The following is a 121,896-nucleotide window of genomic DNA, read 5'->3' on the forward strand; positions in this document are numbered from 1 at the left end:
TATTAGATTATGTAAAATGTAAAATGTATTAGATTTTATACATATATATAAAATCTAATACATTTTTGACATACTAGTTAGATAATTAACGATAGATAAACGATTTCACCAAAACATCATACATAGAGCACAAAATAAAGCAATAGTTATTAATTATTATAAATAATTCCCTTATGTTGAAGGATATACTTGGTTGTAGGATACTGATGCCTATTAAAGGTCAGAGTACCTGTACAACGGGTCATCAGGCCATTTCGGATCGCCAGGTCTTAAAACCTAGTGTAAACTTATGCTTAATAAACAATTATTATTATACATTCATTAGAGATTGCAAAATTAACAAAATATTTATATATAAGGAAACCACAAGTGGTATGTGTATGTGTGTGAGGTAGCATGTATGTGTATGAGTGTCTGTGACTGTGTATGAACTATTTATTATAATAACTTACTTGTTATTATAATAAACTTTACACATATAATTGTGTAAATTATTAAAATCAAAATCATTTATTCATTCATTCTGAAGTCAAAAAAGAAATATTTATTAAATGCTTCTAATTTTACATTCTTAAATCAAAGGCGTAGAACGGAAGAGAAGAGCTGGCAATAAACTCTCTGCCTTTCTTTTTAATCACCAAGTAATTAAAAGTTAATTAATAATGAAAGTGAACAAAACAAATATTTTGCCTCTATCAGCAGGAGTCATGAAATATAATAACTAACATCACCGAATACACGAATTCAAGTCCGACCAGTCACCACAAGTAACACCCGTTCACGAGTATGACGGATGGCCAGCCATTGGCCCCCATAATATTTACAATAAAATTTAGAGTCAACTTTATACTATACTTGTTGAGGTCCAATAGCCAGTGCCATCGTCTCCTAGTATATTTTGTTAGGGGATATACGGAGAAGGAAATGTTGATCTTATTATATAAGTAATCCCCCATAAAAACAAGAATTTCTGAGCAAAACTTGGGGTATTGTAGTGCACACTGTGCCTTTTCTACGCTTAGTCTCTTTGAAGAGTTGGTCAAAGCTGATAAGCGAATGTATGCGTAGAATTGTAGCAAGAATTAATATTTGGCGAACAGAGAGTACCTCCCAATGTTTGTATACGTGTACCGCGATACAAATGCAGGGAAGAAAAGCACTAACCTTGACGTATTGACCACCCCATGAAGATGCAATAGCCCATAATGGATTGACATAGTGACACGTAGAAGGTTTTTATTATTACTATTAATGCGTGATTAGCAATGTGCAACTACCTGTCAGTATATGGGCTTGAAAATTAAGATTATCTAGCATGACTCCCAAGTACTTGTGAAGATGAGTTTTGGACAGCAGTGCGCTTTGGATAGACAATAATGTTTGGTGTTAAGGGCCAGAGAACTGTATATACCAATTGAGACCCAAAACATCAGATACCTAGATGAACATATTGCTTTGATACAAGACTAGTAATAAGATATATTAGATATTAGCGGTTTAAAGGCATTTTTTGCACCACACCTGCAACTAGTTGCCAGTATAAGTTTTCTCCGAATCGATGCTTAGGGGCTTTCACAAAAAGAACGCACTATACCCTGAAAGATCGACCATTCACCCGCTAGCGTCGCAAGTGACTATGGCCGGTTGAGTCTTTTGCCTCCTGTTCTATAAAAAAATATATAAAATTTGTATTTACTTTATTTAGATACAGCATACACGCCGAACAGTTATTTGCTAACGAGAAATTAGTTTAAAATACCCACCTCTTCTATAACTGACTTGAAATTTTAAAAATGAATAACGTAAGCAAATAAACAGAGGCTTATAGTAATACTGTAATTAGTTTTAAAAAAAATATTAGGATCTACACTCTTCTAATTTCGATACATATTAAACATACATTTAGACACTAAATACAATTAATCTCATGGTAACATTAATTAATCACCTTAATTGTATATACATTTTAACTAAAATACATATTTGTAAACCAAACACAAATATAGATACAACTCACATGAAGTATGAATTACAACAAAAAATATGCCTTTTTTCGCCGGAATATGAAACCAGTATAATAAAAACTCGATATACATATGGCGAACATATTTAATTTCCGGTTTAATTATCGCAAATCCGAAAAGTATTCAAATTATTTGAGGATTTCTTTATACCCGAGAGCGCAAACGTCATACCAAACAAAGGGTTCCCCAGATAAAACGAAAAGTTTGCTTTTGTTACAACTGGGCTGTGGGTCGCATTGTTGAGCTTGTATTATACCGGGTTTAATACTTCAAGGACTGTATGACTGGGCACTCCAGAATCATTCACAAGTATCGTCGCTTTAGCATTAAAATAAATAAATAAATCAGTGGCGCTACAACCTTTCTAGACTCTGATATCTGTGTCTGTTCCATGATCATGTCATAATGTTAATCAAATAGGCAATAACAGCCCCCTGCACCTGACACACGTCGTCGACTTTTTGGCGAGCCGGTTTCCTCACGATGTTTCCTTCTCCGTTCGAGCGAATGTTAAATGTGCACATAGTATAGTCGATTGGTGCACAGCCGGGGATCGAACCTGCACCTCAGGGAAGAGAGTCGCATGCTGAAGGCACTAGGCCAACGCTGCTGCTTCGCACTGCAAAGCTTTAGCATTAACGAAGTATAAAGTCCTCCACTCTTCGATATAGTTCTCATTATTCGTAGCGCTGATCTTACCTTGGGATCACTCGGTATAAAAACTCAATAAATCCAGATTGCTATCCACTATTAGGGATGAAAATACCGGCCATTATTAAGCGCACCATTATTCATACACACAGAGGTTACGTCAAAGCGACCGAACCGATTTTTAATTATTTAAAAGTATATGTACTGAATATCTATTTTATAATTGGTCGTTGAAGCACTTGCAAAGTTTCTGTGAAGAGCATTCACAACAAAACCGCCCAATATTAAATTTACAGTCTGTGAGCCCAACATGACCACACCAAAGACAAGTTTCGTGCGTACATATGAAATATTGAATATTGGATGGAGCCCGGAGACACAATCTTGCGAAAATTAACCATACATAAAACCGCAAACACGTATTTGAAATGAAACCCCATAGAAATTTAAACGATTTATCTTCGTCATAGACTCTAAATAAATTTTAAATATTAATTAAATTAATGAAGACGGATAACCTTAAATAAACTTAAGTGGAAATGGGCGGGGTACATGGCAAGAGGAACAAAAAATTGGACAAAGTAAGCATTCAGCTGGTGCCCAATTTGCAATAAACTCAAACGAGGAAGACAATTTAGATGGTGGATAGATCAGAGTAAGGAAACAGCAGGTACATGTCAGAGAATGGCACAGTACAGACAGGAATGGCCCCGCATGGCCTTTGCCAAGTTGTGTATGTTTAAGTATGCAAGTATCTGAAATAAAAAGCTTTTATTATTATTACTTAAATCAGTATAAGTTAGGTAACTAAAGATCCTGAGTTCGAACCTCATCTTTTCATTAACTTACGAATGAATTTATTTACTACGAATTAAGACTTGCTGCACTGAAATAAAACATGTTGAAAAAACTGCACTCAAAAATGCATACATTAGCCATAGAAGGCTAATCCTGAATTCCCTTTAATGAAATAATCAGTTAACAGATACAGAAATGTCGAGTATGTAAGCTTTAATAACGCGCATACATGTTATATGCCATTATACTATACATTATCCTTTGTGAACGCCCCTAAGCCTACATATACAGACCATTTAAAACACGCCTCCAGATTTAAAGAAAAGGTTAGCTCAGTAATTTATTATTATTATTCTTAATAAACGTAAATAAACAGCTTTGGTTTACGACAACATTTATAAATACGTAACACTTATGTAACGAAAATAATCGTAATGTTTTTGTATTTAAATTATTGTAATTTATGTATCCGTCTGCCATATCACTCAGCATAACTGTAAATAAAATTATAAAGCATATAACAGTAATCCTCATCGATGTGGTTCGGTTTTAAATATACAGCTATAATAATAGGCCCAAAAGTAATATCACTTCAATACAATCTGAAACATATTCGTGATTGTGGAGGTAAATTGGCCCACTTGTGCAACCACTCCGGCCAGAGTTACGCACACTGCGCTGAGAATGTAGACTTCTCTTTGATACAAATACGCTAGGTACTTGTTACTTTACAGGAATTCGCTGTTCCAATACTTTGATTTCAGGAATGACAAGTATGTAAAAATACGATGTAAATTTTTGAACTTCGTCATATATGTACATATATATGCGTATACATACCTACATGTGACCACCACACTGCAGACGCACTAGTATATTTGATTTCACACACATTAGTAGTTTGTTGAGAAGCTTCACAAATAAAAGAAGTAACCTATTAAAGATATTCTCTCGCCTAACACATGAGTGTGATGTTCTGGGTTCTAAGAAATAATAATTGTTTCGCAATAATATGCACTACAGACTGATCGCCGAGTTGCTTAACGTCAAAGTTAATTATTATTAAGTTTATATTATTTTCATTCTAAGACCGTGATTTGCATATTAATATTTAAGCAGTTGTTCGACCTTCATATAATACACACATATTGTTATCATAAGGTCTTGTGATAACAATATGTGTGTATTATACGCGGCATGCGGACCATGTTGTTGTTGTAACTCTTGAATCGTAAATAACAAATGGGAGAGGCGAAACTTTGTTCCAGCCCCATCCTGTTGACATCAGATTTCATAACAAGCCCAGAATATGCTAGTAACGTAGATTTTGTCATAAACTCACATGATAAAAGCAATATCTGCGTTGACGCTCGTCTTGTGGCTTGATAAATTAAAATTATCTTCTATTTTTAGCCTTCACAGGGTAACAAAGGTTCATCTCGTCAGTGTTCATCAATATATAGAATGATTAAAGACGTAGGTTTAAACATATGTATTACTACATCTTTTAAATTACGCAACAGATTTATATAACATCGTAAGACTTATAGGAGAAGATTTACATAGAATAGTATTATATGAAAAATTCAAGTAGAAAAATGTGCTACGGAGCAAAATAATAAGGAACGAGGAAGAGACGATATGCAAAATACCAAAAACAGATACGACAATTCCAAACCATTATTCATTCATTCATTTCATTATTTATTAACTACATAACACATCCATGTCTTATGACATTAATTGCCATACTAAGTTTTATAGTCATACTAAGCTTTTATTGCATCAATTTTAAACTTCAACACAAACAAAAGTTAACAGATGTAATATTACTTTACTTGAAGGTAAAAGCATATCATGTATTTTAAGTATTATGTATCGCAAAATTGCTTTACATTGTATAAAACAGACGCCTCTCGCCGTCAGATTCTTCATATTAAAATAAAGGAAATTATTTATGAACTGTATTTCTTAATATAAACGTTTCAATGTATGCAAAATTTATACAATATAATTTAAAACATAATACTTAATTATCATTAAGGCACATAGAGAATCTAGGAGACATTACACAAACAATTATTGCAAATACGATGTCTATTATTACAACTTGCAGAAATACATCTAGTATTGCAAATACTAATTGCCACTGTAATGCAATTACAGTGGCAGAGCTAAGAGCTTATTTATCTTTATTGAATGCTATCGCTTTAATCAAGATCATTACGTGCACTAGATTCGAGTCTTAATTGGCAACATGCGATAGATATCTCGAGGGATCTGATGTTCTGCCGCAATATGTCTATACGTCGTGTCACGCACTGTGATATCCTATTACCCAGAGCGAGGGGCTCGATAAACTATTTTCTATCACTAGTCAATACTCATAAAACTTTTCGTGTGTCTTTTGTTTATTTCAGCGCTGATTTAAATGATATGTAGGGGAGAAAGGGGCAATACAGGGATGGTGACAGTGACTGCATTAGTGACAGTAGAAAGTATGTGGTGCGAGAGCCAGTGGTGCCAGTGTTTTTGTAAAAGAAGCACGTAGATGTAGCTGATAACCGCAGGATTTTGGAATATCGGTCTGCAATAAATAATGAAAGAGATATCTGATATCATTTTTACACCCAAAAGCTTTCCTTTTATGATGATTTTTCAGTTACATTAGACTATAGAATAGCCAATCAAAGAATTTGACTGGTTTTTCGTCCCAGTCCCTCTTTTCGTCATCATTATCTATACGCTTGACAGAGGCTACAGGCCAGCAGAGCCACGTCACTCAATAAATCAAATATTCTGGATTTATTTCGTTGGCATAAAAAAAAATAAAGAAACGAAAAGTTCTAAGACAGTTGACAGACAGACTTTATTACATGACCAGACCTGGAAATTTCACGTACGTTAATTATCCCACGACTCAAGTATAGAATCTATTTTGTTTGCAATGGGCTTTCGGATTCTATTGGCGCCGAGAACTTAAGTGGTTGGAGGATTTTTCCTATTAAAAAGTTTTTGTTTATCACATTTTGCCCCAGTTAGCGTAACAGCCAGCCCCTGGTACGCTTGAAAAAGACATCCATTTGTTCTCGAAATTCTTTTATTTATGTCTCATCTAATCGTTCGGTACAAACAAAATATTTTTAATTTTAATACTGAATAGTTACTGAATCAAATAAATTCATAATCAGGTTTAATCTAACCAATAAAAATATAACACTTTATAATGAAAATGTCATAACCATACCCAGTCTCCCCTACTCCGTTTAAATATTACTAAAATCGTGATTAAAGATATGTAGGCATCTCAAGTATATATAAAGTATGAACACCATATATTACCACAGATATACAATTTTAAAACCGACCATAGTGTATCATTTTCTACATAGAAATAGCAGACTCGGATTGCATTACCTTCTCGCCCGCATACCCCACCTAATTTCACGGCAGTGCGCGCCTTTACGGCACACACAGGTCCAAATACAACTGCAACTTTGATTAATTTCATTTTTGAATTATTGTTCGAAAATTAGAAAGAAATTAACGAGGTGAAATTTACGTTTGCGGTTGTGTGCGTGACGTGAATTAATGTTTTGCTTGTGGGTGGAAGGAGGGAATTTCATTAAACTCACCTTGCGTTCTCATATTAAAGGAGTAGCCGCTTCAGCGTCTAATTGGTTGAACAAATCTTAGGAGTATTTTTAAACAAGTAGCTTCGCTTTGCTTCCCCCGTGAGTTTCGTGTACATTGGCAAAAAAATTCTCGCTATCTCTTTCTTCTACAATAATCTTATTTGTTTTCTAATTCACATAAAATTAAAGTATATACTTAAACATTTTTGGGAAATATTTATTACACTATGTTTAGTGAAAACGGTTAAAAAATGTGAACATGTTGAACGTGTAGTTACAAACAGACGTGAACATTTCAATTAATAATATGTAAGAATATTAGCCGGTAATAAATGCTGGATATCTTTTCATTAGTACTTCAGTTATTAATGCAATTAAATTTAGATTTTCTTTTTTTATGTTTTCTAAATTTGAAACTTTGATTACATAATGGAACTTTATTTTGTACAGATTATATAGAATTTATATTATATTACGCGTAGATAGTCTAAAGTCAACCTGTTTATCATGCATATTTCATTTCTTAAAGCGAATTTTTCGTAATTTTTTTCGCTGAACAAATAAACACGTAAAACCCAGTGAGTCGCTTGGCAGACGGACACGGGTGCAACTGAGCCAAATAGGTCATTAATTATTTTAATATTTTGCATACCACTTCCTCGTACTACTTTGCTATGGAAATATCGTTAAAATATAAGTTTTTTCATGTCGTTATTTACGCTATCTTTAATGACAGTACATAAAAGAAAATTTACGATATATATTGGACATGAAATTTTATGGTTTAATTTAAACTCGTTTCCATTATGCAAGTATTACATTGTAATTGTATGTATTCAGCGACCAACACCTACCTAGACCTCGGTGTCTTATAGAATATGTTTCACCCCGTAAAAGGTATTCCGCGTTCGTCAGCCCTTGCATCCTTTGTAACAAAGTTAATGTAATAACACAAAGTAAGAAAATATAACTTCGCTATATCTGAATATATAGGTTAGGTATATAAAGGCGAAGGTTCGGAGCCCGGCTGTGCACCAATGGACTCTCAGTCAATGCACATTTAACACTCACTCATACGGTTAAGAAAAATATCTGAGGCTCACACTAAAAGGTTGTAGCGGTTTTTATTGAAGTGAAACTTTTTTTAAAATTACCGTCACATTTTTCCGTTACGCGCCATCTTTTTCTTGTCCCTACCATTGTTAATACGAAGAGATTCGATGCCATTAATAACAAAAATATGATACGAACGATAACAATGATAGTAATAATTCTATTACAATTAATGAAATTCTGTAATAATCTTAGTAGTAATAAGGTAAAATGAAATAATTGTATTATTTGTATTCATATCTATGATAATAAAAGCCTTTTGTTAAACTTTATCTAATTTAACATTATTTAACCAATTTCTGTAATGTTGCATATAGTAGATCATTTTTCATAAAATAAGGTCATAACGCAGTTTCACTTCTTACGTGATTTTATCTACTTACCTTACAATATCTTAAAGGTACGCGATAATTTTTAGCTAACACCAAAATCTGTATCTGTTCATAACAGTGTAAACACAATTCGAGGGAAAGAGACGAATCACTATTTTGTTGAAACTTATATAAACTATCTGGTTCTCCCGACTACAGTTGGAATATCTTGGCGCGTCCAGGTTACCCATTAACTAAATCGGTACATCTACCTTTAATTCCAATTTATCTACTCTAAATACCAGAAGCGATTGAAGTATCTATTTTCATTTAGGAATCAATTTATAACCACCAAATGTGGATTTGAAAATTATCAATTTTTATTGTAGTTATGGTTCAGTATTTTGGCTATAATGGCTTAACATAAGATAGATAGATATTTACTGAGGCGGGTTTTCTAGAACTGTTTAAGATAAACATTTGCATTTTTCCTACTTACTTTATATTTTGGACAATTCACACAATAATAATACTATGTGTTATTCTGATGTACAAGCTATATTATTGTAAAGTTCCATTAAAATACATTTAGTAGGTTTTCGTGAAAGAGTTACAAACTTTCGCGTTTATAATAGTAGCAACTAGTAGAATTGAGGAATTTGTATTTTGTTTGCACGCTAATTTTGGAAATAGTTGCATTTAATTTTAGACGGTAGAACGGTTTATAAATGAAAACGATGTATTCCTCGAAATTATTTCAAATTAAACTAAATAGAAACTATTTAGTAAAGACAGTGGAAATGTATATTGAATAGTAGAAACTACTAAAGCAGAGTGGTCCAACCATAATGCAAATGTGTACAGCCGCAAGATAAGTAACAGCTGTCACAACTCTCAATGTTGCTTATAACAAATTAGAATTCTAATGTTTACCTAACTGATCGTATAAGTTTTAAATTATTCACAGTTAACCTATAATAATATTACCATTGCAGAGTAATATATTAAAAATTGTTTGAGTATATTGTTTATATACCATCCGTATTACCTCGACTTCCGTCGTTCCATAACTGAGCGTTTTTTGCCCCGCACCACAGCTATGCTGCACACTGAAGTATATCCGAACCAATTTGACTTAGGATCCTTGAAGAAAAAATCGTGCCAATACTTGAAGGGCTGGTAACGCAATTGCGAGCCTGCTGGCAGTGAGAGTGTCCATGGGTGGCGGTATCACTTAACATCAGGTGAGCATCCTGCCCGTTTGCCTCTTATTACATTAAAAAAAAATTGATCCATACTTTTGGTCGTGCGTTTGAATCCCTTGAAAACATCGTGGAGACCTAGTCACTCAGTTAGTGTTTCACCTGGGACTTTTATAGTACATATAATTTTTAGTATTTTTATTATGGACCATACACACTTTCGACGAGGCAGCACGAGATAAATAAACTTTATTTAACTTTCAATATATTAAATACCTTCTTTCTATTGTTAGTGTCGTTTATTCTACAAACGTAGAATAAGGCGAAAGATAAAATTAAAAAAAATATATGACCATGAAGTAGCTAACTTCAGAATCAGTCACCCACAATCCTGGAATGCGTGGCTGTCGCTTCCCAACGAAAAGATAACGTCGGAGCAGTGAGGTCATTCAAATCACGTCCACCTTGTCATAGATATAGTAAGCAACTAGATATAGCGATAGTGTGGATACCACTAGTTCCGCCTCGACTCGCCATTTCGGACCTTGACGGCCTTGCAAGGTGCCCTGCAAAATCCTGGAGCAGCCTTTAAACCTATGAACAATGTCACCCACGGAAGCCTGCGATTATAGCAGCACAATCACAAGATTTAGCTTGGCGACTGGTAGAAAGTACCAGTGTCCTCAGAGCTGGTGCTTTTAACCAATAAGTATCGCGATACAGCGAGGAAAGCTGCCAACGTTAAAGGTACACTGCCACAAAGACATTTTTTTATTTATTAAAATTTTGTTGTAATCGATTTTTAATTAATATTATTAAATTATATTAATATATAATAAATAGTTGTGGCTTCCTGAAAGAGAATCGCTCCAAAGCGATGGTATTATATTTCTGCAACAAAGTGTTAATAAATAAATAGTTTATATTCGCAGGTCCATGTAATCTTTCGAATCGTTAAGCAATAGAAATATAAACTTTACAATTTTATTGATTAAATATCAAAATCAAAATAACAGTTTTCAGGTATTCGCAATAAAAATGCAATAATAGCGTTCAAAAGTAGCGACAAAAAACCATGTTCCTGGTAGTATTTCATGCGGATTTTGTTTTTCGAAAAAATAGCCAAATTTATAGCCTTAGAGACCAAACAATGCAATGGAGATTGCACCTCGGTGAAATCGAATTTTGATTGGGATTTTATGTCGTTTAGCCTGGGCTATTCTACAATATTTAGGTACGCCATTTGGAGTTTGACTGTTATTTTATTCATATATTTTGTTTGTTTTACAGGACTTCATACATCTTAATTGTCGTTTTAGTTATGTCATACCGTCATAGGGTAGGAATACTGTCCATTGACATAGATTATCGTTCATTCCGGCGGTCATTTGTAAGGAAAGGTTAAATAAGCCTCCAAGATTAGTGTGCGCAGCAAGGCCAGATTGTACTTCTTTCCCGACGACCGCTTGTAACTCCAGAAAGCACTGAATTGGACCAGCTCCTTCCACCTGACCGTATGCAATGAAGAGCGATTCTCTTCGATTCGATTTGTCTACGACTAATCACGTTCCCAGTGGCATGGTCGGTATTACCTTGCCGTACGTCGTTTTGAGCCTTCTGGTAATATGAGCGGCGATATCAGGTGAGCCTTTTGGCCCCTGTTCTAAAAAAACCAACACCATACCCCTCGAACCTTTTATTGGAAGAGTGTTTCTTAATGTCCCTGCTTATTAACTAACTATTAAAATCCCAAAAGTGATTTATAATTTGATATCTATCTTCTTATTTGTAATAATTATACATTTTGCAGAATAATTTTAATATGCTAATTTATGCTAAAATTATTTAGCGACGACAATTACTTACCAAATACAACGAATGAGGCATACCTCAATGTATGGAATTTTGTATTCACTGTTAAATATTAGCGTTGATTACTTGAATTACAGCTTAAATCTGATATTTGATTTGTTCTTAATACAACAACTGATAATGCATTTTCTATTTTAAGTTACCAAATAACAATTAGTTTAATAAAATACATATTAGTTGTCACATATACACATATTGCTTCCGGTCGAGCTACGTTCGCCAAAACAGCCCGAGATTTCATTAAAAAAACATATTTTACTTATGAAGTAAAAAAGAGTGAATTGCTTAAAATAACTCTAGTATATATATAAGGATTTGAGATTAGGTTTGAAAATATGCTTGATGCTAATGTTAGATTAATATTATATTCAACATTTTTAAACCTATGTTTAAATAACTAGTATTAAATAAAACAAATATTAAAATAGCTTCCAACGTGTACACATAACGTAAACAAAAACTTCAATTTCAATTTTTCCACTAAAAAACGAACGAACTAATAAAAAATTTATATTTGCTATCGTCAATAAAAGCTGTTTGTTACCTTCCTAAAAGTTTGAAAGCAAAATAGGATCAACTGGTGAAATGGAGGAAATAATCATATACATAGGTAACACTGAATATATTTAGAACTGGCTAGGTTGAAACATTGCTAATGAAAACTTTTTATGAATTTCAATTTTAGAACTCTTTGGTAACCTAATGTAGTGCATTCATTTGTCATTAGTTTTTGTGAATTGGCGGCAAATCTAAATCTCTTGTTACACGTGAAAATGAAAATTTTCGGTGATTGATTTTTTATAACTTTCATTGTGGGCTTACCGAAACCAAAAGACATTCAGCTCAGTGGGTGTTGCTTTCGAGGATCGGCCAACAAAGATAAAAAAAGGAAAAAGTCAAGGAAAAATGATGATTTCATCATTCCTTGGTCGGAAAGGTCATTTCGCGACAGCTGTGCTAGAAGATGGATGGACAGTTATTGCAGACTGGTTTGTCAATCGCTATTTGCGTGTTGTCTTGGAAAAAATTCTACAGCAGCGCCCTCAAAGCAGGAACCTCCTTCACCACGACAATACTTCAATACACTCCGCAAAACGGACTTTTGAATATTTGACTATGGCAGGTGTCGAGATAATGAGTTATCCGCCATACAATCCTGACCTAACGTCCTGCGATATTCATTTATTCCCAAGAACTAAATATAAAATTCGAGGTATTCGCTGTATGTGCCCTGAAGATGCGATGAAGGCGTATAAGGGACGCCTAAGGAAGAATGGGCCCACTGCTTACTTCGAAAAACAATAAAAGTATTGGCAACTTTCTACATTAAGCCGTCTTTCATTTTTTTAACATTTTCAGTGTTATAGGTATTATATACATAAAACTTTGCTTGAAACAGTTCCAGCAGTTGGAACTGTTTCAAACGGCTGGACCGATTTGACTGGTTTTTGTATGCGTTTGGGTGAAGCCACATCAGCCCGGCAGATTGCTGCAGTCGGTATTTTCATGCTTTGTTTAATATCCTAATTGCTTGAAATATCATGCAGGACAGTGTCTGTCAGTTCCGCTAGTAATATATAAAAACTAAATGTATACTGTATAAATCACATACTTGATGAATGATTCATGAGAAGCGCATATGCCCCATGTCAAATTGTGGAACTGGAAGGCTATTTAGTTAAAAAGAAAGTACACAAGCCCCCACACTTGGATTCCCTGTGTCGTGGGCAGCTAATTTCTTCCTTTTGACATGTTAACGGTACATACAATAATGTCTACATAATATTTACAATTATATTAAGCTATTGTTACCAAATAGGAGTATTTTCCGTTTCAGCATTGGACAGTTTGAAAATATGTTGTTTAAGATTGTTAGTAAATGTATAAAGTTTTCAATAGTTAGTGGAAATGTTGCTTTTAATAAAGTGGAAATGTTGCTTTTAATAAAGTGGTATGTGTGTGAAGTCTGAGTTTTTCTATTAAGTATAGTAGTCAAACTGTTAATAGTTTTGTTTCATTGTAATTTTAAATAGTGAAAATAAAGTAACTACGAAATTCTCATACCCATATATATTCGTAATAAATAAAACATGCCATATATGTGCTAACATGGAAAGATTGCAGTATTTTGCGAATGTTATTACTCAATTAGGTGAGACGGCACTTGAATAGTCAATAAATATTCAAATTCATTCACTTAGAAAGCAATATCTTTAAACAAACAGTACCCAGGCACGCAAGGTCACTATAAATTACCTTACTTGTGAAGCCATTATTAAATGTCACAATAAAGATTTGGGCCTGTTGGGAGAAGAGGTTTTAAATTGTTTCTATAACAATGTATTGATACAGTATATGTATGTTATTCTAGTAGACAAGAATTTATATGACAATGTTGGTTCGATTTCTGTCTTTTTCTTATTTACTAGATCTAGTTGGGGAAAAGCAAGCAAGCGTAAACAAGAACGGCCTAAATTCCCAAAAATAAAATAATCAATAAAACAGCTACAGAACTGCCTTCTCTCTACTGCGAATTTACGGATTTCATTTAGTATGTTTTTTTAATGTCACGATATACGAGAATAGTGTGATAGAATATTATGCGAACTCTTTTTCTTCAGTCGGTAGATCATGTCTGAGCATTTAGGTCATCAAGAAAACATATGGAGCGGACCATCTGTTAACACTGGTTTCTCTTCGCGCCTCTCTTATTATTTGAGGACTTTATATTTCAAGGACAAGGTCTATCACTGGATCGGTCCATCTGGTTAGTCTTGACTTAATGTCCTATATAACCCCAATATGGGGCAGTTGCGTCCACAGTGTGTCTCCATCGCTTTCCGGCGCTCTTTGCCTTATCTGCAACTGTACGACACCAGGTTTTCCTGGGACGGCCACGCTTCCGCTTTCCTTGGGGTTCCAATCAAGGGGAATATGATTGGGATTCCTTCGGAGTGTATGGTCTATCCATTTCCATTTGCGTCGCTGGCTCTGGATCTGCTGGCTAATCGGATTTTCTCGGTAGCTCATCAACGCTCATCAGCATGAACAAACCAAAAGATTACGGCTGACCACGTCATGTTTTGCCTTCTGCATTACCAACCACGATCAGTTTGTCCAAGTTCGCTTTAATTTTTTTTTAATTTACCATCACATTTTTCTTGTCCCTACCACGGTTGTTTCGAAGAGATTTGAAGCCATTAATAACAAATATATATAATAACGATAACAATGAAAGTAATAATGCGTTACATTAATATTAGGTCCTTACATATGAAATTGGCGTTTTGTATGGGAGGAACAAAAAGTCGAATATTTTTAAATATAATATATGTAATTAACCAAAGTATGAACCATTGTTTTCTATGTACTTTTGCCATCTCATAGGTAGTTCATTGATCCCTTTACTAAAAAAAACAGTCGGACGGGATTCAATAAAATCTGTGAAGGCGATTTGGACTGCTCCATCAGAGTTAAATTTTTTCCCTTGCAAGAAGTTGTCCGAATTTCGAAAAAAATGGTAATCTGTTGGAGCAAGGTCCGGGGAATACGTAGGATGTCTTAGACATTCCAATTGAAGCTTCTCTAATTTGGTAGCCGTCTGTTGTGCAGTGTGTGGTCTAGCGTTGTCGTGAAGTAGCAATGGTGTGGAGCGATTGACCAGCCTAGGTTGTTTAGCCGCTAGCTTTTCCATCATGGTTTGCAATTGCTGACAATAGACATCAGCCGTAATAGTCTGGCCAGATTTGAGAAAACTGCAATGAACAATACCGGCACTAGTCCACCAAACGCTTACAAGTAACTTTTTTGGGGTTAATTTTCGCTTGGGGCAGGATTTGGCTGGCTGGCCAGGATCCAACCATTGCTCTGAGCGCTTCCGATTATTGAAAGAATCCATTTTTCATCACAGGTAATGATTCGGTTTAAAATGCCTTCATTATTGTGCCGGTTCAGTAATGTAACGCAGCAGTCGACGGGCATTTGCCGGTTTGCTTCAGTCAATTCGTGAGGTTGAAACCTTTCAAGCTTTTTAATTTTCCCAATTTGCTTCAAGTGAATTAAAACAGTTTTATCACTAACACCGCAGCCAACAGCTAACTCGGACGTGGTTTGCGATGGATCCGCTTCCACAATAGCCTTCAATACTTCATTATCAACTTGGGTCTCAGGACGTCCACGGGGCTTGTTCTGCAGGTCGAAATTTCCAGAACGAAAATGTTGGAACCAAAAACGAACTGTGTTTTTTTTTGCAACATGATCGCCATACACATCATTCACCCTTCGAGTCGTTTCCGCAGAACTTTAAGTTTTCCATTTTGTAAAATGAGTGACGAAAACAGAAAAAACAGAAGAAAAAAACAAATGAATGACGGTCATCGAAGCACAAATACATGAGTAAATAGCTGTACAAATTTGAATTTGAAATTCCTAACCAAAGAGGAGGTATTTTAGGTCAAAGTGGCCAGGACGACAAAACGCCAATTTCATATGTAAGGACCTAATATTACAATTAATGACATTCTGTAACAATAAGGTAAAACTAAATAATAGTATTATTTGTATTCATGTCTATGATAATAAAAGCCTTGTGTTTAACTTTATCTTATTTTACTTTATTTTACCAATTTCTGTAAAGTTGCATATAGTAGATCATTTTTCGAAAAATAAGGTCATAAAGAAGTTTCACTGCTTAAGTGTGTACACTAGTACACGCACATTTTTTTTGTTTATTAAATGTTATTAACGCCATCTCGTAGCAAACGGCAAAATGAACGTGACACTAGTTACACATTCTTAAAGTATATATGTGAGTTTTCCAAATATTAAATAATTTTAAAGATTCTATACCAGGTTAGTACAATATAGTACTCCAATATTACCTCCAAATTTAATCTCTACTAATGTACAAAGTTACTTATTTTAGGCAATACTTTATCTCACTTTGAGAAAGTTCTGTCAGCCAACAAGATTAAATGAAAAGTTTAAATTAATTCTAGCTTCCTCGAGATACTTGGATCTGTGTATCTATTTTATTACTTACATTTATTACGCATTAAAATATTCATAACTGGCTTGTGCAGCTCCACGCGATAACAACTGACCCAGATTTATCTTACAATTTTTCATCGCCTATTTTCTTTACCTGTTTCAAAGTCGGATTAGAAAAGACGGAAGCAATTTTATAATAGCAAGACCATCCCTGTTTTAATAATTTTAAGGTAATTTTAATTAAACTACGCTTTAACTGTCTCGTTATGTACGTATATAGTATCTGAACTATGCGGATGTTTTGCTGTGTCTGTTTTCTTAATAATTTACAATTTTCGAACGCAGTCGCAAATTTTGCAGCGCTTTCTGCGTAAACTTATCGGCTCTAAGATAAAAGTTTACACGTTGCTTATTGTTCATTTATCTTTTAAATATGTTATTGAAGATACTAAAGTTAGCTTTTAATTTGTACTTACTAACCAAAAGGGATGTTTATTATGTATAATTTAGTTAATGACTATCAATAATTAAGCTCAAATGTATTGTTTCGCCGGTAGAATTCTGAGCACGGCACGTCACGTATACCGATTGTCTTTTGTTTAAATATCAACAGTCAAAATAATCACTACTCAGTCCATTATTAGCGCTACAATATCACATTGCACTCACTCATATAACAAAGACCTCACTGATAACTGGATAAAAACATTATAATCATCACGATTAATCAAACTCAATTAATATGGTAATAATAGAACAGTTTTGGACAATGAAGACGTTTTAAAGTGTTTGTACGTCGAAATTGCTAATTTGACCGCGTATATTTAATTATGCATGCCACCCGGCTCAGGGCGGGGTGTCACCAGCAGGCTTGTTTATAATGTAGCAAGTAATGCGCAATCCAACCCGTTGGCAACCCTATTTGCGCCAAGTATTAACTTTTTATTACAACGAACTTTTGCGGTTTATAGCTGTGTTGGGAGCACCATGTCGAATTATTTAAAGCACCTGCGTCATAGTTCGTTCTAGTTCGCGTGTCAAGTCTACTATAGTATGTATTTAGTAATATTTAACGTGATACGTTAGACAAAGGGTTAACGCAAACTATAACGACTGGTAGGTATAGGTTCTTAGAATGTTCAGAGACCATCTAGATTTAAAAAGAATATCCAAGTATTCAAGCGTCCATTCTAAGAGCCAATATTTCAACAGAAGTGGTCAGAGCGGAGGTCGTAGCCCCCCGTGGGGCGCCTTTGGTGTAACCGCAAAACTGAGAGAGCACTATCGCACAGTCAAGATACGATTTTTAATTTAGAAAATGCTGAACGAAACATTAGTACGTGTCTTTAGGCTTTAAACCAATCACATTCAAGTCTTGCCCGTGCAGGGTTTGTGTTCAAAGACGTCTTCTTATGTTTAGTTCAAGTCTAAAATTGTCATGTTGGAAACGTTTTAGTCTTGAATTATCAAAACCGGTACAAAAATTTAAAGAATAATTCTGTTTCCGTAATATTAAGGCCGTAATGAAAAGAGAATTTAGTTTCTAAAAATACATGTACAATGTACAGTTCCCATATGTAACCTTAACCATAACGAATAAAGATTAGCAAAACACAAAACATTAAATATCTGGAGAATATAAACTCATCTCCAAATAGAAACAATATAGTATTAACTACATTCCGCCGCTCGTTGTCCCCGATTCCCTGCAGGCGTCACCTGTCCAATAAAACGTTGACAATTAACTTAATTTATTGTCCAACTGATGGAGACTGACCGTAATTCCTTGGGGCCAATATTCTATTTACTCGCCACTAAATTAAAACATAATGTACATATGTATTTCTATGTTAGCGAGAGTTTTCTTATTTGAAGTCCTAGAAGCGTCGTCTCCTTGCTCATAGTTCTTCTCATATCTTAACATTCTGGTCCCGTGTTATACTTTAAACTCGGCCCCATATGGAATGCTGTTCTCACCTCTGGGCGGGAGCTCCCCAGTACCAGCTCCTTCCACTTGACCGTATTCAACGAAGAGAGGTTCGAATTGTCGACGAACAATCCCTTTCTGAGCGGCTTGATCCTTTGGTGTTGCTCAGAGATGTGGGGTCACTCTGCATCTTCTTCCGCATTTACCATTCAGAAGAGTTATTCGGACTAATAGCAGCTGAGTTTCATCATCGGACGTCGAGGCAGAATTCGAATTCCACCCGTATCACCTCTACGTCCGCTGTTCCACAAAAAAGCGTTTTTGCCACGCAACATCGCTATGTGGAACCAGCTGCCCATTGAAGTATTTCCGAACTAATTCGTCTTAGGGTCCTTCAAGAAAAGAGCGTACCAATTCTTAAAAGGTCGGCAATGCACTTGCGAGCACTGTAGCATTAACAGTGCCCATTGGCGGCGGTATCACTTAACATCTATCTATCTACAAATATCTATTAACGGCTATCCTCCTAGCCGCTTGCCCCTGTTATATAAATTAAAATAAAATGAAAAACTTATGAATTTATTTATAAAAGATTTATTTACCAATCAGTTTATTAAGATTTATAGTAAATGTAAACGTTTTCTGGTAATAAAGTTTGTATTAATACATTTTATGTTTTAATATTATTGATGTCTTGTGAAAATTTTTTATTGTAGTTTTTGAAGTATACATGTTGATTCTATACTAATAAAAAATACTTATTATGGAAGTCTACTAAGTGTATTCGTGCTTTTTTTAAATGTCCGTTGTGCCTCCAAAAACATAGGCCTAATATTCTGAAAATTTTCGCTAAGTTACTCATTCAAATTGTATCTCATACAACATATTATGAAAACATCGTAAAGAATTGAAGTTTGTTCATTACCGCTGTACTAGAACCAATATAAAAAGAGAATTATGATTCCCGAGCAAAAAATAAATCAAAGTGTGAAATATTTACTTTAACTTCAAAGGAGATTACTTAATTATAACTTTGTGGAACTTGGGAACGAATGCAAATGTACAAGTTGAGTGAGTTTTATTAACAAACGCGTCTAAAGATGAAAAGTTGCTAGTATTCGTGCCCGTAGAGATTTGCGTGTGTAACATCTCAAAATGACAAACCAGCTCAAGAAATCCCGCGACATGAAACGAATTTTAATTTTTATGGTTCCTTTCGCACAAAGGAATACATTAGACCCTGAATTGCGAGCACATACGTGGGGATGCCTACCCACTTCCCATCTCGTGTGCTTTGTGGTTTCCTTCTATGGACGTCCGTAGGTTTATTACGAAATTAAGCGTCTGGCGCACAATATGTCTAGGTTTGCTATATACAAATATTTTACAACTATAAAATAGACTTCTGTATTTTTTAGATCTAATAAAAAATATGTGCGTGTACTAGTGTACACAAGTGAGAAATGATACTTCTTTATGACCTTATTTTTCGACAAATTATCTATTATATGCAACTTTACAGAAATTGATTAAATAAAGTTAAATTAAATAAAGTTTAACAAAAGGTTTGTACTATTGACATGAATACAAATAATACGATCATTTCATTTTACCTTATTACTACTAAGATTATTATAGAATTTCAATTTAATTGAATTATTACTATCATTGTTTTCGTTATTAATAATATTTCGAAGCCATTAATAATATTTTTATTATTAATGGCTTCTCATCTCTTCAAATAAACTGTGGTAGGGACAAGAAAAATATGTAGCGTAACCGAAAAATGTGACGCGTAACCGAAAAATGTGACGGTTTTTTTTTCCCAACGCCGATAAAGAAGTTTCACTTCAAAAACAGCCTTTTTTATTCAACAGTTAATACAATACAATATATTTAAATTTATATTCACAGTTATTGTGTTTTAATAAAGCTTATGTTTGATTAACATTTCCATTATAATTTGTGGTAGCTGAAGTAGGTGGTAAACCTTTCCATACATCCTTTCCACTAATGATTAAATGTCCCTTCATCTTTTACATGGTCTGTCTCATCTTCTTTTCTAGATTCGATCTACAACCTCCGTGAAGGCTTCGTATGTCAGGCTCAAGAAGTCGGTGAATATATAGTTTATACGGCTATTTTTTGTTGATATTAACATTAGCTCTGAGCTCTTACGTGTCCACAGACATGAGCTTTATATGTATTTATGCCAAATCAAAAATATACATGATCTCTTATTATAATTCGGTATGTTAATTAAAATTTACTTACAAAGCTTATTAGTCGCGTAAACCTAAATCGGATAAGCGATAAAGTTTAAATTAACTTGTAGGGTTGAGCTTCGGGCCTTTCATAGCGTAGTTTACAAACAAGCAGACGTACCTACGTTTGCTAACATTGCATACAAATTGAGGGATAGGAAATTAATGTCGGTACTCGTATACCTCGAAACTAGACTTGAGAGAATAATATTATTCCTGTAACAAAACTATATTCATAAAGATATCAGTTTCACAGCGAAAATAACTAACAGAAACAGACGAAATGCATTTAGACTGATTTTGTATGTGTATCTATTGCCCTAGCAATACGTATTAACTATCTTATTATATTGGATTGTTTGATTACTCTCTAGTGTAATATTATGTAGTATGCTTTATTTTATACAAATAAAAATTATGTACAAATTATTAATACGAACTAGCTAGCGCCCGTCCTGGGATCAAATATCGGTGGAACTGACTGTTACATTTTTATTTCATAAGCACGGAAGGGTCTCCTAACAACCTATAATTTTATATAAAAATAGCCTTGGTACTAAAACTGTAATATCCCTTTTCTTCGACGACAAAGTAGAACAGTTTGATGAACGTAAAAAATCATTCTTTATTCTGCATAATATATTATTAGTTTCATACCTTTTTTTCTATATTTTAGAATCAAACCCAAAGAAGACTACTAATTCAGCAGGGATCCAAAGGTTGAATATTATCATTTGAAGTATCTATTTGTATACAAAAGTCACAAATCATGACTAATATTAGCGAAATACAGAGGGAAATGCTCGTCAAAAGAATTTTTAATAGCAAAAGCCCCAAATGCGTTCACGCGTATGACGCGATTACGCCAACAAATTGACCGAATTATCCCCCTCTAATCTTTTAGTTTTGACCTTACACTGTATATTTTATCGCTTCAAAGGCCATTATGGCTTAGTTGGTAGACGGTTTGATTCCAGGCAAAACAATTGTATACAGTTGAATACATATTTACAAGTTAGACTAGTGATTCTTACATATCCTGCTCTTGAAGACAACATCGTGAAAGACAGTCAAAATAATTTTCTGAAAGAACCAAAAATAGACAACGGCTATCGGGAGAAAATAACCTACTTGTAAATCAAATACGATTTGATAAATTATAAAATTTGAAACAATTATTGGGTAAGAAACTTTTTAGAATCTTATAAGAAAACTCAACTAGTTTATTTATTTTATTTTACAGTAGTGATAGATACTATGTGCAAAAAGACTTATATAGTACATTGAAGAGTTACCAAATAATCAATGTCGAGAGAATAAAAACTTCATCTAGGTTAAGTTAGGTTAGGTTAATTATTTATTAACGAAAAATTTCCGAAGACGTTAAACATATTGAAAATTTATTCCTCAAAAAAATAATATCTAACGTGTTTAGTACATGGATCGAAATATTCGTTATGCGGTAAGTCGAGAGCCGACAATGCCGCACCAAAATAATGCTTGGTGAAATGCAAAGCATCGTGAGGGCGTAGCAACAGTAATGTCTGAAGATAGTCACGAATGGTTCCAGCCAGTTCGCCGTTCTCAGTCACGTACCGGCCGCCTTGTGATGAGCGGGTACTCTGCGAAATTAGAACCCATGGGATTAGAAGCCTCCTATATTTTACTAATAACGTATTAGAGGATGAATTCCCATTTAAGGGTAGTTTCGTATCGATTGAGCTTTCTACAAGTATAAGACATTTAGAAATAAAACTTAAATCAATGTTAAGAAAAACACTTTTTGAACGGATTGATTGATTTTCAGCGTGCGTGGTCACGGTGACCAAGCCACGGTGAAAAGAACGCGAAACGTCGAAAAAAAATTAAAATTAAAAATTATGTAAATAATTGTAAGTTTTTAAAAATAATACATATCTTCCATCCGTTCAAAAAGTGTTTTTCTTAATGTGTAAAAGCTATGTTAACAAAAGTAAATATTAAATCAATTTTGTTTAAATAAAAGGGTTCATTATACAATTCTTAAGTCCATTTTCCTGTGTTTTTTAAACTCAGCGGTGGCTCTCAAATAAACAATTATTAAGGAGGTGGGAATTAAACTACAACTTTTTTTCTATTAAAGGCCAAAAAGTAAGAACGGGTAGATAAATAATTTTAAAAAATATCAGTGGTGCTACAAGCTTTTTAGGTCTGGGCCTCAGATTTCTGTATCTGATCATAGGCAAGTAGGTGATCAGCCTCCTGTAAGGCAAGCTGGTTTCTTCACGATGTTTTCGTCGCCGTACGAGCTTTATAATTAATAAGTAAATAGTTTTTTTTTATAATTTTCAGACAAGTTAACTGAAGTTTAGTAGTCAAGTTTAAATATTATAAAAACCTTAAAGTCCAGGTAATCCGAAAATAACTGTAGGTCCTCCCTCCACTTTTCCCGCGTTGGGGCATGGGGCTCTATTTCATCCTTTTCGGGGACGACACGTAATAATGGGTTTAAGTGGATAATGTAACTATTGTCTGCCCACTCGTGGCTTACAAGGTAACCTGCGAAATGCAGTCATTTTAAACTTCAGTAACGGGTATTAATTTCATTTCTCTTTAAGAATAAGATTTCCGAGTCAATACCGCTAAGTATTTTCATATGTCAAAGGGAGCGTTCAAGTTCAATAGTAAAACGTTTCGTGACCACCGCCAGTGACTCTTTTACCTAAAACATACCATTATGTGGTGTAAAGTACTGGAAAGTGGAAAATATCAATCCCTACCCCGCATCGTAACGTTTTACAAGAGGAACCCCCCTCCCCCCCAATTTGTTTCGTAATTTTTGAACGCTCCCAAATGTGCTTTTGACATGCGTTATACTCTAATACTCGTCTATATAATACGCTAATACTCGTCTTTTAATAGTGCTGTAGTATTCTCATAAATTGAAAAATAATGTTAACTGAAACATATGTGCTTGAATTAAAGAGATTACAAGTCTAATATGGTTCAAATACTATGCGTAAATAATGGCCCTGATCATAAAATTATATGCGCGCCATCTAGGCAGAGAGCAAGGAACTTTCAACAAACTAAGATATTCCTTATTGCAGTGCGACTTTGGGCTAACATTAAATATATATATATATATATATATATATATATATATATATTATATAAATATTACCATACAGCTTTTGCATAGTTAATAATTATTGGGCCTCAGTTTAATTATATTAAAAATAAATTCAGTTTCCTAGTATAAAAAGCCTTTTATCATTTATTTTCTAATAGGCAAGTAATACCATTCTTCTGCCCAAATTTCCTCACGATGATTTCCTTCACTGTCAAATAATAATAATCATCTTTATTTCTTCTCTCACATATACATACATAGAAGGTTATCATGATTAAACTAAGATGATAACATTTGGAAGTGTATGTGAGAGACTGGTCTCTGTAACAGGAGACCTGAGTGACAGATAGCCAGCCTCTCCACCACCGGACCGGAACACGTACAATCATTGTCATAAGATACAAATCTTATGACAATGACCTTCTATTGTTAGAAGAAAATAAGCAAGCGCTAAAGGAAAACAAGGGAAACGGAGTCGTAAAAATAAATTTGGTGTGTTTGTGTCTGTGTGTGTGTGCGCGTGTGTGTGTGCGTGTGTGCGCGTGCGTGTGTGTGAATGTGTGGTCGAGTGGGTGTGTTACAGAGTAACAGTTATTAAATCTTCTGTTTCATCATAACTCAACGTCTTCAGCCAATTAGTAACCATTTTTTACATTCATATTTCGATAGTGGGTAAATGTTAATTTTTTCATTTAATTTATTATACAGGTAACAGCCTAGGAAACCAAAGAATCTTTTCGAGAAAGAAGTTGTCCATCGTGTAATACGACAGCAAACTTTATGTTTAATCCGCTTGTTTATATTTAATTCGGGATCGTAACTAGTTTTATAATGTTGTTTTAAAACTGTGTTGAGAATAAATAATTGACGAATTGCTAACACATCGGCTAGGGCATAAAGCTCTTTAGTGGGAAAAAGAAACGGTAAGGAATGACTTACTTTTAACACTGCTCGTTGGGCTCTTTCAAGTTTTAGTAGATTGGTTTTGAAAGTACCTCCCCACACAGGGATACAATAGCTTAAAATTGTCTGACATAAAGCCTGATATACTACTTTTACAATTCTATTGTCTGCTATAAGTCTTAAAGTTTTAAAGATGTAAATGAGTTTACGAGTTCTGCATGAGAGAAGATCCACGTGAGAATTTAAATTCAAGTTACTATCGATAACTACACCTAAATACTTAACACTATAGGCAATGGAAATGCTTTTGCAATGGCAGAGTTGATTTGAAGAGCAAGTATGGGCTGTGATAGAAAAATAATCATGAATGTGTGAGGGAATGTTTTTAATAGAGAAGGGCATAAATTTTGTTTTATCAACATTAAGCGTAAGGCCGTTGCCTCTCAACCATTCATTAACAAGGCCAAAACCAAACTGAGCAGAATTATACACCTCATTCCAATTATTGCCAGAGAAGACAAGGGCATTGTCATCTGCAAAAGATGAAAAACTCTATTGGTGGAGAGTGTTCGAAGTTAAAATCTCAGCGTAAGAGTTGCACGCCGATCTAGGCCAGCACTGCTCGCTTTCTGTCATATCGAATTTCTACTAAATATACCTTTAAGAGTAAGAACAATCAGTGTTTGATGAATAAATCCAGATGGTTCTATTATATGCCGTTCCACTTTGACCACAAATAACGGCTTCCCATTAACAATAGCTTGACTAGTACCTGGACATACCTGAAACACACCTCTCACTATATTCAGCAGTTTTAGTCTGATGCATAAGAGATCCAGGGGTAATATGGACATGATCTCCTAGGACCTTGACCGTGCATCGATTTATCACAATTTTAATGAAATAGACTTACTCGTAATTAAAAAAATTAACGCCCATGGCTGCCTAAATATTAAAAAAAGCCTATTAAAGGTAAAATTTAATATATCTTAGTTCTGTACTGTAGTTTGATTTCATCGGAGTGTCTGTGAAATTTAAACATGATGTTTGTTTACGTGTTTACAGGTTTGGTATGTCATAGAGATGATTTTTTAAGTCCAATACTTTGAATAGTCACTCACTTGTAGACATATATGTATAGATTCTAGTCACTGATAAATATTTTGAAGTGTTTTTTAAAAACTTAAACGTAGACGTTAAAAGTCTCTAAAAAGTCTACAAGAGCTTTACACTCTTTTGAATGCTTCTTATAAATTAAAAAAAAATTAAGCTCCTATCTTGTACCTAATCAGCATTGTTAAGTGAATAAGTATTTTAATTAAGAAATTACTAGTAATAACTAAAATAGAAAGTGTAATTTATTTTTTGTAAAATTGATGTTCAATTAGAAATAAATAGATTGTAACTTATACTATAGAAAATGATAAATGATGTAGCGTACTTTAATAAATTAAGACCACAAAAAAATGTGATTAAAGAAAATGCATCAACGATACATTAGGGACTTTTTTGAACATTAACTAAGTAGGCGGTAAATTAATCCATTCTCAATATGTCTATCAAATATAGCTTACGTATAAACTTTCGCATATAACGCCATCAATGAGAACAGTGTCAGTCTTTATAGTGCCCTTGTGTCGGCTTATCCCCAAATATCGTAGCAGAACAATGTTAGCCCCTTCTAGTAAAAAATTGCGGGCATCTTCGAACGAATGGTAAATGCGCCTTACAAAATGGCGCTCACCACAAATACGGGTCACTTTATTGTAATAGCCGTTCTCACAAATTGTCATATAACTTCGACGCTCCTTCGTTGCGTCTTTCTTTGTAATTTGTCTGAAATGGATCATCTTTATTATTTCAATATTTCAGGATCACCTGCCAAGACTATTGGCGAGGTAATTGAATTTCACGGTAGAAATGGAACAAGGAAAAAAATATTATAATAATTTACTGACAGTTCAACAGTTTGTAGCGTAAGATTTCTGAATCTGTTTAAATGATATTTTACAATAAATATATTTATTTATTCATAAAAATATCATACACTATCCTTACAGTACTAAACCAATACTATAATATCGGAAAAAATAAAACATTTACATTTAAGAAAACACTTTTTAAACGGATTGAAGCTATGTATTATAAACTTATAATTATTTAAATTTAGAACTATGTAAATAATTATAAGTTTTCTTAATGTGTAAAATCTATGTCAACAAAAGACCATATATTCACATTTTGTATTTAATATTGAATACATACGACACAAAATCGCTACTGTGAACTCACTCCTATATAATATATTTGATGTCGAAAGTGTTGGAAGACAGAATTCAATAGGCTACAACGTCTTTACTAACAGGGATATGTGCAACAGACGGTTCTAGGCCTTGTATAGCAAACAAACTTGGCCTTCACCGTCCCACATTTCCCCTTAATACAAAGAGTGCGTCTTGGAATAAATATAATTTAAAGTGAGAATTATGTATGAAGAATAAAATAAAAAAACAATTTCAATGATTGAAGGGTTGAATAATTTTATATCAAATAAATATCGCACGCCCACGATTGGAATTAACATCAATAAACACACTGCTTGCTTTAAAATATTTTTAGGTATTAATTTTATTTTATGATTTTCGATTATAAGTTGAATATGTATGCGGTGTAGCTTTCCAGGCATCAAGGTAATGGTCGAGCCTACTCCTTAGTGGTTTTATATACGAAAAAAACAAATGAAGGTAATATATTTTTGAAAACATACTATATGTAGCACGATGTAAAATTGTTACGACTCCTACTCATTCTATTTAATGACCTTCCTAGAAGTTATAGATCACTGCCGTGTAATGATTTCAAGGGGAAGTTGATTAAATGTTTAAAGGCTCCTTTATGAAAAGGAAGATGTCTTATGTGGGAGACCATTTAGATCATAAGTTGGGACAAAAATTATAAAAAACTTAACTGTTCTTATTATTAATACGTCACGATAATTAATATGACATCTGCATATCAATTGTTACACGACTGATAATGCGGGATTTTTTATTAATTAAACTGAATGTACTTTCTTTGCAAATAAATTATTTATTTATGAAAGTTTGTTAAACAAATGTTGACTTAATTGACGTTAATGATATGCCCAAAGAAATTACAAATGAGAAAGCAACATTTGTTCTAATGAAAATAAAGTAGATTTAGTGGATCATATATAAAATATATATGAAAATTGGTGACACGGAAGCATCGTAAACATATTATTTCCCAACTTACTCGCTCCTACTTTCCTCCATTGTATGTAAATTGCAATCTAAAATACTGACAAGCTTTGACCCAGTTTTAGCTCCGTCTTTTGATGAATGAGAAACAACTTGAACCAAAAATTTCGCCTCATCCTCACCCAAAGTTTCCACACTAATACTTATTCCTGAAAATCAAAACGTGGTACAATATATATGTTCTTTATAATGGACAAACTTCTCATAGAACAGGGTCCAATTGGGCAAGAAGGTTTGTCCGATGTTAAGGTTAAGTTCTTGAAGGAACCTAGGACGTATTGGTTCTGAAATACCTTCATTTGAGATGAGATACTTACCCCCAACAGCGCTGCAGCAATCCAATGATGGTTTACGTATTTTTTTTACATATGCGGGTGCTTTAATTTCATGAACAGGACAGGGTCCAGCATCATCAACTTTTTCCTCGTGAAGACCTAAAATCTTAATTTTCTCTCTTTCTTCCTCCTTGTACGATATTTTATCATGTCTCCCATACCCGTAATCAAAATATGTATGTTTGGGGTCGACGTCGTGACACCAACGGTAGCCATGTTTACCAGCCCTTGTTCTTTTTAACTTTCTTTGGACTGGCTTTTTGCGTGGACACGTACAAACAAGACCCTCCGCTATTTTCGTGTTATTATCTGGACATGTACATATCCCTTCCTCTTTCGGTGGTGCTGTATCACAAATGCAAGGGTCGGTGCATTCACAACTTTTATAACATCTACAATTTTTTGGATCTCCACAAGTGCAAATTTGTGGTTTTGGAAAGCACTTGCACATTTCAGGGGATTCCGCAAAACAAGTGCATAGTGGAACTACAGGACAGTTGCAGATAGATTTACTATCGTCATCCTTACAAGGAGGTTCTTCTTCTTCGACTTTCTCGCAGACGCAAGTAGGTTGCACTCCACATAAACATAAGTCTTGTTCACAACTGCATTCCCTGCCTTTCTTGCAAAAACATATCGGCTTCACCACTTTATCTGGCTTCTGACAGATACATGGTTCCTCTTCAGTTTCTTCTGGCATTTCAATAACAGTTTTAATTTCTAGGACAGTTTTAATTTCTTCCTCAGCTATGTCCTCGCCACACTCTTCGCCCTTTTCTTCATGATTTTCCATAGAAAGGAAGTGGGGTTTGTGTTTACATGTACATACGGGACATGGGAACATGCCTGGTTTGCAAATACAAGGCTTATCAACGTGTGCACAGGTGCAAACAGGTCTTGGTTTAGAATCAGGATGACATACACAAACGTTACTAGGTTTACAGGTGCATACCACTTGTGGTTTGCCATCGTCGCATATGCAGATATTCTGTAAATTCTGGCATTTACACTCCGCTTTAGTTTTTGCTCCACATCTACATGGCACTTTAGTATGGCAGGGGCAATTTCCTTGCTTATCTATGTCACAGGTACAAAACACTTTATTTAGCGTAGCTGGATTGACTTTAGGCAGACCATTCTCAATAATTATACTGGTTACGCTATCTTGTTCGGGGAGTGGCTTAGAGCAATCAGGAAAGAAGAAGAAATGAAAATCTTTCTCAGTATCATCTGGCTCTTTTTCAGCTGGTGACTCTGGCTCGACTTCTTTTCGTTCTCTAATGAAACTGGATGGCTTGACTACGGTTAAGTCGCTATCTGATGACTCTTCACATGTCCATTCGGAAGCAGAAGCTTCATCCCGAACGTCACCTTCGCAATGTCCGCAGCTGATTACTAACGTTTCAGTGAAACATAATTGTTTCCTTGTTGCGTCATCTGAAATAGAATTGTAGTAGAGAATAATAATTTGTTCATTTTGAATTAAAATTACCTTTCATTTTTCTGAAGTAGTTTCAGAGTTATAGAATATATTGCAAATTTGTAACAGATAAAAACTTTAAGCATAACTCACCGATTTCAAAAAATAACTGTTTTGACAAATCTAGTAAAGAAATATGAGAATTGGTCATTTTTATTATTTTACATTTTAACGAGTAAAATATTTTATAAAATATGTTTTCTTTACTTGTTTATTTCTTTAGGCAGTATAATTGTCATTTTTATATTTTTTTTAACTAACCAGCATTTTAAATTATACATAAAAATGATAACTTCATTATTATAATAATTTTATTCGAAACGCAAACGTACATTATTTAGAATGTTCTTAATCTTTACAGTTATAATTAATAGAAAATTTACAAAAAAAGTTTGCTCCCTGTGGTACCTTTAACACTAACAGCATTTCCTCGCTGTATTGAGATACTTATTCGTTGAGCGAGGAAAGGGCCTGTACACTTGAACCCACGGCTCAAGACTCTACCCCAAAGGGAAAAAAATCGAAGTTGGAGGAAAACTTGAGAAGAGAAAGAATATTTGATTATCAGACTGTTGTGTACAAGTCCGAGAGAGTTGAGACGCCCGACCCAACCTCCTAGGGATTAATTTATTTGTGTGTTAGAATTAAATGTAATGTAATTATATTGTATCATATAAATATATAAGATAACAAACAATAAACATACAACATTTCAATAAATTATTCGAAATTGAAAAAAATACCAAAGGATCAAAGTATAATAATTAATTAATGGCGGGATTTTTTGAAAAATTATACAGATAAAACATTATTATGATAATACCAGACGCTAAGTAGCAATTTAATAGATTACATGGGACACATCATCCAAATTTCATAACGTAGCCCTGTAATAATCACATTATTATTTATTTTTCGGAAGTAGAACTGCACACTTGCATAACTTTTTTTTAACTGAACGGGGCTTAGTGAAAATGCCGTAGCAGTAATGTCGTAAAGTCGAAAACTAAATTTGTATGAAAATTTGTTGACACATTGTCATTTTCATACAATTTTAGTTTCAATGTTGCGTCAGTAACAGTACTTGACAGTTGTAAAATCGTATGAAGTGAAAACTGACAGATGTTACATGTGATCTTTTTAATTAGCCCTACTTTGGTATTTGTGATTTTTCTGATGTTATGTAGTTACTCACAGCTGTACCATTATGCAGACTTGTCAACAGTCAAACGTGTCTCGTCGCATCAGTGTCTTCACTCTTCGATATTCAGTTATATGGTGCACAGTACACGACGCTACGCTGCCAGTTGAATATTGAAACTTATCTTAAGTCACTTAAAAGTAGTAAATTTGACAGCCGATACTTTTAGATTTGACAGATGATGTGGCCTAACGACTTGTTCTTATAATTTTTTGGAATTTAAATTAATATTTATTTCTTATAATATCATGTCAAGATGATTGTGATAAAGACTATTATTTTTTCTATGTTTATTATAGTTTGCTATAGTAGATTGCCCGATAGAGTGTTTTGTGCAAATGAAGAATGTAATGGTGAGTTAAGACTAATTTTAGTTTTTTCCATATTTCATGCTTTATTCATACCTATTTATTGTTTTATTGCAATTTCTTGTAGTTTTTGTGTACCTTTATTGTATCCATAACAATATGTTTATTTTTTTACTTTTTACAGCACCAATATCCAAAGCCAAAACTCTTCTTAGTTATAGCAGTCCAGATTCTGATCTCTTATCATTCAAAGGAAACTCAGAAGCAATTATATCTATGAAATCAGCTGGAAAAAATTCTGATTTATGGTATGCCACTATTAATGGGAAGTCTGGTTTTGTTAATACTAGATTTTTAAGGGAGATTAAAGTTTACACAAAAAATTTAGTAGAGATGCCCGTTGAGGTCAAACCCATAAAATCTATAGTAAAACCTGATAAAGTACAACAACCCCATGAAGTGTTTGAAGGAACAACCATATACTCTCCAGAGCCTACTCTACCAGCTGATGCATCTAAAATACAAGAAATATCTCAAATAAGTGAAAACATCCCTGAATCTATGCACAACATTAACTTAGAAAGTATGTTAAAAGAAACTGGTTCTGAATCCTCCCCATTAGAGATGGTTATTGATTTATCTAATGATATGAACAAAGAAATTACAAGTGAGCAAGAAACACCAAATGATTCTTTAGAAAAAGTAGATGAAAGTAGAGCCTCTGAAATCCATTTCAATAGTAAGCAAGAGCCACTTGAGTCAATAATAAATCTAGAATCTGAAGAAGTTTCTGAAACTACAGAAAGTGCTATTAAGTCTCATGAAACTTTGGAATCACTTACACACCCTCCTCTACTTGAACAAAAGACTAGTGTCAAAGATGAACCTCTAATTGTCACTGAAACAGAACCAAATATTAGTGAACAGAATACATATCTTGTATCTAGTACAGATAAAAGTATCAAAGATAAACCTCTGCTTGTCACTGAAACAGAACCAAATATTAGTGAACAGAATGCATACCTTGTATCTAGTACAGATAAAAGTGTCGAAAATGAACCTCTGCTTGTCACCGAAACAGAACCAAATATTAGTGAACAGAAAGCATATTTTGTATCTAGTACGGATAAAAGTGTCAAGGATGAACCTCTGCTTGCCACCAAAACAGAACCAAATATTAGTGAACAGAAAGCATATCTTGTATCTAGTACAGATAAAAGTGTCAAGGATGAACCTCTGCTTGCCACCAAAACAGAACTCAATATTAGTGAACAGAAAGCATATCTTGTATCTAGTACAGATAAAAGTGTCAAGGATGAACCTCTGCTTGCCACCAAAACAGAACCAAATATTAGTGAACAGAAAGCAGATCTTGTATCTAGTACAGATAAAAGTGAAATTTTACAAGAAGTATCTAGTGAGAGCCCGTCCATTCAAGAAAATTTGGTATCTATTCATAATAATTTAATTCAACAAAATGTCTCTAATACACCAAAAAGTGATATTGCAACAGAAAATAATGGTACAAGCAGAATAGAAGATCACACAAGTATTCAAAATGAAAAGGCACAAACCATAGAGCTTGATAATTTTTCAGAAAGCAGTACTATATCTCCAAACAGTGAGGCAACAACTATATCACCAGAATTGGGGACAACTGTAGAGCCAACAATACCAGCCATAGTAACTGAATATACTAATACTATGGTGCATGAGTCTAAACCTCAAGCAATACCTGCGGCTGATATGAACTTACTTCTACAGGAATTGCAAAATATGGATACAACTACACTTAAAGTACCATATGTAGATGCAACATCTGAAGCAGCTATTAATAAAGAAGATGCTTTAGCAGAATCTGTTGCTACAGATAGATTACTTGAAATTCATACTGTATCAACAACCACAGAGCAATCACTAATAGAAACTCATTCAAACAGTGAACAATCAAGCAAATTAAATACAGAACCTAATAGTTCAGATGAAGTTTTGACAACAACTGTGACAGAAACATACATAAGCAGCTCAACAGAAAGTTTAATTGAAGAAATATTTACCTCTACAACAGAATCACCACCAGTTGAAAGTGAAAATGAAGGGTTCTTTTCTAATATGTATTCGACTATCGCAGATATCTTACCACTGTCTACGGAGGCCCCTCCTAAGGAAATATTTAATCCTGATCTAGTTGAGGCCCCAGATGGTGAATCAAGCTTTACCTTGACATCATATCTTTTTACTATGTTAAACTCAGTTATTGGAAGTAAGGAACAAAGTAATGCATTGTATCCTTCATCTGGTAAGTTGCAGTTTAAATGATTAATGTTTTATAAAAGATTTTATTTGGCTTAATGTTAATTTTTGTTTCTATAATTGGTTGTTGCAATGTTTAATGTGTACTTCTATTTTTATTATAAATAGTTCTTAACTGTATTTATTATTTTTAGGAGACACCTGTTTCTCTGAAGAATATTGTGATGGTGAAACATATGGTCAGCGCAATAGATTTATAACATTCATTCTGACTACAGCCACATCTGTGCTTCTTTTCACTTTGGGATATTACTACATTGATAATAAACGGCAAGACAGCAAATTTATTGGTACTATAAACAAATTACAGAGAGAATTGCTTTTTGCTACCAAGGTACATAGTTTTGATTTTTAATACTTAAATAAAAATTATACCAATATTACTGTTTTGTGTATAACATATACATAACAAGGTCAAGTCAGGAGTCAAGGTAAAAGAGCTGGGACACCTATATATATAAATAATTGACAAATCAAAAGCACTTGAGAAAACATACTTGTACCATATCTATTTACATAATATTCATGATAAGGATACCTGAGAAAATAATGTGACAATTACAATTCTATACTATTTCTCTATATCTAGTAATAGGGTTTAGCTTAATGATTATTTTGTTAGTTATTATTCTACAGTTTAAAAAAATATTCATAAAACAGAATGCTAGTCTACTAGTGCAGGTTCTGTAGTATTAACAATTATGCTGTTTTAAAAAATGCTAACAATTTATTAAGATTTTACCCTCAACAAATTATAATTGTATACTAATAATTTTTATATACTAATGGAAATTAATAGTCAAAATATCTAACTGGACTAGGTGGTGATTAAATTTCTAGGGCTTTCGGTCGAAACTAAAATATTTAGCAACGAAACCTTTGGGGATGTTTTCACATGCCATTGGATAAATATGTGGTTTGAATATGTATGTGATATTCATTGGTATTATATTTATCAGGAGTGTGAGATCCTTAAAGAGGAGCTTGGCACTACAAAAAACAAATTAAACTCGATCGAAGACAGTTCTTTTGGGAAAGACGACATGGTGCAATCATTAAAAGAAGAAATTGATGAGATGAAAGCACAAAACGATAGACTTCGAAAATCTTTAGATGATAATGAGAAGTTGTTGAGGGTGTCTGAAAATACTGCTGGCGAGCTGCAGAATACTTTGAGTGAAGTAGAGAACACTCTGAGTGAGCTGTGGGGAGAGAGAGCACAATCCGAGGAGCAAATTGCTGAATTGAATGGTGAATAGTTTTTTATTAAAACTTACTTTAAGACGAGTTAAAAATATATTTAAATATAAATATACCAATACCAGTGGTATGTGTGTGATTATATTTATTATTTTCAAAAGCCGTTCATTTTGTTTGTTATATTTTGTCTATAAAACTCGGGGAGATTAGAATGTTGAAAAATAATTATTTAATATGGCGTGTGTATATCTTTTTATTCAGAAGGTATTTGTTTATTTACAAAAATCTTAAATATTTGATGCCATTAAATTTCAGATAAAAGCATCAAAGGTAATCTTTATTGTCAGACTGAATGAAGATCACCTGATCAATTTACCATTACATATTTATTATTTTTATTGCTTTCAATTTGTACTACAATCGTTATTATTATTTAATATTTAAATTAAAATGTATAATAAATAACACAAGCAGTAATGTTTCTTAATTTTCCAGAGAGAATACAGGTATTTGAAGAGGAGCTAATATCTGTGACTCGGGATAGAGACAATTACCAACTGAAGTTTGCCTCAGCCGAGAGTGCGTTAGATGACTACAAGAAGCAAAAGAAACTTCTAGAAGATATCAATCATCAACTCATTGAAGCAAATAATACAATTGAATTGCACAAACATGAAATTGTTGCTTTGAAGGTATTCCTATCGTGATAAATAATTTTTCTTCAATTATTTTTTTAGCCCGATTATGTATCTAATAAATGTAGAGCAGTGTTGGCCCAGTGGCTTCAGCGTGCGACTCTCATCCCTGAGGTCATAGTTTCGATTCCCGGCTCTGCACCAATGGACTTTCTATGTGCTAAATGTTAAATGGAAAACAATAGCTGGAATAATGAAGGAAAGCATCGTGAGGAAACCGACTTGCATTTGACCCAAAAAAACCATGGCGTGTCTCAGGATCTCTGATCACCTATTACGTATAGATTGAAATAAAACAGGTACAGACATCTGAGGCCCAGACCTAAAAAGATTGTAGCGCCACTGAATTATTATTATTGTATTTAATAAACGTACTAAATGTCATAAATATGAACCCGAACCTGAAAACTAATTGCAAAAGCATTTTTGAATAAAAGTAGTTCGTTCAAAATCCTAGAGACTTTGAAAATATTAAGAAATTTGTATTATTTGCAGATAAACAATCTCAAGCATTTTCTACTATTGAAATATGTACTAGCTTATATTTGTGCCAGCAACCCGTAAACACTTTTTAACTATTAAAATTTTCAGGATGCATTGAAACAAGTAAAGGGCGGCGCTCAGTCTAACATTGACGTGGCATCTCTGATAGATCACACCGAAATCAAAGCAAAATTGTCTAAAGCACTTGAAGAAAGGGAGAGATACAAAACTCAATTTGAGGTAAAAATCTACAATATTCAAGCTTGTTATTGAATTTTCTTTTTCAGGATTCATTCTAGATTGTGTGTGTGATTTTTTTGAAGAGAAACTTCTTTATCGGCGGTGGAAAAAAATTACCGTCACATTTTTCCGTTAAGTGCCATATTTTTCTTGTACCTACCCTCCTACCATGGTTGATTCGAAGCCATTAATAACGAAAATATATAATAACGATAACAATGATAGTAATAATTCTAATACAATTAATGCAATTCTGTAATAATCTCAGTAGTAATAAGGCAAAATGAAATAATTGTATTATTTGTATTCGTGTGGATGATAATAAAAGGAGATCAATTTTTCGAAAAATGAGGTCATAAAGAAGTTTCACTTCTTTCGTTTTATTTATTTATTCATATAGGTAACACAATGTACACTTATAAACGTCAAAACCGTTTAAGTTAATATAGTTAAAAATCGAATGGAATACTCAATTATTGTGGTTCAGATATCTAGACTTCGAATCACCTAAGAAGGACAATGCCAAAAAATAACCCTATCCGGCATTGCCCTTCAGGAACGACTTTAATTTTGCGTATTCGTTATGTATTAAGACATATTAGTTCGTTTCTCGTTACTTTCAATTGATACGGACGACTTAATAATGTTATTAGCTTCATGCTTGTTACGTATGAAGTGTATTTATGTATCGTAAAAACATAAATGGAGTGTTCTGATTTCTCAGCCAGACACACGCTGCGTGATTTTCACTCGTTTTACATTAAAACATTTAAAACATCAATGGCGCTACAACCTTTTTAGGTTTGGGCCTCAGGTTTATGTATCTGTTTTATGTTCTGTTAATCGAATAGGCAAGTAGGTGATCATCCTTCTGACGCACGCCGTTACTTTTTTGGGTCTAAGACAAACCCGTTTCCTCACGATGTTTTCCTTCACCGTTCGAGCTAATGTTAAATGCGCACATAGAAAGAAAATTCATTAGTGCACAGCCGGGGATCGAACCTACGAACTCAGGGATGAGAGTCGCATGCTAAAGCCACTAGGCCAATTACAACATATACATATGTATTAAAAATATATGACGGCCGTGGAATTTCCTATATACTAACTGATCTCGGCTGACATACATTTTCCATAAATCTTATGTTAGGGATAATGTAGGATTCTAATGGTGAAATCATTTTTGAAATTGGTTTTGTAGTTTTGGATTTTTTATGTTACAAACAAGGAAATTTTCCTGTATAATATTACGTAGTAAATAATTTAACTGTTTATTCTTAGGTATATTATAAGAGCGACTTATGGTCATTAAATAAAAAGTACGTACCAATTAAAAAGCCGGAGACGCATTCGCGAGCTCTCTGGCATTGTGTGTTCTTGGGCAGTTCTATTAAAAAAAATAAAAATATTATTTGCGATATTATTAAATATTTGTTTTGAACGTATTTCGTAAAAACTTCCGTTTAAAAGTCTTGGATATAAATCCGAATAAAATAATATATGTACATGTATGTATATCGCTTAGGAGGCAAATAAATTCTAAAAAACATGACAGTGGCCTAATTGATTATGTAAATACAAAGATTGATCTTTCAGGTGGAAGAGAAGGAAAGACGTTGTCTTGCAGATGAATTGAAGACCACACAAGATTCACTGAAGACAACAAGCCAGCAGGCCACCGAAGCTCTTACAAGACTGGATGTGCTCGGGAAGTACTTCCAAGAACGAGAGACTGAGTTGATGAAGTGAGAATTTTTCTAATTTTTATACAAATAAAATATGTGGTGTAACATGACAAGTTTCGAGTTCCTTATAGCTTTCGTGGTTATACTAATTTTGTTTTTTAATTATGTTTTTGTAAATAAAACAACAGAAGCCTTCGCGTACGGCCTTGAGCACGAGACATCACCGTCTTCTCCAAATCATCCGGCTCTCTGTGGCTCATCTGGAATTGTAAGACACCAAGTGGGACAGCCACGATTGGGATTCCCTTTCCTTTCGCTTTCCTTGCGGGGTCCAATCAAGCGCCTTGTACGAGCCAAGGCTGTACATTTTGCTCACTCGGGCTTTCTTAGTTTATAAGCGTGATGATCCCTATGTACGTGCCAAGGCTCGCACATTTTGCTCATTTACAAGCATGATGATTTCCTATGTTTGTACGTGCCATGGCTGTACATTTCGATCACTTATAAGCGTGACGATTTCCCAAATCGTCGGGAGTTACGTCCCGAGAGTATAGCCCGACGCAGGCACTCTCTTCTACATACAGTTATTCGTTCATAGCGATTAACTAAATCATGGTAGTTACACCCCGAGAGCATAGCCAGACGTAGGCACTCTCTTTGACTGTTAAATTGCATTCATTCGGTACATAGCAATTAGCACGTCATTATTTCGCTCATATTCTATTGTAAGGCGAAGACATTGAAGAATTGGAGTCGGTGCGAGATGCTTTAGTCATCTTCCACGTTTCACACCCATATAGCAACACAGATTTGACGTTGGATCCGAATGTTCGAACCTCCACGCGTCAGTATAATGTAGTAATAGTGACTGCGATACAGGCCAAAGTTGTACGGACGTTACTCGGGCCTTGTGGATAATAATTATTCGGCATGAGATTTAACAGTCTTTTTCAATTTCTCGTCTAGAGTTATATATCTCCAAAACTCGTAGACAAAAAGAAAATCTTACATCAGGCATTTTTAATTTTATATTCGATTTAGATCTTCTGTGAATAAGTCTTGAAAAATTTACAAAAAAAAACACATTTAAAACTTTTCTTATTATTTTGATATCATATATGACATAGGATGTGTGTTTATTTTTTAATCTTAATGCCAATATCTATGTTATGTATACAGTTATACATTTAATTCTGTATGATTTAAGAATTCTAAATAATATACTAATATTTTCAGGGAATTAAGCACAAAGGAATCTTTATGGTTAAGCAAACAAGGCGAGTCGGCCAGCACTGTGGAGAAAATTGAGTTGCTGCAACAAGAAGTTCATAGATTTAAGTAAGTGTACATAATACTAATTTCTATTAAAATAAATCAATTGGTTACTTATCTATAAGTTTAAAATTTAGTTATTAAGTCATATAATTATATCGTAAAGGAAAATATTGCCATTGCATACTGTTAGCGGATTTGTTCGGATGGATACTGACTTTCATCATCGAACGTCGAGGCAGAATACAATTTTCCATCCGTATCACCTCGACGTCCCTCGTTCCACAAGTGAGCGTTTTTTAAGACAGTTTTTGCTGCGCCCCACCACTATGTGGAACCACCTGCCCACTGAAGTATTTCCGAACTAAGTCGACTTGGGTCATTTAAAAAAAGAGCGTACTAATTCTTAAAAGACCGGCATCGCACTTGCGAGCCTTCTTCCAATGTAAATGTCCATAGGCGGGAATATTTCTTCAACAACAGATTAGTCTGTTGCCCAGTTTCCCCCTGTTAAAAAAATCTCCATGTAATGTGTCTGTTATATATCTTTTTTTAATAAATAAAATATGCATTAAATCCTGAACGACTTCCAGGGAGAAATGCGACACATTAACCCTGGAATTAGCCGAACAAGAGTCAGCTCGTCGCACCGCTATCAGCGAGATGGAGACTCGGGCCCACTCCGCCTGGCTCGAGGCTCGTCAGGCCAAGAGGGAGGCGGATGCTGCCAAAGATGAAGCGGCGGCCCTGAGAAGGAAGCTGGCCGCCATGCATCAGGCTGACGGTGCTGCCTCTCCCAATAGAGGTAATTTTATTATGTATACAATATTTGTGGCTAGTGGCTATTTGCGTGTTGTTCCCACGAGAATGTAAGTGCGTGCTCCTATTTCACCATGCCTCCTGCTGATGTCATGTGGAACATGGTGCTATGGTTGCAGCTCCTTACAAACGTTGTGTAATACAAAAAAAAAACTTTGCGATTGAAAACAGTGGCGGAGAGTTTTTTGCCAGTTCTTCTCTTCCGTTCTACGGCCTTGATTTGAGAACTGGCAGTAAATGTAAAATTAGAAGCATTTAATGTTCTTTTTTATTGACGTTCATAAGTGTACATTGTTTTACCTATATGAATAAATGATTTTTGACTTTGACTTTGACAAAATTTTAAAACCCTTTTATATGTTCATTAGTGACTATAGAACGTTGTATACGTTTTCTTAATAATAATAATTCTTATTTTTAATTCATATTGGCTCCACAAGTTGAAATTAAACATTCATAGTACTCGATCAAAATCAGTCCCCGACAACATTAAAATCCATGTTAAAGTATAAGGAGAAAACGGACGATGCTGTCATCTTCGATTTGATTATTTTGTCAGCGTTTTGGGGCCCGTGGTAATCACGTGACTCGCACTGGATAAAACTTAATATTTTAAATCAAAACAAAAATTAAAATTATGTAAAATAATTATAAGTTTACAACTTAGTACATAACTACAATCCGGTAAAAAAAGTGTTTTCTTTAGAAGTGCTACTTTTCAAAGACGGTTTATTCTTTGGAAAGTTAATTTTATTATTTTTCGATAAGTAAACCCTTTTAGATGCACGAACGAGACGTTAAAACGTAATGTTATATATATATATATATGTTTTGTATGGAAATCTCTTAAAAGTTTAGGAATTAGAAATGTTGTTTAATGGCGTTACCGAACGAAATGTACGATAATTGTCTTCAGGGGTAGCATCTCCTCTGGAAGCGGTGGATGGTCTACCTCCAGCTCTGCCGCTGGCCTTCCTGCCGCCCCCTTTGCTGCCGCCATTGCCACGTCCGCCGCCGCTGGGACGACTGCCTTCACCCCACGGCCCAAGGTACACCACTTTTCAGCCAGGCTACCACATGACTTCTGTTTCATAAGTATTTCGATTATAGAAGCTTGTTGTAAAAAGCATAAAAAAGGTGAATGTGGAAACAAAAAAAATAAAAAAAAATCGAATAACGACTGCAAGTTCTTGTTATAAGATCCCAAATTTGCGACTCCTGTGGTAATACGTACCATTGAAAGCACTGCATTGTAATTTGTTAAAAAGCTTAATATTGGAACGCTTGGACGCTACAAAGTATCGGGTGAAATTAAGATTGCTAATGTAATTATGAAGTAAAAAGGCCGGCTACGCACTTGCGAGCCTTCTGACTATGTGAGTGTCCATGTGCGGCAATATCACTTAACTTCAGGATAGCCTCGTACCCATTATTACATTAAAAAAATATCCTATATTCTAGTACCTACAATAATGATTACATTATGTTTATCTTATAATATTAGTACACGATCTCCGACGGTATCCTGCTCCAAATTCTTCCATTTGAGAGACAAATCTTCCCAGGTTTCTGGGACGCTTACGAATTTCACTTATTACAACGCTATTCTGATTATTGAAATGAAATATTATATAATTAAAGATACAGCGAAAGGCGGTACTCGCCCGATAGGCGGTACTCACCAGAGAGCCGGTACTCACCCGAAAGCAGATACTCACCTGAAACTGTCCGGTATTCACCATCGAGACGATATTCGCCCAGGTCTCGCCGGTCTCCATACTCACCCCGGTCGAGGCGGCGATCGGTTGAGAGGTGAGTTGTATGTATATCGAGTTGTCTTATATATCGGTTTATTTTGAGTATTGTTCGAGTTCAAGACAGTAAATTACATGTATTAATAAAAATTATTAGAAAATTAAGGATCTTTGATATTAAATAATATGTAAACATATGCTTAGCGCTACCAATGTCAAGCCTGACCTACTACTAGACTACCTACTGATCCTCATTGAAAATTCTTTTTTTTTTTTAACCGACTTTTATAACAAAGGAAGAAGCAGTGTTGGCCTAGTGGATTCAACATGCGACTCTCATCCCTGAGTTCGTAGGTTCGATCCCGGCTGTGCACCAATGGCTTTTCCTTCTATGAGCGCATTTAACATTAGCTCGAACGGTGATAGAAAACATCGTGAGGAAAGCGGTTTGCCTTAGACCCAAAAAGTCGACGGCGTGCGTCAGGCATAGATCACATTATGAAACCGATACAGAAATCTGAGGCCCAGACCTAAAACCTTCATTTATTTTTAAATAACAAAGGATGTCTTCAATACTTGTATGGATTGTATGATGCGAATAAAATTATATTACATGGTTGTAGATACGAAAGTGGGCGTGGCTCCAGAGGTCGCAATGGTCCAGCGGACACCGAGACGGAATACAACTCGGACAGTCCCACTAGAAGACCTAGGCGGCGATACACTTCGCGCTCAGGTATTTTACATTTCTAGTATTTTTATGTTTAAAGATATAACGTAAAGGTATAATAAATTATTAATAACTATCGTATGAAACGGAAAGACTAGTTTACGCTTGGTCACGTGATCATTCCCATACAAATGTATTTTCGATAAAGTGAGATCGAGATCTGGAGGGATCTTGGAGAATTTTTCGAGATTGATTCCGAATCGTAACATCGTCGAGATTTTGAAGGATTCACAAGATTAAGTGGCTGACACTGCACAAGATTAATACCAGAAAGTTATCTTCGATGAATAAGCGTATCTCTGAGCGTCGAATTAATGCCTCCGCAGCGGCAAATTACATATATCAAACAATTATAAATTACGCATAAGAAAAAATTATACTAATCAGACATCTTCATTACATTCTTTTTCGAATACCGCAGTACATTTATTTGCCTAGCAAATAAATTAAAAATTAAATCAATAGATTATATCCCTTTAGACCCTTTTAAATGCATTCTCAAAATAAATTGCCAGATTCAACTAATGAAAAAGAGTTGAATTTTCAATCTTCTGCTAAATAAAAAACGCCACCTTTAGAGAAATTAGAAGCGACACTGAGAGCAGTTAAAATCCTTTAGGTGTTTTTGCAAGATTAGGTAGCTTATCAGTCACTCGTAAAAAAAATGATCAATCTATAGTGGGGATACCAAAGGGATATTTTTTTAAATTTGTATATAATAGTTGCTAGTGACTGACATAAGTTACCGCTTAACAGAATAGTTTCTCGATACACTGCTTAAGAAGTTATTTCCATAATTAGTCCTAAATATCTAGGATCTATAAATAGAAGAAATTCTGGAAATATTCCTTTTTCACCACTGCGAAAGCTTGTATTAAAATAAGTAATAAATATAGTATTGTCTTTTATTAACATAACTTTTACACATTTAAAGAAAAATAGTTTTTAACGGCTTGAAACTATTTATTATTATAAACTTATTGAGTTTGCAGATACAGATAATATAAATTTCTCTACAGCTGTGATACTTTTAGACATTCAACACCTTTTGTCTTCAGTCACCGTAAGCGTCGGGTAAAATTCAAAATTATGTAAAATAATTATAAGTTTATAATAATACATAGCTTTTTCAATTCCTTAAAAGAAGTATTTTCTTTAAGTAATGAATATGTTTTGTGATTTTATAAATAATAGGAACAGTCATACAGATCTTTCAGAGATTTCATTTCACGCCTGTTGTAAAGTGATTATATTGAATCGTAAGAATCTAATCGTCAAGATTTTGAAGGATTCACAAGATTAAGTGGCTGACACTGCACAAGATTAATACCAGAAAGTTATCTTCGATGAATAAGCGTATCTCTGAGTGTCGAATTAATGCCTCCGCATCGGCAAATTATTACATATATCAAACAATTATAACTTACGCATAAGAAAAAATTATACTAATCAGACATCTTTGTGATTTTATATCTTTCTTCATCTTGGCATCTTTGTAAGTTATATCACCGTGACCACGCACGCTGTAAAGCATGCGAAACCTCGGAAAAATTTAAATTTAAAATTATGTAAGTAAATAATTATAAGTTTATAAAAAAAAACATAGCTTCAATCCGTTTAAAAAGTGTTTTCTTAATGTGTAAAAGCCATGTTAACATAAGACAATACTAAGTTATATCATAAATAACTGGAATGACTCGAGTCTTTAGACGTCTTGTGTTAGCTATGAATATTGAATTCCAATTGATATAATTAGTGAAAATAAATCTAAAACATAGAGTTTATTTTTGAAATGCTCTTATAACGATATTTGCAGCGCGTATTCTGTCTAATTGCTGACTACTATTTTAGCTGTATGTAAAATTTTCTAAGCTTTTGATTAATATTTTTTTCGAAATCAAAATTCATAGTTAAGACAGGACAACGTCTGCCGAGTCCGCTAGTTGAATAATAAAAATTATCTTAAAATGTCTTAATGAGAAGATTATTACTAGAGACTAAGATGATTATTAGAAACTATGAAATTGAATAAATACAATTATAAAGAATGCATTGTCCTCGCGCAATTTTTAAAGTAATTATCATAAAAACGTAATTTGTGATAATTAAACACTTACATTCGCTTAGACATGGCTTGATAAGCTAGCTCTGTGTCGCAATCTCGAAATTGCAAAATGAAACAATAAATCAAAACATGTAAACAATTGCTTTAGTAATTGTAATGCGGCAATTATAAAAACCCGAAACACGTTCAACTCGATTTGCTAAACGTCTTTAAAAAACTTTCTATTAAACACGATAAGTGTTACCAACAGTGTAATTAATTATTTTGTTTTTAATATAACTGATCAAGCGGGATTTATAATATCCTGTAGTTGAGAGGTCTAGATATTATATAAATATTATTAATTGTATTCGTTTTTACAACAAACTCCCAAACGAAATTATAGAATTATCACTGTATAAATTCAAAACTCTCGTTAAGCGTAAATTAATGAATAAAGATTTTTATAAATTTGACGAATATTTAATTGATTAGGATCATTTAAATATTGGTCCAATGTCTTTGGGATTGATTTGCTTCAGTTCAGTGAAGGAAAACAGCGTGAGGAAACCAGTTTGTCTCAGGCCCAAAAAGTCGACTGCATGGGCGTCAGGCACAGGCGGCTGATTACCTACTTGCCTATTACCTTAACGCATGAATATGACCTTATACAAAGCAAATTAGACGAACTACGTTCCCCAATTCCCCCAAACCGACTTTTGGACTAATAACAGCTTTTAGACATTTTCTATGGGCTGTCAAATGCCACAATTATTAGTATGAAACATATGGCCCATATTTCCAGCTACGTCCAGTCTTGTAAAAATAGCAAAACTTTATAGAGAAAGAATGGGTTGGCTGACGCTTCGTATTTTAAATACAATTCTTAGTTTTATCTGTGGAAAAGAACATGCCAAATGCATACTATAAAACAATCGAATCGTATTTTAATAGGGAAAGGACTTTACGCTACTACTTTTGGAAAAAATATTATTCTATTAATGATTATTTGAGTGACACATTATAATTAATTTGTTAATGTAATAACAGCAGTGTTGGCCTAGTGGCTTCAGCATGCGACTCTCATCCCTGAGGCCGTAGGTTCTATCCCCTGCTGTGCAGGAATGGTCTTCCTTTCTATGTGCGCATTTAATATTATATGTTCGAAAGGTGAAGGAAAACATCGTGAGGAAACCGTCTCTTAGACAGAAAAACTCGACGGCGTGCGTCAGGCACACAAGGCTGATCACGTTCTTGCCTATTCGATTAACAAATGATCATTTAACAGATACAATCTGAGGCCTAGACCTAAAAAGGTCGTAGCGTCATTGATTTATTTTATTTTTAATAAGAAAAAATAAGAATTGACGATAATATCATCATCATATGATGTGTAATGTAAATATGTAACTTCTATCTAAAATTCTACCTTTTAAGACAAATTTGCACGTCATTATGTGTCAGAATATATTACTTCAGATTGTATATTTTTGTACCATATACCTGCAAATAAAATATGATTACTAGACTTCTAACAAATGCCAACAACGGAACCCGAGCGTCGATCTTTCCTAACTGTATTTCACTCACAAACAAAAACTCATAAAAACCTTAATAATGTGCATAACTTGAATGCGATTACAAAAAGAACTAGTAAGGTGAAAAAAACGTTTTAAGGAGTAATATAATTTGAATAATGTATGCTATGTCAATCATAATTAACTTAACACATTTTTTCGTATATAATTCATATTTGTGTATATGCTACTAATAATATTAGATTTTATATATCTATATGCAATAGAAATTTACGATTATATAATGTAGTACTAAGAAATCGAATCAAAATATAATTTATCTATAATATTAAAAAAAAATATTCCAAATATACATAAACATTTTCGGTTAGACTAAGCGCGAAAAACAAAAGTAACCTGTGTCACCGTTAAATTAAATTCCTTGTCGCGTCATGTTTCTAAAGTTTAGTGCGTTCAATAAGGGTGACAGTGAAAAACTTTTTTGAAATGGAAGCGTCATTTGTTTTGTGTGCAAATCATACTTAGAAGAAAAAAAAACTAAAAGAATACTAGGTACACCAAACCCCATTTGGAGTCACAAGCTACTAAGTTGAAGGTTCTACACTATGTTATCTTCCCATGCTTTAATTTTAAAATTAATGTCAGAGTTGTCTGTCCACATTTTTATTATTGAGTGCTGTCTCTTCCACTTGTCAATATTAATGTCATTATCAAAATCGTGTTTTTGTCACACGTGCGCGTACTGCTATGAAAACTGCGGTGGAAGTTTCGTCTTGGTATTGTTCGGTCGGCGTACTTAAATGTCACCCAGTTGTCACGTCGTAACATCTCCATACATATCCACAGACTTGTTATGGGTGAGGAAACAGTCACCCGTGCGTAGCTCTTTGGGTGATTAATTTTGAGATAATGTTTCGGAGACAAAATGCAAATTTGTCTAATGGTCATTGATATATGGAAAATCTCTAATATTACTACGAAATTTCTATATCAACTTGAGGGTAAAGGAAAACAAACCACCCACACGTTTGGCCCAATAACATGGACTAGAATATTAATTAGAAATCGTGATTAATGTTAAGAAAAGTGTATATTATATTTTAGAATCTGGTACGTTTAACGTGTGGAAATTTTTATACATCACACGTCTTCATCACATCACGGTCTTAATAGTGAAATATTAAGTGTTTTAGTTATGGTGACAGTTATGTTATTTTAATGAATGGATTTACACTTCAAGTAATAAACTGTGTTTTATATAACATAGGAAACATATGTAAGATATTCGTGAGTACATTCAGATCAAAAAAATTAAATAGAAAACAACAAATAATCATGTTTCAAAAAAAAAACTACAAAAATGTATTGATTACAACAAAGATATCGTCCTACCCTCATCTAGCATTATTAATTTGTACAATAATATAGACTCAGGAAAATTTTATTCTCTAGACGACGCCATCAACTGGATGAATTCAAATAATCTACAAATAAACATGACCAAAACTATCATAATCCGTTTTCAGACCTACAACCCAAAAACACAAATAGACGTACAATACAAAAACACTAAACTAGAAATAATGAATGAGTGTGTATTTATACCTATAACGCTAGGTCAATTTTGTAGTTGGAAAGCACACATTGAAATGTTACAGAACAAAATAGACAGTTTCGTTTTTGAGTTAAAACGACTAAGGGCAAAAGTTTACCATGATATGGTATTGGCTGCTTATCATGCATGTTTCGTCTATTATTAGATATGGAATTATAGTTTGGGGAAATTCAGTCGAAGTAGATAGGTTATTTAAAGCACAAAAGAAATGTATTAGAGCAATTTGTGGAGCAAACTGTATTGTTAGGTGCGTAGTTACGCACCTAACAAACTATAACTTTATTTAAGAAGCTCAAAATTTTATCTCTTCCCTGTATTTATATTGATCGATTGAATTGACCGATTCATATGACTAGTAATATAAAATGTAAAACTCCTTTAAAGACAAATTTGCGCGCCATTATGTGTGGCAGCTTTTTGTACCATATTCTTGCAGTAAATTATGATTATTATTATTAAATCAATTGATTCGTGATTCGTAGAATATTATGATTGTGTAAAAAGAATAATAAACATAATGTTTAGTACGTAAGGATATTAATTACGTTGCTAATATTAATTAGAATAAAAACAATTGAACGAAGATAATGAACACGCGCTCTATTAATTTTAAACAAGTGTTTTCACGGTTTTTTGTGATTTAATTCAATTTAATCATGTGTGTCGTGGATTTGTATTTCTAAATATGAAATGCCGTATAAAGTCAGTTAATTGTTTACTATTATAAGGCGCTATTACAAAAGGAAATTATTTTTGTGTTTCTTTTGAACAAACTCGAAAACGACTGTATCTAGCCAAATAACTATTAGTATCTTATAAATTAAAAAAATAACTCAGATGATGCTTATTTTTATTATTATTTTTTTCTATTATAGTATGGTTAGATCATCTTATTAAGTTAAAAACTCTCCATATGCTTGGTTTGTATACCGGGATATTAATAGGGACAACGAGATCTCTGTGTCAGAAAAAGATCTGGCCGGCCACGTAGTGTGTGCACGAAAAAAGTGGTCAAAGCAGTAAGGGAAAGAATTCGAAGAAAACCTGTCCGAATGCAAAAGATTTTGTCTTGGGAGTTGAAGATAACACCTAGAACCATGTCGCGTATTTTTATATTAAAAGATGCTTTATAGAATATAAGAGACGTGCTAGTCATTTCTTAACTGATATTTAAAACAGGAATAGGGTGGTAAAACCGTAACAACTACTAAAGCGGTACGCAAAGGGAGGTAACAAATTACATTTTTATAATTGACATTTTAATAAAAAATGTGACCGTATTTATGCTCAAAGTTCTAAGGAAGCTTTCCAATTATTCGATAGAGTGCAACGTGGACACTATCCGACTTCAGTGATGGTTTGGTGGGTTATTAGCTATGAAGGAGTGACTGAGGCATACTTTTATGAAAAAGGTATCAAAATAGGCACAAGTGTATCAAGATACCATTCTTGAGAAGGTAGTGAAGCCCCTTAACAACACCATGTTCAATAACCAAGAATGATCATTCGAGCAAGACTCGGCTCCGGGTCATAAAGCTCGGTCTACGCAGTCTTTTGGTTGGATACGAACGTTTCGGACTTCATCAGAGCTGAAGACTGACCGTCGTCTGGTCCCGATCTTAATCTGCTGGATTATGATTTATGATCAGCTTTAGAGAGTACCGCTTGCTCTAAACGCCATGTTAATTTGGATTCCCTAACACAATCGGTACAATTGGCAGTGAATAATTTTCCTATGGAAAGAGTGCGTGCTTCTATTGATGTCTGGCTTCAACGTTTAAAGGACTGTATTGCAGCCAATGAATACCACTTTGAATAAGTTTTTTTTTATATTTTAAATTGTTTTATACTTATGTATAAAATAATACACTGTAAAAGTAATACTAGAAAAAAAAAGTTTTACTTTGTTTCAGTATTTATGGCTTGACTATCTATGTATATTAACTATGGGACTTCAAAAAATTCGTTTATAATTATTTAACCATAATTTACTAACATATTTTTAAACTAAATGTCTTACAATGGTATGATATTGCGAAATTTTAGATGTTTATTAATAATTCCCACCCGTAACGGGTCTAAAGACGGAGCCCTCGATGAGTGAGGTTCAGCGCGAAACTTTGAAAATCCAATACATTTTTGACATATAGGGGTCGTACTAAGCGCCAATCTTCTGAGTCTCACACTACCTGCGTAGACATAATTGCTGGGAATAGATCATGAACATACGCAAGTGGCAAAATCGAGAATCACGGTTATCTACAGGCGAAGGGAAACTTCTTTAGGCGCATGAGGGTAATTTTTTTACGGATGAAACTTCACGAAGATGTTCAGCGTTTTTGTCCCAAGACAGAGAACGATTGAGACCGATTAAGAAAGTGAGAAAGGGAGATCGAGAAAAAATATTCTCTATTCAAACTCAAACTCAAAATAACTCTATTCATATAGGTAAACAAGTACACTTATGAACGTCAAAAAGAAGTTAAATTAATTGTAAATTTACATTTACTACGAGTTCGCAAGTCAAGCGCGTAGAGCGGGCAAGAAACTCTGCGCCACTCTGTTTAATCGCCAAATATTGAGTTATACAAACTGTTTGAACTGGAGCAAATCAATCCCAACGATTAGGAGCATTTAAGTATTCGTCAAAATTATGAAAAGCTTTATGGATTAATTTACGTTTAACGAGGGCTTTGTATTTATTTAGTGATAATTCTCTAATTTCGTTTGGAAGTTTGTTGTAAAAACGAATACAATTAATAATATTTATATAATATCTAGACCTCTCAACAGGATATTACAAATCCCGCTTGATCAGTTATATTAAAAACAAAATAATTAATAAGTGTGTTGTAAAAACTAACAATTTCCATATAAGGAGTGGTTTATCTTCTGGAGCCGGTTTGGTGTTACACTCAAATTAGTTCTGTTTCGAGTATTATACTGGTGAAAGTCACCATTCGTTTTAAAATCGTTTATATTTTTTCGTTTTTCTACATACAATATTTGTTTAGTAGTTACATATTGGAACTATAGATGGCAATTCTGTCGCATAACCTCTTGTGTAGTTAACGTAGAATTTTTATTTATTTATATTATCATTAGCACGTATACAGTGTGAATATAGATATACAAATACATGGAGTGATCATATACTGGTACATGATCATCTACTGGGGCTTTCACCTTCAATTAATTTACAAAGAAGTTTCACTTCTGACATGTGTACTTTGCACGCACTCACTATTTTTCTCCTATACGTAAAAATAAGGTTGTCGACAGATGGGGGCCGCTGCTCCGCCTCCCCTATAGAGTCGAATTCAAATAATTAATTTGTCAAGATTTGTTTTAATTCTTAATACTATGTTTACATGATTTTTTCACGCTAACGTTTCTCTTTCCACTCCTCCGTACCTGATCCCACTATGACAACCGATGTGCAACGCCCTTGGCTCTATGTGATCCCATTTAAAATGTATTATTTATTTTGTTTCAGGTGCTAGTTCAGTTTCGGGTTGTTCCTCGGAGTCAGAAAAGTGAATATTTATCGAAGCCAAATTAATTTATTGGTAAGGGTTTTTGCAGCTCGATGGCAACAACGATTGTATGGTATCTCCACTAGTGTACACGATGTAGTTTTAAATTTATGACCAGCACTAAACTTCATGGCTTTTATTTCGTTAAAGATACGGTACAGCAGGCTTACCTCGCAACCTTAATAGTGATAAATTCAGCGTCATCAGCTGGATTCTGAATGAGATAAACAATCACTTTCGACGGTACTTTTAAAGAGTAACCACATCATTTAATATTACTTGGTTTCGGGTGAGAAATGGGGTGCATCCATATAATATCATAAGTGGGTGAGTCTATTGAAAACACATATGCAGTTAGTAGGTACGTGATGACAACTGCATATAATTTTGTCCAGTCAATAGTATGCCAGACACTATTTTATTACTTATACAAACTCATGTACCAGTGAATTCAAACATCTTCGGTAGATACAAGATATATTTAAGATCTTTATTCGTCACTAGATGGCGCTTTTAACAAATATCTTTTCACCATCTCGATAAAGGCCTTGCAGTTTACTGCCTATAATTATAACATTTTATAAACGCGAGACGAAACCATACGTGCCTCACCAATTCATAAAACCTTGAAGTTATTCTTTTGCTAATGTACATAGAATTTATTTATGATCCTAATTTGTCGACGAAGTTGGATATGTCCAAGTAACAATGTATTTTTGTTTGTTATCAGAAATTACGTTTCGGGGCATAAGTTATCAGCACACTGTATAATGGAATTTTAAATACACACATGCCAGCCAACTTTGTTTATTAAATTTGTCTGGTAAGAATTTAAATCAAATATTAGTTTTTTTTTTCGTTGACGTATATTTTATGGTCCCTTTGGTTGTAACAAGTAACATTGTCTCGTACTTGAGGCGGCGATAGAGGACGCTTTACACTTATGTACCTATTTCACTAGTCCTTGCAAGACTTACATAAAACCTTTTATTTATCTTATAATTCCACCGTTAATATTATTTGCATAATTTGCGGAACTTCTTATCTTTCCGAGTCACATTTACAGCAATTTTCCAACAAATTTGTTGAGAAGAAATGTGCCGATCACTTTACATTATATTTTATAATAATGTTATAGTCTTGTTTCTAACTACGTACGCTTATTTATGAGCGAATACGTCTCCAAACGCAAAATTCCCCTTCCAAGTGCGTAGGCATTTTAGTACTTACGAACCTTCCTCTGTCATTGACATGCCCTTTAATTTATTTTTAAATTGTTTTATTAGGAAATAATGTACATTGTATTAGTAATTAAATAAATTTTTATTATCAAAAACTTTATTTGTTTTTAAATTGTTTACGCTAAAGTAAGTATAACAAATTGCATCATTATTTTATACTAAAATATTTTATCAATTCCTACAAAATGTATAACGTTATACATAAAAGAATATTTACTTGATACAATATTAAAGCTACTTCAAAGGAGTATTTATTGGAATTTCAATTTGTGTGCTAATTTCCCTAAGACTTTCGTTTAGCGGATATCTCTAAGGTACGACATTCCATGGTACAAACGAACCCGGTTCCGGCTTTGGTATCTGAAACAAACACATGACATATTAGTATTTTTCATAATAAAAAAAACTTCAATATACTTGATGAGATTTATGAAAATTATATCTGTTTTATAATTATTATCTGTTTTTGTAACAGATAATCGTTGTATTTAGTATTGTCTTTTGTTAACATAGCTTTTACAGATTAAGAAAACACTTTTAAACGGATTGAAGCTATGTATTATTTTTATAAAATAATAATCAATCCGTTTAAAAAGTTTTTTCTTAATCGTTGTATTTTTTAAAATAAACAGAGTAATAGTTATCACAAATTTCATAATTCGTGTGATAAATGCTATCAATGGCTTATCATTTGTCAAACAGTGTTTTTAGTTCTCTATATTATATAGTATATTAGTCTATATTATATTTTTCATGAGCCTTACCTTTTTGGTGATATGATCTTCGCACGCCATACGTATCCGAGCGGAGGTGGCTGGTGCCTCCAAATAAAAATCGAGTGGCACTCCAGCATCAGCTCTAGCAGCTCTGATGGCTTGTTTTATCGCAAAGAAAATTGAACTTGCCAAAAAGAGTGGTGGCTCGCCTACCGCCTGAAATAGAATACTGAGATTGAAGAATGCACAAAAATATTTAAAAATGTGTACTAAGGGAAGCAAGAGTAAAGTGTATCAAAATACAGGGTTAATGTTTTAACAGTGAAACTTAAAGAACAAATAGTCACATTCAACCAGTACCGTAACAGTAATAAATACCTTTGACGAATAAACGGCTCGTAAGTTTGGAGCTCCTTTTAGTAACGACACGTTGAATTCTTGCGGTATATCTCCAAAGCCAGGAATTTTGTAAGCGCCAGGCCCACGTGAATATAGAGTTCCCGTCGGAGAATATATAAGCTCCTCTATCGTAAAGAGACCATAGCCTTGCATAAAACCACCCTCAATTTGTCCTATATCAATCGCTGGATTGATACTTTCTCCTAAATCCATTACGATATCTGTCCTTAACACTTGGTGATCACCACTGAGACAGTCAATCTCTACCTCGCTACAGGCAGCGCCAAAAGTGAAATAATTGAAGGCCTTGCCTTCATTTTTCGCGAAATTATATCCAAGCTCAGGTGTAGCGTAGAAACCTGTAGCGGATAAGCTAACTCTATCAAAGTACGCTGCTGACACCCAACTTTCCCACGTTCCTTCTGGATTCTTCTTTTTGTAAGGTTCCAATCTTTTTACGAGAGTCTCACATGCCTGAAGAACCGCCATTCCGTTTAAGTCTGAGCCAGCACTTGCGGCGGTTGCGGAAGTATTAGGAACTTTATCCGTTGATGTGTCACTTATGTATATTTTGGACATGTCTACCCCAAGAGCTCGTGATGCCACTTGGATCATCTTTGTATGAAGCCCTTGTCCCATCTCCGTACCACCGTGGGATAAAAGCACAGACCCGTCCATGTAAATGATCACTAACGCACCAGCTTGATTTAAGAATTTCTCCGTAAACGCAATTCCAAACTTTGTAGGAACAATCGCTATCCCACGCTTGCGCCATCTGTTTTGCCTGTAAGAAAGTTTATTATCGTTATTAAATAATTACAATTTTATCGGATCAAAACTCATGTATCTTAAAAAAATATTAGTATATAAAAACAAATAGTAAAACACCTACTTATTGAAGTTTTCTATAGCAGTTCTCCTTTCAGCTATGTTGCTCTTTTCCACGCATTCGTCCCAACATCTTTGCAGGGTACAGTAAGTAAGGGTTTGTTGATAATGCGTAATATGATTTTCTTGATAAAGATTAATTCTTCTTATGTCATCTGGGTTTCTTCCAAGTCTGTATGCTATATCTGATATCATACACTCTGCGCCAAACATTCCCTGTGGTCCACCAAATCCACGGAAGGCGGTATTGGATGGCAAATTAGTTTTACAAACATATCCATTTACTTCACAGTTGGGTATATAATACGCATTTTCATAGTGAAATAGAGCTCTATCTAGAACCTGAAATGATATATCTATTATAGACAAATTGTCTTATGATTAATAACTTAGTATATTTATAATGAGTTCTTTTGTTTTATGAGGTTTTTCTGTGTAGACTTATTGATTGTAAACATTGGTATTATTTGTGCACGCCTCCGCACCTATTGCACAGGATACACATAGACGCAAAATTTATAACTTCTTCTATCATGTTTTTTGTTGTGTGTCATTGTTAGCAACTATTAATAAATGAATTTGTTATCAAATGATATACTTACAGGGCCAGATAAATCTAGAGAATAGCCTCCATTGTTGTAAATGTCTACTTTAGCTCCCATAATTTTACCTTCCTTTGTAACAGCGACTTTGTATTTAATTAGGAAGGGATGTCTCGTGCCTGTCATTAGCATATCTTCATCACGGTCTAACATACATCGCACCGGTTTTTGCAGTTTATGAGCCGCAAAAGCAACAGGTAGTGCAATTAGCATCCCTCTCGCTTCTTTACCACCGAAGCCACCTCCCATGCGTTTCACTTTTGCTACAATTCGATTCATGGGCACATGCAGTACGTGGCTTGCTAGTTTCTGAAACAATTAAAAATATCATTAATATGAAATTTCATTCAAATTTACGGTAAATGAAAATAAAGCGTAAGTAAACGAATAATTACCGAAATTTCTGTGGGATGCTGGCTGGAACAAAATATCTCGAGTTCATCGTCTTCTTTCTTTGGAATGGCAAATGCTGCATTAGTTTCTAAGTAAAAATGTTCTTGTCCGCCCATTCGCCCTTCACCTTCAATTACAATATTATTTGGATCTTCAAATGTCGCCAATACATTACCATTCTTAATCCCTTTGGGATATTGCTTATAAAAACTATTTTCTTTAATGGCATCCTCAATGGTAACAATAATAGGATGAATTTCTTCATATTCAATTTTAACCTTTCGCGCTGCGGACTGTGCGGTCTGTTGATCTTGTGCCACAATTACACCAACTGTTTGTCCTTGACTAGTGACTGTCTCACTTATGAATAACTCCTCGTCATGAAATATCGCACCAATAGCATTTTGTTCCGGTGTTAAATCCTTCGCCGAAAAGAAAGCTATTACTCCTGGTTGCTTTAGAGCTTCTTGAGCGTCCACTGATACAAGTTTAGCGTGAGCTTTAGTGCTTAGTACAAATGCCAAGTATAATTCATCTTCGATCATCGGCATATCGTCACAATAAATAGCTTCGCCGGTAGTTTGTTTAAACGCTGATGTATGTTGGATCGGTCTTCCAACTGCATCACTTTTCAATTGTTTATCGCCAACTAATTCAAAATATTGTGCACTTCTGGGTAAGGAGCCATGAAATTGCTCCGCACCACTACTATGGTATGGGACAATAAGATCTTCATGAACGTAATCGCTAGACATTTCTTTGCTGATAGCTAGATAGGCTTTTAGGAATAGACTTAATGTTAATGCTCGCCTAAACATTACGTTGCCGCCTGGAACCGATGGATGTAACGGCAATTCTTCTAACATTTCCTTGTAAGCCTTATCTAGCATCTGTTCATTCCATTTTAGGCCTTCAAGGACCTGGCCAGTTTTTGTTGCGAGTTTCGTAACTGGAGCCATACCACCAAATCCTATGTTTATGCTACGAATTTTGTCAGTAAAATCTTCAAATATTACATTTATGGCAGCGGTTACAATAGAAATATCATCCTCACGACGCTTAGCTTGCTTATAAGCTTTTACATATTGAAAACGAGATGAGAAAGGAATTTCGATTGATAGCAGTATCTCGTCGGGCTTGACAACGTTTCGTCTATAACTTGTGAAGAAATTCTCATCCATTAAAACTGATCGATGTCCTCCTTTTGAACTTAATAAATTAAGCTTGACTTTTAATGCCATCAATATAGGATTTAAGTCAGATATAGGGCTACCAGTCATTATATTTCCTCCTATCGAGGCAACATTTCGTATTTGTTTGCCAGCAAACCAATTTAACATATCAATGATCGTGATAAATGTTCTTGTTTTAAAACTTGGCAAAACTTCAATATATTTCTTAAGAGAATGTTCTAAGTCCATTAGAGTGACGGATGCTCCAACTACTACTCCATTATCAAACTCCTTAACGGAATTTAATTCAGGGATTGAGGTTGGCATTATAACTACTGGATACACGCAATGTTTAAACTTAACCTCTACACCGACTTCAGTATTACCAACAACTATTTTTGCATCAGGATATTTTTCTTTTAACGTTAAGACTGTATCAACCGTTGTTGGTCGATACCAAGTTGTTTTACTACCTCGGAAAATTAAGTATTGTTCATCATATTGTGAAGATAGTTTCAATTCTGGTGGGAAAATAGGCTCTTGGCTTTGGTCATATGGTAGAAATGAGGATCTATCAAAAATATGTTCTGTTTCGCTATCATCAGTCTTATTCTTACAGCAATCTTTTCCTAATGCGCAGACGCCATTGGTTTTACCGTTACTGGGTTCATTGCCAATTCTTTTTGTTTCCCAATCTTCTAGGAAGGTTTTATAACCCTCAATAATAGCGCGGTAACCCGTACATCGACACAAGTTGCCTTGAAAAGCGACTTCCATATCGGAGTATGATATTTTAGTATGCGTTCGAAGTAGCGTGTACATTGACATAACGATTCCTGGTGTACAAAATCCACATTGTGAACCGTGTGCTTTTGCAATTCTTTCTTGAACTGGATGAAGTTTTGTTCTCGTTGAGCCAATACCTTCAACTGTTGTGACAGCTAAACCATGCATCGCGCACACAGGGGCTAAACACGCGTTGATTGCTAAATGACTGAATTATGAATTAAGGAAATATATGGTCCAATTTAAAACATAAGTACGTTGGAACTGCCTGATAAAATTTGTAGCTTATACATGTGTTGTAAAAAATACGTGTCTACTTATGCTTAGCTCAAATAAAAGAACAAAATAACGAATAGAAAAATTATCTAAGCCTGTTTATCTATTTATTACAAATAGTTCATTAGATAACTTGCTATCCGAACTAAGCTTTTCGCCATTCGCAACAAAATATTACCAACAAAAATATAACTTTGTCAACAGTTAGTTTTCTAAAAATAATTTATAACCTATGGATGTTGAGTATTGGTATCAATTAAACAAGTGCAACTAAAGACTTTTCACTTTTAAATGACAAAGGATACACAACTTTCTTTTCCTTCCACTGATACTTGGAAATCATAACAGTGCACGCTCCACACCCACCCTCCGCGCAGCCTAATTTTGTACCAGTCAGGCGTAACTTTTTTCTTAAATACCACAGAAGCGTCCATTCTGGATCTGGAGTCGGTTCAACTACCTGTTGAATTAGAAAAAATATTGGGTAAATCTCATAAATTCTACATATAGAAACATTGCTAGCCTGTAAACATTATTACTTAAATACAAATAATAATAATTAAAAGTTGTACAACACTACATTTTAAAAGTTTGATCTTGTAGGTAGACCTTTAATGCTGGCAGCATTTCTTGATTGTTTTGCGGAAAGCACCAGCTCTGGCGTCACCGGTACTATATCAGATAGTATCTAATTTTTAATCGTAATGGGATATTATTCGTGTGCTTAAACCAATATTATCTAATAAAAATCAATAAGATGTAATCAGTCTTGCTTTGACAGACATCTAGTATGTCTGTCAAAGCGCTATTATTAAATCTTAATTTAGTACGTATTAATCAGGCTGCAGTGAATCTACTAAGAGGCAGAAGTTTACGCGTTTGGTGATAACCGTATGTTTTAAAACTAGTTTTGTCTTAATAACTGTGTATAACATGTATTTTTGCACTTCTTGCCTATCTTATGTAATTTAATACATTTTTTTTCTTTACTCACAGTGGTTGCCTGGAAGAGATCGCTCGAAAGCTATAAGGCCGCCAGTTGCCCTCCTTTTGATTTAATTATGTCCAATTTTTTTTTTATTGTAATGTAGCGAAGTGTTAAGAAATAAATAAACGACTTATAGCCTTAGGATTTAGTATGAGATTTGACATATAAGAGTCTTACAAAGCGGTAAATCTTGATTCCAAGAGTAGGATTCAAAAACGAAAGAGGATTTACCGCGAACTGTCTGCCGTGTATCAGTCTCGTTTCTAAATATCACCCTTAATCTCGCCCGAAGGATTGTATAATCGATTGCATATTTGTGGCGTATATTAAAACTGGGTTACAATTTTATACGTGAATTACCTTACAGATCTTATTGATATATATTCATATTGTTAGTTGCAAATATTGTATAGGAGAAATTAAAGAAATTATTATTTCATCGGATTCATAATAAGGTTATTGTCATATTTGATATTTTCCAATCCATTACCGGCAACTGAGTCAACAGGTCTTGTAAAGATTCACTTAATTTGCAATTAATTGATATTCACAATTTCAAAGCAAAAGCGATTATAGGATACAATTAATTAGTATGCGGCAAACATGCACGTCAATGAAGTGCTACAAAACGTGTTGCAAAAAGTATAATGATTTCAATAATAAAAAGTGGATTGACCACATTTAATGAATAAAAACTAATTGCGCATGTATGGGTACGGTAGTATTCCTTCTCTAGGCTATTTTTACCTTTTAACAATCTTACATACAAATTTAATATTACATACCTCGGTTGGCACTATGCACTAAAAAATTTTGCCATCGTAACAAAAGTCATGATTACTTAATTATTGTTAAATTTTCAAATTTCCCGCGCAATTTCCTTATTTTTTTTTCTTTCATAAGAAACTTCAACTTACAATTACAAACACAACAAAAAAATAAATAGCGAAATCGGTCCAGCCGTTCACGCGTGATACCGTGACCAAGGGAAATAGGTATTCATTTTATAAATATATATAGATATGACGTAATTGCACAGATCAACTCGTACCTACTCTTTGGATAGAAACAGTTCATTTAATTGTTTATTGCGCTGCATGATGTCAAATCTTAAAATGACATTACTCTATATAAATTTATAATTGGCCCTTGGCCTGACGTTAAACCTCATTGCTACTTCCTCACTTGTCCCAATATAGAATACTGGTTTGGTAAGATGTCGCGTTAATACCGCAAGGGTTGCCGCTTTATTTTTAAATAGAAGTTCTATCTCACGAAACAATGCAACATAAGATGAAATTAAGTTTTACCAAAAATGATAAGCGAGGCCGCCGTGTTACCGGGAAATCAATTTACAGACCCTCACGCCGGGGCAACTTGTTAAAGTGATGAGAGGAGTTCAGGATTGGTCTGTGAGGTGCAATGGATACCGCACTAAAACCCAAAAGCCCCGTCTGCTCGCTTTGAAGGCACGGTAATGCTTTTGACACATTTAGTTGTCTATGCTATTAAATAGGCTGGCCGACTTGTTGAACAGAAGAGAAAATAATTGTGTGGACACGAACATAACCTAACATAAATGTAACGTAATGATATTAAATTTTTTATCATATATTAGTTTTTGTAAACCTAAAATTTCAACCATTTTAGATTTACAAAAACTAAAATATCTCTCTTTGTGTTAAAATCACATTATTAAATATACATAACCGCCACCTATATAGTTTGCAACCCTACTGTTAGATAGAACTCAATAAGGACGTAACCTTACACTACTAAATACTGCCTACAGAATCGAAATTTCTCTGCATATTTCAATTAATAATAATACATTTATTTCGAACATAAAAATTGATAGAACTGGTAGTATTTTTACCGATTAAATTTTCTTAAACCTATGGATAGCCTCATCCAGTGGCATAAATAATATAACGGCACAATAACAATAGTAATCTAATTTCATTTTATATTAACTTTTTATACAGAGCTGGGCTGACGTGGCCACAATCCCACCTGATGTTAACTGAGATGTGGCCTTTTGGAAGTCACTCCTGTCCAGAAGATGCATTTTTAACGGCATTATCTGGACTTAAATGAGAGTGTGCTGGAAAAACTAATCTACTCTCTACTTATCTTCTATATATCTATTCTGTATCACCAATATAAAGGTGTATTTACAGCGTGTAAGAGATGGAACATCAACCTATCAATCAAAAATGACCTTGGCTATTGTCGAATTACTTAAACAAAGCAATAAAGTTACCCATAGTGAGGGAAAAAATTTGCCTATAATTAATTAATTGTATTAAGCTTTGATCTATATGATATATTTGATGTATACAATATATAACTCAAGCTTGTAATTCGTCCATTACCTCGAAATATGTAATCGATTATCAATTTTTCCACCGCATTTTTTGTGTACTAATAAAATTAAACGGTGCGTAAAGCAGAACGGTTATAAAGGCCTCACATCACTAATTAAATTACCGATTAATAACAAAATTTCGACTAAATTAGGTATGTATTACAAACATATATAGGTAAGGTACATGTATATGTTTAATTGTTTACTGTTTGTTGCTGGCACTTTTAAGAGGAAAACATTCTTTTGATGACTATAATACCAAGAATTATAAATGCTTTGTAAAATGTTTAAAAAATAAATAAATCAATGGCGTTACAACATTTTTAGGTCTGGGCCTCAGATTTCTGTATCTGTTTCATGATCATTTGTTAATCGAATAGGCAAGTAGGTGATCAACCTTCTGTGCCTGACGCACGTCGGCGACTTTTTGGGTCTAAAGGCAAGCCGGTTTCCTCACGATGTTTTCCTTCACCGTCGAGCTAATGTTAAATGCGCACATTGAAAGAAAATCGATTGGTGCACGGCCGGGGATCGAACCTACGACCTCAGGGATAAGAGTCGCACGCTGAAGTCAGTAGGCCAACACTGCCCTTTAAATGTTTATCATGATAAAATAGGGACTTAAACCAAATTAAATTTTTCCTTGTTTACAAAAACATTTGGAATACAAGACTCGTGTAATACATTATAAAGGCATCATTTATTTTATTTAACCTCAATTAAAATATCATGAACTGATTTAATAATACAGATCATATCTAAAAGTATTACATTTTATATTATCCTAAATAGTCTTCGCGTGTGTCAATATGTTTATCGTGATCTTTCGACATTTTATTTTCGAAAATATCTTTATTTTTAATGTTTCTTAATGTTTCGGCAATGTTTACTTTTTTTGGGTTCGTGATAACGGCGGACTCTATTTTTACCCATCTTATATAAAAGTTTTTGCGACCCATCTACCATTATTATCATTTGCGTTTACAAAATTAATTGAAGTAAATACGAAGTCATACTTTGTAGATAAAACTGTAATAAACAAACCATTAGATAGTCTATAAGTTCAAACTATCAGGGCTATTAAGCCCACGTTACTAACATTGTAGCAAGATTATACGACATCCATCAAAATTTGTTATAACGACATCTAAGGGACTAATCATATTTGGACGTAAAAACCAATATTCGTAACAGCCGATGACGTTTTTATTAAAAACCCAATACAATAGAATTCAGCCGGGACCTTTGATTTTAGTCAATAGAACCGGTTTTTTTATATTCTAAACGATGTGGTCGTAAACGGTTTTGACTTAGTTCATAATATCCTTACTATTGTATAAAAAAAAACTTTAAACAAATATCCCCTTAATACATTACGACAGTGTCGTACAAAGACACGTGTTATTTTTGACCAAGAATCGTTGCAGGGACGTGAAATAAGACGATACTTTTTATTCTACATATATTATGAATTGTTCCTTAATGCACTACACGATTTACGTCGTAAAATGTAGTCGAATAGAGCGGCGAGTATCTACCAATTGGTATTTGTGAAACAGGGAATAGGAATCTTGTTTAACTTGTTAATATCATACGTTATTATTTCACTGTGTTCAAACCTCCTTTTTATTTGATTTTAAGTATTCGTACAGGTTATAATACTTTACACAATATATTATTAGTTATTATGAAACGTAATACTTTAAAAGAAAATAATAGACAAAAGTACAGATTTGCTTATTTTTTAATAAATGACGTTTATCGTAAGAGGATCCATATATCGGAATTCTATACTTACCACCAAAATGCTAATTATATTCAACTATTCTATTCCGATGTGTTTCGACACACATCGGAAACATGTTGAGATAACATTTAAAACTTATCGCGCCATTTAAATAAATTTAATAATAAATATTAAAATTAAAACCAACCTTTTTTCCATTAACATAAAAAACTAATTCCGTGGAAACTTCACCGGTATCTTCGTCTACATTTAATTGACCCATGTCTGAAGACGTACTATCTCACACGCGAGTCACAACAACACTGACTTCAAATTTCAATTCGGAGTCGACATTCCCATCGCGCAATAATAATCAGACTTTCAATGATATATAACTCGTAAACATAATCATCAGTTATCGTATAGGTGACTGTTATCATATGTTCTTAAATGTCGTCAGATAACTGATGGAAATCTAGAACAAATAATCTAGAATAATAAAATTAAAATAAATCAGCAACAACCTTTTTAGGTCTGGGTCTTAGATTTCTGTATCTGTTTCATGATCATTTGTTAATCTAATAGGCCAGTAGGTGATCATCTGTGCCTGACGCACTTCTACTTAGACCCACTAAGGTAAACCGGTTTCCTCACGATGTTTTCCTTCACCGTTCGAGCGAATGTTAAATGCGCCTAAAGAACGAAAGTCCCTTGCACAGTTGAGGATTGAATCTACGACCTCAGGGATGAAGGTCGCACGCTGAAGCCGCTAAGCCAATTGCTCAACAAATTATCTAGAATAATAGAGTTTTAAAACAAATATGTTTCAAAATAGGACATGTTTTGTCAATGTTGAATTATTGCTTCTTCGTCCAGTCCGTCGTTGTAGTTTATAGCATATTAATGCGGCCCACGATCTATTTTAATTGACATACGGAAGTCAGTTCGAGCTAAATGTCTTTTCTGAATCTCGCTCCTAAGCCTCCTCCTCCTTATTTTCCGCACTGCGGCTGCCCCAGCTTTTTTGCTTGTCCGAGAGAGAAGGGAAGGAGCTAACGTGTCCAAACAAGTAGCATCCCATACTAAAGCCGACCCATCTTCCAAATTAACCTTAGTTCTAGACATAGAACATACGGGGTCCATTTTGTATACAAGAACTTCTTGTATATAAAATACAAAGTAAAACAATATGAGAAGATGAATTTATTTTTATTTATCTACGTAGCATTACCTAAGAGCAAGTTCTGAGTCAACCCCATATATGGGAATATTAAGATCATTGCCAATGACATGTTCAGCAATTATCTAGGTAGTTGTGGATAAATGAAAGATTCCATTAGTTTATATCTTATTTGTAATATCCGAAAGCTTATTCTTCACTGTCTTTTTTTGTCTCTTGCATTGGTATGTTAAATATATGGTTTGTTAAACCCAAAGTCCTGTTATCGAATTTTTCAAATTACGGCTCCACTTTTAAACAGCTCCAAAAAAAATTTCTAGACATTTTCATCACTCCATAATGTGCCATGCAATAATGGGGAGGCACATGCTCTGTAACCCGTTATAAATGAAACATCATGGTTTGTGAATTCAGTTAAGGATGGTAAAAACCTGATAATTACATGCATGATGTAAATGATATTGTCTCAGATCCCAGTGGTTAACATAAGGTTAATTTATCAGTTTTTTTAAGGGCTCAAAGCTATGCGCCTTCTTAACATTACTTGGGGTACTACATACAAGTTGGAAAGTAAAAAAATTTGCTGTTTTAAGGTGAAGTGGAGACGTGATTCGACAAATTTACCCGATTTTGCTGCGTTAAGCGCCTTATAACCACAGAATTCTGTCTTCAATAAATGTGTGACATAAAATGTATTTTTTTTAAATTGTCCAATAACAAATATTTGTATTACAATATCTTCCAAATCTAAAGGAAGATCCATCAATATAGTGTTGGAATAGTTTTATAGGTGTGATAGAAACTTGAAAATTGTTATCGGTTAGTCGCTCTGATTCCTACAAACCGGTGATACTACAAATACCACTGGAATTAAACATGAATAAATATAATATTATAATAAGCTATTGAATAACACTAGTTAAGAAGAACAATTATATAAATTAATATCTATTTCCAACTATACAGTACAATATTCTTAACCTACATATTAATAATAATAATTATCATGAAAAATTGATAAATGCTAATCTAAAACAAATTTAAAATATTTGGTCTGGTAGTGTATCTTTAATACTGGGAATTTCCTCGCCGTATTGCGATACAGATACCGGCAAACATCTTGAACAATAGTCCTTGCCTGCACAGAAGCGATTTTTAGGTATCACTGGAAGGGGGGCGGCGTGTCGGTCGCTTATTATCTACTTATTCGAACGATCTACGAACTTGAATCTTTAATTATTAGCGCCTCCATTTGAGGAAGCGGGAAACAAAATCAAAGTTAAAAGAAAGACTTATATTTGAGCCGTTTATTATTTTCCGCCTGCTTTGCGGCCGCGCCAGCTTTTGTGATTGTTCTAGAGAGGAGTCGGGGCTAACGGGTTAGCATTCCATACCAAAGCCCGTCCCATCCTCAAGGGATCAAAGATATCCCATCTGGCCTCTTGCCATTCAAGAGAGCAGCGTGGCCAGAAAAAAGCGACCAGCACTATGTAGCAATTAAGGCCATGGTGTCCAAATATATACTCAAAGCCATAGAGACAATTATGGGGAGTATATATGGGCACTCCTAAGCGGAAGCTATAACAATGTGAAGTGATTCAGGACCCAAAAGAATGCCAGTCTTTGGCAATGGATAGGCATTAAGCCAATGACCGGCTTCTCTAGACACCATTACCACCATTATCTTGATCTGTCTATTAATTGAGGTGTGGCTTTGGTATTTAGATAAAATAATGATTATATTTATTTCAACAATGTGTAAAAATGTTTGATGTGTATACATTTCTGGGATTGTCACATAAGAACTTGATACACAGTTTAAATTATATATTTATATACAAATATTATAGAGGAAAGATTTTGTAACAAATCAACTAGACACTATTGGACAGATTTCAACTTTAAATAAGATAGCTATATTAGCTATATTATCCCAGTAACTTAGGCTATATCAATTTTCAAAATATGAAATGTGCAACCGTGCGAAGCCTGGACAGACCGCTAATCATTAAAATTTAATCTAGTGCTAGTTACATGCTTTTACACATGAAAAATATTTTTTATCGCAAAATTGTTATATAGTTAATACAACCTCAAGTTTTGATTTTTATAAAATTAATTTAAACTTAAAACTTGATACTAGATTGTAGCGTTAGTAAGGTCAGTGTCCGTTGTCCGCCTCCAATAGATACACCTGAGAGACGATATGCTAAATTCTTTTTTTAGCAACATCAAAATAATTCTTATTCGGTTGGATTTTTATAATATACATAGTTAAATATCGCTATCTATATACTGATTTAAATCCTTTTACTAACATTCAACTCGTGTTTATCGGCATATAATTCCTTAAAAATAAAATCACCGTTTCTGCATAGACATGATATCTCACGAACTCCTTGAGACATACAATCTGTCCGTGAAAATATCATGTGCTTTTTCTTATTATGCGTTTTTTGTTAACATTATATGAGTAAACAGATATCTGTAGATATTATCTAGTGGTTTTATAATGAACTTGATCGTATTATTTTACAGATGCGTGGCCGACCTTTATGCTAAAAGAAACCTTGAAAGTCTTTGTTTTTCCTGAATTATGAATAATAAAAAAAATCAATAAAATATCAATCTTGCTAAATTATCCTAATTATATAAATGTTGTTGAATTTGTTATTTCTATTATTCTTCTAATTAGGCGTTAAAGTACATTGATATTTCATTATAATTGAATGCTTATCAACGATAATTATCATTGAAGTGTTAGTGATTCAATGTATCTCCAATTGTAAGATTCTTCTATAGTTCTATGAAATGTGCCGCGTTTTTAACAAACTCTTCTCGGTGGGAAGCGTCCTGCATTCTCGCTTATCGGAGCATCATTATCGTCATTGACGGAGCACGTTCCGACCTCAAACTCGTGGACAGTGAGGTCCCACAAGACTGTGATTAATCCCTTGCATTGTTCTCTCTGCATTCTCTACGGCATTAGCCATGGAGAATGTTCAGAGTTGTTCGGATTAACAACTGCAGCTAAGATTCTGCGTCGGTCGTCGAGGTAGAAAAAAACAGCGATGTTTTAATACATATGTGTGTTATAAATATTTAATTGCGTAACCGAGCAAGCTACGTAATTACTATTATTGTATAAGTCAATGATTGAACCCAATTATTTTAATGAAAAACTCGAAACAAAATTGCGCATATTTATTCCGACTGAGAAGGAAACGATCAACTAGAATAGTTGACTTTTAATTTAATCTAATTTAAAGCCTTTCTTTTCATTCTTCTAAAATTTTTGACAAAAATTGGTAGGGTCTCTCTGGATCTTCTCCACCTTTTAAAAGGTTTAAAAGAGTTCTACGGGTTAATACATGCAGCTGAGTTTCTTCATCGGACGTCAAGACAGAATACGAAATACCATCCGTATCACATCTACGTCCGTAGTTCCATAACTTAAGGCAGTTTTTCCCGGGAACCATGTGAAACCGGTTGGGTCCTTCAAGAAGAGAACGGTCTTTAAAGTCTGGCAACGCACTTCGCGAGCCTTCTGGCAATGTGACTATTCCTGGGTGGTATCACTTAACATCAGGTGAGCCTCCTGTACCTTTGCAACCTGTTATATAAAAAAATAATAATAATACTGAGATTCATATATTATTAACAGACATAATTTATTTATACATTATTATTTTTTTCTTTTTATTCACAATTAAAAAACCTGTTTTCTAGATTAAAGAGCACTGAAAATCTACGGTGCATTTATGGAGCAAATGATGTAAATCATTTAGCCTCATCAGTTACAGCTTACTAAAGTCAAATCTAAATACTAAATTTTATATAAAACGCTTGGTTTTTACTTCAATGCACGTGGATTGCGTGTATTTCGACAAAAAAATAACGATCGCTTCAACAATAAACGTTATATTTCAATCAATATACATAAATAATTATATACTTAAACGTTCCTCTGGAATTACACTACATATTGATGAACGATATCGAACAAATAAATTTATCAGAACAGACGACGCCAGTGAATTTATTTTATAATAAGGGAGATTTAGTTTACATGACCAACCTGACTAACAACGACAGTCCAACACATTTGCTGTAGGCCGAGTATGTAATAAGTAGCATTTTGTAATTTAATCCTGATTGCTCTTTAGCGAAACATGCATTCAATATAACGGTAATTCGATCTAATGAACGATGCAAACCAGTAATATTACACTAAACCCATATCAGCTAATTTCGATTCTCAAATAACTACAACAATTATTGAAGCTTAACGGAAAATTACCACCTACATGGCTTTGTGGTTAGTGCGTATAACATTTATTTTGAAAAAAAAATTCTAACTAAATCAACCATTTTTTTGTAATAGGAGGCAGTCACGTATGCTTGCCAAATATCGAAATTCAACAAAAAAATAAAGGAAAAAATTCTTGCATGAAAATAATAAGGCATACCAAAATTTGAAACATAAACAAGGTAATTGATGGATTAGAAAACGCTAAAATGTCATTTCACTAAAATGTAGGTGAACCGGACATGTGGCGCGTCTACGTGACAAGAGATGGAAGAAAACGGTGACCTCATAGGCAGGTCCACAGGGGAAAAAATGGAGGGTAGACCGGTATCAAAAACATAGCTGGCCCCAACAGCATTCAAGTAGCCCAATCTAGAGAGGACTGGCTTTCTAGCTTTCAGGCTGGAGGAGGATCTTTGAAGGAAGCCTACACCTACAAGGAGTTCTTTCAGAATGACGAATAATAGTTTAATAGTAGATAAAGGGTTAAGGGTTAATAACTAACACAAGCAAATTTAGGATCCAAATTTAATAACAAACAAAACTTATAATTAATTAATTAAATTAATAAATTTTATAAGCTGTAAGAAATAAAAGGCTTTTGTTTATTTACTTAATATGAGGCAAACGGACAGGAGGCTCGCCTGATGTTCAGTAATACCGCCGCATGGACTCTTACTTTGCCGGAAGGCAATTGGTACGCTATTTTCATGAACGACTCTCAGTCGAATTGGTTCGGAAAGCGGAACGCTCAACCAAAAAAAAGTCACACACGAAATAAAAAAACTAATATAAGAATATTTAATTCATTGGGAAAAACAAGTTACAGATTACACAATTAAAAAATTCACTAATTAATATAGACACTAAAAAATACAGACAAAAAAGACTTACCGTTAGCTAATCTAACCTACGTAATTCGTTCTGTAATACAGCGAATATTAGGTGCCGCTTTTTTTATGTTACTCCTGGCTACACGTGAAGTAACGGCGGACTATGTCGCCTTCTGCTGTACCCACTAGCCACAGATGTCCTTGACATGTTTCAATTTTATTAAATACATCGCAAGCGATTCTCGGCATACTCTAAGCTCGTTGTAGCCCACAGAACCAAGAATAGATGTTTCAAAAATATGCCTTGAGCCCGCACCATTATTATTTATTACATACTTATATAGTTTCATGGACAGCCCAAATTGCGGAATCATGCTCCAGATGACTTGACCAGCGCATCATATGACAACCTCATAGTACTTACCTGACATCGTTATCGTCAAATCTGTTTGATATGTTCGCCGAGATTTTTTACTTGCGACACACGTTTGATTGTTGAATGATGAACACTTTGCAGAGAGAGAGACTTCATCCAAAAACCTTTCAAGGATTCTGAAGATGCTCGCAATTAGATTTTTTTGTAATTCCTTTAAACATCATCAGGTCATTTGCAAACAATAGAACTGCGTATTCGAGTGGAGAGATTCGAAACCTGAGTATTGTGTACGATTCGGATAAATAGCAAAATTTATAAAAAAATACAATTTGAAATAAATTATGAATTAATAACGGACATAAACTTTCAGATAGTTTATTTTCTTAAAGAATGACTCACTCAATGATTCACTTAGAGAAAAATTAAGGTAGGTTTGTTGTGTTCATCGTGTTATCAAATTATTACGAAAGCAACTAATATTTTTATTATGTTAAACAGTGAAACTCTAAATTGCCGCAGGCGTTTTTAAATATTTATATGAAGCATCGACAAGAAGATAATTTTTGTGTTATTGCAAACAATGTTGTCTTGTTTGCTGGCTTTGAAGTATTGTTATGATTGGTTTGATTGATTTGATTGATCTTTACTATATAGTGCGCAAGTACGTACACTTACGCACTGTTTCACAACGTGGGTTAACGATTTCCTAGTGATTTCTTCCTAAAACCTATCATTAAAATTTATTGTGTCAACAATTCAATTTTTCGATACATAAATTATGTATGATAAATAAGAATTTTGAGTAAGGTAGGGCAAGCCACATAGAAGGTTGGGACTGATTGAGACGTTGACTAGAGACCTTCATAGTTATTTAATATTATACAATTCATGGTTTAAAACTTAGGTTTAAAACAACGAATAAGTTGAGCAAACTAACAGTTTAAACATAAATTGTCGACTAGAGGGATATGGATTGCAACACATTATTGCATAAGCATTTTTAAGCGACCATTGTTATTTCAGTTTATGGACGGAATTAACACTCGCTACAGTGAGTAAAACCGGCGCTAAAACTAAATAAAGGAAACTCATCAATTAAATCCAGAAATCTTAGACCTGGATAGTGTACTTTATGGCCTAATAACAATTATATGAACGGAGTTTACATTGATCGAAAGTTACGTTAGAATGTATCTACGGAGTACTTCATTAAAAAAAGCTTCATTTATTTTGTAAGTACTCAAAGAAATGGAGTTACAAAAAAGCTATCAGCTGTTTTTTTATATATAATAGGGGGGAGGGAGGCAAACGAGCCTGCGGAACGCCCATAAAGGGCAGTCATCGCAGCCCATAGACAGCCATTTTTAGTGGGTGCGTTGCCGGCCTTTGAGGGTGGAGTACGCTCGAATTTTGAAGAGTTGGAGGTTTTTACTATCAAAATAAAAATCTTTGCACTTGCACTCCTTGCCCTCACTGTATGTAGTTCCTTAATTTTTTTTACATATAACGGGTCAAACGGGCAGGAGGCTTCTGATTTTGTCCGCTGCCCATGGAATTTTGAGAAGTCCATGGCTGGAGTGCTTTTGAGAAGAAGAGAAGAATAAGAACTAATACGCTCTTTTCTTGAAGGACCTAAAGATTTGGAATGGTTCAGTTTAATACTTTAAAAAAACACCAGTGGGTAGCTGGTTCCACATAGTGGTGGTATGCGGTGAAAACTGCCTTAACCGCAGTTGTGGAACGAATGTTGCCTGAGACTATAATTTGTACTGATTTTAGCAGCGAAATGATAAATAAAGACAAACTGTTTAGAATAAATAATTCTTATCTTATACGGACGAACTGTTTATCTCTATAATATATGAACTGTTCAGGGTCACACTAGATATTAAAAGCAAGATGTAAATAATTTTATTAATTAGATTAACAATCTGAAATATTAAACATATTCAAAATTCCATTAAAGTTCAGTGAGTGTGATTCGTAAAAAAACGAGCACGTTTGAGTAAGATTCAGACACGATTGAACGAGATGTCTGTCAGTCTGATGCCTATACGTCAAATATTTGACATATGAGTGTCATATTACGCGCTAGCGTATGACAGTCTCATTTCTGAGTCTCACCCTTAGATTGTATGATTAAGGCTATTAGTGTACCTTAGTCTACGTATAACTTTGAGTGTATATCATTATTATTGCCTTTTAAAACATTTGACAAACAGTCGGCTATATACTAAAGTATATGTCGTTGAAATATATTTTATATTATGGCAAATCATTTTTAATTAAAATAAACTGCAAATCCTCACGTTGTCTCGAGAAATGTGCTCGACTCATATAAAAATTAAGGAAGAGAAATTTTTGAACAGAAAAGAGACTGAGATATCATAAAAACTAGTTGAGCATGACGTACAGACCTGAGCCGTAACGCAATACAAACAACAGTTTTCTAATGTACATATCATGATTAAGATTATATTATTCTGTATAATGAATAAATTTAAAAATATTACTGGCCCACTTTTGTTTAAATAATGCATTGCAGAGGTTTACGTATTTGTCCTTTGTTTTAAATTGTGAAGGTAGCTACCTACAACTTAGTGTTAATAGATTACTAATGATATAAAAATAAGAAATAAGCTTTATAAATAAAAACGAAATGGTACAAAAACTAACATATCAATTCTCTTATAACCGTTATAAAAATATTTAATATAAAACAATATTATACTATTTTTATCGGTAACTAAAAACGTGATAAACCTTAGTGATATTTTAAAGAGTAAATATAATATTTCCAAAACTCAGTTGATTTTTCATTGTCAATTGTCATCGCCATTTTGGAACCTTTACGGATTGACATTCCACGGTCGTCCGACAGTCTTTACTGTTGGCTTAACCTGTAACAACACAATAATACTTATTCACCAAGAGTATAATTCAACACAACAGATATATATCTTAAACACTTATGTTTAAAGAATTTTATTTCTCATTACAAAAAATGTATTTTATTTACATGAGAAACTTAATATACGAATGAGATACACGTCGCCCAAATTCAGTCTACTAGGCTCATTCATTGAACTGGTTAAACGCGCTAATTTCACGTATTTTAGACGGTAATTTATTAAATAATTGCACACCCTCTTACTTAATAGACTTCTTCAAATACTTTGTACGCGGCTTCGGCAAGATAAGCAAACTCGTTCGATGAGTAAAAAACAGAATCCGCAAGCATAATACTCATGGAGAGTATTATGGGAAAGAAATACTTAGGGAGTTGGAGGTGATTACTGGGGTATGACAGTTTAATTTCTACTCAGACAAGAGAAAATGGTTTTGTTTCGCATGCTTAAAGAATACAGACCCTCAAATTCAACAAAGTCTTAGCGCGAAATATGAGAAATCCAATTTGTGGACATACGGGAATTCTGCTGCGTGCAGTATCGAGTGGGAACCTTTAGGATTATATAGTTGTGTAGCTCAACTTATTTATTTACATTTTGTTGCAGTAATATAGAAATACAATAAACACAATTAAAACATTTAATAAAGAGAAGTCGACTGCCTTATCCCTTTCGAGCGATCTCTTCCAGAAGTTCACCTTATCTTATTTTTTTAAAGACATACAATTACTAAGATAAAAAACAGGAACAAAACAAAGCAATTAAAACTTCTAGGCAGTGAAAGGGACAATAAAAAAGAAAAGAGAACATGAATCACGACATCAGATAGTACGAAACATAAGGATACTATGTTTACAAGTAATGCATGTATAGTCGAGATTTAAAGGAAAACAGAGAAGAAGCTAAACAGATAGGGAAGTGAATTGCACAGCCTTAAAGTTTTGAGATGGGACTTCAAGGACATAGTTTTCGGAAGAGCGTATGGCAATGGCATCCCATTAATTTGAAATCATTTTTGAGGTAAGAAGGAAACTCCTTCTTTTTGAATGATGAGAATTGAACATTGACGAATGGTCATCTAGCCTTGCCGCTAACGGAACGCAGAGATGTGGTCGTGCTTTCTTAGACCTTGTTGCGAAACGAATACAGATTTTTTGAAGACGATCCAGTTTAAGCAATTTCTCATTTAGATCAGAAGAGAGAAGAGAGAAAGAGAGACGTAGGAAGTTATTTTAAAACTCAAATAAATCACATTTAAGAAATTGCAATATTTAATGAACATATTTTTACTAACAAGAAATTAATTGGATACGGTAATAAAGCCTAAATTAGATTGCTTTAATAGAATTGCGCAATATTTAGTTTAAAAAATGTTTTGTTACTTATGTGATTGCACAATATTTAATGAGACATCAAACAGGATTTGTATCAGCTAGCGTCGTAAATGACCGCCATTTTGAATGCGCACAAAATGCGCGCTTTCTAAAATTAAATAATTATATATCTCTATACATGTTATCTCAATGGCTTGGTTATAATGTTCTTTTATAATGCCCCCAAGTTTGTTATGTTGCATGAACAACATATTATCTTTGGTAAATAAGATGTAAATTTGTTCGTCGTTCGTCGTCAAGAAAAATATGTACCTAACGGGTTCCCACCATACTATTATAAACTATATACAGTCAAAACGACGTTCTAAACGACGACATCGTTTAAAACAACATACCGGTTATATTGACCAAAATCAAAGTCCCAGCTGAATTCTATTGTATTAGGTACCTAATAACGACATCATCGGCTGCTACGACTATCAGTTTTTAAGACCAAATATGAGTAGTCCCTTCGATGCCGTTATAACAGATTTTGACTATATATAATAAATAATAATTATAAGCTAACCAAAATCTAGTCATTAACCTAAAGTGTGGTATTTACACTTATGCAGTCGCTAAACCATTATTTATTTTTTAAGGGATGAAACGCTCTTCTACTAATCTGCGTAGTAAATATCAATTTGATTATTATTATTGGCAAAATCAAATGTACCGGCATCAATAGTTACTCAAAGTCAAAAAATCATTTATATATATAGGTAACACAATGTACACTTATGAACGTCAATAAAAAAGAAATATACATTAAATGCTTCTAATTTTACATTTACTGCCAGTTCTCAAATCAAGGCCGTAGAACGGAAGAGAAGAACTGGCAAAAAACTCTCCGCCACTGTTTTCAATCGCTAAGTTTTTTTTTTGTATTACACAACGTTTGTAAGGAGCTGCAACGATAGCACCATGTTCCACATGACATCAGCAGGAGGCATGGTGAAATAGGAGCACGCACTTACATTCTCGTGGGAACAACACGCAAATACATAGTCAAAAATATCTAACATCACCGCATACACGAATTCAAGTACGACCAGTCACCTCAAGTAGCACCCGTTCACGAGTATCATGGCCAAGCGATGGCCCCTTAGTCATATTTTAGGGAGAGAGAACACAAGGCATGGACGCCGCCACACACGCCGCTACTTCTAAAATCGTCTCGTCTCCATATTCGCAACGTATACAGTCTTAGAGTAAACTCAATAATATTGAAATCTGAATTGTTTTTGATATAATGAATATTTTAAAATTGATATTTATCAACATATAATAAATTCGTAGGCGTTATGACGTGATTGGCATATTTCAGTCAGTAAACTTCAGAATTGAAACGAAACGTCCAAATATTGGACGCTGTGTTATAAAATAGTTAACGTTACCTGACATTGAAATTACCTAGTTTGAAGTGCGGCGGTCTTAAACGGCGTTGGAAAAAAAATATAGTTACATTTTTCGGTGACGCGTCACATTTTTCCGTTACGCGCCATCTTTTTCTTGTCCCTATCACGGTTGATTCGAAGAGATTCGAAGCCATTAATAACATATATAATAACAATAAAATGATAGTTATAATTCTATAACAATTAATGAAATTCTGTAATAATCTTAGTAGTAATGAGGTAAAATGAAATAATTTTATTATTTGTATTCATGTCTATGATAATAAAATCCTTTTGTTAAATCTCATCTAATTAAACATTATTTAACCAATTTCTATAAAGTTGCATATAGTAGATCATTTTTAGAAAAATAAGGTCGTAATTAAACGCACAAATTTTTCATTATTGTTACTGCCAAGTTACATTTATGTACATAACAGTGCTGGTGGTATTTTGAACACTGAAGGATATACGCTCTAATCTAGAGATCAGATACAAAATCTATCGTGTCGTGATCATTTGTTTTTTCTAATAAGCAAGTAAGTATTCAGGCTTCTTTGTGGTTGTTTCACGATGTTTTCCTTCAAGCAACGAATATAGATAAGAATAATAAATTAGGTTGACCTTTTACACATTAATTAAAACGGATTATTATTATTTTTGTCAACTAATTAAATTTTTACGGTTATAATAACGATTTATTTTACTTGAAACATAATACCTTAATATACAAATAAACACGCAATCACATTATACACAGATAATGTGAATTATCTGTGTATATAATGAATATGAATAATGTGATATGTAAAAGAGATATTATATTAGAAGTAGTTATTTTTAATTTTAAAATCGCGTGTGGCTGTGTTTTAGTCACGGCCGTGTGTTGTACGTGAATGAACGTTTATGAAAAGGTTTATGACAGTTGATGGAAAACCTAAGGACATAGTATCTTTTTCGAGTCAAAAATTATATAGCAATTGCTTATCTCAAAATGGATGTGCTGGCACTCCAAAGTGCGCGATGCAACACTGTTGTCATTTTGATAAAAAATAAATAAATCAGTGGCACTACAACCTTTTTAGGTCTGGGCCTCAGATTTTTGTATCTGTTTCATCATTATTTGTTAATCAAATAGGCGAGTAGGTGATCAGCCTTCTGTGCCTCACGCACGTCGACTTTTTGGGTCTAAGAACCGGTTTCCTCACGATGTGTTCCTTCACCGTTCCAGCGAATGTTAAATTCACACTTAGACAGTCCATTGGTGCACAGGGGATCGAATCTACGACCTCAGTAATGAAAGTCGCACGCTGATGCCACTAGGCCAACACTACTGTTGTCATTTATCGTAATAAATTCATTGATATAGCTCTCTAGTGGTATTATCATATTAAATTTAATTTTGGATGGAAGGGATAGCTTCGAAACTATAACGCCAAATGTTCCCCAACTTTCATATCATTTTGACTCGTGGATTATACACGTCAAAAAATCAAAATACATAAACATGATAAAATATTTTTTGTAATTAACATATCTCAAGAAACGGGTTAATGTATAATCTAAAGAGCTAATCAAACACAAATTCTCCACTAATAATGTCCAATTTAGGGGACAGACTACATCTTTAAAAGGAACGTGGGTCTTGGCAAACTGCAATTGCATAATTAGATATAAACATTAATCGTTAAAAACATTATTTCAGAATTTATTAAGTAAATTTCAAAAAGCTCATATTTAAAAAAATCACCGTGAATTTCTATAGTACATTCACTATAAATTATACACATTATTCAAACTTTAATAAATATAAGATTATTAGAACACTGAAGCAAAATTACGAAACAGACATAAAACTTTACGACAGCAATATATATTGTCCAGGATTTAAATAAACAATAAAAAAAAATATATATAGACTATTACCTGTTGCGTGATGTGGTCTTCACACGCCATTCTGATTCGAGCACATGTAGCAGGTGCTTCCAATACGAAATCTGCATCGACACCTGCATCTAAACGTGCTGATTTGATAGACTCTTTTATCGCGAAGAAAACGGAGGCAGCTAGGAACAATGGTGGCTCACCTACTGCCTGAAATATTTAGATTTATGTTCTAAATACACGCTTATTAAAAAAAAACATACCTCGCAGACATATCAGACGCATGGAATTGTTAAAATGTGAATTACAAGAAATTATTTGGTTAAATTAACAGACAATTGAATGAAGCTAACTTATCTCTATAGAGTATGTATTCTTTTATTTTTATCAAAGGCCAAAGGTCTTTGAACACAATCATATTAAAAATTACCTTTGACGAGTACACAGCTCGTGGATTTGGAGCGCCCTTTAGTAACGACACGTTAAACTCTTTTGGTATATCAGAGAAGCCTGGGATTTTGTATGCCCCAGGGCCACGTGACAGGATTTCACCTGTCGGTGAATATAACATTTCTTCTATAGTAAAGAGACCATATCCTTGCATGAAGCCTCCTTCGATTTGACCTATATCTATCGCTGGGTTAAGACTCTCCCCAAGGTCCATGACGATATCAGTACGCAGCACCTGATGGTCTCCAGTTAAGCAGTCGATAATAACCTCGGAACACGCCACTCCGAATGTAAAATACTCAAATAGGCGACCAGAATTAGTGTCTCGGTCAAATTCTATTTTTGGAGCGGCATAGAAACCTGTTGCAGACAAACTGACTCGTTCAACGTATGCAGTACCAACCCAATCTTCCCATTTACCTCCTGGATTCTTTGCTTTGATTGGTTCCAAACGTTGTTTGATAGTTGTACACGCATTTAATACGGCCATTCCATATAAATCTGAACTGACACTAGCCGCCGTAGGGGAACTGTTTGGGACTTTGTCTGTTGACATTTCGCTGATGTGAATTCTGGAGACATCGATTTCTAAGACGCGCGATGCTACTTGTATCATTTTAGTGAAGAGTCCTTGTCCCATTTCTACGCCTCCGATGGATAAGAGGACTGAACCGTCTGTGTACACTAATATTAATGCACCGCCCTGCATTAATACATCAACTTGAAACGATATTCCATATTTTGTTGGAAGGATGGTAATTCCCTTCTTTTTCCATCGATTCAATCTGGAAAATAATCGATAATATATACATAATTAAAATAAAAATTATGGCTATGGACACTATTTATATACTCAATCTTTTATAAAATCGAATTTGTAATAAATCAATAAGGGATCCTAAAGTGTGTTTACCTATTAAATTCTTCAACTTCTTTCTTTCTCTGCCAATAATTTGAGGATTCAATACACTCGGACCAACATCTAGATACGGTGCAGTGTATTAGTTCTTGATCGTAGAAAGTAAAATCTCCTTCACGGTACATATTTACATTGAAGATATCTTCATAATCTTTGTTTAATGCTGTTGCTATATCTCTTAGCATATTTTCTGTAGCAAACATGGCCTGAGGTGCTCCGAAACCTCGAAACGCTGTATTTGAGGGAGTGTTTGTCTTACATAAGTTAAGGTTTATCTGCACATTAGGTATATTACAACAGTTATCAAGATGCGTCATAAGCCTCTCCAACATCTGTAATTAAACTTTATATGCTTAGAAGGATTTCATAAAATACACGAGACATGTTTCATATTGATAATACGTAATATGTTTAACTAGCGAGATAATATATATTATTTGATAGAAATCAGCAACGTTTTCTTCTAATTAACTTTGAGATGTTTTACAAGTAATTGTATGAAATACTTACGGAGCTAGATATATCAGAATAGTTTCCTCCATTGGCATAAACATCAAATAGAGCGCCCTTGATTTTACCAGTGTTGTCAAACCCTACTTTATATTTTATCAAACATGGATGCCTGTATCCTGATCCTTGCATATCCTCATCTCGATCTAAGACACCTCTGACCGGTTTTTTCAAACGATAAGCGGCTAGCGCCACTGGTCCTATAAGTATCATAGGTCTTGTTTCTTTACCGCCAAAACCACCACCAAGGCGTTTAGCTTTGGCACAAATTTTGTGATGTGGTACATTTAAAACTTCTGAAACTGTGAGCTGCAAGAAATTACAATCAATACTTATTTAAAGATAACGGAATTCGATGAATTCTACAAAATATTAATTATAAAGAATCACTATCAACATTACTTACCGCAACTTCGGCAGGGTTTTGTGAACTGCAGATTATTTCTAGTTCATCTTCTTTCCTCACGGCAAGCGCCGATACAGTTTCTAGATAGAAATGTTCCTGTGCACCGAGTCTCACATAGCCATCTTTTATCTTTTCCGATTGTTTTAAAGCTCCATTTACATCTCCATGGACAAGTTCTCTATATGTGTCAGGGAAATAGGATTTATGAGCTATAGCATCCTCGATAGTTACTATAACTGGCTCTAGCTTTTCATACGTTATTGATACTAGATCTTTTGCTTTCCTCGCTATTTGCTCAGTTTTTGCTACAACAGCTCCTATGACACAAGATCGACTTGTAACGATCTCTTCAGCAAAAACTTCTTCATCTTTTACAACTGCACCCATTTTGTTATGACCCTTTGATATATCTGCTGCCGAAAAAAAAGCAACCACTCCTGGCATTGACAAAGCCTGACTTGCATCTATAGATTTTAATCTAGCGTGAGATTCTTTACTAAACACCAAAACTAAATAAAGCTCTTCTTCCATCGATGGAAGATCATCACAGTAGATTGCTTCTCCAGTAGCTTGTTTAAGAGCAGACATATGAACGATCGGTTTTCCAACGGCATCATATACATTTCGAGAATTATTTTTTATCTCAAAACATTGCGAACTTTTAGGATGAAAAGCAGCAATTTGATCACTTCCAGACAACGTAAAATTACTTGGTCTTGTACCATTAATACTTCTTGTTTCTAATACATGTAAGTAGAATCTGAAAAAAAGACTAAGACAGAGCGATTTTCTGTATTCAGCCATTCCTCCCGGAACTGAGCTGTCTAACTGAAATTCTTCAGTTAAAGAATCAAAAACGCATCTTAGGAGATCTTCATCCCAACTTTTTTGTTTCATTAAGTTAGACGTTTTTATAGCACATACTGTGGTAGGAGCTATACCTCCAAAGCATAACTTTGCATCTACTATGCTTAAGTTATCATTTTCAAACTCAACATAAAAAGCTGTCGTAACAATAGAAATATCGTCTTCTCTTCGTTTTGCTTGTTTATATGCTTTTATATATTGATCTTTGTTTGTGAAAGGTATTTGTACAAATAACACAACTTCATCATCACTAAGATCTACTTTCCTATATCCTTTAAAGAAACTGCTGTCAATTAAAACTTTTCTCTCACCTCGATCTAGACTTTTGACAATAATTGATGCCGACGAAGCCAACAGTATAGGATTCAAATCAGAAATGGGACTTGCTGTAATAATATTACCTACCAAAGATGCCGTATTACGAATTTGAGTCCCTGCAAACCAGTGCAACATTTCCTTAATGGCGTCAAAAGTTTTCCCTCTCTCTTTATCTTTTATAATAAAATCCGACATAAATGACATAACTTCACTTAACGTGGTAGCAGCACCAATTTGAATTCCTTCTTCTGTAAGTCGTATGAAATTCAATTCCTTTAATAATAACGGTGATATCAGTATTGGATAAACCATTTTCTTAAATTTTACTTCCACGCCAACTTCAGTGTTCCCCGCAACGAGTTTACTAGTTGGAAACTGTTTCTTTAATACAAGTAATTCCGTCACTGTCACAGGTCGAATCCATGTCATGTTGGAAGTTCTAAAGAATGTTAAAATCGAATCATATTCGTTGCTATTAACCTTTAATTCGGGAGGAAAAATTGGCTCTTGACTTGGACTATATGGTGTAAAGTCTGATTTGTTAAAGAGTCTAGATTCATTTTCTTCGTCTTCTCGATTAACACGGCAGCAGTCTTTTCCCATCATACAAGGGGATTTATTTTGTTTTCCGTCAGATTGTATATCATGGTGATATTCCCACTCTTCCATGAACGTTTTAAATCCTTCTATGATAGGTCTATATCCGGTACACCTGCAGAGATTTCCCTGTAAGGCTGTGTCTATATCGTTATAATCGATTTTATTTTTTGTCCTGAGTAACGCATACATAGACATAACAATTCCAGGTGTACAAAAGCCACACTGTGAACCGTGTGCTTTAGCGATTCTTTCTTGTACCGGATGTAACTTATCCTCGGTTGACCCAATCCCTTCGACTGTTGTAACCGCCAATCCATGAACTGCACATAGCGGCATCAAACATGCGTTAACTGAGAAGTGTCTGATTGCAAAATAAGGGTATTATTAATATTGTTTGAGGCTGTTATTGATAATGAATATTGGATATTCATTATCAATAACAGCCTCTCAGAACACATGTTTCGTGGTTGATTTCGATAGTGATTTTTAAATAATATACTTGAGCAAAAGAAAGAACACTAAAAAGAATTTATTCTTACCTTTTTAGGCTAGTCTAGGACAGCGTATTAAAATATATCTGAAGGTCAACCTCAGAACTATTTCATTTGCGCCCTACATGTAAACAAATTAAAGAAATGCCTTAAAAGGATACTTGATTCGATCTAAATCTCTGATGTATTGCGATATCATAACTGTGCAGGCGCCGCAGCCGCCTTCTCCGCAACCGTACTTGGTGCCGGTTAGGTGAAGTTTCTTTCTCAAGTACCATAGTAACGTCCATTCAGGATCTGGCTGCGGCTCAATTACCTGAAATTAGTTGCATATATATTAAGATCAGAGAGGGACTGAGAGTGTCAATGATGTTCAATACACAATTATTTAAACACAACAATTGTTACGACAACGATACAAATATTTTGTTTTTTATGGTACATAATATATTTAATGTTAGGTTAGGTTTTAAAAGAGTACCATTAGCTAGCCAATAGACGGTAGCAGACTCGGATATCTGATACTTCATGGCTTTCTCAACACAACTGCGCCTCGAGTCCCGGCACTTTAAAAGTATGAAAACGAAAATATAAATTATTATAATTTTAATATTTATATTGCGCAATCAATATCAATCGAAATACAAATATGTTTTAGAGAAACAGTTTATAGTGAACAATTTTGTTCTTTTAGTTTTGTGTAATTTATATTAAAGTGATTATTAATTAAATCAACCTATGACAATATCTGTTTAGAGGCAATTATAATATGATAGCTACATTTTAAACATTGAACAACAATATTACATACCTCAATTTGTTAAAAATAACAAAAATAGTTGATAGGTCTTGTTGCAGTCAAAACATTTTAAAAGACTCTAACAGTTTTTAATCCGTTTGAAATTAAAACATTATTGAAATTATTTTTAAATCTGCATAATTGTACTAATCTAATCTCCATTGTATGGAATATATTACGATTTCGTGCACAGGTAGCTCTTTTTTTATTTACCTTCACTTAATAAACGTGTTTATTAATGGAAAATTAATTAATAATACACTTAATAATAATAAAACATTGCAGGCATACCTTACCTTTTTTCCATTTACAAAAAATACCAATATGGTAGTCTTTTGAGACGGCAGAAAGTCTTCAATATTCATGTTTTCACTGATAAATTGTCGGAAAAACTCCGTTGATGAATAACAGATATGTCACAACCTTCCCTAACAATATCTGACGATCAACTGGCAAGTGGCTAGTGGCTAGATCGGGGACGTGAGGGGGCGACCCACTTGATACACTCGCAGTTGGAGATAGTGATAAATATTTAAATAGTACTCAAGGAATACGTTGTGTATACGTAAAACTATTCCTATACTTGTACCGCATCAGTATAATGCCACACGCTATTTATTTAATCTCGCAGTGCTATTGCTATTATTATCAAATTGATAACAATATACTGCAATATATTAATTATAATTGCAACAGCGAGGAGATGCAGCCAGATTTAAGGGCTATGTGCCATATGAATTATTTTTTTCCAGATTGTTGTGTGTAATGTTTGTTATATTATGGACATACATGGCGACAATGAAAAGTTGCGATATGAAATTTCGCAAAACATGCGATCATAGGATAATTTCGTCAGTACACTAGTGGAGAGAGTTCCCGAGAAATAATAATTGGAATCAATTGATAGAAAGTATCGGCAATATGTTGGAATGTAATTACGACAAATTAGTACTTTTATTAATTTAGTAAAACATGTCGTTAAAGCAATTTAGACTAGCACGAGAAATCGTAGTGATCGTATTAACAAAAATCGATAATTTTTTATGTAGAAGCATTGGTAATACTTGGCAAACCTGTAAAAAAACATAGCTTTATAATTAAAGACGGATATGCTGTACTGATTAGGTAAATATGTATAATTATACCCTATAATTAAAACATTAGCTAATTACAATGTTTTCGCTTGATAACAGCTGTTTTTGTAATATACCTACCAGAGGGTAATTTAACGGTCATCATAATACTGTGATATAGAAGGAGATATACTTTAATTTAACCGAACTTTATTGATACTTACAACTTTAGTTATTTGCCTTAGGTGGCTCCTAGACGGGAGCAAGGGTGTGGCTGGTAGCATCAACCAACATACGACTATGCAATATTCGGAAATATTTTTAGTATATTGCTAATATTTTGAATGTTTACTGTCCCATTGCTTTGCAATCTAAAATACTGCAATATTTCTCAGCCATATTATTGATGTCTCGCGTTACAGCCTAAGTGCGTCCCTTTTTCATGCTACGTAAAGTTTGCCACGATTAGTTCGACTAGCGCTATAGAGAGGCATATGCTGTTGCAGTAATGTTGCCGAGATATAATATACATTTTCAGACATATACTGCACTTAAATGCTTTCTGTATTTTCGGGATACAGTCGGCCATGATGTAGCTCCACATATTTTATTAAGTGTTGCCCGTGTAGAGGCCCCTTTAAACACAATTAGCGTTTCTCTCCTAAGCAGACCGGGGCCTGGTTTTGAGGTGTCACAATTTGTCGATTACTTTTGATATAAAATAGACTATGTACCTACGGTATCTACGGTACAAGTACATGAAAACACAAAGTATATATTACAAACAAACGTAAATTTTGGATCCGCTGTTGTCTAATGTCGTGGTCCGATCGTACAGTTGAGTATTACTTTAAAAAATACATGCAGACTAATAATGCCTATCGCAGTACGTTTTCTGTTCTAAAATATTTATTTAAAAACCCCGGAGTGTCTCATTGAATGATAGAGCACAAGAATTAATTTACATTAATATTTATTACTTAAGTCGTTATTATTAAATGCGACCTCGACCATTCAGCGCATGCAAGTACATAGATTTATATAATACACCTAGTATAGCTACACTTTTGAAAACTCGACTTCAATTGAAACACTTACATACCGTAAATCTCTCAAGTGAATTGAAAATACTGTAGATATTATATACCTATACTAAACCTATGGGCTTAGACACGATGCCTTAACAGTAGTGTACGTAGAAAGTCGAAAACTAAATTTGTACATACTATCTACATACACTACTGTTAAATCATCTTGACTAAATCTCCTTAAGTCCTAACCTATAACAAGACCCTTGCGTCAACATTGCCTTTTCCTTTTTGGACAGTCCTACTTTACTTTAGCTGTCAGCACATCACCGATACATAATGAATTTTGTATGTATTCTTATTCTGTATATATTGAAGTTTGCAATAATAAAATAAATATAACTCTTTATAATTATTGTGATCTGTCAATGATGTAACTTCAACCGAGGCACTCAAAATCAGAGTATAATTACAAAATCACAGCTGTTATCTTTATGGCTGTTTTTTTTTTATTTGAGGAAGAGTATGTATGGCACAGATTAATGGTACAAATTTCAAAGTACATATTTGATTATATGATACAGAGGAATTTAATGCATTGCAAACGATGTACGCGGGTATTAACTAGTCAAATTATAAGTAAAATAAACATCTACATAGTAATAATTCCGTTTTATGCAACTTAACAGGAAACATTTACAACCGTGTACGTTTTACTTGAATAACTCGATAATAGGTGTTTTTTATGTTAATACCTAAAAAATACACTTAATATTAGTAAATACCCGAAACCATCTGTATTACAAATATAATGTGGAAAAAAACACTACATAAAATAAAATATAAATTTAGTTACAATTAATCTGCCCGTATACTTTAGGATTATTAAGATCAAAGAAGACTCAACAGTATTAAAGAAAATTTTGTGGTATTCCTAAAGTCGTATTTTTAATTAGACGAAGCCAACTGACAGCGGCTAATGTCCCTTTGTAAAATAATGTTGCCATATTTAAAGTGATGCGTTCAGTTCTCGTTCAATCAGATGAATGAACAATGAGTATGAATAGTTAATCCTTTCAAACTATAAAAGAATATTATTTCTATTTTACAATAAAATTGTATAAAAGTGCTGTGATATAAGTAACTAGTAGTATATATGTTTTTTTATTACTTTAAAGATTCTCAAGGTCGTCAATGAAGACCCAGGCTTACCCAATTTTTCTTGGAGTACATTTAGAAATGTTAGGAAATATTTAAATTTCAAATTTGTCACAAAATGAAGCCAAGCATTTTAATTGACAGACAGGATATTATTTTATGGCGCCTTCGAAAAATTAAAGAGTATCGAAGGCAAGGATGGTATATCTATTACCAAGATGAATCTTGGATCAACGAAGGTAATTACAATTTTCTGTTTTCTTTACATTCAATTGTACTTTCAATAATTAATTGATATTTTTCACTATCATGAAGGTATCACCGGATATGGCATGGATTGACCAGATAGCGTTATCGTCCCGCCAGGCCTTCCTAGATGGCTTGACCACTGGCATAAAAAAGCTTTCAGGAAAGGGTAAACGATTAATTATCGACCATATAGGCGGGGAAGCAGGAGCTTATTAGAAGACAGCTTGTTATTATATTTGAAGCCGAAAAAAATAAAGAACATTAAGAGATGATTGCCGATTCCTTTGAGAAATAGTTTAGGGGGGTCTTGCCAAAACTAAAACCAAATTATGTTGTAGTGATGGATAATGCCCATGCCCTTAACCTAGAATCCAGTAAACTAGAATCGCTGCCTAAAATGTCATAGACTAAACCTAGAATACACGAGTGTCTAACGAGCAAAAAGAATTAATTCGAAGCAACAATTGTTAAAGTTACCTACTCTTATAGACATTGTACGGCAGCATAAACAAGAACATTGCGATAAGTATGTTGTGGACAAGATGGCAGCGCAGTATGGTATAATTGTTTTACGTCTGCACCATACCACTGTAAACTCAATCCCATTGAGTTGGTATAGGCGCAGGCTAAAGGATATGTTGCAAGAAATAACAAACCTTCAAAATGATAGAAGTAAAAAAGAATGACTTTAACATATTATCACACTTGAAAAATAGAGTAGCTACGTGACTCATATAATTAAAAAAGACAAAATGTATGGTCTCGACCACATGATCAATAATGTTCAGACATATGTATAATTAAAGTCACCGAAAGCGATAGTGATGATTTTTTATCTGATAAACTGAAAACAAAATATGTAATAAGTGATGTTTTTTATTTTCATTATCTAACTATAATGGTTATATTTTATACACCTATAGTTTCAACTACATGAGGTATTGAAAATAGGACACTCTTACAAGTTTCCTCGCAATGCTTTCCTTAATGTTTAAAACACTTGGTATTCAATAAAGGTAGATACTATAGGAACATAGTCGTCAAAAACTCGTTGGTTATACAAAGCAAGACTAAAATTCGAAACCCGTATCCGATATCGGCAGTTCGGCACGCGAATTATTCACTAAACACTAATTTCATTCATTCAGGAGATTTTTCAATCATTCACTGTGTACCAACACTATTTTTATTTTATCAAAAACTGACAACACAGTAAACGTCAGATTAATTCATCTAATTAAAATACGACTTTAGTGTTGCCACCAGTACCTACTTTATAATAACTTATTGTATAACGTACAATCATTTTAATGAACTTTAGGTAATTGTGATGTTTTTTTAATCTTAAATATTTTTTCGTGAAATGGAATTTATCGATTGGCGCTGAATCGATGTTGTTACTCGCCAGGGCCACACGGCCACATCAATTGAGTGCTCGTCATGTAATAAAAAATATATTTTAAAATAGAAAAATTAATTGTACTTTCCTTTGATACCATGTACGTTTTTCTTGTGTATTATAACCAATGTACTTTGATTGCAAGAAAAGGTGGAAACCCTAGATATACCAGTATAGAGGTCCCATAAAAAAAACAATTAAAATAATGATGGGTCTACGATGTGGCGACACGGCGCATCGACAAGCCTTCAAATAGTAATTGTTTAATTACCTATATTTTTTATTTATTTAGAGTGCATCTACGTTGTCGTAGTCGTCTATCGCAGCACGCACCATATTCAACTGCCAGTGAAAGAACTTTGACTTAATGTCCTATAACCCCTAGGTGGGGCAGAGGACGTCCACAGTGAGTCTCCATCGCGTACGGTCTTGAGCCTCGTGTTTCACCTCGCTCCAAGTCTTTCCGGCTCTCTTTGCCTAGTCCGCAACTGTTCGGCGCCAGGTTTGTTTGGGACGGCCACGCTTCCGCTTTCCTTGCGGATTCCAATCAAGCGCCTGCTTGGGAATATGATTGAGATCCCTTCGGAGTGTATGGCCTATCCAATTCCATTTGCGTCGCTTGATCTGCTGGCTGATCGGGGTTTCTCGACAGCGCTCCCAAAGTTGCTCGTTAGAGATCTTTTCAGGCCAGTAGATGTTCAGAATACGGTGAAGACAGCGGTTAACGAAGACTTGGAGTCGGTGCGAGATGTGTTTGGTGACCTTCCACGTTTCACACCCATAGAGCAGCACAGATTTGACGTTGGATCCGAATATTTTAACCTTTATTCGACGCGTCAACATCCGTGACTGCCATATAGGCCGAAGTTGTGCAAAGGTTGCTCTGGCCTTGGCAATGCGCGAAGTGATGTCCTCTTCTGTAACTCCAGTTTCAGACACGACGCTTCCGAGGTAAACAAATTGTTGAACGCTTTCTATGTCCTCTGCACCCACCCGCATTGGGGTGCGATTCTCAACTCCAACACGCATTTCTTTCGCTTTCCGGGTGTTGATTTTGAGTCCCGCAAATCCCGCCTCTCAATCACCGCCCAGTGAAAGAACTTTGGAACCAACAAAGTAGATTTATTGGTAACCTTTTTCCCGCCTATGTAAATGTCAAAATATTTCACTTCATAGGCACTCCCAATAGCAAATAGTAATTACGATCCTGAAGTTTTCTGTGAAAATAAGATGTAGTTCTCTTATTATCTAAAGCGCTGATGTCGTCTCAAGACCGCACGGCACAAAATCTAAACATTAAAATTAAGCCTACCGGCGCAGTTTATGAATACGTAACATAAATTTGCATTTATATCTTAAAATAAAATTATACTGATCAAACTTTACTTGGAACTTTTAAGATAAGAACAAAACAATAGGAGCAATTTTTATACTGTATAAAAACAAGTACATATTTTTATATTGTACCATATATGACTGGATCTATTAATGATACTATGTCACAAATTATTTAGAAAAGCTTCTGTACAGATAGAGTTGTGGCATTAGCTACTATGAAATATATTAGGGTATATGAACATGAAAGGCAACTATAAGTCTTTATATTTATTGCACTGTACATCTTTGTAAAATAAAATATGTATCTCCTAAATGTGATTGGCTCGAAGATATTAACCAGTAAATAGGACATCAACTACTCTTAGTGAATTCTAAATGTGTCTCCTTGTAATTTCTGAGCAAAAATTGTAAATAAATTAATCGGGTTAAATTTTTAATCTCTAGATAAAAATTTATAAATAAAATTTAATATTCAATTTTATTCAATTTATTTAAATATTCTAATAATTACTATCAGTACATTAAACTAGTCTACTGAAAATACATAATATATTTGATTTTCCTTAAAATCATATATCTACAAATATGTAACACTACAAGAACCTGAACTAAATTCAAATGTTAGTTTTTATGCCTTAAACTTATGCCTATAATGAAATTATACAAAAGGCAAGATGGTTATTTAAATTATACAATACATTTGTTGTATTGTATTTTCGATGTTTCAAATACATAATTCAAAATGAATTTAAATCATAAAAGTATGTCACTTGCAACATGCAACAACACAACAGAAATATATAATATATTGTGACAAATCATTGTTATGCTGATTTAAGAATACCTTTACTTTCTAATTCCTTTTCAACAATTGTTCCTTCATATTTAATTTTATTTTTAACAGCTTCTTGTAGTAATTCTGCATCAAATCTCTGTTTAGACCACTGCCATCTACAATATGACCAGTATATAAGTGTGGTCATAGTAAAGGTGCCAAATCCAATATGCTGTGATAACATGGGTTTAGATGTTTTCATAAATGATCCAAATCCTACACCAACTCCTGATACTATTCCATAAAAAAAGCTTTCTCGAAAACAAGGTATCTTTGAAAGATCTCTTCCAAACAATACTAAGCCCTGAAAAATAATATTTTTATTGTAATCATAGCTTACATTTAGGCATAAGCATTAACTTTGCAATTTATTTGTGATATAACGGCTATCACTGCAGTTATGTTTTGATAAGCTATTAACAAGCAAGTTTTCTTACATTATTAGTAACCCGATAATGTTGCAATAATTTTATAAAGCCGAAAAGGTTATATTATATATATAAAATATTAAATCAACACCTGTTTTTCTTCCTCAGCATCTTCTTCTAACATACTTTTAACAACCGTATCCATTTTAAAAGGATTTTAAAAACTGGGTCTTTATTTTAATGCGTTAAATCAGCAATGTTGATAATGGATCATAAGTTTGAATATAAAAGATTAGAGTTATACTTTAAAGTAACATTTTGAGTTTTGACAACAATTGTAATTTCACAGAATACCGAAATTAGAAAATCAGAGGCTAGTGCAAATAAAAAAAAACCACACACTACAGTGATAAAATAATTCAGTTTTTATTTCCCAAGTTGACATTAGACTTGACAGCTTAGATTGACAGTAGCATATGACAATCGGTTTAGAACCGAAGGAAAGTTGAAAAAAACATATATTAAAAATTCTGCAAAATCTGTTCAGTATTCTTTGGGCCGGGTCTTTCCCATAATAATTCATAAATAGTTTTTTTTTTCTGATTACAACTTGGAACAATTGTATTCGATATGGATTGGTGACTAAATAAAGAATACGTCAATACTAAAACCATACTTTTTTAGAAATCAATAAAGCTAATGGGGTGTTTTCTTAATTTCGGTTCTGTTATCTCTTCAAATACATTTAGCCGAGCGTCAGAGACATTTGCATTATTAATAATAACAGTTAAAACTATCCACGGAGCTGCTGCAATTGATGTGAAATCGTTTTATGATTGGTAAGTGGACTTGTTTCTATCATTAAACCTCAGTAAAAAATTTCTTTAACATGTTTCTTACTCAGACTTTTTTAAAATAGTTCAATCAGTTTAAATATTTTTTTTTAAATTTTAACTCTATTAGGCATAAATGGAATTAGATGAGCCCTATTTTATTCATTTGGCTTATATTCATTTTCTAAAAATTTAATATGTTCCCTGTTTTAATTTTTTTAAATAATATAGCTTGTAATTTTTACTGCAAATGGCCAGTAAAAAACTAAAATCAATGATAACTATTCCTCCTTAAAGCCAAATGCTTTCTGGAACTTTAGAATTAAATAAAATTTAATTTATACATTAATACAGACACATTACTGACTCTGAAATGGATCAATTTGTTGCCAGAATTGGTATTACATCATAACTATATTGCCACTTCTAATAATAAAATAAATATATTTTTTTAAATTATATTCTTGTGGTTATCATATTGTATAGTCATTTTATTTGACTCTTCTCCAGAAATTAAATCATGTACTACTTAAATAAGAATTCATAATTTAATTAGATTTCCTGTTATGTTACAAATATCTACTGATTTATTATTTTACTTTCATAACATAAATTGTTCCTAGTTTTTGCTACACATAATAACAAATATTGTTTCCATTCCACCCAATTACATCCGAACATGGCACAGATAAATTATGACATACTTAATAGTAAAATGAAATCACGGATCACAAGTTCTTTATACTGATTTTTAAAATCAGTGCCACAGATATGGAACAAAATAGATTGAAATTGCATACAAAACTTTAAGATTGCTGTGTGTATTTTAAGTTACAGAGTACCGGCCCTGATATAGCTAAAACTGTACATCACCTTGTGAATAACTAGTAAAAAATTTAAAGTAGTTTGTAGTATTAATATGCATTTACCATAAAATTTACATAACAATTAATATATATTATTTCTGAATTTGATGATGACTTTTGGTCGTACAATATAATACATAAAAATATATTATGAATCCATTTAGCAATATACAATGTAATTTAGTAAATTTTGCATGAATGAGTGCCAATATTACGCAATATAAATGATCAAACAAAGTTTTTATAGAACATAGAGTTGCTATTTTTCAATAGGTCAAAGGTATATTTACTCTAATATAACTTTATCACAAATATCAGTGGATTTTATATAACATATACATTGTATTTAGTAATTAGAAACAATTTAAACTAGTTCAAGTTACTTTACATATGAATTAGTGTTTCTGATGTTCGTGTCTTACCTTGATATTTTTGGCTGTATTAAAGTAACAATATTAGAAGTCAGCTAGACAGACAGCGATATATAACATTTATTACTAAGGAAAAATGGAATGGGAAAAATAAAAACGAATAAGGTACATTTTAAGTGTGTAATGTGTGTGTTGTGTTAGCAACTAGCCCTGGCTTAGCATTACACTGTGGAGGAGTGAGAAGTGTCAATACTTTTTAATAAACTTTGTAACCTGACTGATTCGTCTTACTTTACTTTCTAATCGTCAGGAACATCTGGGTACAATCAAACAATTTGTATCGTCTCTTAGGGTAGGTAGGTTGTACGGAAATTAAACCTCAAAGGCTGTGAAATGTCAAGGCTTGTGACATCGCACGAAGTGTCTTAAAGATTAAATTCCGTCCTTGTTCATCTATAACAAATTTGACATCCATTCGCTGCTAAAATGTGAAAACAATTCGTGATATAGAAAAATTAAGATAGTTAAGAAATAATTTTTTATGATAGTCTTTTTAAAATATGTAAGTATCGCTGTAACTGATCACATTTACATCTACCAAACTAGCCAAAAAGGTGATAAGCTGCCCGTCTTCCAAACCGTAATAATTGTGTTTATATATTAATGAGAATAACTTTTGACTTTGATTTATTTAAAAAAATAGTATATTTTTTTTAAATAATTGATAAAATATTTATGTTCAGAAAATATCTTGTAAATGTGATATATTAAGATTTACAAAGTGCGACATCCTATATGTTTATGCACACTAGTTATATCACTATGTTGACTAAAGATAAATAATTATTATCAATGCTTAAGTACAGAGGATTTAAAACTGAATTTCTTGACATTGAAAGGATTTTGCAAATTTAACGTAAGTAGGTAAAAAAATATGTTTTATTATACATGACGATTTGTTAGCATTGACGACTATTTAAAGTAATTTAATTATATATTCGACTGCAAATAAAACACAAATCTGAGGACCAGACCTATAAAAGGTATATTATTTTATTCTGGACAATCGTGACCGTCGAAATGAAAAAAAAACCGCTGTACTGTATTTTAATTCATATCACAAAAATCATTTTTAAAATGATTTTATCGAATAACATTTTCTTGTAAATTTAAGTAGGATTCTGGACTATGAAGCTTGTCCTATATTTAGTAAAGTCAGCTGAAGTTGGCGTAACCTTCGATACCAGTGTTGAAACGTTCCGTGTGAATCAGAATGTACCGGCGTTTCACTTGTTCGCCTGAAATAGTCAGTGTTGTGGAGCAATCAGACGCGTTAGCTACAAGACTGCGTCTTCGCACTTGGCACAAACTGCCAATATACATATTAAATATTATATGATACAGATAAGCGTACTTCAAGGCACTTGATATCCAGAAACGAAAAGTGAGAGGGGTTTGCACCAGTCGCTTTGTTGATGCTCGTGAATGAGTGGGTACATTACAGTAAACCATATGTTCCGTGCTATGTGTATTACTAAGTGGTTATAAGGAATCACACATCAGTAAGTAATGCATTTTGTTTTTAGTTTCGTTTAAATATGGATTGATTTAAGGATAATCTTTCTGAATTATGTTTGTGTGTAAAAGAATGTAATTTCGATAACATTAATTTCAATATAGTGATAAAACTCATAAAACATGCCATTTAAATGTGATTATGTCGACAAAATGAAGACTACGGTATCCTTGAAAACGTATGAAGAATAGCTAGCTAGCTTTAAACTTTTAAAACTACTTCGACCCAGTCATAATGGAAGTCGTTTTGAAACAGGAAAAGTTGTATTGAGAGACGTAAAATCCAATTTTAAGTTTATTATATGAGATCAACAACGTAAGTAACGTTAAATAATATAATATATTTAAACAATTTCATAAAATATTTTTACTTATACATATATGAATGATATAGTACGTAACCAAGTACTCGGAACCAGACGTAGATATGCAATCTGATATTTGGCCTACAAATAGAGATATCGGTCGACATCTATTATAATTTAAATTACCACATTACAATCTAATGCTTACATGGAATGAAACCTGCTTTGAGGTTTGACATATTATTATATTCTATAAAACTAATATTAATGTATAAAATTACTGGAGTTCCATGCCTTTATAGTGTCAAATATGAATTATCTTACAGCGGCCCTGGTGCCGTAGGCACAACAGAATTATCATACGAATATTTGCGTAGAAGACGTTAGCATTAAAACTGACAATCGCTGCTGCTTCTTGAACGTAAAAACCAAAATATGTCAACAGTTATCTTTCCGTCTCATGTCTTTGAAGTCTGACATAATTCTTAACACGTATGATAATACGGGTCATTATCCAACGTTTGCAGAATTCAGTTGGAATTCTACCACTATTTACAATTTGCGATAAGGTTGTTTCAGTCATAATTGATATATAAAGCAATAATCGTATAACATAATTTGCTTAAGATTATGCTAACGAAAATTGATATATCTTGCTCTCTTGATTTTTATTATCCAGTAACACTGCTGCTTTGTTGAGTACTATTTCTATATCGCCTTCAACTTTATATGTTTTAAACATACCGTCGAAACTTATATATGCTCTTGATACTTGTCCCGTATTATATCCGCTACGATGTCTCGAGGTAGCATTGTCGCCCTCGCCGTCTTTGTTATTGACGTCCTTGCCGTTCTTCCTGGCCGCCGGTTGAAGTAGACGTAAACATTGTAAACAAGTTGTCTTGTGTCAGCTGGCAGTTCCACTCTCGAATCTTCCGCGGTCTCCGTCCCTCTACCGTTGTACAATCTCCTCCAACTGAACATTGTCCAAGCAGTCATTGCTTCGTCGCCGTATTGCGCCGTTTTGATCACCGAAATATAACCACGCGGCACCAAATAAAATCTTCACTTGATTCTGGTGTTGTCTGTTAGACTGATCACTTGCGACTGGTTGTTCTCTCCTGCTATGTATTGTAAGTGGAGTATTGAAAGTCTGTTCGTATCGCCTTTATTTCCGGTAACTTTGCGTGATCGCAATTAAAGTAGTGTCTTCAGTATGGGATTCGATTTTTGTATGCAGTATGACACTTAATTTTTATATCACATCAATTCTTATGGGTATCCGACCGTTACAATAATTATTAACTGCAATTTTTTTCTACGGCCATATTTAGATAATTGTTTTGTGTTTATATACCTACATAGAATATATAATTTTAAAGTTTTTCTTAGATACGAATAATTATATATTAATAACAAAGCATTTCGTATATACGTGTGTAGGTGCGCCTAAATTCCCTTGACCTATCAAGAACTTCAATTCGAATAGTTGATAGTTATGCGGCCTTGTAACGAATTGCGTAACAGACATAATTGACGAAGCCCCTCTTTCAGTATCAGAGAACTATTGAGTGTAAGACACAATGTTTATATGACTCTTATTATATAACGGTAGCTATGTGTAGTCAAAGAAGTAGACGGAAAATGCACCATAGATAATAATAGAGTGGGTAATTTTATGGTTGCTTAAAGCGTAACCGTGTCACTGTCCTCGCTTTTGTTTATGGACAGTGATCGTTGATAACTGTTATTCGTACTGTTTGTGAAATATGCTCTAAAAAAACTGCGAATATCCCGTCATACTTCATACGGATTCCAGAAAAAGGGCGTGTAAACGCACCTGCTTTTTTTACTGTAAATGTGCCATTGCAAGTAGACATTTGTCGTATACTGAAGCCAACATGTCAATTTACTACATATCCCTAATGCATTAGGCCAATATATCTATACTAATTATTTTTATAATTTATTTATTAAAACTTACCACATCATAACATTGTAATTAATCTACTGCATATTGTACAAAATCTTTCATCTAAAGTATATGACAATTGAAGTAAACATAAGTGTTTCAAAAAAGAAATTAAAAATTAAAAGACAATTAAAACATATAATAAAAAAAATCAGCAGCAAAACAGCGAATTAGGTTCGAGAGAGGCACCTAACAATGCTTTCTCTAAAACCGATCAGCCCACTACCAAATATATGCAGCTCCGTAAAAGCACTGTTCAATCCGTTAAAATCGCGAAGAATTCGAAAGAGAGGTGCTAATTTTATGTCTTTCTTTTTTTATATCTTGTTTTTGTATGTATGTTTGTACTATTTTCACACAAAAATTACTGGACTAACTGACCGAGGCTGTAGACCGAGACCGATGTAATTTTCTTTTGTATATTACAAACGACGAAAATTGTTAATCTAGAATAATACTACTAATACTATGCATTTAATACAACAAAATTATTTTAATTGTTTGTAAGCATTTCGTAACAATAGCCCTTCTCAGACTTGCGAAACTTGATCGTGTGAAAGTGAAACCATTTAAGGGTGTAAATGTATAATTTTATTTTTCTGTTGCTGTGTACATTTATGAAACAATCAGCCTCTTGGCTTTTATCAGATTTTATAAAATGATGGCAATTAGGGAACGCAAATCCAATAATTTTTAATTTCCCTCCGTAATTCATAAACTATCAGACTGCAGCAAATTTCGTCCTCTTCAGCCGATACACATAGTCCGTCGTTTCCAAGAGGCCCGAAGCTAGAGGGTTGACGTGTTGCTGAAGTCTCCTTTTGTATCGTACGGTTGATCTTTTAATCGTCTTCCTCGACAGTAGCAATTCCCAAATATTTATGGCCTTCAGCATTTCGTGTTTCGTACAATTATTAAGTTAACTTGTGTATATATATATATATATATATATATATATATATATATATATATATATATATCTATTATTTGTCGCAATACCGACTGTTAACTTGGCGTTCGGATCTTATGTCCAGATGTCAATAATTTAATATCACAATTCAATTGATAAATCTCAATAGTCCAGATAATAATTACTATATGAATGTGGAGCTGGATCGTATCGGTTCTGATTTATTAATATTGATTAGCGTATAGCATATTATTATTTGCTTGTAAATTTATTTGAAATTCGCGTCGGTGTTAAATGAACTTGTAAATAATAAAATTTATCAATGACATTTAATGTTGCATAGTAATTAGTAATCTCAATATTTTAGCTAAATTTCTAAGAGAAGAGTCAGGCACACACTCTCCCTGAAATATGTGAAAAAAAGATAATGATATTCAAACGGGAAAATCTTTACACCAATTATTCGACTAGACTAACGTGTTATCTCGCTACCCGAGTAACCTTACAAGTTTAGATACTAAAAGCCGTAGGAATTCTTTGTGATGACTCAAGAGTGTGACTCAACAAGGAATTGAAAGTATCAGTTCAACTGTTCACTGCATTTTGTATTGATCACTTCCTCATATTTTCAGTCGAAAGAGGAACTTTGGATCATTGTAGGAGTTCATTATTGTCATCAGTCGCAATGCCAATAAACGAGCTCCCGTAACACCTGCGTCCGTCCCGCTCGCACGCGCCGCCTGCGCCCGCGCCGGCTTAACAGCTGTTCAATTCGAACGGATGTGAGAGCTTTGCCATTTGGTACACTTCAATCCTTGTGAACCTAATATTCAAGTGGCTTTACATATTCGTTAATCAATATATAACAAACTAAACTCAATATTTTAAGAAGTCTCTCAGGAAATTTCTAAGCTGCCTGAAATTGCCTGACTAGTAATCGGCTCGCCAACTTGGATACTGCATAATTTATAAACTTCATCGAATTCAAATTGTCTAATATGATGATCTCACCGGTCGTCAATCTTGACAATGCAAAGGAGTAAGGACCGGTCGGTAGGCTGAGGGGCGAGGCACGGGACGTAAGGGGCTTCACTCAACAGGGTTTGCGCGATTCACGCACGCCGCATGCCGCGAGTCGCGACCGACCACTCAGTTCGGCTCCACAGTAAACTTGTCCGCCTCAAGCGCGGCGCGCGCGCTCCCATCAACCGTATTTCTTAATATTTACTTATTTTATCTAGTCAAAATGTAGATCAGTGCTTACCATAAGCAAATAGTACATTTTTAAAAAGTATTAGAGTGTTAATTTAAAAAATCGTTACATTCTACGGTCCGAAGAACAATGCTGTGGGAAAAAATAACGTTCAGCTGGCATCGGCACTCGTTCCCAGCTACCTACCTACCCCCCTCGCCCCGCGGACCCGGTACCGGGTTCAATGCGCCTCTCTGCGTTTATTCATCGTTTGTGGGAAAAGTTGACCCCCATTTTTAAATTTTTATTGTTAACGAATTCACACGATTTCGAGTCGACTACCGCATCTTAAACCTTCATCCCTTGTTTTATAAATTAATTAATACTGTAATGAGACAATAAACCTTGTAACTAGATAAAAGAAAAAATAAGATAAATTGAAATATATATATATATCCGTGAATAAACATCAAGGTTGCAACATTCGTGGGAGTGTAGTGTTTGTGTTGTGCTTTGCCATGTTTGTTGAGTTTAAACTTCTTCGAAATTATCTGTCTGTGCGACGAATGGGATCCAGTTGTTATTGGAGGAGTTGAGCAACTGGTGTACTCACTACTCGTGCATATTGTGAAAGAACCCTTACTATGATAATTATATTAAAGATATATATAGTGAATATTCGGGGGTGTACGGTAAAGTTGTGAATATAGTGTTGTTTCAAAGTGATTACAATTGTTCGAAATGGGCAATCAGGGATCATCACCGCATGAACCGCTGGATCATGTCCAGGCGCAGAATCCAGATTTGAAAATGGTACGATCTTTAGTGTATTCATGATTTAATGTAATTACGATTTCTAATATTCGTCATATCGAATTAGTCATTTAATTTGTATTCAATCAATTGACCTAGTCAGTTGTATCTTTGTTTAGTGCTAATTTAAGCTTACCTCATAGCAGTCTACTATATAATTTATGTTTGTAAGTTTACTTTTAACAACGCAACCTATTTGCATAACAAATGACGAATTGGAGCAGATCTTGTTAGGACATCGCTGGTAAATTTCAGTTTAGGTAAAAAGATAAGCCCAGCTTCCTAATGTACTTTGTATATGCATGTATTCCTATAAACTACTGGTCTGAATATATTTGAAACGGAATTATTATATAATATGAATAAATTCCAAACATCTTTTAACGAAACAATGTTTCATCCGAATAATTGTCAACTTTATAAATAAACTAACGGCCTGTCCTGCGAAAGCGGACTTGACTACATTCATAAAAAATTATATCTATTTCCATCTGTCAAACTGTGTTTACCCTGCGTTATATAGAGACAAATGAGTTTTTTTTAGTAAAAAGCCGCAATTACACAGATTTTTATTTGTTATTTTGGAAATATTTTTCTTAGTTGCTCAGGGATTATGCAGCTCCATGATGAATGAATTATGGAAATATAAAGCTCGGACCCTTTTTACGCTTCCATTGAAAATAGTTTTAATGGCCTTTAGGTTTATTTTTGTTGTTAAGTAGTTCACGCACGATTTTCTTTAGAAATAGGGCTTATGCTACACGTGTTTAATTGAGGTTTTTAAGTACATTATCGTGCCAATCTATTTGTTGCACTCATCAATATGACCCCATGTTACTAACGAACGACAAGGACAGTTCTATTAACATGTGTTTATTAGACTGTTAAATACTTTAATCCTGTTATGTTTATCCAAGAATTTGTACTATGATAAACTTTACGTACCTTTTTATCTGTAAAAACCTTTAACGTTATTTACTTTTATTTATCTATATGTAAAGTAAACTTTAATATACTTAGAAATTACGTAGAATTGGATGTTAATATGTAATTAAATAACATCTACGAAGCGAACCGCTTAAAATCAGGAAAAAATATTGTGATAAATGGGTCATTTGTACATACAGATACAACGTCAGATATTAACGTTATATATTAAACTAATATACATATAGGGCTCGAAGCATATCTACAGTTAAGTGATAAGAGCCAGGAGGCTCGCAAGTGCTATGCCGGCCTTTTCTATTGATACACTCTTTTCTTGACCTATATGTTGCCCTATAATCTACCTACCTACCTATATGTACCTGAATGTTTCGGAAATACTTTAATAATACTTAAACTAAAACTTTTTTAAACTACAGACCGTTTTTTACATAACAAAATTAGAAATGATAAAAATATATAAAGATTTTTGAAGGCGAAATACGTGATAAATACTTCCAGGAATCGAACTTTGACTTATTCACCGTTAGAGTCATAAACTTATAACGTGACCTATCAGCTGTGTATGATTCTTTTAAAATAATATGTTTAACCCCTCCAGCATTGTCAGAATTTGTGTTTTAGACTATAATGCAAGTCTTTTATATGTATGCGGGAAATCGGTTTATGAGTTTCGCAACCGCCACTATTTATACATCACCGTTTTCTTTGCTTTAAAATTCGTTGCTTAGAGATAAGGCCGCCCTTTGCACCATGTGAATTTTGTGTTATTTTATAAATTTAATTAATGCATCATATATGTACGCGGTATACCATATATTAATATGATGAACTCGGTGGACCTAACAGCAACTCCATAAAGAGTTTTAGAATTGCTCTGTTAAGTGTTAGGAAGTTAAATAAATCTGGACTGGCGGCTTCTTAAGTTCTCACGTAATTTTCACACTTGTATAGGATATATTCATGGATTCTATATCATATGTTCTGATTCTGAGAGCAAAAATTAAATAATTAATCATAATAAGTACATTTTTACCTATAGAACCTTCCTACAATAGGTAGATAGACTTAATGGATTATTTGCATATGGTAGGCAGCTATGTGTCACACACACAGGAATTAACAAATGATTAGTATTCATAATGAACCTTTAACAATCGTTGGCTACGTTTTTAAGTACGCGACAGGAAAATTAATAGTTCTACGAAGAAGGTGTTCGTAGTGATTAAATTTTGTACTTGGCCGTTAAGTTAGTTTTTTTAAATATTGTCTATGGAATTTTAAATATCTCAGTGTCGATGGAAACTTAAATTCTATTATAAATGTCATTAGGAAGCATTCTTTGTACCTTTACTAAAATGCCTTAAAAAATATGTTTTTATTAAACTGTTAAGTAATAAGTACACTATTTTGATCAGAATCTTGGTATCCTATATAATAACATCTAAGAGTAACATTAAAAAACCTAGCGTTGTTTGACTCTCATACAATCCGAAAAAAAAATCCCATACAAAAATGCACCGGTTTCCGTGTGATGGTGGAGATTGGAGATACACACTCCACCTGGCGATGATTCCCAAGAACCCACTGGAACTTTGTTCATATCGTATAAATTTATTATATCTCGACTTCCGGTATAACCATTCATCATCTTGCCGCAAAAAATTCATTAGAAAAATGATTTTGAATGTTGAAATCTTTAGTTTTATAATGTAAACTAAACCCGAAGTGGCTATTGAATCCTCGAATCACTCTGTCAAATATGTAACAAAACATTGCTTAACTTATCAATGCTTATAGTACCTTGTTATAAGAAGTACGAGCTTTACTCTTCTATACTCCTGTACTGTAAGGACAGTGACACGCGTAAGCGTTCCTGCTATCTTGCTAGTAGTGTCTCCACTCCACTTGTTCGGTTTGTGGCTTCCCTGCGCAGATGTTCTGGGGAGGCTAGTCAGAATCGTGACTTGTTCATACCAGCGGGTTGGCGTTTTGCCTCGTGGCCTTACGCTTTGCAGACGACAACCATCTTGTCCAGGTTTGGTTCCAGACGGGGAATATGATCTAAGTAATTGAGAACTCTTCTGTAGCACATTGATGAGTGTGTCCTACGAACTCTGAGTTGATCCAAGATTGATTGGTTAGTTCTTTTGGCGGTCTATGGTATGAGAAGCATCTTTCTCCAACACCACATCTCCACTCTTTTATCAGAAATGGAAATTTGTTTTTCGATTTCGAATAACCTCTAACCTATAAATTAGATTTAATATACATTTATTATTATTTCCTTTTTACGCTAAAATTTAGAATTTAACAGATGCTCATGTCATAAATTGAAACGGCAATAAATAAAATACAATGAATAGAATTTATGATAGTCAATAACTTTTAACAAAACCGAAAATAAGACTTGGCTTAAAGGTCTTGTTACCAGGCCATAAAAGTAATATTAAAAAAAACTTATAACAAATCTAAATAAACCTAAATTATTATCTTATCGTGACCACTGCAGTACAAGTCTTGAAAACACGAAAAAATTTAATCTATCAATGCGACAGCGCGACGTGATTACAAGTGTAAATAAAACACGAATCCCGCGAAATGTTATTCGTACGTTTCATGAATAAAATAATATCAAATAACAGGAAAGTATGATACTTGTACGAGTCAAGGTTGTACATTTTGCTTAGTCGGGCTTTCTTAGTTTTATAAGCGTGGCGATTACCTGAATCGTGGGTCGGAGTCACGTCCCAAATGTATAGCCAGACGCAAGCACTCTTCAGAATTACGAATCATTAATTTCAATTAACTAGAAATTCTAATCAATTAGAATTATTTGTTTGTTATACGTGAGTGGGAAATATAGAGTAAAAATAATTTCTTCTATTATTTAAAGCATCCAGTTGACCCAGGAACTGTACGCTTTATTCATCAAGTCTTGCTCACTCGTGTACTAACTACTGTCTTAGAATATGTACTAGGCTGGGAAATACATTCAATTTTATTCATGTTATTTATTAATTTCTATTTCACTGTAAAAAAAACAGTATAGGCCAGTAACTAGATAATAGTATAAAATATCAAATAAGAAAGAATACTACGCTGTGATATGTAAAATTCGACATTTTTTATTCTCAAGATAGGAACACTGTTCAAGGTTAACCAGTTTCGTTTAAGAATATAAATATTGTTACGAAGACGGGTCGACTGCAATGTTTCTAGATTTTTCCACTAGTTAGAGAACTTTTCAGCAAGCTGTAATATGATTTCTGACCGTTTCAGGAGAGGGTCAATCACATATTAGAAAATTGTAATTTTCATAATGTTACCCTAGTTTTCAGGAAGCTGAAACATTTTTTCAGTCAGTTTCAGAACATGTGTAGTCGAGTGGTGCAGTTTTCAGGAGACCCGTTTTCAGGCGTTTTCAGGCCTAGTTATACCCCTTTGATGAAGGAATATTCTAGACCGAACTTTCTAGGTGTGAGACAAGGACGAAGTGATACGAGAGAGAGAGAGAGAAGATCAGAACTTTCTCGAAACTAGACGAGCACTCTAGAACGCCGTACGACAAGGACGGAGCAACGTGCGAAAGAGACAAAGAGTGCGAACGTTCTAGAATTGTGCAATCGCTACTCAGTAGCAAGCGCGCCTAGAAAGTTCTCGAATATTGTTTAGAATTATTCCCAGGGATATATAAGCGAGCCGAAACGCGACTAGTGACTTAGTTTTGAATGCGATAACAAGAGCGAAACACCGAAGCGATAAAAGTGAATATAAGTGAATATAAGTGATAAAGTACTGTGTGAAGTGTGCATAAGTGAAGTAATAAGTGATTGTTTTTGTGTGCTATAAGTGCATTTCTGCTATTAATTTGTGCCCATAAATTCCTCATTGATTTACCAAGAAATAAACCCTTGAATAAATCCACGGCATTTTCTATCCGATCCCCTAGCTCGTAACATTTTGGTGTCAGAAGTGGGATAGAAGCATGCCAATTACTCCAAGGGAGAATCAGGAGGAGTTTGTGGCAGAGTCTTCAGCTGCGGAGGGAGTGCAGACAAGGGCGCAATCAGCACGCGATGCCGCCCGGCGACAAAGTTTCGATGCGAACCGCGGGATGGGTGAAAGTAACGATGGCAACATCCTCCTTGCTCTGCAGCAAATGATGGAAGCACAGGCACGCCGTCAAGAGGAACAGACACGACAAATGATGGAAGAACAGGCACGCCGTCAAGAAGAACAGGCACGCCGTCAGGAAGAACAGACAAAACAAATGATGGAAGAACAGGCACGCCGTCAAGAAGAACAGGCACGCCGTCAGGAAGAACAGACAAGACAAATGATGGAAGAACAGGCACGCCGTCAAGAAGAACAGGCACGCCGTCAAGAAGAACATACACGTCAGATGATGGAGGAACAGGCTCGCCGTATCGGAGAAAAACTTTGTGACCTGAAAGTACAGGTAGATAAAAAAATCGAGAATTTGGAATCTGATATGGATTGTAAGCTATCCAAGCAGGATAAACGTATCCTTGGAATAGAAAATGAAATCCAATGCCTGAAGACCACTGGTGTTGTCACGACTGTTGCACCACCTGGAAATGTGAAAGTGCCTCCCTTTGATGGTACATCTTCTTGGGGCGCGTACAAGCTTCAATTTGAGACTGTAGCACAGTCAAACGGGTGGACTGACGATAAAGCAGTTACCGCCCTTATTCTGGGATTGCGAGACGAAGCCCTCTCCATATTAGATACCAAGAAAGGTAAGGTGACGTTGAAGCAACTGCTAGATGCCCTGGAATCACGGTATGGAGACGCACATTTAGAGCACGTTTACAGGGCTCAATTGAAAGATAGAATACAGCAGACAAATGAAAGTTTGCAAAAATGGGGACTTGAAATAGAGAAGCTGGTAAGGAAGGCCTACGCATCCTCACCAGATGTTGCAGACAAGATGCTGGTTCAAGCTTTTGTCGACGGTATTCGAGACCGTGAAATTCGAATGGCTGTGAACCTCGGTCACCATAAGGAACTTAAGGATGCTCTTGCCCATGCGTTGGAGGTGGAAGCATTTTGCAAGGATCATCGACCTAACCGCATTAGGGCTGTCACGGAAAAACCAAGTACCCAACGTGGACCCACCTGTTACCTCTGTGGGGAAATAGGACATATGAGGTTTTCATGCCCTAAAAAAGATCTCAGAGGCGAAATAAAGACTAGACGTGGGGAACCGGAAGCAGCGGGTGTGACTGCCGCTGAACAGCGGCAGGGAAACGAGTAGAAGCCAGGACCACGGGGCGGGTGCTGGCCGGTTCTGTAAGGAAGGCCCCAAAAGTTATGATCACTCAAACTCAGGATGGGAATACCATTGTTATCGACGGAGAAGTAAACGGATGTAGGTGTGAGTTAACCCTTGATACTGGAGCTTCCCGGACAGTAATTAGATACCAACTTCTGAAGTCATTTTACAAAAGCCTTTCTGGTGGAAATGTAGAGCTCCTTACAGCTACTGGTCAGCACATAACCGTTCGAGGGGAAGGTATCGCTACCTTCAAGATTGGGGGAAGATCATATAGACATAAGGTGATTATTGCTGACATCGTGGATGACTGTATTATCGGTTTAGACTTCATGAAGCATTACAACTGTAAGATTGACTTGGAGAACGGTACGTTCAAGTGTAGAGATGAGGTAGTTTCTCTAAAAGGTAATACATTGAAGGGAGGGTACGACGTCTATAGATCTATCACTGAAAATAGTACAGTCAGTAAACAACGAGATATAGTTGAAGAAGTATTAAAGGACTGTAAGGTAACCTTGTCAAAAGAAGAAATGTTGAAAGCAAAGGAACTATTGAAGTCATTTTCAGACATGTTTGCTACACACGATGGAGATCTAGGCAGGACAGGTGTAGTTAAACATCGAATTGAGACTGGAACCGAAGCACCGATACGTTTGCGACCGCGACGAGTACCTGTCGCATATGAAAAGAATATAGACAAGATGATTGCGGAAATGTCAAATCATAATGTCATTGAATCATCTTCCAGCCCTTGGTGCTCTCCAGTAGTTTTAGTCAAGAAAAAGGATAACAGTTTAAGGTTCTGCGTCGACTACCGTCGTCTTAACGATATCACAAAGAAGGACAGTTATCCCTTACCTAGAATAGATGACACCTTGGATACCTTAAGTGGGGCAAAATGGTTTACAACTTTAGACTTGAAAAGTGGGTACTGGCAGGTGGAGATAGACCCAAGTCATAAAGAGAAGACAGCGTTCTCAACTGGAAAAGGACTATGGCAGTTTAAAGTTATGCCGTTTGGGCTTTGCAATGCGCCTGCTACCTTTGAAAGACTAATGGAGAAAGTACTGTCAGGACTGATAGGACAAGCCTGCTTAGTATACTTGGATGATGTAGTCATCATTGGGAGAAATTTTGAAGATCATATACGGAATCTGCAACGGGTGCTCACCAGACTCCATAAAGCCAACCTGAAATTAAGTCCAAAGAAATGTTTATTTTTTAAAAGAGAAGTGAGCTACTTGGGTCACATTATATCGCAGGACGGAGTTCGAACAGATCCCGAGAAGATAGTTGCGGTGAAGGAATGGCCAGTACCTAAAGATAAAACTGAAGTCCGTGCTTTCTTAGGCTTATGTTCTTACTACCGAAGATTCGTGAAAAATTTCGCGGATATTGCAAAACCTCTTCACAGACTCACCGAAGAGAAGAGAAAATTCACATGGGATGGAGAGTGTGAAGTTGCATTTAATGAGCTCAAGAACCGACTATGTGAGACTCCGATACTAGGCTACCCGGACCATGATGGCGAATATGTGGTAGATACAGATGCCAGTGGAATTGGCATCGGAGGTGTACTATCACAGGTAAAAGGTGAGCGCGAGGAAGTAATAGCCTACTTCAGCAAGTCGTTATCGAAACCAGAACGAAACTACTGTGTCACTCGGAGGGAACTACTGGCTGTTGTGAAGACGCTGCAGCATTTCAGTAAATACTTACTAGGTCGCAAGTTCCGTCTTAGAACAGATCATGCTGCATTAAAATGGCTACTTCAGTTCAAGAACCCAGAAGGACAAGTGGCTCGATGGATCGAACAATTGCAAGAGTATGACTTTGCTACTGAACATCGCAAGGGTAGAGCGCACGGGAACGCAGATGCATTGTCTCGTAGGCCATGTGAGGAAGACTGTAAACATTGTACAAGACACGAAGGTAGAGAGGTTGCCAATGTGAGGATACTCAGAACGGATACCATTAGTCCAGATTGGTGTGGTAAATTAATTCAGGAAGAGCAACAACAAGACTCTGACATTAAACCAATTCTGGACTGGATGAAATCTTCAGCTATAAAGCCGCGATGGAATGATGTTGCATCTACTAGCACCACGACCAAGAGTTACTGGGCTCAATGGGATAGCTTAGTTCTCCATAATGGGGTGTTATGTCGTAAATGGGAAAACGCTCGTGGGGATGCATCTCATCTACAGTTAGTTGTGCCAAGAGCCAAGATTCGCAACATATTGGAAATGTTTCATGACGGCTCATCAGGCGGACACTTAGGTGTAAAAAGGACTCTTTTGAAAATTAAAGAGAGATTTTATTGGATACATTGCCGCGAAGATGTAGAAGACTGGATTCGGAAATGTAAAGCTTGTGCAGCTGTTAAAGGCCCACAGTCGAGAACTAGAGCGAGTATGAAGAAATACAATGTCGGAGCTCCATGGGAGAGGATAGCAGTTGACATAGCTGGACCATTTCCGTTAACAGAAAAAGGAAATAAGTACATCATGGTTGTTATGGATTATTTTACGAAGTGGCCCGAAGTATTCCCTATTCCCAATCAAGAGGCAGTTACAGTAGCTGAGATACTTGTAAATGACGTATTCTCTAGATTTGGAGTACCTTTGGAAATGCACAGTGATCAGGGAAGAAATTTTGAGTCTCTACTATTTCAAGAATTGTGCCGATTAATGGGAATTCATAAGACGCGGACTACTCCATATCACCCACAGTCAGATGGAATGGTGGAACGCTTCAATCAAACTTTGGAAAGGCACTTGGCAAAACTGGTGGACAACCATCAAAAAGACTGGGACAAGTATATTCCATTATTTCTAATGTCATACCGGTCTGCGGTTCATGAAACCACAAATGTTACTCCTGCTTTAGCCATGTTTGGGAGACAACTTAGATTACCAGCGGATATTGTAACTGGGCGACCACCTGACACACCGGAGAGTGTTACAGAATATGCTGCGGGTCTGCGTAATAAACTGGACGAAATCCATGAACACGTACGAGCATCACAAAGTAAAATAAGTGAGACTACGAAGATTAGGTATGACAGAAAGACGAATCACATAGAATTTAAAGAAGGCTCGCAAGTATGGCTCCATAACCCAACAAAACGAAAAGGCAAATCACCAAAGCTTCAAGCTGACTGGGACGGTCCATACACGATAGTCACGAAGATAAATGACGTTACCTATCGCATAAAGAAAGTGGGTGGTTTAAGGAGCAAACCGAAAGTCGTTCACATAAATCGATTGGCTCCCTATAAAGGATGTAATGATGCTCGGGACGAGCATGTCTAAGGAAGGGGTAGTGTTACGAAGACGGGTCGACTGCAATGTTTCTAGATTTTTCCACTAGTTAGAGAACTTTTCAGCAAGCTGTAATATGATTTCTGACCGTTTCAGGAGAGGGTCAATCACATATTAGAAAATTGTAATTTTCATAATGTTACCCTAGTTTTCAGGAAGCTGAAACATTTTTTCAGTCAGTTTCAGAACATGTGTAGTCGAGTGGTGCAGTTTTCAGGAGACCCGTTTTCAGGCGTTTTCAGGCCTAGTTATACCCCTTTGATGAAGGAATATTCTAGACCGAACTTTCTAGGTGTGAGACAAGGACGAAGTGATACGAGAGAGAGAGAGAGAAGATCAGAACTTTCTCGAAACTAGACGAGCACTCTAGAACGCCGTACGACAAGGACGGAGCAACGTGCGAAAGAGACAAAGAGTGCGAACGTTCTAGAATTGTGCAATCGCTACTCAGTAGCAAGCGCGCCTAGAAAGTTCTCGAATATTGTTTAGAATTATTCCCAGGGATATATAAGCGAGCCGAAACGCGACTAGTGACTTAGTTTTGAATGCGATAACAAGAGCGAAACACCGAAGCGATAAAAGTGAATATAAGTGAATATAAGTGATAAAGTACTGTGTGAAGTGTGCATAAGTGAAGTAATAAGTGATTGTTTTTGTGTGCTATAAGTGCATTTCTGCTATTAATTTGTGCCCATAAATTCCTCATTGATTTACCAAGAAATAAACCCTTGAATAAATCCACGGCATTTTCTATCCGATCCCCTAGCTCGTAACAATATCATAGACGCCTTGAATGTTTAAGAAAAATTGATATATTAAATATATAATGCTGGTTTTTATATAGATTCAATAAAAAATTAAACTTGAAAATGTTGAGTGATTTTGGTTTTGTAAGTGTAGATTATATTATTAATAATAATACACTTTGCAATGCAATTGAAAATATATTATTTTCCTTATACCGCAGATAACATCAATTTAAGGCTGGCTGACATATATGAAATCATAAATTGGTTTTAATGTATAGTAAATGTATGATTAATGTATACGTTACTAATTCTACGTCAAAGTACCTACTCTAAAGATAGATTATCTATTTATCGTGTCCTAGAATGTAAAAATAGAATAAAAAAGAAGTGAAACTTTTTTCACGAACAACAATTACTTATAATACATTCAATGACCTGGAGATAGAGAGAGAGAGAGAGAAAAGCAATTGAAAATTTGATAGATGTACCATAGCTATATAGTATATATATATAATGATAAGTACATTTTTGCTCAGTATGACATCATATTTTGACCTACCACAGATATATAGTTACATATGTATTTAGAATACTAATCAATTTAGGATTCTGTTACCACCACCACTATGTGGAACCAGCGGCCCACTGAAGTATTCCCGAATCAATTCGACTTAGAGTCCTTCAAGAAAAGAGCATACCAATTCTTAAAAGGCCGGCAAAGCACTTGCGAGCCCCCTGACAATGCGTGTCCATAGGCAGTATCATATAACATCAGGCGAGCCGTTTGCCTCCTGTTACGTAAAAATATATAATAAATACTGTATATATGCCGGGTTGAGTGCACCATGCCATTGTGTCTTTCCATGACAAACTTGAATAGCCTTGAATAAAATTAATTGAAATAATGGGCGGTAAGTTTCAAATGAGTCTAATTACAATATATGTGTAGTATGGGTAGGATATATGTCGTATGGATACTAGAACGGTTAGCTCGTTGTGCTATAACTTTCACATTCACATGAGTTTCACTATGAAAGCTTTATTTGGTGATCACACCTACGGTAAACCTCCATTATGTTTGCTCATCTCAATGAACGAAAGTTGAAAGTTCGTGTTTTATTAGTAAATTTTGTGTGCTCTAGTGCTGAGGTAGACACTGCAAGTATTGATTATACTTTGTTAACAATATTTATACTAATCAAGTGCACTAAAGTAAATTAAAATATAAATACCCCCTTGTCGACGTGGAAAAATATTTAAAAGGTAACTTAATTAATAAAATACTTTTAGCGCTATAACTAACAAGTAGCGGTGTACGAGCCTAGGACGTACATTTTGCTAACTCTATCTTGGTATTATAAACTTGGCGATTACTTAAATTGTAGTCAAGATTATAGTCAGTCGCAGGCATTTATTGTTTTGTTATATGTGTGTATATATGTCATTTACACGTCCCGTTCATCCAGAAGCCGTACAAGCAGTTTGTTCAGTTGACAAGTTGTCGATGGAAGCTAGAATTAGATATAGATAAAAATTCGTCGATTTTAATTTTATTTATTAACACTTCGTTACATTACAATATAGAAATTGAACATAATTAAATAAAAAGGAGGGCAACTGGCGGCCTTATCGCTTTCAAGCGATCTCTTCCAGATTATTTTCCTTTTATGTCATAGGCCTTAATACTTCTTAGTTATATGTACAGTTTATGAATATAAAAAACTCTGTCGCTACAACCTTTTTGGTGTAGACCTCAGATTTTTGTAACAGTTGTGTGATCAGCCTGATACACGCCGTTGAGTTTTTAGGTCTATCTATAGACATCCGGGTTCCTCACGATGTTTTCCTTCGCCGTTACACACGGGAATTGATACTACGATCTCCGTGATGAGAGTCGCACACTGAAGCAACTAGGCCAACAATTTCTTTGGTACAGCTTAGTTTCTCTATATTAAACAATTTTCTGTGCTTTACAGAAGTCGTCAGTACGCGGGTCTGTGCGGCGGGCACGCGCAGCTGGCGCGTTGTCCCCGCCGCGCGCAGGCATGGAGCGCTTGCGCCGGTCGTTCCGGGAGTCTTTCCGTCGGCGTAAAGGCAGCCCGCCTGAATCGGCGAGGCCTCACCAATGGCACGCGGATGAGGCAGCCGTCCGAGCTGGTACCTGCACCTTCCCGGTCAAGTACCTCGGCTGCGTTGAGGTGTTCGAGTCCCGGGGTATGCAGGTCTGCGAGGAGGCGCTTAAGGTGCTTCGGGTGAGTTGCAAGTTTATGTTATGCTTTTCAAATGTTGTCACTTTATGAGGGAATGACATCGAAACTAGAAGATTCCGTTGAGAAATCTTAATTATATATAATAAATTCCTTGTTTGAATTTATTTATTTATTTAATTCCTATAATTATTATGGGACAGAAAAATAAATAATATAGTAGTATATAAATATAGTCCTATGAGGTACCGATATATTATTAAGCATATTTTAATATTGTAATGATTTGAAGAGTGGTTTTTAAGACATGCAAGTTGGAATATGTATTGGTAACACACAATCCTCTTTATATGTAGCAAAATTTGTTAAAGATAAGTTTAATTATAGGTTCTATTAATTATTTAGGTTTGAAATAGTTCTCAGGTAATATTAACCTTGTTAACAATAGAAAACAAATTTATCTTTTCGTAATACTAAATGGAAATTACTTCGAATAGCCGTGAACGGTTTCCTCAACGCTTTTAATTAATATAGTTAATGAGTATCCTTATAGAAACCACAGTTTTAATTGCGTATTTTTTAGTTTTATTATTCTATAAATAACTTTAGTAATAAACAAGGATTTGGTTCCTAATATATTTATAAATTAAGTCTATATGATTACGACAGTATGCACGTAACTCATACAGAGATATTCAGTGGTCGGCTTAGATTAAAACAAAGAGTAGTTAAGCACGTATATGGTACGTAATCTGCGAATTCTTCTTTTTTAATGTATTTTTTTATATGTAAATATTTTATACACTGTAATTGTACTGTAATTAGAATATTGGAATAAAACTGAAAATGTAGTGTTATTACTTGTAATGTGGTGTAATTAATACATTAGACAAAGATTCTTCCTTAATTATACTGGTATTTTAATTAAATAATCAAAATAAGACATTTTTCATCTATAACTTTCAATGTCACTTCGTCCGTCTTTGTTACTTTTCAATAGGTTTTAAGAAAATAAATTAAAGTAACATCTATTTATAATAATGTTATACAGGATAACTGGCTTTTAATGAGAGATTTATATTATTGTATATAAATTTTAATATTTTAAATTAATTTTATTTCTCAAGAACACTTGCAAAAATTTCAGAATTCACGTCGTCGTCCCGTAAGAGCGGTGCTGCATGTAAGTGGAGATGGCCTCAGGGTAGTGGAAGAAGAGACGAAGGGTCTCATAGTGGACCAGACTATTGAGAAGGTGTCCTTTTGTGCCCCAGACAGGAATCACGAACGGGGATTCAGGTAGATGACGTTTCTATTGTATTGATAATTCTTTGGTTCACTTATTGATTCATATTTAATGTCATTTAAAGCGATAAAAAAAAACAAATTATTTTATATTAAATATTACAATACATCATTCTTGTTACAAAGATTCACTGACAAGACATTCAAGACAGTCAGTGAAGATTGATCATACTAAATAGTATGATAAATAGGAAGATTACGATAAATTTCATTTCGTTGAAAATAATCACAAAATCACTTAGATTACAACAAATAATTCTTTAGTAGTATATTAAATATGAAACTAAAAGATATATTCTTAATTAAATACAGTCCAAACCGTTGGCGGCATCGTTTAGAACAACATACCGGTTCTATTGACCAAAATCAAAGTCCCGGCTGAATTCTATGTATTAGGTACTGAATAACAACGTCAATCAACGGTTTTTACGACCAAATATGATTTTTTTAAATGAAGAAATCGGCAGGAGGCTCACCTGATGTTAAGTGACTCCGCCGCCCATGGACACTCAATGCCAGAGGGCTTGCGAGTGCGTTGCCGATGGGTGGAATTTTGTATTCTGCCTCGACATCCGATGATGAGTTGGGCCGATGTCGTTATAACTTGAAGTATCACTACCTACCTGTATTCATAATCTTATCCCTTGATTTTTTTTATAAACGACACAGAACACAGCACGTAATCACGAATACAACAAGAAAATCTTCAATCTAAATATGATTATCGTGTTTGGCATGATTGAGATCGATTCCGTCGATTTCATTCAATTAAACATTAGATCTGACGTAGACATCGACCTTGTCCCTTGTGACTTGCGCTCTCATCTAGCAGATATTGTACAGTTATATAATCCAAAAAGCGATACAATGGTTATCATTATAGGAATATCGTGTTTGTAAGCATTAAATGTAATTTGAGTGTCGCATTTATGTCTTGGATTACGTCTTTACCCGAAGCCGTAGTAAACGTATTGGATTTGACACGCTAAGTCCCGACTCTGAGTGCCCTAATGCTCGTTAGTATGTTTTAATCGTGCTTAGTTGAATGGTATTAAATAACAAATAAGCTAAATTAGCTCACAGTGCCGTGTTTTGTGTATTACAACGCTTGGTACTATTGTGTAATCAATAATTGTATGGAATAACAGTACTATATTACAAAGCTCAATTTTTGTCGTCAGTTCAAGAAGCCTAAACCGATTCTATCTGTCCGTCTCATCTCACGCAATCTTCAGGCATACGCTTGTTTCACTAGTGACTACAGCGGGCGGAGGAAGACGCGCTCTTAAAATTAATGCCACTTGCATTACTTTCAAATAAATAACGTAATGATTTTCAAGGGTTACAATCTCTAAACTTGAATGTACATGACATTTCAATGTCAGAGGTGCGTCTTTATCCGTCCTAAATAATAAAAGAAGTAACTTATCAAATATAACTTTACGATGTTGTCCTATTATAAGGAAATTGTGTAAAAATCAAATGTTTCTGTTAAGTATAGAATATGATTTATTTTGGTATTTGTGTGACAATGGCAGACATAACAGAATATAATTAGTGTGAAATAATATACACAATATTCTTAACCTACATAGTATAATAATAATTAAAATATATAATTATTTATAATTAAAAACTAATCAAACAGAAATTAAAACAATTTTATAAGCTTGGTCCCTGTTGTAGTGTGTTTAACGCTGGCAGCATTTCTTAGAAACTTATTCGTCGAGATAATTATTCATTTCATTATAGTAGGTACGGTAATTACAACAGCTGCGCTGCGAGATTTTATGTAGAGAAAACATATTTATAAGGAAAAGATTATACGAAATCACTTAACAACTTACCGCATTCCTGTAACATTGTTGTGAAATCTGGATTTATCATTTCAGTTATATATGCCGCGATGGAACGACGCGTCGCTGGATGTGTCACGGGTTCCTGGCGTCACGTGACAGCGGCGAGAGGCTTTCGCACGCAGTGGGCTGCGCCTTCGCAGCGTGCCTTGAGCGCAAGCAACGCCGGGATAAGGAGTGCGCCGTGTCTATGAGCATAGATGCCGCTTCACATGCCTTTACGCGGCAGGGGTCCTTCCGGAAGTCGGGTACGGATTTGTCATTTGTTAGGAATGTCGTCGAACAAGGACCTGTTTTAAGACCCTATATTTTATATGCCGTGTACTTGAATCGTTCCTACTTCGCTTGATAGTCTTCCTTTGTAATCAATTGCTAAGCATTTTACGCCAGCATTTTTCATGTATGACAGAATAAACGAATGTATTTTGGTTAATATGTTTTGAAATATTTTCCAGTGATTGGTCGTCGCGTGTCAGAGGCAGATGCCGGACCGCCGGTGACCCCGGCTCCCCTGGCGACGCCTCCCACTCCTAAGGCACCGAGCCCTGCCCCGGTGCCAATGGCGCCCGTCGTGCCCCAGGGCCAACGCCCCGCGGCTCACAACCCCTTCGCAGTGGAGCGCCCCCACGCTGCCCCGCATCTGCTGGAGAGACAGGGCTCGTTCCGCGGCTTTGCTCATCTCAATAACAAGTATGTATGGTTAGTTGTGGAATGCAATGGTATAAAGGCTGACTTTATTTTTTATTCTAAGCTGAACAATTTGTGTGTTAAGTTGTTTGTGTTGTGTTGGATAGTCCATTTGAGGGTGTGTCTAAAATGAGGATACAACCTCGGGATAGTTTTCATAAATTAGTTAAGAGGATACAGTTAAATTAAAATTTTAGTAATGTGTAATTTTCTGAAATAAATTATTAATATTAAATTGAAAAAAATACTTTAAGTATTTTTGTGTCCGGTCAACGGGATTTAAATAATATGTCAATATAAAGTACTCTATTTATTATCACTAGTGTAAATATATGCTCAAGCGAGTGCCGGCGTCGGGCTTAATACCAACGATTTAAGTAATCCCCACGCTTAGAAAAGATGGGCTCTAAATGTACGGCCTTGTCTCGTATATTTTGTGTTAAATTTCTTATATCTCTTTTTGCTGTAATAATTTTAGTAGAATTGTCATATTGAAGGTAGATACAAATTCCCTCTTTTAGTAGTTAACTAAGGAATCGTTTATTAGTTGGCAATAAAGGTGTGTAATAGTAATCGAACATCTTTCTTTAAATTTCAACGAATTATTGTTAAGTATTTATTTTAATTATTTTTTATGTTTCGCTACATAGACATATTTTAGATAAAATAGTTTGTAAAATATATCATAGGTTTGGTACTATGTATGATGTGTGGATAAAAACATATATGTAGTTATCATTTTTAACTCGCTTTTATATTTGAGTCTAAATACAGTGTAAACTCTATATAACGACACTGAAGGGACTGTACATTTTATGGTGTTATAGAGAGTTGTGGTTACATGGAGAGAAGAAAAGCGTTATACCATACTATATACTCTTAATAAGTATATTAGTCATGGCAAACAACAGTCTCCACGAGCAAGCAATCCCAATTTGTTGAGAAAATAACGAATTGCTTAGAAAGTTCGTATGCATGATGCCGACTGTTGAGTTTATTGTGGGCTAGGACAGTTTTAGCAATTTCAAAAGTACTTTAAACTCAATTGTTGTCGTTATTGAGAGAGCGTGTACTGCTATGTATCATTATGTGAAAGACAAGCAAAACCAGCCAATTGATTTCGACGCTTTAGGGAGTTCGTCGATAAATCGTGAGGCGTTACATGGAGCTTACACAGTACTTGAATTTATCACTAAAATTAAGTTTTTCTTAAACATTCTTAGTGTAGTAGTTTAAACGTGCTCTTAAACAAGTCATGCATTCGAATCCCGATTAAAAACGAATGGATTTTTGTTCAAATTTATTTATTATGATGAGAGTAAATCGCGTAGAAATCGGCACGTCTTAATAAATTGAAGATCGTGATGGCTGATCAACAATTTGCCTATTAAATATATATAATATCAAAGAAATATGCAGAATGCGTGACATCAGAATGTCACGATCCATTTGGTTGCAACTCCAACTACGCTGGTTTTTTTTAACCTCTATGAAAAATTTATCAAAAATATTATTTTTCAGTTCTCCATTCAAGCGCCAGATGTCGCTACGAATCAGCGAGCTACCGTCTACAGTTGAGCGACAGCGATTGGGGCTCGGTTCGCCCGCGACCCCGCCTTTGCCCGCCCCGCCCATTCCCGCTTTGCCCACGATGCCCGCTTTGCCTGCGCTGCCCGCACCTAATGATATTGAAGCTATAGAGGTTTGTAAACTGTATATTTGAATTAAAACAGAATACTACAGATGTCCGGTACTCTCGTGTTAAAAATATAAATGTGTGCTTGTACTTGTGTACACGTAAGAAGTGAAACTTCTTTATGACCTTATTTTAAGAAAAATTATCTACTATATGCAACTTTACAGAAATTGGTTAAATTATGTATAGTTTAACAAAAGGCTTTTATTATCATAGACATATATCATACAAATAATACAATTATTTCATTTCACCTTCTACTAAGATTATTACAGAATTTCATTCATTGTTAAACGATACGCTATCCCTACTTCGCTGGAGAAAGTATTCTTCGAATCAACCGTGGTAGGGAAAGTAGATGGCGCGTAACGGAAAAATGTGACGGTAATTTTTCCAACGCCGATAACGAAGTTTCACTTCAAATACACAAATTGTATATCGAAACCAAAATCGGTCTAGCCATTTAGATTTTAGAATGTGATATTAAGATGTGTTAAGAGAAGATATTTTATTGAAATAAATGGTTTTTAAATTATTGGTTTGCGAGATTATGATTTGACTTTAAATTTAAAATAACTATTTTTAATTAATTAATTTTATTTTTTTATGTACACTTATACAAAAACATAGTTATATACAAGTTAAAACAGGTTACATAAGTTATTAGGCAACGGGCAGCCTTATCACTAAGAAACGATTTCTTCCTGGCAACCCTAGTGAAGGAAAAATAATTTATTTATTTAGTGGTAGTAATTTTAAGAAAACACTTTTTAAACGGATTGAAGCTATGTATTATTATTATAATACGTAGTGCGTGTACGTATAGTAATGCACGCAAAACGTCGGAAAAAATGAATTTTAAATTATGTAAATAATTATAAGTTTATAATAATAATAAATAGCTTTAATCCGTTTAAAAAGTGTTTTCTTAATGTGTAAAAGCTATGTTAACAAAAGACAATACGGTAGTATTTTTTCCTATATTATAATTCTTAGCATTTTGCGTAAAGGATTTAGTAGTTTTAAATAATTAATTATGGAATGTTAATGGCAAAAATAATTTGTTATTTATATAAATTATCGCTTCCAGGACGCGGTCGAATCTGACCCAGTGGCTGAAATGTGTCAGCAGCTGTCTCTCGGTCTCCGGGCCCTCACGGAGGAGCCGGTACCCGTAGCGGTGGGCGCTCTGCCTCACCCCGAGGCGTGGTTGGGGCGTGTCGCCCGGGCTCCGCCCTTGTCGGCCGGCGGAAGGGCCGCTTCCTTCGCGGGACATGCCACTACCAACCCTTTCCTTACACCCGCACCCCTCTAATTGATGACTAATTTGCCTCGAACAACTTCTATAAAAGCCATAGACAAAAGTTTGTGGTAAGCGATACTCTATATTAAATGGGGATGGATAACACGCGCATAGACAAATATATATATTAGTTTGATCCATATATAAGCCGTTGCATATAATGTCAACGGCATCCTGTATTGACATTTAAAAATGTCTAACGTCACGGTAACGATATAGTCTATGGTCATACTGTGTGACAGATCTAATACATTGACAAATGAGAAAATCGTTACTGCGCTAGCTTAATTTGTTTTCTTTTGATTAACATAACGTATTTAAACTATATATATATATTGATTTAATTACATATTAATGAGAATGACCTTACTTTGACCACGTGACATGCGCTGTGCGCCAATTTTCAAACTTCATTTTGTTGAGTTAGCGCAACTTTACACTAGCGTCACTAGTAAATGTCACATTTATAATATTATGGGATAGCCCTAACTACGGCGCAATGAGTTCCTCTATCGAACGCAATTTAAGATAAAAAATTTAACTATTTCAGCTCATGAGATTTGCACTCGGTCGAAATCTGTCCAATTTTCAATTGACTGCCACAAAATATCAATTTTCTGTAGGTTTATTAAGTGGTTACTTTCGTGAATCGTACTTATTGCAATTCGTCTAGGCGAAGATTTCGTACAAATACAATTAAGCACGTACTTAAGATGTACTTAAACGCCGAATATGTTCCTAGCCTACGAATGTTTACGTCCGCGTCGCAGCGTATACTCTTTTATATTCTCTTTTTACATAATCGATTGTTTGCTACGATTTATTTCAGTACTTACTTTTTGACATGATTTATAACTTTTTTGAAATGTGATGCGTCTACGCACATTTGACGTGATATCCTCTAGAATACTTAGGCTACGCGCTGAATTTGAAAATTAAATAATTACGGATTTAGTACTTAACGAATCGTCGAAGAGCACTCTGCTTGCGTGTGCACTTATAGATGGGCACTCCGAGGGCAGGATTGGTCCTTCGATCCGGAACAAATAAAATGCAGTATTCGTCTTGGCTTGTTATATACGTACTTGGATATAGTTTTTTTTCTGTTTGTATATAATTGTACATTTGTAGAATTGTGTGAATCTTTGTTAATTTTTTTATTTCTGACATGAGACGATCAAACTGGAAATGATGACTCGGTGTGATTTTTAATGTTGTTTTGTTTTTTGTTAATTAACTGTAAATTCGGTTAACGATTAGTAATTGTTATTTGTGTAAGTTTTTACATGGCGATGTCGCGATTTTAATGACGGAGCACAACAAACACTGCACAAGGATTTTTGAGTTTTTACATTCCGACAGTTGGACCGACATTTTTATTCTCACGCCAGCACGCTTTTGTACGTATTATGTAGGGAGTAGCAAATATACGAGACATTTATCGCACATTGATGTATCGCACTCGGTGTCTATAACATTATTTATTGTGCAGTCATGTTTGTAGTACAAATGTCCTTAGTAGATGAACGCTTGATGCGTTTTAACCCACGAAATAAAAATAGTTCAAAATTTTACAAATAATTGTGATATTAAGGATTTGTAAAATTCTGCATGTACAGAAGCAGTCTTTAGAAGTTTTAGCATAAATATATGTTTTCAAATAATTGTTTAGCGTCATATCTCAAACAGTATCTAATCTTGATCTGTCAAAACTGTCAAATGCCATAGAAAACATATTTAACAGATTAGATTTTAGTTTATTTACGTAAATTATGGTTCTATTGTTTTTTTTTAATTTTAATTAAATAAAATTATTTGTCCAGACGAACCATAAATATCTGAGTCTATGAAAAAAAAAATTTAGGTTACTTCTCTGTCCTACTTTATTTTCGACATTTTTCATGTAAAATATATTTTAAGAAGTGGATAGTCGTACTGTACTTAATCGCAATTGTTATATCGAAATTAGTTGTTGGAACATAACACTGTATATTTTTCTGAATTTATCTTTGGCTAAATTATATTATGTACATACCAACTCTTATGTATGTAGATATTTTAGGTAATGAGAGTTCAAATATTATAAAGAAATACATATTATGGTTAGTAACCCTTGTTTTATTTCACCATAAACCGAAGAATTATGACTTCGAAGACGTTTTTTACAGAATGTTTACTAAGTGCTAAGAAGAGCTTAAATAAGTACAAATAGTACACAACAGACGCCTTGGTTACTATTCGTAGGAATTATATTTTCTCTAACAGTATGTAATTGCGTTTTTATCCTCGAACTGCCATAAAAGCTACTTTGAACGTAAAATTGTTTTATCAAAGATAAAATTATAATATATTAGGTCGTTACATATGAAATTGGCGATTAGTATGGGAGGAACAAAAAGTAGATTTTTTAAAATAGGTTGTGTTCAGATTTTATTTGAACATTGACCAACTGCTGACACGGCTCACGTGTGTTCCAAAATGTTAATAGCTGAAGGTGTGCAATACACCAACAGGTCACTAAAATAATATCACGTATGTGTGAATAGGTGTCAGGAGTATTTAAGATAATGTCTTTGAACAATAAATCAGATTTGAATATTGCTCTGTCGTATTCATTTCTCGCTTAATTATCATAGTGAGCCTTCCCGATAGCTTTGAGATAATTCCACCACCTCTAAGAATGTCTTTGACATTCCAAGTGATGCTTCTCTAAGTTGAGCGCTTCCGAGTATCGAACAGGACCCACTTATTAAAAATGCCTTCATTATTGTGCTGGTTGAGTACCTATTGTAACGCAGCAGTCGACGCGCATTTATCGATTTCTTCAGTACATTTGTGAGGTACCCTTTCAAGATTTTTCACCTACCCAATTTGCAAGTGGATTAAAACAGTTTTATCACTAACACCGCAGCCTGCAGCTGACTCAAACGTAATTTGATTGGTCTCCACTCTCCAGCCGTTCACGGGGTTTGCTCAGCAGGTCTTAATTGAAACGTTGAATAACCTAACCTACTAATGTAAAAAAAAATCAGTGGCACTGGTACCTTGTACCTGTCAAGGTATAAGGATAAAGCCTCAGATTTCAGTATCTGTTTCATGATTAGTTGTCAATCTTATAGGCAAGTAGGTTTTCAGCCTCCTATGCCTGAACTTTGCCGCGAATTTTAGTTTCCTGGTTTCGTCACGATGTTTTCCTTCACCCTTCGAGCGAATGTTAAATGCGCACATCGAAAGAAAGTCCATTGGGGCACATCCGGGGATCGAACCTACGACCTCAGGGATGGGAGTCGCATGCTGAACCCACTAGGCCAACACTTAATATTTAGGACAATATTATAACTAACAAACACGATATAACTTTATTAAAATAAATAAATTAAAAAAATAAGACTGACGCAAGACATTGAAATTGTTTCATAATAAGAAATATTTGTTGGAATTGTCAGCCAATAGTGAACTATACTAGTTTTGTCAATGGGTAAATAAAAACACCTCTTATTATTACTTTTTACACTTTATTCAACTGCATAACTTTAGGTGCTAGTCACTACCTAAACGACATAACTATTGTCCGACTTTAATTTCTATACATTGGGTGCGCGTTAGATACACCATATCTATCTATCATTTAACATTCGAGATACAAATTGAACATCTATTACCATAGAGTCATTTACATTGACTGGAAACAAGTATATGAAGTTTGGAAGACCATTGCTGTAAATATCGATC

At 34.4% G+C, this 121,896-nt stretch overlaps 6 protein-coding genes across 10 annotated transcripts; 2 read left to right on the forward strand and 4 right to left on the reverse strand.

The window, feature by feature from the left end:
* Positions 1–22,116: 22,116 nt before the first annotated feature.
* On the reverse strand, positions 22,117–30,131 carry LOC123708974. The gene is made up of 7 exons (XM_045660035.1): positions 29,991–30,131; positions 28,400–29,854; positions 28,078–28,231; positions 26,376–26,637; positions 25,460–25,583; positions 23,164–23,324; positions 22,117–22,408 (listed from the first exon to the last, which is right to left on the reverse strand). Exons 1-7 carry the CDS (start codon positions 30,046–30,048, stop codon positions 22,187–22,189), a joined length of 2,436 nt encoding a protein of 811 aa, XP_045515991.1. The 5' UTR covers positions 30,049–30,131; the 3' UTR covers positions 22,117–22,186.
* A 1,008-nt stretch (positions 30,132–31,139) lies between these two features.
* Positions 31,140–52,669, forward strand: LOC123708312 (transport and Golgi organization protein 1). 2 transcript variants are annotated; one of them, XM_045658981.1, is made up of 14 exons: positions 31,140–31,451; positions 31,591–33,705; positions 33,854–34,053; positions 34,679–34,970; positions 35,415–35,611; positions 36,206–36,337; positions 37,934–38,082; positions 39,259–39,360; positions 39,888–40,099; positions 41,030–41,162; positions 41,755–41,925; positions 42,491–42,603; positions 51,291–51,363; positions 52,061–52,669. In XM_045658981.1, the coding sequence occupies exons 1-13, from the start codon at positions 31,355–31,357 to the stop codon at positions 51,332–51,334; spliced, it is 3,957 nt and encodes a 1,318-aa protein (XP_045514937.1). In that variant the 5' UTR covers positions 31,140–31,354; the 3' UTR covers positions 51,335–51,363; positions 52,061–52,669. The 2 variants fall into 2 exon arrangements, with proteins under 2 accessions (XP_045514937.1, XP_045514936.1); XM_045658980.1 differs by having other exon boundaries at positions 51,291–52,669.
* Positions 52,670–52,716: 47 nt separating this feature from the next.
* LOC123708311 (xanthine dehydrogenase) lies at positions 52,717–63,226 on the reverse strand. Its single transcript, XM_045658979.1, has 8 exons — positions 63,094–63,226; positions 58,109–58,263; positions 55,572–57,735; positions 55,177–55,485; positions 54,579–54,916; positions 53,666–54,470; positions 53,336–53,503; positions 52,717–52,931 (listed from the first exon to the last, which is right to left on the reverse strand). The coding sequence occupies exons 1-8, from the start codon at positions 63,166–63,168 to the stop codon at positions 52,881–52,883; spliced, it is 4,065 nt and encodes a 1,354-aa protein (XP_045514935.1). The 5' UTR covers positions 63,169–63,226; the 3' UTR covers positions 52,717–52,880.
* An 8,252-nt stretch (positions 63,227–71,478) lies between these two features.
* LOC123708067 (xanthine dehydrogenase-like) lies at positions 71,479–84,320 on the reverse strand. The gene is made up of 9 exons (XM_045658555.1): positions 83,804–84,320; positions 82,803–83,579; positions 81,869–82,023; positions 79,432–81,577; positions 79,026–79,334; positions 78,510–78,847; positions 77,577–78,381; positions 77,189–77,356; positions 71,479–72,483 (listed from the first exon to the last, which is right to left on the reverse strand). Exons 2-9 carry the CDS (start codon positions 82,869–82,871, stop codon positions 72,433–72,435), a joined length of 4,041 nt encoding a protein of 1,346 aa, XP_045514511.1. The 5' UTR covers positions 82,872–83,579; positions 83,804–84,320; the 3' UTR covers positions 71,479–72,432.
* A 4,929-nt stretch (positions 84,321–89,249) lies between these two features.
* LOC123708453 (cytochrome c oxidase assembly protein COX20, mitochondrial) lies at positions 89,250–90,325 on the reverse strand. Its single transcript, XM_045659162.1, has 2 exons — positions 90,106–90,325; positions 89,250–89,890 (listed from the first exon to the last, which is right to left on the reverse strand). Exons 1-2 carry the CDS (start codon positions 90,157–90,159, stop codon positions 89,576–89,578), a joined length of 369 nt encoding a protein of 122 aa, XP_045515118.1. The 5' UTR covers positions 90,160–90,325; the 3' UTR covers positions 89,250–89,575.
* Positions 90,326–90,448: 123 nt separating this feature from the next.
* Positions 90,449–120,268, forward strand: LOC123709124 (protein numb). 4 transcript variants are annotated; one of them, XM_045660259.1, is made up of 7 exons: positions 90,449–90,793; positions 111,087–111,362; positions 112,465–112,616; positions 114,515–114,726; positions 114,934–115,177; positions 116,687–116,867; positions 117,952–120,268. In XM_045660259.1, the coding sequence occupies exons 2-7, from the start codon at positions 111,156–111,158 to the stop codon at positions 118,174–118,176; spliced, it is 1,221 nt and encodes a 406-aa protein (XP_045516215.1). In that variant the 5' UTR covers positions 90,449–90,793; positions 111,087–111,155; the 3' UTR covers positions 118,177–120,268. The 4 variants fall into 4 exon arrangements, with proteins under 4 accessions (XP_045516215.1, XP_045516216.1, XP_045516213.1 ...); XM_045660260.1 differs by lacking the exon at positions 90,449–90,793 and adding an exon at positions 93,349–93,586; XM_045660257.1 differs by lacking the exon at positions 90,449–90,793 and adding an exon at positions 97,913–98,791.
* Positions 120,269–121,896: the final 1,628 nt, after the last annotated feature.

Source organism: Pieris brassicae, chromosome 4, assembly GCF_905147105.1.
Source record: "Pieris brassicae chromosome 4, ilPieBrab1.1, whole genome shotgun sequence".
Lineage (NCBI taxonomy): Eukaryota > Metazoa > Arthropoda > Insecta > Lepidoptera > Pieridae > Pieris > Pieris brassicae.

Excerpts from the sequence above, each read along its gene's own strand:
- LOC123708453 (XM_045659162.1), bottom strand. The coding sequence starts at position 90,159 with ATGGATACGGTTGTTAAAAGTATGTTAGAAGAAGATGCTGAGGAAGAA. Across the intron at positions 89,891-90,105 it reads ATGCTGAGGAAGAAAAACAG|GGCTTAGTATTGTTTGGAAG; the intron begins GTGTTGATTTAA and ends ATTATTTTTCAG.
- LOC123708311 (XM_045658979.1), bottom strand. The coding sequence starts at position 63,168 with ATGGGTCAATTAAATGTAGACGAAGATACCGGTGAAGTTTCCACGGAA. Across the intron at positions 55,486-55,571 it reads AGCATCCCACAGAAATTTCG|AAACTAGCAAGCCACGTACT; the intron begins GTAATTATTCGT and ends TAATTGTTTCAG. Across the intron at positions 52,932-53,335 it reads AAGATCATATCACCAAAAAG|ATACCAAAGCCGGAACCGGG; the intron begins GTAAGGCTCATG and ends TGTTTGTTTCAG.
- LOC123708312 (XM_045658980.1), top strand. The coding sequence starts at position 31,355 with ATGATTGTGATAAAGACTATTATTTTTTCTATGTTTATTATAGTTTGC. Across the intron at positions 31,452-31,590 it reads TGCAAATGAAGAATGTAATG|CACCAATATCCAAAGCCAAA; the intron begins GTGAGTTAAGAC and ends TACTTTTTACAG. Across the intron at positions 41,163-41,754 it reads CCTTCACCCCACGGCCCAAG|ATACAGCGAAAGGCGGTACT; the intron begins GTACACCACTTT and ends ATATAATTAAAG.
- LOC123708974 (XM_045660035.1), bottom strand. The coding sequence starts at position 30,048 with ATGACCAATTCTCATATTTCTTTACTAGATTTGTCAAAACAGTTATTT. Across the intron at positions 29,855-29,990 it reads ACAGTTATTTTTTGAAATCG|ATGACGCAACAAGGAAACAA; the intron begins GTGAGTTATGCT and ends ATTCTATTTCAG. Across the intron at positions 23,325-25,459 it reads GATTGTTCTTACTCTTAAAG|GTTACCTTGTAAGCCACGAG; the intron begins GTATATTTAGTA and ends TGCATTTCGCAG.
- LOC123709124 (XM_045660257.1), top strand. The coding sequence starts at position 98,720 with ATGGGCAATCAGGGATCATCACCGCATGAACCGCTGGATCATGTCCAG. Across the intron at positions 98,792-111,086 it reads AGAATCCAGATTTGAAAATG|AAGTCGTCAGTACGCGGGTC; the intron begins GTACGATCTTTA and ends TGTGCTTTACAG. Across the intron at positions 112,617-114,514 it reads AATCACGAACGGGGATTCAG|TTATATATGCCGCGATGGAA; the intron begins GTAGATGACGTT and ends TTATCATTTCAG.
- LOC123708067 (XM_045658555.1), bottom strand. The coding sequence starts at position 82,871 with ATGAATATTGAAGACTTTCTGCCGTCTCAAAAGACTACCATATTGGTA. Across the intron at positions 79,335-79,431 it reads AAAACCCTGCCGAAGTTGCG|CTCACAGTTTCAGAAGTTTT; the intron begins GTAAGTAATGTT and ends AATTTCTTGCAG. Across the intron at positions 77,357-77,576 it reads GAGCTGTGTACTCGTCAAAG|GCAGTAGGTGAGCCACCATT; the intron begins GTAATTTTTAAT and ends TAAATATTTCAG.